The sequence below is a fragment of the Carya illinoinensis genome, chromosome 15 (genome assembly GCF_018687715.1).
Source record: "Carya illinoinensis cultivar Pawnee chromosome 15, C.illinoinensisPawnee_v1, whole genome shotgun sequence".
Taxonomy (NCBI): domain Eukaryota; kingdom Viridiplantae; phylum Streptophyta; class Magnoliopsida; order Fagales; family Juglandaceae; genus Carya; species Carya illinoinensis.
In genome coordinates, this window is record NC_056766.1 from 9,281,429 (window position 1) to 9,425,157 (window position 143,729).

A 143,729-nucleotide genomic window follows, 5' to 3' on the forward strand; every position below is an offset into this window, starting at 1 on the left:
AAGTACTTATCATATTGTTTAAATTTTTGAACACCCCAAAAAGATAATATCTCATATTGCTTTTCAGTAGGGACATTCTTACTAAAGACCATGGTTGTTTTTTCATGATTTACCTTATGTCTTGAAACCAATTCATATTTCTCTAGTAATCTTAGTACAACTTCATTTTCCTATGGATTAGCTTTGCGATTTAACACACTTTCATATGCAAATAACAGATGATTCACCTTTGGAACCCCTCTACATATTTTTGTTACACTAATTATAGCATAGAAATTAAAATATTCAGTGCATAAAAGGAAAAAAGTATGGAGGAAAAGGGTCCCCCTGTCTTAATCTCCTAAAAAGAGTAATAGGCCCCATGGGATCTCCATTTATCAAACCAAAGAGAGAAACAGTTTTCACACATTGCATTACAAGCTCCACCCATGTGATACTGAAACCCATCTTAATCATTATTTCTTCCAAATATGCCCACTCTATTCTATCATAGGCCTTACTCACGTCCAACTTTAAGGACATATGATCTCAAAAGTAGAGAATTTTATGTCCTTTGTCCATTTTTGGTTGAGACTCTTTCACACACATTCTTTGGCTTCCACGTTGCAAAGGCAGTCTATAGATATTCCATTGGCCTAAGCATTATTTTACTCCTCTTGCTACCCTAAACCTGAAACACCCAGACCCAAGCCCAAGCCCACGAAAAAATCAGCTTGCCTGAAGAACAAGTGGTTCTTAGTTCTCCGATTCACAATTCCTCTCCTTTGAACGACGGAAAGCCCTTTCTCTCACTCTCTCTGTGTTCACACACTCTTTGATTTCTCACAGGGTAGAAGTTAAATCCCTGGACAGTGTCGATTTGTTCTTTGATTCCACAGGCCACTGCACTAGATTAATTAAGATTCCTAGAGTATTAGGCCCATTTCTACACTGTTACATGTGTGATATGAACGATTGGTTGTTGCTGAAATTTTATCATGTTAAGTTTGAAAGATAGAACCAGTAGGTTGCTATTTCTTTTTGGATTGCAATTTTGGAAAGTCTCTTGGTTGTGTGAGGTGGACAGAGGAACGTATGAAGGATGTGGGCTGTTCGGGATTGGTGTGTGGCTGGATGGGTTGATGTACAATTGTTTGGTTATTGGATATGTCAGAGGAAATGTAGGCTGGTTAATTGTTTGATAAAGCGAGAGTTAGTGATTTTGAATGTGTGGGCCATTTAGTTGACATGCGTATTGTGAATGGTGAAGTGAATTTGAGGAGGATAGGCTAAAATATTGATGTATTGTTTATTGGAGCTTGTGTTGTGTGATTTTTGAAGTCCGAGGCACTATGATGAATAAATTGCTAATTATGGGTTGTTTACAAACTCCATTGTTTATGGGCTTGTATTATTCTACTGTTGGGATTGTGTAATATATATTAGTTGGATTTGTTTTGTGCTTGTGTAAGTTGTTAATATGTCGATGAATATCTTCTAGTTTTGGTGTTGATATAACTAGAGAAATGCCAAAAATATGATAGTACCAAATGAGAAATGCCAAAAATGAGAAATTCCAAATGAGAAATGCAAAATGGTACTGTTAGTGAATATTTGGCATATTTGGAAAATGAGAAATGCCAAAAATATGACATTCAGCATTTGCACTTTTACAAGTGGAAAATGAGAAATTATGCAAACTAGAAAATACAGAGAAATACGGCATTTGGCATATACAATTTAACAAACTCAATTATGCACACATTTATCACACAAGACGTTACACATCTAAAAATCATGGTTTTGTTTTTAAAACATTAATTTTAAATTAAGGTATGCACCATGGTCTCCCTTATGGACCATCCGCACACTTTGGCTCCTTTTGTCACACCACAAGTAACGATCATATGTATTATTTCATAACAAGCGATGCCCAATTTCGCGCCCAGTGCTTTCATGGTCAAGCATCCTCAGGCCTCCACAAGCAAGGAGGCAACAGTGTCGAGTCGAGAGCATTATCGTCTCACCTGAGCTCGTTGTTGCCTAGCGACAATCTAGGAGATGTCTCTTAGTGTCATGCACACCCTCAAAGGAGTTCTATTGAGATAATGCCTCCTCGGCTTGGGGTCATGATACGCATGAGCCCAGAAAATCATTTGACTCAAAACCCAATAGTTTCACGAACCTCAATTTACCCACACAAAAACAGAGTCCAATTACAAGAATATCAACCACAGGCATCAAATACAATGCAACAAAAAATACAGTATTTAATGTGTGAGTGACAGAGTAACAATAACATTTATTATAAAATGCCCAATATTTTAACAGTATAATCAATTCCAACACATCACACCCAAACTACAATTTTTTAATCCCAATGCTCTATAAGGCCCTCGACCACCAAACAGAATCACAGCCAACTACGGTTCAATTCCAACTCTCCATGGGGCCTTCAGCCACCACACAGATTCACAACTAGATTGCACAATTCACAATTTCACAGTTTTCCAACGAAAGTTATTTTGATGGTTAGTTCGAGGATTATGTACAATGCGAAGGTAGGCATTCTGGATGATTGAAGAATCCTGAGCACTGCTATAGACTGTGGTCATTCCAAACAGTGGGTTAGGCGATGGTCTTGAGGGTGTTTATGTGGTGACTCAGGTAGAGAAAGAAATTGTGTGTGTGTGTGTGTGTGTGTGTGTCTATATAGTGAGATAGGGAGCATGGGAGTGAGACAGAGAGCACGGGTGTGAAGCCAAGAGATGGAGATCTCACTGTAGCAACACCAGACAGGAAGGAACATGGTGGAGCTGGCAGCAAAGGCTAAGGTTTCAAACCCAAAAGGTTTGGGATTCAGGTTGCAATGATGAGTGGCGCACAGTGGTTGTTGTCCGGTGGTTTAGTCATTCGTGAAGAGGAGGGGAAAATGGCTGAGTTTTACAATTGCTGTGATAGTGGGGCTAGGTGGTTTCCAACTTGAGGTGGGGGAGCAGTTGTCGTCGCTGTGGACAAGTGGAGCTAGGGGTGGTTCTCTGCCTACCTTGGCTTGAGGTGAGTGCATGTGTTGTGGTTCTTTGCAACAAACGTGTAGAAGTTGGCCATTAGTTTTAGGTGTGGGGGCTTTCGATAGATGGTGATGCAACTTATGTAGGAGCAGTGCTTGTGTAGGCGATGAAAGGAGCTGAGCCATGACAAGGACTCATCGAGAAGAGGGTGATGGGGTGGTGTGCTTTGTTGCAAGAAAAAGTGAGAGAGAAGGGGAAGGTTCCGCAGTGTTTTCTTTTTTAATCTATAGATGTATTGTTGGATGTGATTTTAGATGATAGGAAATAATTCATTGACCCTCCGGGTATGGGACGTTACAAAACCTATAGCTAGAGCACCTCTACCATTTCCTCATCTTTGTAGCAAATGCCATGGACCTTCTAATTTGGTATACAAGAAACAAGGTAGTGTTAGAGAATCTCATACCTAATGTACCCATTTGCTCTTCGTAATTAAGGGGGGGGGGGGGGGGGAAATTATACAAGCGTGATACTTTTTCTCTTAAAATTTTTGAAATTTTTACGTCTTTAAAGTTTTTCTTTCTTGATATACCTATAATTACTTCATTTGCTTTTTATGAAAAATGTCAATGAGTAAAGCTGAATTTTCCTAGTAGGAGGAGATTAGATATATGAAAATTGTTATTTATCATTAATTCCTACACCATATACTAAAGAGTTTTGCTACGTACAAGTAAAGTTGCGTACTAATCTGTATACTAATACTGATTTCTTCATATTTAAAATTTAAATTAATACGGTTTCCAATAAAATCTATTTTTTGACCAATCAAATTAAATTGGTGCACATATTAGTGCGCAATTGTGCTTGCAACTAAATTTTTCTTATACTAAAATGTGATTTTTCGTTTTTATCCTTATTGTGTAAATATGTGTATTTAAATATAATGATAAAAATGATAAATCACATGTTAGTATATGATATTGGGAGCTGACAAGTAGAATTTTTCTAAATTTATATTGGTGATTATATTCCAATTCAATTGATTCTTTCCAACATGCAAGCGAAGGAGATTATAGATATATCAGAAAAAAGTACATCAAGTTAGAGGTATACAACCAGACCGAAATTTTTTCCGGTCCGGTTGGAAACCCGGAAATACAGATCAATCCTGGATAACCGTCCGGATTGAGTAGAAAAATCTTATACCCGCCCGGATCCGATTCTTCAATCCGCCTGTACATCCTTACCCACCATCATGGAAATCTACAACCTCGACGATGTCGTCATGATCTCCCAACTCCATTCCACCATCGCCTCTAAGATCTGGAAGAACTCCCACATCACCAATTCCAAGGTTCAGGCATTTTACTATTTTTCCTTTTTTGGGGACTTCACAAATTTTGTACTAAACAAATAGACAAGATTGCTTTGGTTTTTCTGCCTTTTGGTTCCGATGGTCTCTGCTTCCAGCGACGTAGCTATTAAAAAAATAATTGATTTTGATTGGTATAATTTAATTATTTTGTCTGCTTCACCTTTTCAATTGCGATTGCTAATTTTTACTTCCAGACTTCTCTCTCTATCACTCAACTCTCAAGTGTTTAAAAGATACTTTTTTTTTTTTTTTAAATCCTTTTAAAAATTGCTAAAAGATTTTTTATTAAAAAAAAAGTGATAAAAAAAAATATTTTAACATTCCATATCTGGATCTGGATGTTTCCAAATATCTGAATCCGAATCCGAATGCACAGCTCTGCCTCAAGTTCCAATCATAAATATATAGCATCAATAATGAAGAAGTTACCAGCGAAGGAGATTAGAGATATATGGAAAAAAGTACATCAAATTCCAATCATAAACATATAATAGCATGGATAACGAAAAAGTAACTACCTTTCCACAATCACTTTTGCACGGCCAGCACCGGCAATAGTGAATACGAACTGCTCAGCCAGGCCAAAATGAGCCATCAGCAACCAAACAAGATTGATAAGTTGTCCACCCGTACTTAGTTGCTGAGCATGAGCATCTGGTCGGCAATGATTTGACGCGTATGACAACATCTCCATCCACACTTTGCTGATTACCTCCCATTTCTTCTCCTCCAATTTTTGAAGCTCTTTGGCCAGCATGCATGCATCAAACAATACAGATTTGCTTCTATGATCTCCCTTCACCTGAACAGGTTTAACAACTGTATTCACATCAAGGAGGTTTTCACAAGCATCCTTTCCGATATTGTTTGGTCCTAGTCCCTTATTGTGAAAGAATCTTTTAGCCTCAGCACATGTATCTCTATATCTAATTTTCCCAATACCTGCCACAGCAGACATCATAGTAGGTTTCATCACTAAAAGATATAGCATGTAATCTGAAACATGCTTACTGATGAATTTATGGTCGACTTCATCAGGTTGAGCTTTTTTATCCTGATCGACTTCACTTCCATGATAGCAGAGTTCAGTAGCAATGTGCCAAAGCAGAAGACTCTCGTCGAAGGTAACATTTTCAATATATTCTGTTTTTAACGTTTCAAGAAGTACTACTTCCCCTTCGAGCTGTTTTTTGCAATATTCTTCGAGAACGTAAGCACCTCTAGCTGAACTTATTTTCTTGATATTTTCTGGTTGATCTGCTTCTTTAGATTTCCGCCGCAGTTCTTCAAAGATAAATTCCCATAGATCTTTTCTTAAGGGTTTTTTGGGCGCATATTTCAACTCATCTAGAAAATCCTGAGCACCCAATGGTTCAACCACATATTCGAGACAATATTTGCGTGCATGATGCAACAAATGAGTAGTCTTCTTATAAATGCCAAGGCATAACTGATCATTTTCTTCATGGGATTTTTTCGGAAGTTTCTTGAGGCAGTATGTAATCAAATTAAATCCTGCCACGGATTCAGACCACCTGCGAAGTAATACTGGTGTAACTCTCTCTTTGCCAGAGTCATCCCTGCATTTAGACCACTTTGAAGTTCTAAATTTGAGATATTTTTCCAAGATGGTCCAGACTCTTGGATTTGTATTTTCCTTGTTGATAGAAGCTATTGTCCAATCTGAGAAAATGAGGTTGAAAAGAGCTATTACCTCAAAGCTCAAGGCACCGAGCAGCAGGGTGTAGGTAACTCGAATATGAAAATTATCTAAACCATTCTTGCAGTCCCGAAAGAAGAAGATCCCAAGGGACACCAAAACTGAAGCAAAGGTTAGGAAGCGGGAAAAGTATCCTCTGCAAGAATGCACTACAATGAACTTGGTATAGAGAATTTCGTAGATGAAATTGAGTTCAACCTCCAACACCCTAAGTGCATCTTCAGCATTTCTCGCAAGAAAAAATGCTCTGCTCTTCGTTCGATTATTGTGGCTAATGAAATCAACAATGACCCCCCTGAAGATTTTGAAGAAGTGGTAACCATATTTCACCACCTCAAAGTCATCTAATCTCTCCCCGCTTGGTTGAAGAGAATAGAAGGCGGACTTCGATTGTTTAATATCAACATCTACTGTTTCTGATATTGTTGTAGGAAGTCTGGCTAATTTCTTCGAAGAGAATACCTCCATGAGCCTCGCGTACTCTGGTCCAGGATCTGGTTCCATAAGCAATGCTTCTCGGAATGTAACCCAGCTTGCAAAATGTAAAGAACGTGTCCGTTCAATATATTTGATGACTCCTGCGAGGAAAATGAGGGAAGTCGGGAGCCATAGCTTGTTGCTTGGTAGTGTTTCCAGGAAGAGATAAAACGAGGTGACAACCTGGAATATCAAGGTGAGAAAGTGCCTAAGCCAGAGCTGATTATCCTCAAGGGCAAAAGCAGCTATGGTGTCCGGCCCACCAAGATGTAACAACAAGAACGGAGCCCAAAATGCAAGAAGGTCATTCCTTTGAATAAACTTACATGAGGTCCTGCTACTGGTGATGAGCCCGATGGTGAAGTTAGCTGCCCCATCGGCTAGAAAGTATGATCCCCAGATGATCAGGATGGAGAGCTTATTTCCTGTGCTCTTTCTCATGGGAGCACCGAAAGACAGTACGATTTGTAGTGAAAGGCTGAAGAGAATGACTCCCCTGACATCTCATTTCTCCCATATCTTCTGCAGCTTGATCGGAATGACCTCGACCATATCTCCTTTTCGTTACTTTTCCCTCGATCTATCTCACTTTTGGTTCGAAAAATGAACCAAACGAATGAAAGGTCGTGTCGCAGATCTTTCTGCTAGACAACTTCCAACTTTCTTTCCTCGAGACAGGCTTAAAAGGAAATCACAGCTGCCAGATAGTGATAAACACAATTTTTTTCACTGGGACGTCAGATTTATTCAAATGAAAAACAATGGAGAATTTAAAAAAATAAAATTAGATTTTTTTGGATCAAGGATGAAAATTTCTTGGAAGAGTTGTTCAGACTTGTAGATCTAAAATGAAACTGATGGAACAGAAACAGAAATATGAAACGAGTCATTTAATGTTATAAGACGAACTTATAAAGGAGATAAGATTCACTCCATCTATCTACTTTTTTTAGCTAAAATCGTGAAAAGAACTAGAGAAGATCTTAACTATAATTGTTTCAACAGGGGTTTTGGGAGAGAAAACAAGCAGATCCTTTTGGTGTCAAAGGTAGCAATCAGTGCAGTGACTAAAATATACCAGGAAAACGTACCGTTTAGTCAAATATATTTATAAGAGATCCTTCTATTGTATTACCTTTTCTAGGTTACCAAAAGGAACTCCTGTTAATGATTAGTGCATGCATGGGACTCGCCTAGCTATGGCCTAATTAACTTGCATATATGTGAGACTGATTCACATGGCGTTGCGCTATTTCACGCAGTGACACCAGATTAGGACTCAGCATCTTCGGATCACTCAGTTCCAACCTACCCCACTTTTCCCCCTCATATCATCAAATCAGACCATTCATTAATTGCTACCTATATTCTCTCTCTATATGTTATCACTTCCTTTAACATAATGAAGATTGAGGAAGTTGTGCGTGAGTGGCGAGTGATGTGAGACATCTCTATTTTCTAATTTTTCGTATTGACAGTGACTGTGTTGGAGTATCTAACAGGTCTTCCAATTTTTTATAAGCCAAATACCTAATTTTCACGACCTTGCAGGGCTCTCCTACGTTGCAGCAGTAATGTCTTTCTCGTACGCTTTCATATATAGGCATCGGTCTCTCGATAGCATGAATAGCAGGTCTAGCAAAAATGGAAATTTATAACTGATAAATACATTTGGGAAGTACCTACCATTGGGGGTTGCGGTTGGGGGAGGGGAATTTCATTGGCATGACAAATTTTTATGGCCTTCCATTGAAAGTAGTGGTTAGTGAAGTATGATTTTTTCGGTTTCAAGTGTTTTCATCTTTTGATATTTGCAGATGGGAAAGAAGATGGGAAGACAATCATCATAGGTGTAAGTGCAGGAGTAGATGTGACAATTTCACGGAAAGTGTGGAACTGTTTACAGGCCATTGGAAACATTCCCTTTGCCTATTCGTACTCGAACATCCTCATTGATATACAGGCAAACTTTGTCACAATCTCTAAGTACATATGTATAATCTTCTTCCACTCGTTTCAAGAGTACTAATAATTAATTGGATAATCTATCACAAAATATTTTCTTCCAAAATAATGTTGACTGAAGTTTCAAAAAATTGCAGGATAAAATGAAGCCCACCAGAGAACCTGGTGATGAAGTTCTAGAGTAGTTGCCACCATTGGAGTGTCAGTTACCACTAGCTTTTACTTCCCGTGTGGAGTTCTGAGCTATGCAGCGTTTGGAAACCAAGCGCCTGGAAATTTTTTAACAGGATTTGGTTTTTATGAACCTTACTGGCTTATTGACATTGCTAACATTTGCAATATTATTATCCATCTAGTGGGAGCTTACCAGGTAATATTTGTTTTTTTTTTTTTATAGCCTAGAGCAAGACGACAAATGTTAGTTGTAACACCCAGGCCGGTTAGATTTTTTTTTTTTTTTTTTTTCCTCTTTCTTTCTACTGTTTTCACGCAGCCTCAACACTGAGTAACCTCCCTTACCTCTAGACGTCGTTCGAGGTAAGATTCATCTTTCCTCGTGCATTTTATCTTTTTGATGGTTTTCACTTTTCGTTTCTGTACATTCCGAAAATCACTCCACCCAAATCTCCACCATCTCCCGTCTCGACAATTTGAATATCTTTTATTTTATTTTATTTTCTCTTCATTATTTCATTTCCCGTCCATCACTTAGATCACTTTTTCTATCCATATCTCTCATGGTCTCAGTCTTCTCTCTCAGAGTCTCTCCCGTTCAGTGCAAACCACTAGTCAGTCACTATGATCTATAAGAACCTGCTTTACCACTGTAAACCAAACTATGCTCACAACCACCCTCCCTACCCCTTCACATCACAACCATGCACCATGGTGGGAAACAAGTACCCCACTGCCCAGCCCCTCAAGAAACTGCTGCCACCTTGTCCCCTGCCATAAACGGCAACGCCGCCCCCATCTCGCGGCACTACTCCGAATGGAAAACAACGTGCCGAGATCACCCCGCACGACAGAAACCGTGAGCTAGCCACTCGAACAACCTCTCCACTACCTTTGCCCCACCATGCGTCACCTTGAGCCCTATCCTTCACACAAGCCACCCTGCTCATCCTCACAACAACACCTCACGCAAGCCCCTATTTTAAGCAAGAAGAAATAAAGCAACTACGTTTTTTTATGAGCCACTGCAAACTGCCGTTACCAAGAGCTAACCCAATCGGAAATCCCACAGAAAACGTCGCCAATAGCCACCTGCCACCCTTCTTTCGAGTTCCGACACGATCGCATACCTCTCCCACTAGTCTATTTTTTCGTTTTCATTTTTGGGTAAGCTCTGCCACTCAAAGCTTGGTGTTCCTTCGTGTGTGTTCGTGATGCCGCCGCCCAAGTTGTTTTTCTTTTATATTACTCTGTTAACCTAGTATGCAAGAGATTGTTTTACTATGTTTATACCCTTTTATTGTGAAAGGGATGACCGAATGTGTTTTGAATGGTATTTTAGCATGGTTTTCTATTTTCTAGATTTCACTTGTTTTAAGTTGGATTTTGTTTAGTCTTTTTAAATTAGGCATAATTTTACTTCGATAAATGTATTAGTCATAAACTTGATTCCATACAAACTATTTAAAGGCTTTAATTACATGAACTAGTATTAAATTTTTACAACTAGATTTGGTAGTAATTTGTAAGCATTTAATCTTTTGTTTTAAACACTTTAAGCCTATTATATAGAAATAAATATTTGATATTTTTAAGTTAGATATTGATTAATAGTTTACATTGATTTTTAATATAAGTATCATTAAGGATATTTTATGAGCTACTATTGTTTAAGAGAATTACGATTTCCTACTACATTATACGTTAGTAGTATTAAATTTTGATTTCAATAAATAGTTTATAAAGATATGAGTTTTAAATATGATTAAGTTAATTTTTCGAAATGAATTTAAGTTGTTTTGCCAGATTTGATAAATTTAGAAAGTGGTTGTATTTTAGAGTTAAAAGAATTTTAGGTTTTTTTGAGAAATTAAAATAGGTTAATGATGGCATTTCGGGTTTAGGTATTGAAATACATTTCGACCTGAAATTTAAGTAAGTTAAGTTTGACTATTTTATAGGTGATGATCGGATTTCTGTTGGCACTGTTATGAGGAAGATTTAGAAAGTTAAGAAGATCAGATAAGCAGAGTTCCTATGCTATATTTGCATAAAAAAAACATGAACTGAGATTGGTTTGTAAAAATGTGCATGTTATGTTTTGAAAAGAAAACGTGAAAACAACCTCAGTTATATGTTTTGCATTCACCCATGAAATCTATATGAAAGAGAAAATACTTTTTGACATGAAAAGTGTAGACATGAGCAATATTTAACATGTTCTGAAATGTTAAAAAGAGTGAATATGATATGTGAGATTTTTGTTCATGTGATATGAAATGTTTTGGATCTGTTATTGATCATTTGAAAATGATATGAATGTGTTCTGCACATGATTTGATATGATATGAATATGAAAAACCTTTGGCATATTTATCTATTATTATTCTGATTCTGAATATGGTTCTAATATGATGATACTGGTTCACGTGATATGGTTGGTACCAACATGATATGATATGATATGAGTGCACCCACTTTAGAAACAGAGTGGTCTTTTATGCAATGTTTTGAATACCGTACCGGTCAAGGCACTGGAACGAAATATTTCGGTACCGGTACCGTTTCGTGTACCGTTTCGGGATAGTCGATATATAAATAAATTATATATATAAATATATATATATTAATTATATTTCAAAATAATAATTTATATATAAATAAATTATACATAAATACATATATCTATATAAATTATAAATAGTTTAGTCTAAATTGGGGGTAAAAAAATAAATTTGTAATTTGAAAAAATGAAAAAAAAATAACGAAACCGAAATACCGGCCGGTACGGGCCGGTACACCGGCCGGTACAGGCCGAAATATCGGCCGATACGGCCGGTACTGGCCGGTATTTGAACCGGTACGAAATTATAAAATTTCTGTACCGGTCCGGTGGCCGGTACGGAATATACCGGCCGTACCGGCCGGTACGGTACGATTTTAAAAACAGTGCTTTTATGTGTTTTTTTTCCTGTGTGCATACTCGGGGCTCCGAGATTGAAAAAGTAAAAGTTTCACAATATGATACTGTCTAGTTTGGCCACCAGGGATAGTACAACTCTACCACGAGAGTTAAGCATGGTATATGATACGATACATTATGATATGATAAGATGAGAACGTTCAGTTATGTTATGCCAAAGTGTTTTTAAATAATAACAGTATGTTTTCTAAATATGAAAAGATTGAAACGTTGCTCTATTTTGCTGATAATATTTTTTTGAGATCTGCATTGGAAAATGAAATGTTTTCTGCTTCCTGCATATGAAACTTTATGAAATGACTCATGTTGCACACACTAGTATATGTGCTTTGCTTACTGAGTTGTTGATAACTCACCCTTTATCTCCACAATATTTTTCAAATGATTTTGGATATTTTAGCTGAGAATCAGATTATGAAGCATTGGGTGAGTTGATTTAAGAATGATGGTTTAAGCTTGGAGAGTTTCTATATATGTTTTGACGAAGTTTATTGAGAAATTTTATTGTGTTCTAATGATTTAGCATTTTGGAAAATTTATTATATTGAGGAAATTAGTTTGAATCAAAATTTCTTTATGGTATTGGGAATTTGAAGTCTACAATAATATTGTTGGAATGTGAGTTTACTTATCAGGAAGTAACTCTCCGACCCCTGTGGGACCGGGGCGTTAATACTTTAGGTTTACAAAGAGGTTTTTCAAAAGTAAACGAATCTCTATGCGGACCTAGCATTTCTCTTTGTAAAATAGTTTTAAAGGAACTAATAACTTAGAAGGGATGACGAGAGCTGATGCATGAGGCGATGTTACCAAATTTTAATATGGTGACTGCTCGTTACGCTATAGAGTGTTCCAATTGGCCTTAAAACTCGTGGGTTTTGTACCACTTATTTTGTCTATCGGAAATAAACATATATACCGATACAGAGAGTAAGGAAGTATATAATTAGAAGGCAAGTGTTATGGTCACAAAAAGATTCTATAAAAATAAATCTACAAAATGATATAGTTTTATATGATACAATAGATCTATTTTATATTAAAAGTAAATTTACAAAATAACATATCACGATTTAATGCAACCAAAATAGATGTGCATGGTATCTCAACAAAAAAAATATCTCCGGATCAATAATAAATTAAGAAAGTTAAGACCAAAACCCATGACTGATTTAGCTCAAATGCGAGTGCGTGTACGTGCTAATTAAATATAAACACTGAGCTAAAATAATAGAAAATTAGCAAACATACAGTAATTTCCCCTCTTAGACTGCTAGCTGATGCCACGTTCACGGAGTGAAGGACTGGACACCGAGAGCGTGAGAGATCATAATGTAGGGTTAAATATAGAGTGCTTTAAGCTGAGATTGGGAAACTTGGACAATACAAAAATGAAGAAGAAAAACAAAAATTACAATAGATGCCAATGTGACATAATTTCGAGATGAAATTATCAAAACAGTTTGGAATATACCCTAAACAATTTGAAATTTAAAACAAAACAGAATAAAGGGTTAAAGTATTGTACATATGTCGATAATAAATATAAAAAGTAGCCATTTTAGCTTTAAGAGCCACGCGATCCACATGACAAAAATGTGATCTATAAGGTTGATTATACCTAGCTAGTCATTTGAAATTTTGATATTTTTTATTCACGTACACTTACTATATATATGCCATATTTTAAATGATTTTATATGTCTAGTTATTTTGTTTGAGGAAAAAAAAATCATTATAAGATTAAAGAGAGGTGATAATAATTAAGTAGATCACAACTACTCTACATGAACTTTTTATCATGTATCCATTGAAACTATTATTTCTTAAATTCAAAACTATTTAAATTAAATAAAATTAAATGTAAATTTACACATTTTTATTACATAGTTGTATGCCTGTTTAGTATGATCAGTGCTATCTCCTTGTTATTTTCTTGAATGATAATGACCAAGTGAAAGATACCCGAGATAGCAAAACCGGAAGCTTGAAAGACCTTAATTTATGCAAAGCTATATGTAGGACTTGGATGCTGACTTTGTAGACACTCTAAGCACCAATCTACTACAAAATTATCGAATCTTTCCTTTTTCTTAAGAAAAAAGAAGAAGAGAATATTTATATATAGCAAAGCTATATATCTCTTTGCTTGAGAATTGAGTATCATATCATTTTTAGTACTATGAGATTCCATAAACCACCTACACTCATACCGGATGCTGACTTTGTAGACACTCTAAGCACCAATCTACTACAAAATTATCGAATCTTTCCTTTTTCTTAAGAAAAAAGAAGAAGAGAATATTTATATATAGCAAAGCTATATATCTCTTTGCTTGAGAATTGAGTATCAGATCTTTTTTAGTACTATGAGATTCCATATACCACCTACACTCATACTCTAAAAATCATTCTATGATAGGTGGCACAACTCAAGTACTTTTGATTATGATAGACTCTATACAATTTGATTTTATCATTGGTGGCACAGTTCAACTTCCTCTTGGAAAGCTCCGAGGGAGGTTGAATCCATGTATGAGCCATACTTCAAAAGAACTAAGCAATTGTACAATTGAATGCCTAAATCATTATAAAGAGCAATAAATTCTTCCTTCTAAACAATGCGAGATTTCATACTGGCTTGCACTTTTTTATAAGAATGTGGATGCTGAATTTGTAGACAATCTAGGTACCACTATCTAGTCCATGCACTCTTGGACTGGACATGTAACACCCGAGCCCAACCAAACCCGCTTTACAAAATTTGTTGGGTCTATAGGTGTGAAAAGACCATTTGAGATTATGAGTCAAAAAAAAAAATTGTAAGAGAGTACGGGCCTAAGATTTTATTTTGGCAGATATCAAATATTCTTATTGGACTTGCCATTTTAGTTATTAAATATTTTGGTTTGGATGGAATCTTGATATGGGCTGAAGAATTTATGGAACAAGTATATTTCTTTTAAGGATTAGTCGAGACCCAAAATTCGGAGAAAAAACCCAAATTTTCGTAATCATCTTTTAGTCCTCTGTATTATCCAAACATGGTCCCAAATATTTGAAATGACCTACACGATCACCCCCAAAAACCCAACATGTGAAAAACAATGTTCAATTACGCAAGACTCCACTCCCTTTGTCCCATGCACGTACGTCTCTCGTCCCTTCATCCTCTCTAGGGTTTCCTTTTTCTACATATTTACATAGATCCTTCATGCATGTAGGTTCATCTTCCTTTCTTCTCCAAGCTAGGGTTGCCGCAGTCTTGAGTTTTTGTAAAACCCCCTTCTGCAAGACCTCAACCTCAATAGCAAATCGCAGCATACCCAACTGCCATGAAACCAACCTCCACGCCATGAGCCCTCCTCCCATTGAAAACCACTGTGTGATAGCCCCATTACCCAGCCCACGCGAAACCAGTAGCCACCTGCATAGAGAATCGAAGCTACCTCTATTTGGCTCCCCAAAAATAGAGCTTTCGCCAAGAGAAAACAAAGCAACTCCCTCCCTCCTTTTGACCACCATCACACCAGAACCAACCATGGATAGTGGCGCCCGAAGTCCCCCACTAGCCTAGATCCACCACATGTCCTCCTTGTAGGTCCCCCATGCAAAACAACCTCTCCCTCCATGCCTTTATTCTAAGGAGGAGACCCCAGTGCCCTTTTCTTCTCACAAGACTCCATTAAGCAGAGGAAACCATCGTGATTGGCATTTCTATCCAACTACCCAGGATTCGTACATGCACCATCCCTATCGTGAAATACATTCATGCAATAACAATATGCATGCACATGTTGACAAATGCACAAAACCCGAAAATCATTTTCCCCAAAAATGAATATTTTCAAATACACGCCAAAATCCCAATTTGGCCTAAAAACATATACAGTCCCTTAAAATATCTGCCATTTTCCTAGAAAATGGCCCAACATCAAATCTCGCCATTTTTCCAGAAAATGGCTCAAATATCCAATTAACACCTTAGGCGGGACTCTACCACTATTTTTGCTTACCACCATCCCTATCGCGTGCACCGTAAGCGGGAATCACGGGTGGGGCTCTACCACTGTCCCTACTTACCACCATCCATACAGTTCTTTTTTATCTATCTTTCAATCTATCAGAGCACTGTAGGTGGGACTCTACCATCATCCCTATTGCGTGCACAATAGGAGGGAATCGCATGCGGGACTCTACCACCATCCCTACCGCGTGCACCGTAGGCGAGAATCGCAGGCGGGACTCTACCACCGTCCCTGCTTACCACCATCCATACAACAACTATCTCTTAAACTGTTTAATCCATTCATTTCAAACACATGCAAAATCATATCTCGCATGAAAATCTAGTTTTCAAATATACACATGAACATGTGTGCATTATGCATTGTATGACACGAGACAAATATCCAACAACCAACAAATCGTAACACCAACCAATCACACAAACAACTCCGTTCTCCATTCCAACCGACCCCCGACTCCTCGGACTCAGTTCGGCACAATTAACCAAATTCACAAAATAATTGTTAATGCAAAATATATTTAAATCTCAAAAGTTATTCAGAAAATACTTACAGTGCTCTAATATAATTTTTGAATGATCAATAAACTGCAAAAGGTAATGGCACAGCAACGTCACAATGCAAAATGCACTATGGCCGCGGGTCTCAAAATACTCAAATTTGAAAGGAAACAAATGAAGACTAGGGAAGGCTAGGGTAGGGCTTAGGGGTCTTGGTGAAACTAATGGTGGTGGTGGTTGATCGTGGGTGGCGGCGTGGGCGGCGGTTGAAAGCCAAAAAGGTCAAATAGGAAAGTGAAAATGAAGGGGGAAGGTCGCCGGTTGGTGGGAAAGAAGATGGGCTAGGCAGTGAGGCTCACGGACGGCGCACGGTGGTGCTGGGTGGAGGAAAAGAAACAGATGGAAGGAGAGGAAAGGATGGCTCGCGCGGGAAGGGAAGAATCAAGAGAAAAAAGAAGAAAAAGAAAGAACGAAAAAGAAAAAGGGAAAGAAAAAGAGGAGAAAAAGAAAAAAAAGGTAAAAAGAAAAAGGAATGAAAAGAAATGAGGTCCAGCTTTTTCCAACTCAGGGTCTCAAACTGATCCAACGAAAATAAAATTTAAAACAGCAAGTTAAATAAAATAAAATAATTTAAACACAGTGACTTAATAAAATAAAATAATAAAATCTAACAATAAACTAATTTAAAATAAAGAGAATTTTAAATGCAAAAAAAATAATTAATATTAAGAAAGTACATCAAAATAAATTTCACAACTTAAAAAAAATCATAAAATAAATCCAATGAAAATCCAATAAATTTAAAATAAGAGAACCAATTTTTTTTAAATCAATTGAATTACTCATTCAATAAAAATATACTAAAATACGAGGTATCACATCGACCCAACTCTAGCCATCATCGGACAGCCCAACTCCTTTGCGCCTCGCTCTCGCTGTTGTTGTCTTGGTCTTTGTCTTTGGGTAGGTTGCCACCACCCTCTAGTTGTGGGTTAATTTGGGTTGCTTTGGGTATGATTTCAAGTTATACGTGTAAGTGGTAGTAAATTATTGCAACTCATGGCAAATATGATGTTTGGGATAGGCCTAAGTTTTATGATGGTTTTGATCTTATATTGGGCTTGAGGTAAGTTGGACTTATTTTTGAGTTAGGTTTGTTTTGTGGGAGATTTCGATGATATAAATTTTTTATGATCAGAAACTTGATTTCTTAAGCGGGTTTGGGTTTAACTAATTCTTGAAATTAGTATGATATTTTGTTTGGAGAGTTTTGTGTAAATCTAAGTATTTAGGAAATAATGATATTTTAGGGTTAAGAAAATTTTTTAGGTTTTTGAGGTATTAGAATGGGAAATTAAAGTATTTCAGGTGTAAATATGTGATAAATATTCAATTGGAGATTTGCTCAAGCTACATGAATTTTTTTTCTATAGGTGATGATTGATTTTCATTCAGTACTATTGAAGATAATTTCTGAAAAGTTAAGAAGTTCAGGTAAGCGTGGTTTGTTTTGCATTACTCATAAAATTTTGTATAAGAATAAAGTACTTTTTTGGCATGACTAATGTAGACATGAGCTATTTTGACATTTTATTTCTAAACTATGCAAGAGAGAGCGAATATGAAATTTTGTGCATAATTTATATTTTTGTGATCTGATTCTATTATGTTCTGAAAATATTTTGTACTATGATATGATATGATGTGATTTCTGAAAACATCTAGCATGATATTTTGTTTTTGTTTCTGATCAGTTCTGACCTTACCACGGATGTAAGACTGTGACCTCTGTTTGAGTTAGTACCAACTTTTCTGTTTTCGATGCACCAACTTTGGAAGTAAAGTGGTTTTTAGCATGGTTTTTTCTGTGTGCACACTCGGTGCTCTGAGAATAATAAGAGGAAGATTTATATTCTATTTCTGCTCGGTTGGCCGCCGGAGTTTGTATAACCCTACCACAGGGGTTAAACATGGTATTATGTTCTGATGTGATGTTTCAGTTATGCTGTGCCAAATGAACTTTGAATAAAAATATTTTCTGAAACTTTCGCTCTGATATTTTTGATAATATGTTCTGATTTTACATTCTAAAAGTAAAAGTGTTTTTATTCTGCAATCTAAATTCTGTAAATGCTCATTTTTGCACACTGGTATATGTTCTCTGCTTACTGAGTTGTTGATAACTCACCCCTTATTTTCATAACTTTTTTTCAAATATTTTGATGGTTTAGCTGGGGAACACGAGTAGGAAGTTTTGGAAAAGTTCGATGATCATATATGAATTAAGGGTACAAGTATTTTTGGAGGATCGTATTTTGTAGGTTTGTTTACCTTTGGTGGTTATTTTGGTATGTTGAGTTATGGAAAACTCGAGTCTTTGTGGAGTTGTTATTCAATGTATCGTTAACGTACTATTGTGGCATTTAAATAAATGCCGTTAATTTATATGATACATTGGCAACGTAATGTGGCATCATTTATGTTAATGCCGTTATTTTAAAAATTGGCATCGTTTAGATAAATGTCGTTAATAAATTCGCCAAAGTACTATTAGTGACATTTAAATAAATGTCACCAAATTATATGATGAGTTGGCAGCGTACTAGTGGTGGCGTTTAGATAACCGTAATTAAATTATGTCATTGGCGGCATTTAGATAAACGCCATCAAATTATTCAATATGCTGCCACCAACATACTATTAATGGCATTTAAATAAATGTTGCCAATTTATATGATGCGTCGGCAAATTACTAGTAGCGGCATTTATTGTAACGCTGCTATTTTAAAAAGTGGCAGCGGCCAGATAAACGCCGTTAACAAATTCAATGTGCTGCCACCAACGTACTATTAGTGCCACCAATTTATATGATGCGTAAGCAATGTAGTAGCAACGACATTTATGGTAACCCTGCTAGTATATGTCAGGGGATGGCACGATAAAGTGGCGGCGTTTCGAGAAATGCTGTTAATGTAGGTACTATGGCGGTGTTTCAAGAAATGTCGCTAAATTGTATAAAAATGCCACTAATGAGATTTACAAATACCAGCGTTTGTGCAAACGCCGGAACATGGAAATAGCAAACGCCGGAACATGGAAATAGCGACCCTCCATTATCGGCGGACAGTTACGCCGGTAAAAAAAGCCGCGAATTAATTAGTGGCATTTTCTAGACAGTTGTCGATGCATAACCAACACCGAAAATTCTATCTTTTTTTGTAGTAATTACCTCCCATTTCTTCTTGTCCTCCAATTTTTTCAGCTCTTTGGCTAGCATGCATGCATCAAACAATACAGATTTGCTTCTATCTCCCTTCACATGAGCAGGTTTAACATCTGTATTCACAGCAAGGAGGTTTTGATCACAAGCATCCTTTTCCATGTTTGGTCCTAATCCCTTATTGCGAAAGAATCTTTTAGCCTCAGCACATGTATCTCTATATCTAATTTGCCCAATACCTGCCACAACAGACATCATAATAGGTTTCATCACTAAAAGATATAGCATGTAATCTGAAACGAGCTTACTGAATTTATGATATTGATAATCATCAGCTTTTTTATCGTGATCCACTTGACTTCCATGATGGCAGAGTTCATGTTCAACGGGTTGAGCTTTTGTCTGGTGATCTACTTTATTTCCATGATAGCTGAGTTCTTGTTCATCAGGTTGAGATTTTTTGTCGTGATCGACTTCACTTCGATGATAGCCGAGTTCTTGTTCACCAGGTTGAGCATCTATATCGTGATCAACTTCACGTCCATGATAGCAGAGTTCAGTAGTAATGTGCCAAAGCAGAAGGCTCTCATCAAAGGTAACATTTTCAATATAATCTTTTTTTAGTGTTTCAAAAAGTACTGCTTCCCCTTCGAGCTTCTTTTTCATGTATTCTTTGAGAATGTAAGCACCTGAAGCTGAACTTATCATCTTGATATTTTTTGGTTTATTTGCCTCTCCAAATTTCCGCCTCAGTTCTTTAAAGATATCATCTTGTAAAGGGCTTTTTGGATGCATATTTCCCCTCATCTAGAAAATCTTTAGCACCCAAACAATCAAGGACGTCCACTTTGGGACAATATTATTTGCGTATATTATGCAACAAATGAGTAGTCGTGTAACGCCCCAAACTCCCAAACTCGAAGGTTAGGAGAGTTAGTTTTTATTACTTAATATCAACTTCAATATCACAACTATAAAATCCAGATAACTCTATAAAATATTAATTTATTCACTCAATCCAAATATCCATATTCCTTCGTAGGAACAACAAATAAATTCTCAATAACATAAATTAAAAATTCCCCAAAAACTAAAAAATATCCTTAACTCATCAAATAAAATATTTGAAAATAAATCAATTTACTAACAACGGCTCTTGAATAAGCACTTGTACCCTCATGCACTTATTTCACTTCGATCATCAGACCTTGTTAAAACTTCCTACTCTTGTTCTCCAGCTGAACCATAAAAATTATTTGGAAAATATTTAGAGATAAAGGGTGAGTTATCAACAACTCAGTAAGCAGAGGACATATACTACCGTGCAAATATGAGCATTTACACAGTATAGTATAAAAAACAAAATATTTTCCAGGGTTATCATGCAAAACAAAACATATTTTTAACGTTTTTCAGAGCGCGGAAGCGGAAACATGTTATAAAAAAAATATATCAGAGCGATAGTTTAAAAATATTATTATTTAAAATTTCTCTTGGCATAGCATAATCTGAGCATCATCATCATATCAAAATAGAGCATCTCACAAAGCAGAGATTATGTTTAACTCCCGTAGTAGGGTTTTGCTATCCCCGGTGGTCAAACCAGGTAGAGACAAATGTGAATCTTCCCCTTATAATTCTCAAAGCCCCAAGTGTGCACACGGGAAAGACCACATAAAAACCAATTTGTTTCCAAAGTGGGTCCACTCATAGACAGAAAAGTTGGTACCAACCCAAACAAAACAGAGCAGAGCAGAGACAGAGTCAGATACAAAATCAGTACACCATATCAAAGGCTTTCAAATGTCATATCAGAATAAAACAGAGTATCGAAAATATTCAGATCTTTCTCACATAATGAAATATAAGGTCGGAGCATCTTTCTAAATAAATGCACAAATTTTGATATTTTTCATATTGCTCTTTTTCACTTTTCAGAGACAGCATGACAAAAATATAACTCATGTCTACAAAATGCATGCTAGAAAATATTTTTCCTTTTTCATACCGATTTCATGAATAATGCAAAGAAACAACCGGGGTTGTTTTTCCCAAGTTCTCATTTCATAACAAAACATACAAAGTTTTCAGAAAGTCAACCTCAGTCTCAAATATTTATGTAAAACCTAGTATAGGAACCTTACTTACCTGGTTTTCTTAGCTTTTTAGAAATTTTCCTTAATAATGCCGAACAAAAATTATTTGCCACCTATAAAAATAATCACGTAATTCTCATAAATTTTATATCAAATATTTCGATATTTAAACCCGAAATGCTAAATTAACCTATTCTAAATCCTCAAAATCTAAAATACCATCATTTTTCCAAAACCATCCATTATTCACTTAATGTTCACTAAAAAAAAAATAGTTTCCATAAAAACCATAACCTGACCCAGACTAATTTTAAAACGCAGGTCCAATATTTCTTAAAACATTAAAACAGCCTTTTAAAATAAACCCAAAAAAAAAAAAAAAAAAAAAAAAAAAAAAAATCTCAAGATAAACCCAACGTAAGATCAAAACACCTTCACTAAAAGGTCCATCCCATACCGAAACCATCAGACTTGTCAAAAGTTGAACTTAAGGTAGGACCGTAATTTTATTACCTCCTGCATGCAAACCTAACAGCAACGTAATAACTCTAAGACCAGAAAGCTGCCTCTTACCTAAAAAAGGGCAAAAAAATTAAAACGGAAACACCGTGCGAAAGAGCAGGACACGACTGAGCTATGGTTCGGCGACTGCGAGTGCACAACAACGGATCACAGTGGTGCGGCGAAAATACAGTTGGTCTGAGCGGCTGAGCATGGGAATGAGAGAGAGAGAGTGAAAGAGGTCCGTAAGCCATGGAAGGGAGAGAGAGAGAGAGAGCCGCACGGAATACTTACCGAGAGGGCCGCAAAGTGGCGGCGACAAGGTGGTTGGGCAGTGACAGATCATGGAGCGGTTGGGACGTCGGCGTCGTTGGAGTTCCCTTGCTACGCCTGGAGTCACCGCACGAGAAAACGTGCTCTGTTTTGAGACCCAAAAACAGAGGTCATACGGTGAGGTTGAGGGTGGAGTTTCCGACGTGGGTTCACGGCTGTCTAAGGCAAAGAGGTCTGGGCAGGACTTCCTGTGGGGACGATGGCTGTGAGGGGGAAAAGTGGTGCAGCGCGCGGGCCTCTAAGGCCGTGATGGGAGGAAGAAAAAAAAAATGTGGAGGAGTTTAACTGTACGACTCAAAGTTGCGGCAATAATGCATAAAATACTTGTGAGTATTTATAGAGGTGATTGGAGAAAACCCCTAAAGGAAAAAGGAGAGGCAAAAAACTGCATAACGTGAAGTATATCTCCTATGCGAGTTGTTGTCGTAAATGTCGAGGGGATACGGACATGCATGCCGTGAATAAAACGGACGTGAAGCGATCAAGACCATGTGCGAAGGGAAATTCAAGCATGGTTCTTATGGTTTGGGCTTTTTCTCCAAAATCTTGGGCCCCGAAAAAACCTTAAAAATATACATGCTCCATATGAATTTAACTAGCATGGCAAGTCCAATAAAAAATTAAAAATTAAAAAAAAAATCGATATCTGCCAAAATTAAATCTTAAGCCCACAACCTCTTCCAAAAGTTTTACTCATCTCAAATAGCTTTTGATAGCTATAAACTCAAAAATTAAAAAAAAATTAAAAAAATAAAAAAATAAAAAGAGGAAGAGTAAGAAAAGCCTTAGAATGCGGGCCAGATGCTGGACCAGGTGTTACAAGTCGTCTTAGAAATGGCACGGCAGCACTGATCATTTTCTTCATTGGAAAGTTTGGGAAGTTGCTTGAGGCAGTATGCTATCAAATTAAATCCTGACACGGATTCAGACCACCTGCGAAGTAATACTGATGTAGTCCTTGAATTATCGGTACCAGACTCATCGTTGCTGCATGGAGATCGCTTTGAACCTCTGAATTTGACATATCTACTGAAGATGGTCCAGAGTACACTTGGATTTGTATTTGGCTTCATGCCAGACTCATCCTTGCATGGACGGATTTGTATTTGGCTTCATGCCAGACTCATCCTTGCATGGACACCACTTTGATCTTTTAAATTTTAGGTATCTTTCGAAGATGGTTAGGACAAATGGATCATTTGCATTTGTCTTGTGGAGAGAAACTGCAGTCCAATCCGACAAAATGAGGTTGAAGAGTGCTATTGCCTCCAGGCTCAAGGCACCGAGTAGCATGGTGTAGGCAACTCGAATATCAAAATTATCTAAACCATTCTTGCATTCTAGAAAAAAGAAGATGCCTAGGGACACCAAAACTGAAGCAAAGGTTAGGAAGCGGAAAAGGTTTCCTCCGGGAGTATGCACTACAAATACCTTGGTATAGAGAATTTCGTAGATGAAATTGAGTTCAACCTCCAACACTTTAAGTGCATCTTCAGGACTTCTCCCATAAAAAAATATTCTACTCTCCTCTAGATCCTTGTAGCTAACGAGATCGACAATGAGTCCCAACTTGAAGATTTTGAAGAAGTAGTAACCATATTTCACCACTTCAAATTCATCTAATCGCTGCTTCGCACTCTGTTGAATAGAATAGAAGGCGGACTTCTATTCTTTAATAACAACATCAATTGTTTCGTTGTTGTAGGAAGTCTGACTAATTTCTTTGAAGAGAATACCTGCATGAACCTTACGTAATCTGGTCCAGCATCTGGTTCTGTAAGCATGGATTCTCGGAATGTACCCCAACTTATAAGATATAAAGAGCGTGTCCGTTCAGCATATTTGATGATTCCTGCAAAGAAAATGAGGGAAGTTGGGAGCCATAGGTTGTTTTTCGGTAGTGTTTGGAGGAGGACATATAACGTGAAGCCAACTTGGTTTATTAAGGAAACAAGGTGTCTTAGCCAGAGCTCATTTTCCTCGACAGCAGTTATGGTGTCCGGGCCACCATGATGTAACAACAGGAACGAAGCCTAAAATGCATAGAGATCACTATTTTCACCGTGCTTAGAACTTTGGGTGCTGGTGATGAGCCCGAGAGCGAAGCTAGTTGCCCATTCAGCCAGAAAGTAGGATGACCAGACTAGCAGAATGACCAACCTATTTCCTGTGCGTTTTCTCATGGGAGCACCCAAAAATAGAATGATTTGCAATAAAAGGCTGACGAGAATTACTCCCCTGATATTCCATATCTCCCATGTCTTCCTGAGCCTTTCCGGAATGACCTCTACCATATCCTCCTTTTGGATTAAAGAATTGAACCAGATGAATATAATTGCAAGGACTTGTCGTGATTCTTTCTACTAGACAACTTTTCAACTCTAGAGTGTAAAGCTTTCTTTATTCGAGACAGCCTTGAAAACAAGAGGGAATTACAGCTAGGTAGAAACATACTTGAAATATTTGAATTGCAAATAAAAATAAAAATAAATTATAATTGAAGATTTCCTTTTTCCAGATCATGGCCGGATATTCAAAATTCGTTTCAAGTCTTGTTCAAATTGTAAGGTGTTGAATAAGATATAGACATGCACATGAATTGAGCCATTCAAAGTTGCTGCACTTTAACACTTACAAAAGCCTAAGAGAATGATCAATGAAATTGTATAGTTCAGCTCCAAAAGCCTATATTTCACTTTCAAAATTTGAACTTCACAAATAGACACCTTCTAGAGATTTAGAAAAGGCAACAAATGGCACATTGGATGAATCTCTTAATGCTACCTAAATAGATGTCCATCGTATCTCACCCAAAAAAAAAAAAAAAAAAAAAAAAAAAAAACCTCAGGAATAAAAGACGAACATATGCAACTAAAAATTAATAAAGAAAAGCAACGTGATATATAAATCATCAACATATAAAAACTAACGTGAAGAAAATTGGTATTGGTTTAGCTCAAATATTGCGTGTGCGCTAAAATAAGAACATGGAAGTTATGGAACGTCATGATGTGCCAACAAAAGGGGATTCTAGGGCCTCGAGTATTGGGAGAGATAGATATCAATTTGGTTTGGTTATAGGCATACATGATACAACAACCATATTGACCTAAAATCATTTCAATTTCATTTAGATTACTTTGGTTTTAGATAATTGCGTACTTAGTTTTATATGATCCACGTTTATAGTAATTATAAGAAAACACTACAGATTAACAAGAAGCTATATATAAGAGATTTCTAAGAATGGATCTTAAAATACATTTTGTTTTGATCTAGATTTGGAAAAAGTGTCAATTTTGAAGAAATGGAATCTTGAAAATGACTGAAAGGCAGTGCTTTAAATTGGTCCGATCGAGTAATAATTCATCATTTTTTTCGGACCGAACCGAGTATCCATAGGGACTGAACCGGTAGTTATTGGTCCGGTTTGACTAAATTATTTTATTATTTTTTTCATTTTTTTTTCATATAATTTAATAAAAATTATTTAAATTTCTAAAGTAAAATTAAGTGAATTATTAATATAGATTATGTAACTAAATCATTAATTTTACTATAATTATATTTATGATATTGATAGTTACTACTCACTAACTTAGACTTTACTCTTTAGTATGCATAATTATTAATAATGTTATACATTTTATATATAGTTAATGAATATCAAATAGTTTCATTATACATAGAGTATTCATAGCTGCTTGCAACTTAGATATTTAAAAGAAATTACCTAATTATATTAATTAAGTGTAAATAGTAGAGTATGTATGAATGTACGATGTATTAACTATTTACATATAATGACATAAATCATTACATATTTATTATTAATTGATAGTTTATATTATTTTACATTTTATATGATCAATGATAATAAATTAGATGAAAATTATATCATTAACTTTTATGATTACTATATAAAAAAATAATATATTAATTATTAAAAATATTTGAAAAAATATATATATATAAGGTTTCAATCCGATTTGGTCCGAACTGGTCCAAAATTTGTAGACCTAGGACTGGACCAAATGTTATTGTTCCACATATTTTGGGACCAAGATCGACCGGTCCATAATTTAGTGGGCGGACGGCCCCTATAACTCGCTTACATTAACAAAAAGAAAAAATGGATCAAAAACTAAATCTGTAAACTAATAGAAAATTAGCAAACTTACTTTCATTGCCCCTTTTATTAAGCTGTAACTCTCAACGACCAGCTAGCTTCCTTCTACTGCCACATTTTGGGGCTAGAAAATGAGAGGATGAGGGATGCAGGAACTTGGAGAAAAGGAGAGAACGAGAGATGTAGGGACTTGGAGAAAGAGATCAGCTATTTATTGTTGAAAATGAGAGTTGAGGTTGGGAAGATTGGAAAGTAAAGTATCAAAATGAAGAAGAGAAGGAAATTGTGGCTTTAAAATTACACAATTTCTAACATTATTAAAAAACAAACCACACACATTTCTAACATAACCCTTGTTTTTTAACTACCATACATTACAATTATTATTTTTTTATACAAAGGGTGGGGAGTTTCGAATCTAGATTTTTTATTTGAAGAACTGGATCATATGCCATCAGGCCATCAAACTCTTAACACCATACAATACAATTAGAGGCATATCTAAGAACTAAGACGGCCGGTCACCAACCTCTACCTATGATTCTTAGATCTCCCAAATCACAATGAGTAGGGTATTCAAGCAGTATTCTAATTTGGCATATTTTAACTATTTAAGTGGATAGTCATTAAAAATATACCAAATTAATAATTGTAATTGGAATGAAAAAAACTAAAATGGAAAATATCATGTCTCTTGGTCCTTTCTTCCCCTTTGTGGGTCCTTTCCGACTACACGTGTATTGTCTTAAGTGGCTTGTGCAAGCATAATTTAATTGATCACCTTGTTATAGTTGTTGTCCGATGGACACTAAGGTAGACCAAGTCTTAAGGGATTCCATCCCCGCGAGTTTATATCATTGTCACTTGCGGTTGAATGGATTATTGAACAAGTCTTAATTACTTTATGCAAAGGTAGAAGATTGAATCTTTCATTTAAAATTAACTCTGTTGACACTTCAAGCACCAATATGTTACACATGAGTCATTTACTTGAATCTTTCCTTTAAAATTAAAGATCATAATATAATTAGTTGCAAAGCTTTAAGTCTCTAAATTTGCTTGAGAATTGGGTTTTGTAGCTAATTTTGTGACTTTTTTTCTTCAAATCTTTTTGATTGCAAATTGTGGGCTTTGAATCAATGGGCCTTTGTTTGCCCTCATGATTTATTTCTAATTCTAACATGAGGAATATATTCATGGTATGTTATCGTATTCTCCTTGGATCTAGTTGTTATCGATCGGATCGTGTGTAGGGCTGTTCATCAGGGTTCCGACCCGGAAATCCGGGTATATCCAACCCGGAACCCGGATTTAAAATCTTGGCCGGAACCCGGATCGGATTAACCCGGGTAAGATCCGGGCCGGAACTCGGATGAATCCGGGTTTTGTAAAACCCGGATTCCGGGTTCCGGATTGAAACCGCTTTTTTTTTTTTTTTTTTTTTTTCCTGCTGTATTAAGAAAAATCATTGTTAAAAAGCATAATTCTACTGCACGGAGCCGTTACTTTTGTTTGTGTTGCTCATCATCTTCTCAAAGTTGACGTTACCGTCTCCGTTGGAGTCGACGGATCTTATCATCCGTCCTCGGAGCTGGAGCGGCAGAAGGCCACGAACTCAAGGAGGGAGATGAAGCCATCGTTATCAGAGTCCAGCTCTGCCATGATACGACGGAGTTCTCCCTCATCTGCGAATGCGGTATCGAGGGAGCTGAGGACGGCACCGAGCTCCGACTCGGAGATCTTGCCGTCGCCATTGGTGTTGAAGCGGTTGAATACCTTCTCGACCTCATCCATGTTCTGGAGGTACACCGATGGGATTCGAGGTTGGGTTAGTCGACATGGTTGCTGAAGGTTCAATTCCGTCAGATTTTCTCGAATGAGAAGGTTCTGAAGAAGGATCGGTGGATTCTTTGTATATAATATGGAGAGAGAGATTTGAGGGGACGCGAAGAGAAGATGAAAGGTCGCAAACGTGTAATAGGATACGGGAGGAAACGTGACACCACGAGTCACACTCACGCATTTTTCCGCCTTCTTAACACAGAAGGTAGCAGAAACCCAAAAAAACCTGGTACCGGATTCACCCGGGTTTTAAAAACCGGGTACCGGACCGGGTGTTTTCCGGGCCGGTGCCCGTAACCGGAACCCAGTTATCCGGGTTCCGGACTGGGCCGGAAAAAAATCCGGCCCGCTTGCCCAGCCCTAATCATGTGTTTATCTCCCATATCAATGGCATAAAAAACATACTTTCAGTGTAACCTTAAGACTCATTCGGCTCTATGGGACTCTTTGACTACTCTTGGCCTAAACATAGAAGATCTGAAAACGGATTGTTTGGAAGCCTATGTTTTGGTGATTAATGACCCCCTCCAATCGATTCTTTTCCTTGTGAAGGAGATTCAGGAAACACTGTTTGGTTTGGTGTACATTTGGGAAGCCTGAAAAGCCCAATTCCCACCATTAAAAAAATGAGTGTTAAAAGGAAGGTTGTAACCATTGTTCATCGACATTTTAATTTTGAGGGATAAATTAATAGAAGAACAGCCAAGATGGACTATCCCCAATTATAATTATGTTTCAAAAATATGAAACTTCTAAACACTGAAAAATAAAAAATAAAAAATATTGAAAGAAACAGAAAATAATTTACTCTAAAAGAATTTATAATAAAAACCGAAAAACAAGTAGTAAGTTGAAGGAAGCGAATCACCACGTGCGTACCGGTGGCCATGTACGTTTTAGTGAGCCTCGAGAAAATTGAAGTGTTTTGTAATGAACAAGTGCATAATTCAAGGAAACTCATACAATGCCAATCATTATTGTATTATAATATTATTATTTATATTACCATATATAGATAGAATTTGAAGAAGCTGTAATTTTTTCTTATACATGATTTTCAATATATGAAAACCAAAAATAATAATAATTGTAATTTTGGGGCCGTATTGCCCCATGGATTTGGCCATTGTTCCAAGTTTCGATTCCCTCCCACTTAAACATACAAACAACAGAATCAATTGTATGATATTCCATTAAAAAAATTGTATTCTTTTAATTCCCTTTGCCCCTTTCAAAACCAGTTAGACTGTGTGAAATAATGATCCTTACGGCATATATATATATATATATATATATATTAGGTGAAAGTAACATGTAATGCATGTTTGTTTAGTTTATATTTAATTTTTTTTGTTAAGAATTAATTTTTTATAATAAAAATGTAATATTTTTGGTTAATTAAATAACTAATGAGGTAATGTTTATGTAATTGAAAATAATTACACGTTGTGATATATTAAAAAAGAAGAGCATTAATAGAATTTATAGCATGATCATTTAAATAAATATCGCTCATAGTTTTATGAAAGCTGTTTGAGATAATTTTGATTCTAAGATGATGATTCAGCATTTTCCTCATCTTGCACTGCTTCAATAGAGATGACATTAAACTGCCTATATTTTTTCTCTTTCAGTTTCTCTGGATCTACATAAACTTGAATCTTCCAAATTTTATTTTTTTTGATAATTTCTCTGCAACGCTTTTAACATATGGTCGATTTTCCTACAAAATAAATTTTGAATAGGTTTACATAATTAATAAAAAAACCCAATTTATTTTTTAATTAACTCATTATAATAAAACTCTAAGTTTTGAAGAAAAATTTAAGAGATACCTCTCCAGCATGTTCTATCAATTCAACTGCTGAACAACCAAGTGTCTATTCTGCTACTTCACCAAACATAGTAGCAGCTAGCTTTCCAGTATTATCGTCCAGTTCAACATATGCCCTAGCACTTTAAATGCGTTGAATATATTAATTTCAATTCGAATAGTGTTAAATTCTAAATTAAATCAAACATCAATTTTAAATTAAAATTGTAAGATACATACCATGGTTTGCAGACCCCTTGGCTTTTGTAATATATACAAACGAAGCTTTCATTGTATTTATATCCAGTTCCTTTATTACAGCCAACGCATGACATGTAATAAAATACTTGGGTAAAGTCAATCACATTTATCTTCGCCTTTATCTAGAATTTTGCTTTCTACATTAAATCATAATCAATTTTTAGAATGAATGTTTCTGTAAATATTTTAATTTATTACTAATAAAATAATATTTACTGCCATGGGTTGTAAACCCTTAATCAACTCTGCAATATCGCAATTCTTCACAATTTCCCGAATACCAATAGATGACAGTGGTGCATATGGGTATGTCAAGGATCTTGCAATGATACTTTTAATTATCAAATCATTATTCTCCGCTCTTAAAATTCAGAAAAGAAGAATAATATAAGGAAATGAAATATACAGGTAAATTACATAAATCACATAATTAAGTCTAATATAAATGCATTAATATGTAATTGTTAATTTACGAAAATTACCATTGCTTCATTATAGCTGCCTTAGGAAGAAGATGATTGATTATAAAGGTACTTGATGGATGTGACGACAAAGACAATCCTTTGTTGAAATTGAGATCAATATTAGTGCAAGTATATACAATATGGAAAAATATCTAAGCTGTTTTTATTATTATAAATACCGTTATATGACTGTAAACGACACAAATAAAGACAATATCTCAAAGCGGCCCTGCAAGAAAGTTGTGGAATTAAACAGACGTTAAAAAATGAACTTCATGATGGTATAGACGGCAATAAGAAGTATAAAATTATCAGAGAGAAACAAGTGCATAGGTAAAAATCATATACTATGTAATTTTCAAGTACAGAAAAGGTCTATTATCCACGAATATTGTGTATGATAAAAAATGTCAATTAGAAACATGTATGCATGTTCAAAGCTGGTGATAGAGTACTCGGAAAGGTACCTAATTATCAACTCACACATGAAGGAGCAAGAAAACCTCACTCCTCCCAACCATCCTTTCGAGAGAGAAACATACCTTTCGTATTTAAATTATATACCAATGGAAGACTTGCCTGTATTTGCTCAAACGTACAATATGAAACAGGGGACTCCTGAATGTAAGCAAAGGGAACTATTAAATTGGATTGAAATAGTGTCATAAAAATTATTAAGAGTTGAGCTATAATGGTTTAGAACTTATATCATAATAGTTTATAATTTATATTGTGTTTTTAGCCTTAATGATTTATTTTTTAAAGTATGAATTGTTTTAAGGCATATTCATGTATGGGTAGTCAAATTAAAGTAATAATTTATAACCCAACTGAAAGATTGTTGAATCTTATAATAGTTATTGGGTACATTATTATTACTAATTACTTAACGAGATTCAAATTATCTAGGCTGTATTGTTTCTACTTATGGTTTGAATTTTGAGAAAATTGAAATATCAAATTTCTTATGGTTGGCAAAATGAGTGGGAGTATGGAAACAAGAGATGTGATTGTCGTGAAGTGTATTCTTGTACTTTTGAAAATTCTTGTATTTTCTTTTTATGATTATCTTAATGATAATATGGAACAACAAGCAAATAATCATTCACCTCATCAGAGAAACACCACTGAAAAATTGGCCATAGAGACATCAGAATAGGTAACCTCATGCAATCTTCTTGATTTGCTATTTGGTCAATTCATGTGGTGTATCTTCAAAATTTGAATGTGATATAGAAATAAATAAAAGTTTACATATGTTTTCACAAATTATAGAAATAAGTGATTCTATAAAAGAGTGATGCATAAAAGAGTGATTGAAATTCATAGATCAATGTAAAGTCTAAAATTTGGTTTAAATTATCTTAAATGTATGAAAAGTCGAATGGAAATGATTTTTGGAGACAAAATCTTGACTTCAAGGGCAATGTTGAACGATATAAAGTTAGACTTGTAATTAAGGATTTCACTCAGAAATGAGCATTGATTAGAGATTTTTTCTATTAAATCTGAAATAACTCATTGATGATTACTATGACATTAGTAACTCATTATAGTCTAGAGTTACATCAAATGAATGTGAAAATAATTGTAGAATAAAAGTCTGAAGTCTACAAGAAACGAATAAAAGGATTACCTAGAAAAAGGTAACAGTTTTTTAAAAATTGATATCTGAAATTTGATAATACCAATACTGTTTTGAGATTAAGAAAAATATTTATTGTTAATGTATATACCCGTATGTCAGTGAGAGTATATTTGCATTTTGGTCATGCATGTATATGAATTTTTTGGCAAGTATGAGTCATCGTTAGTAGTATGACATCAAAGTTACGTCTCTAAATGAAATTTATGAATGAGACATCATTCGTAATTGAGATTGAATTTTAATACCAAGGCAATGACTATTAAGATTGTTTTAGTATCGTTGCATAAAGTTTTGAAAGACTTTGCATGAAGAATAAAATGTGACATGCTTAGTATTTTATAGTATTCTCGAATTGATTAGGTTATTAAAGAAATTCTGTATATGCATTTTAAGATTGAATATCAGTTTTTTAGTCGGCACCTTTGGTTGTTGCCAAAGTAACATAAGGATGTTTGACTCAAAAGCTGTGAAAAGAGTGCAAGGTTATTTGCAAAAAATTAAAGACTATATTGTTGTCTTAAGAAGAACTGATACTCTTAAAGTAACTAGATATTTAGACCCTATTTTATGGGATTACTCTAATGATGGAAAATACAGTTATGATTATGTATTTTGCTATCTAGTAGAGTTATTTGTGAAAAAGTATGAGGCAAATCTTTTACTGCTTCATGTGCAATAGAGATTGAGTTTGTGGTATGCTTTGAGGCCACAGTTTATAGTATCTGACTAAGAAAATTTATCTTAAGACTTGAAATTGTCGACTTATAGACAAGCCGCTAAAAATGTATGGCAAGAATTTCTCAGAGTGAATGACGACAAGATAATGTCTACAATAGACATGAATTGGAACCCAAGGCATCACGACATTAGTCTTAATTATCCCAATTAAAGATCATGTAAAATTAGTTACTGGTATTGTAGTACATGGAAGGGAATTTGTTGATTATAAAACAGAGGACCGCGATGACTCGCACTGGTAGTTGATTTGACATTGATATTACAGAACTCATGTAATGTACTTTGAGCTATGAAAGTTTCAGGAAATGAATTTGCGCAATATGGTTAATTTCCTATAAAAAACCTATGAACGAAAAATGTTATTTTATGGGCGTATGGGCCAAGTGGGAAAATGTAAGAGTTTTATTTAAACTCTATGTCCCACACACCCATCTTAAAAGAGTTTGAAATAGCTCAAAACTAATCAGTTAATAAATGAGTTATAATGAGATAAGAAAACTCTTAAGAGATAAGATTAAAACTCTATATCTCTAATTATAGTTAGACACAAACTCTAAGATTTCTTGATGGTCAGAAATCTATAAATAGCACTGAGGGGTTAAAAGGTTCTGATCTACAAAATTATTATGCCTCTAGCCATCTGGAGACACTTGGAGGTAAAGTTGCTAAGGTGATTCTTCTCTCATAGTCAAGCCAGATTCTCTATCAAATAGATAGAGAAAGGTACATATTTATTTATTATTATTTTATTATTATGGATCATAAAAAATCGAATATCCAATTATTAATGTTCATGTTAAAATATTTAATGGTGGTAACCATATTTCACCACCTCAAAGTCAATTTATGATCCCTGCTTCTCTCTCGGTTGAGAAGAATATAAGGCCGACTTCGATTCTTTAATGTTTGTGACATTGTTGTAGGAAGTCTGGCTACTTTCTCTGAAGAGAATGCCTCCATGAGCTTCGCGTACTCTGGTTCAGGATCTGGTTCTGTAAGCATGGATTCTCGGAATGTACTCCAACTTACAAGATAAAAAGAGCGTGTCCGTTCGGCATATTTTATGATTCCTGCGAAGAAAATGAAGGAATTTGGGAGCCATAGGTTGTTTTTCGGGAAGTTTGACTGTAGAACGATGAAGAAGATGATGGACGGGTCAGTACCCCTTTTTTAGCCTTTGCTGCATTGGGGAAGGTATCAGTTTGACTCGAATCCCACTCTCTGTTCTTTTTTTTTTTTAATCTCCAATCTCCAGTCTCCACCCTTTACAGCTTTTTTGCTTTCCTCGTCATCATTTGTTGTTCTTCTTTAACAATGCAATCGAATCTATATTGTGTATATATCTTTCCTTGCTATGGTGGTCTTCTGTTCTTAGTGCAATGGTGGAGCTGATGATGGGATGTGGCGGGGGCGATGGTTTCTCGGGGAAGATTGAAGAGGGCGCTGTTTCTGTGAAGGAAGCTGCGTCTGCTGAGATTCAGAGGGTCAAGAAGCTGATGAGATTGATTTCTCAAGACCAATACCAACAGGGACAAGCAACAGTTGATTCGACCAGTACTAGTAACGAAGCTTCCATGGAGCTGGGGGCTGTTGCGGATGTCACGGTGGAAAAGTTCCCGAAGGTGATATCTTTACTGGATAGAAGAAGAATAGACCATGTTCGGCTCCAAAGGGCTCCTGTTTCTCTTGCTCGTGCTTCTGATTTACTAGTACAGCTGAACGAAGAAACAGAGCACCCACATTCTCAGCATCTGAAAACAGAGCCTGTTTCTGCTTTTAAGGTTTATTGTCCCACTCATACACCGATTTTTCGCCTACCTCCTCTGCCGAATAATCACTCCCATTTGCCCCCACATATGGGGGCAAAGAATATTGGGTCCGTGGAGAGGAAGGATGCGAATTCTTTCGTGTCGACTTTGACAGGGGATACTGAGAGCTTGCAGCCTTCCTTGTCGTCCGAATTCCATATTATGCACATGTCTCAGTTGTCATCTGCGGGGGAAGCCACCTCTTTCTTCCTGCTCCTTGAAGAGGAGGTGTAACTCCATGGACGATGTGGCCGTTCTCAAGTGTGGCTCATCTCCAGCACGATGCCACTGTTCCAAGAAAAGGTTGGTTTCTCGCTCTTTTATGATTGTCTGTGGTTTAGTATTACAAAAAGATGCGTTTTCACCTTGATTTTCACAAACCGATACCATTAATCTAATATGCTTAAGCAGGAAATCCAAAGTGAAGAGGGCGATCAGAGTCTCTGCAATTAGCCCAAAGATGGCGGATATTCCACCTGATGTCTTGTTCAAATTGCAATGTGTAGAAAAAGATATAGACATGCATGTGAATGGAGTCATTCAAAGTTGCTGGACTTGATCATGTACACGTACTTATAAATGTGATGGTGGTTCATTTTATATATCTCTCTTGCCTAGTTTATAGCCTAAAATCACGCCAAGAACGTAAAAAGATTAATTTTGTATTATCAAATTAATATCATCATCAGGGAGTTTGAGAAAGGAAGTGACCGTATTTTTTTTGCTCCTTCTAAACCATGGGTGAGATTCACTTGCCGCCTTGTTACCGCAAGTCTTCTATGGATAAAGAATTATTTGGTCCTACTCGCTCGTTATCAATGGGATTAAAGGTACCTTGGAATAGTTACAGATGGATGTATCTGGCCGTCTGCATCGATCAGCCACTCCATCATGAAACTACGTGCATACATGGTTGCACTAGGCAACTAAAGATCTACCCCTTCTTGTTGTAATATAGAAAGTTCTTAAATTGCTTATAAAGCATTCAGGTAGATTGAACCGTTTTATAGTTTACAGAGATATTGAAGTCATAAACATGGTAGTGCAGCTCATAGAAATGTCTTTCTACTTGGAAGTAAGCATATGATTAGTCTTTTCTCTATGGATTGTGTAGGTATTCCCTTTTTTCGTCATTAATATTTCATATTTTTAAATCCAAGTCTTTAAAATTGGAGTACAGTCTAATTATTCTAAACGAAAAAGCATGAGATCAGTCTCTAATTAATGCGGTTTCGAACTTTTTCAGGCACACTAGCCTGATTAAATTCATCGATTTCTTTATAAAGTTGTGCTGCAATTACAATATTGATAATTAGCGTGTAAGGCTGTAAGCTTTAGCATTATATGTTTGGAAATCATGATGTAACTTGTTTTCATGGTGAATTATTTGGACTTATTCTATGTATTCTGTTAAGGTCAAGAATTTTTCCACCTAATTCAAAAAACCTAAGAGAACGATCGATGAAATATAGTTCAGTTCCAAAAAGGCAAAAAATGGCACAAAGGATTAATCACTACGATCTTCATGCAACCTAAATAGCTGTCCATGGTATCGAAAAAAAAAACTCAAGACATAAAAAGCAAACATATGCAATTAAAAAAAAAATGAAGAAAATAAACTAATTTGAATAAGATATGCATTAATATCGCATAGCATCGTGATATTCAGCAACATATATAGAAGTGAATGTTTAGAAAACTAGTAATTAATATCGCATAGCTCCGTATCTATTATTGGGATCCCAAGCATTCCTCTTTTAAGTGGCATGTGTAGGCATAATTTAACTGATCACCTCATTATGATATATGTCCGTACTTCCGGTTTAAGGGATTATTTAACACGTAGTCTTTGGATGTTTGGTAGCTGAGAATCATATCTAATAATTATAATTTTTTCAAACTATAATATAAATATAATAAAAAAGTCAATTTTTTTTTAAAATTTAAAAACAAAAATTATATTAAAAAGTTATTATATTCTAATAATATTTAAATTTTATAATACTTTGAGATTTGAAAATGTTGAATTATTTTTTTTTTTATAATTTGTTTGAGAATTTAGAAAAGTTTTAATGATTAGATGAAAACGTTAAAAATTAAAAATTAAAAAATATTTGTATTTGTAGTATTTAGATGTTGAGATAAGATGAAATGATGTGAAATCATCTTTCAATTTAATAGAAGACCTGGCTGCTAATTAACTCTGTTGACACTCCAAGCATTTACTTTGAATCTTTCCTTTAAAAGAAAAAATCATAATATATGTTTGTTTTCTTGAGAATTGGGTTTGGTAGCTATTTTAGTGACTTTTTCATACAAATCTTGTTGCAAATTGGGGGCTTTGAATTAATTAACCGTATTAGATTTCTTCATATAGTGTTTGAGAATCTCATACCTGATGTAAGTTTGTAACCATTTGCTCTTCGTAATTAAGAAAAAAAATACAAGCGTGGTACTTCTTTGCTTAAAGCTTTTGAAACTTTTACGTCTTTATCGTTTTTCTTTCTTGATATACCTTTAATTACTTCATTTCCTTTGTATGAAAAAGGTCAATGAGTAAAGCTGAATTTGCCTAGCAGATGGAGAATAGATATACGAGACATGTTACTTATCATCCCCACAGTATTTCAACATGTGATTAATCATTTGTATTCTGTTATTTAAACACACATATTTACACATTAATATGTGTTTGTTTAAATAAAAAATAACAAATCACATATTAATACATATTGGTGATCATATCCCAATTCAATTGATTATTTTCAACATACAAGCGAAGGAGATTAGTGATATTAAAAAAAAGAAAAAGAAAAAAGTACATCAAATTCCAACCATAAACATATAGCTTGAATAATGAAAAAGTTCCTACTTTTCCACAATCAATTTTGCAGGGCCAAAACCGGCAGTGAATACGAACTGCTCAACCAGGCCAAAATGAGCCATCAGCAACCAAACAAGATTGATAAGTTGTCCACCTCTACTTACTTGCTGAGCATGAGCATCTGGTCGACAGTGATTTGACGCGTATGACAACATCTCCACCCACACTTGGCTGATTACCTCCCATTTCTTCTCCTTCAATTTTTGCAACTCTTTGGCTAGCATGCATGCATCAAACAATATAGATTTGCTTTTATCTCCCTTCACATGAGCAGGTTTAAGATCTGTATTCACATCAAGGAGCTTTTCACAAGCATCCGTTTCCTTATCGTTTGGTCCTAGTCCCTTATTGTGAAAGAATCTTTTAGCCTCAGCACATGTATCTCTATATCTAATTTGCCCAATACCTGCCACAGCAGACATCATAGTAGGTTTCATCACTAAAAGATATAGCGTGTAATCTGAAACAAGATTACTGATGAATTTATGGTCGACTTCGCTTCCATGATTGCTGTGTTCTTGTTCATCAGGTTGAGCTTTTTTATCCTGATCGACTTCACTTCCATGATTGCTGAGTTCTTGTTCATCAGGTTGAGCTTTATTATCCTGATCGACTTCACTTCCATGATAGCTGCGTTCTTGTCCATCAGGTTGAGCTTTTTTATCCTGATCGACTTCACTTCCATGATAGCTACGTTCTTGTCCATCAGGTTGAGCTTTTTTATCTTGATCGACTTCACTTCCATGATAGCTGCGTTCTTGTCCATCAGGTTGAGCTTTATTATCCTGATCGACTTCACTTCCATGATAGCTGCGTTCTTGTCCATCAGGTTGAGCTTTATTATCCTGAACGACTTCACTTCCATGATAGCTGCGTTCTTGTCCATCAGGTTGAGCTTTTTTATCCTGATCGACTTCACGTTGATAGCAGAGTTCAGTAGCAATGTGCCAAAGCAGAAGACTCTCGTCGAAGGTAACATTTTCAATATATTCTGTTTTTAACGTTTCAAGAAGTACTACTTCCCCTTCGAGCTGTTTTTTGCAATATTCTTCGAGAACGTAAGCACCTCTAGCTGAACTTATTTTCTTGATATTTTCTGGTTGATCTGTTTCTTTAGATTTCCGCCGCAGTTCTTCAAAGATAAATTCCCATAGATCTTTTCTTAAGGGTTTTTTGGGCGCATATTTCAACTCATCTAGAAAATCCTGAGCACCCAATGGTTTGTTGAATCCACCCAAGTATGAAGGGCTGCACATGTGCACCGTTTCTTTCTTTGTTCTATTAGGCACCGTAATTCTGCAGCAAATGTGGACCAAGAGAGCTCTTGATCAAGCTGCACCGAAATACACCTCCCTCTTGGTCAAGAAACGTGGGAGCTTTGTTCCCCATAATTTCTCCTATAAAAGGAGATGAATTGTGAAGAGAAAAATCATCCTCACTACGGTGAGAGATCAAGGGCAGTGGAGTGAGGAAAGGAAGAGGGACGTGAGAGAGAGAGATAGAATTTTGTAGATTTTCTGAAAATCTTGTACAAATTCTATAAAAGAGGCTCCAGTGGACGTAAGCAATTTGCTGAACCACTTTAAAATTGTTTTGTGTGTTTTTCGGACAGGCCAGTGGCACAACAATTGGTATCAGAGCTCTGGTTCGAGCTGTCCAAAAATTTAAGTTGCTCAAAATCAATTTTTGATCACACCACAATGTTCCTCTCATCAAGACGATCCGTAGCCGCAAACGGCGTCGAAAACGGATGTCGGAGGAGCCCGTACGCGCCCCTGGAAGTTGGAGAGTGCATAGAACGCGCCTCAGTCGCACCAGAGGAAGAAGACGAGTGGGAAACACGCGCCCACGCGCCCCACTCGCGGCTGGAGGAGGAAGACGCGTGAGGGACACGCGTCCACGCGCCCTCACGCGCGGCTGGGGGTTGAAAGCGCGTGCAAGACACGCGCTCACGCGCCCCCACGCGCACTCGGAGTATTCTGGCGCGTGTGGGACACGCGCCAGACGCGCCTCAGACGCCCTACTGCGGCGCGTGTGATACACGCGCCAGAGAGATCTGGACCGTCTGATTTTCAGATCTTTGTTGGGCTAGATCTAAGCCATCCGGAGTCCGATTTCAATGATCAAATAGTGCTTTCTAATTATTTGGATCATTCCGGACTCATCCGTACGGTGGGAATGTCGAGATTCGCCATCAGTACTGTCGATCTGAAATGTCGATGTGTTGCAGATCAATTTGGGCTAGATCTACGCCAGTTGGAGTTCCATCGCGATGATCAAATAGTGGTGGCAAACTATTTGGATCATTCCGGACTCATCTGTACGGTGGGAATGTTGAAATTCACCATCGGTACAGTCGATCTGAACTGTCGAGGTGTTGCAGATCATTTTGGGCTTGATCGTAGCCAGTTGGAGTTCCATCACGATGATCAAATAGTGGTGGCAAACTATTTGGATCATTCTGGACTCATCGGTACGGTGGGAATGTTGAGATTCGCCATCGGTACATTTGATCTGAACCGTCCACGTGTTGCAGATCAGTTGTGAGCTTGATCGTAGCCAGTTGGAGTCATGATGGACTCATTGGTTTTGGGCTTAATTTAAGCCAGTTGGGATCGTGAAATTTGATGGAGCAAATTTTAGATCATTGGACGATGCTGATTAACTTGTTATATCAGCAGGTTTTGGCAGTCATACAACTCATGGAGCATATTGTTATTAAGAGGAGAACCGCATCGAATCTCATTGTGGCTTTATTTGAAAAGCCAGTTGCAAATAACAAAATGCAGATGAAGCTTTGGTATGGTAGTATGGATACGTACAGTCTAAGAAGGTTCTGTCTAGGAGATTGGAAATTTTAAGTGTGTCCATTGTGACCCTCCAATCTTTCCTGGGAACTGACTTAGTGAGGTACTATTCATTTCTATGGTAAATTCATTAAAGCAATGTCATGAAGAAACAGTTCAATTTCAGAAAAGGCAGAAGGTACTATTGTTGCCCAATAGCATTTGGCGTTGTGGTCAAAAGGTTGGGAGGTCATGGGAATGGCTATGAGTAATTCTGCAAAGAAGTCGAAGTTGAAGTTTCTTAATGTAAGAGATCTTATCCTAGATGAGGAGGTGTGCAGAAGAGATTCTGGCAAGATCTCGAGTTGTTGGTCCTGAATGTTGATTGTAAGGACAGAGGCAAGTCAAGATCTGGACAACAGATGACTCGCTAGAAATTGTGGCAAGACAGGCCACAAGAGACTGCTAAAATCAGGAGAAAACTGAGAATGATGCTGTGAATATGGTGACTGAAGAAATACATGGCGTTGCATTTCTTGCAGTGCACAATGCTGTTAAAGACAGCTTGAAGACAGCAGTCATTCAGTAGTATTTTCTCAAAAGGGCGTTGAAGGTCACGAATGATTCGTTGGTCTTGGCTCGTGATAATTGTCGTGTGAATTAGATGAGAAAGTAAAAATGACCCAGTTTTACTTTTCTAAAGAAATCTCCCTAGACCACGACATGAAGTACAGGTGTGAGAGATGGGAACAAAACGTCAGATGTTCCAGGGATATCTACACCTAAAGAACTGCCAAGACGATCAGACCTCCATGGTGGTTACTACCTTAAAATGTATCCTGCTGAATGAAGGTAGTGAACTACGGTATGAAGAAAAATCTTGCAAGAAGGGAGATTATGCAAGTCGGAGACTGCACACAAGATGGACACATGTGACTGAAGATAGCAGCAGGATGAAGGGTCAGTCACCCAGATCAGAGATGAGACCTCAGCAACAGGTTCTCTGATATGTGTCAAGGTCTGTGCGAGACCATTGATTCCCAGTGCAGTGGGAGATGTGTTGCCCTATGTAGATGTGTTGATTAAGGGCATTGTACGTGATGAACTAAAGTTATGCATCACTTTAGTTAGTCTTCTAAGTTGAAGACATGAGCTGTAAAATTGTATAAGGGATCATGCTGGAGATAGAGCTCGGCATGTTGAGAACCAGTCTCCAAGTTGGAGATTGGTGTGATTGTAGGATTATGGAGCCTGGTTTGAAAGCTGTAAAGGCACCAAGCAGATTGTTCGCTCGGATGTGGCTAGAGCGAAGCAGATTGTTCGCTCGGATGAGCCTAGAGCGAAGCTCAGTTTGCTCAAGGTGTACATGAGTGCGAACTCATGGACTCGAGCAAAAGAAGAATCCTAGAGAGTTGAGATTGTGCAATTGAGCACTGGTAAATCTCCTCTGAAGAAAATCCCTTGCAAGCTCCGTGGATGTAGACGATGCTAATGCATTTGAAGATGCATTTGGAGAAGCATTTGGACATCCATTTGAAGACGTACCTGCAGATGCATTGGAGCGTATTCGATAGCAGAAATCTCTCATATCAAAGAAAGAGGTGTATTCATTTGAAAAATAAATCAGTTTGCAAGCAGCCTGGTATAGCACACTTGGGTGCAGGGGGTGATTGTTGAATCCACCCAAGTATGAAGGGCTGCACATGTGCACCATTTCTTTCTTTGTTCTATTAGGCACCGTAATTCTGCAGCAAATGTGGACCAAGAGAGCTCTTGATCAAGCTGCACCGAAATACACCTCCCTCTTGGTCCAGAATAGACTTGATTCACTTGAATTTGTTTTTGGCTTCTTGTCGAGAGATGCTGTTGTCCAATCCGAGAAAATGAGGTTGAAGAGTGCTATTGCCTCCAAGCCCAAGGCATCGAGCAGCAGGGTGTATGTAACTCGAATATCAAACTTATCTAAACCTTGCTTACAGTCTAAAAAAAAGAAGATCCCAAGGGACGCCAGAACCGAAAGCGAGCTTGCAGAGCGCAAAAGGTATCCTAAGAGATTATGTATCACAAAGAACTTGGTATAGAGAACTTCGTAGATGAAGTTGAGTTCAACCTCCAACACTTTAAGTGCATCTTCAGGCTTTCTCCCAAGAAAAAAGGTATTGCTCTCATTTCGATCATTGTGGCTAATGAGATCAACAATGAGCCCCTTGAAGATTTTGAAGAAGCGGAAACCATATTTCACCACCTCAAAGTCATCTAATAGCTCGTTCTCTTTCGGTGGAGAAGAAGAGAAGGCGGACTTCGATTCTTTAATTTTAGCATCTACTGTTTGTGACATTGTTGTAGGAAGTCTGGCTAGTTTCTTTGAAGAGAATGCCTCCATGAGCTTCGCGTACTCTGGTCCAGGATCTGCTTCCGTAAGCATGGTTTCTCGGAATGTACCCCAGCTTGCACGATATAAAGAACTCGTCCGTTCACTATATTTGATGACTCCTGCGAGGAAAATGAGGGAAGTCGGGAGCCATAGCTTGTTGTTTGGTAGTGTTTCCAGGAAGACATAAAGCGAGGCGAAAACCTGGAATATTAGGGTGAGAAAGTGCCTAAGCCAGAGCTCATTATCCTCCAGGGCAAAAGCAGTTATGGTGTCCGGCCCACCAAGATGTAATAGCAAGAACGGAGCCCAAAATGCAAGAAGGTCACTTTTTTGAATAATCTTAGATGAGTTCCTGCTGCTGGTGATGAGCCCGATAGTGAAGCTAGCTGCCCAATCGGCTAGAAAGTATGATCCCCAGATGACCAGGATGAAGAGCTTATTTCCTGTGCGCTTTCTCATGGGAGCACCCAAAAACAGTACGATTTGTAGTGAAAGGCTGAAGAGAATGACTCCCCTGACATTCCATATCTCCCATGTCTTCTGAAGCCTGTTCGGAATGACCTCGACCATATCTCCTTTTCGTTACTTTTCCCTCTACAAACTTTTGGTTCGAAAAATGAACCAAACGAATGAAAGGTCGTGCTGCGATTCTTTCTACTAGACAACTTTCTTCGAGACAACGTCCTTAAAAGGAAATTATAGTTGGCAGCTAGTGAGAAACATAATTTTTTACACTGGGATATCAGATTTAGTCAAATTGAAAACAATGGAGAATTGAAACAGAAATAAACATACGAGTTATAAATTCAACTTAGAAAAACAAAAAGAAACCTAGGAAAAACAAATTTTCACTTGGATTGTTTTTAGTGAAATTCAACTTTGATAATTAGTATATAAATTTATTTCAAATATTTCACATGAATTTTTTTCACTGAAAATGATAAAAAAATAAGATTACTCTTCTTTTATTTCTTTATTTTTATATTTTTATTTCAGGTAACAAATCAATAGAAAAGTCCAAGTTTTGAAAATTTTGGCTGCAAACAGTTGGAATTTTATTACATCGGCATTTATGATTTCATTAGCACAATATTTTATCATCTTAATATATATATATATATATATATATTAACCCAAAAATAATAAACGATGATGTGGTCAAATTAAACAATTAAATCTAAAATTCAAAGCAATTTATATAATAGAATTTTTTAGATACTTTAGTTCGTCTACCTAAAAATTTTATAAAACTAATTTTATACGCTAACATATCAATTTGTTTTCTTTTAAATTAAGCTTCTTTAAGTTGTATACGGGAAGTTGAGGTGATATTAGATAATCTATAAATAATAATATTTTGTAAGTTTGGTTGAGATAATTTTGAATGCATCACTCAAAGAAAAAAAAAATTAAAAATTAAAGAAAGTGGGCTAAGTACATGATATTATATTTAAAAAATAAAAATAATGATTACTTGTCCGGCCCACACTCCTAGTACTTATGACATTGAAAAAAATTAAATAGTCTAATCTGGTGGATCATTCTACTCAATCGATGGCCGAGATAACCTGTTTAATTACCAACCAAGGGAAATTAATTAGAAAAATATATAAAGTTTAATCCCTAATTCCATATAATATTATAGAGCCTTCAGATGAACCGAGGCTCTCTCAACCATTGTCACTTTGGTCCATTCGTGGGATGATGATGTTGTTTGGGCTGTTTAAATATTTATTTGTTTCCACAACTTAATGTAAAATTATTAATTTAGGCCCCATTTGGATCATCTCATCTTAGGGGTGATATATGCATATGTGGGGGTGGGCCCTGTGCCTCGGTGTAGGGGGTGGACATCTCATCCACCCCGCCTATCTATACTCGGATACCAAATTCGAGGTAGGTGGTCTCTATCTTATCTCATCTCATCTCAACATCTAAATATTATTAGAAACTATTTTTCAATTTTAAATTTTAAATTTTTTCATCTAATCATTATCTAATTATTACAACTTTTTTAAATTTTCAAAAAAAATCAATTTTTTAATTGAAAAATTATAGTTGCAATCATGAGTGTATAAATACCGTGCAACCACATTGAAAAAAGTAAATAAATACAGAATCAATATAATTAGCAAAGTTGACAACCATTTTTATATGTTTTTCCTAGGTTTCTTTTTGTTTTTATTTCCAAGCTTAGGAAAGGCTCAATGATCTCCGGCCTTCTTCATAGCTATGGCGTAATTACTTGCATGTGAGTGTACTGATTCACATGTCATTGCACTGAAACCGTTCCCCCTCAATATGCATGCATGGTTACAAATGCCGGCAAATCAGACCATTCATTGCTAGCTTGCTAAATTCTGATCTCTATGTTATCACTTCCTTTAACTAGGAATATTCAATAAGAAGATTGAGGAAGTCATGATTCTCTCAATCCATAATGAAGGTTCCGCGTGCATGGTTGCACTACTATGGCCGGGTGAATATCATCCCTAGCTATTGTCGTGCATGCGTGAGTCGCGAGTGAGAGATATCTCTCTATATTTTCTAATTATTCCTAGTGACTGTGTAGGAGTATCTAACAGGTCTTTCAACAGCTAGCTTGTTGTAAATATATACATTTGATAGATGACCATATAGAATATTACATTTTATTGTATTTTTTGTACATGTGACTTGGTTATTGTGCATGTGATAGTTTGTTATGTATGTGACTTGGTTGTAGTGCATGTGATAGTTTGTTGTACACATGACTTGGTTGGTACAACAAACCACTATGGAGTTTATAAAAGGATATCTTGAGGATCATTTAGAATACACAAGAAAAAAAATAGAAGTTAATGATATTGAACTCTTGAAGAGTAAATTATAATGCAATCTATCAATCTTCCTATTTCTCTTTTGCAATCTTTCAATCATTTGCTACTTCTCTTTAGTTTTATAACATAGCCTTCTTTTTTCTTTCTTCTCTTTTTCCTATCAATTAGTCACTTAACAGTAAAAAAACTAATATGACTATTGCATGCAAGATTTGATTTGTACTTGATTGTGTTCTACAGTATACCAGCTCGCAAATAGAACAACTCATCTATAAAAGGCAACAAATGACACATAGATCTACAACATTGTATCTCAGCAAAATGAAAGTTAAGAAACGTATAATAGACACAATCACATTGACTTAGCTCAAATGCGAGTGTGCTTAATTATAAATATAAACACTGAGCTAAAATAATAGAAAATTAGAAAACTTACTTTGGTTGTCGATCTAAATCCGATCACTGCTAGCTAGCTAGATACCGTATGCATACGCCACGTTCACGGAGTGAAGGACTAAACACTGAGATCAGAATGAGAGATGCAGGGAAGGAAGCTGGGATGAGTACCTATTTGTAGTCGACGTTGAGCTGAGATTGGGAAACTTGGACAATACAAAAATGTTGAAGAATTACAAAAATTACAATATATGCCACTGTGACAACTTTAAATTTAAAGCAAAACAGATTAAAGGCTAGGGTTACAGTACTGTATCGATAATAAAAAGAAATTAGTCACTTCAGCTAGCTTTAAGAGCCACGATCCACATGATAAAAATGTGTTCTATTTTTGTTAATATTAGACATATATAGCTAGCTATCCTAACATTTAAAATTAATTCTATCATTTGAAATTTTGATATTTTTATTCACACTTACCATATGACATATTTTAAATGATTTTATATGTCTAATTATTTTGTTTGAGGATGATTGAAAAAAACATTATAAGATTAAAGATATCATTTTTCATTTAAAGAGAGGTGATAATTAAATAGATCACAACTACTCTACATGAACTTTTTATCAACTATATATCTATTAAAATTATTATTATTATTATTTCTTAAATTCAAAACTATTGAATTAAAAAAATTAATGTAAATTTACATTTTTATTACGTAGTTGTATGCCTGTTTACTATGAGTGCTATCTCCTTGTTATTTTCTTGACTGGTCATTATATCACCACGTGAAAGTTGCTGTAACTTGCGGTTCAATGGATGCTTGATAGATTCCCGAGACAGCAAAACCAGAAGCAGCTTGAAAGACCTTAATTTATGCAAAGCTATATATAGCACTTGGATGCTGACTTTGTAGACACTCTAAGCACCAATCTACTACAAAATAATCGAATCTTTCCTTTATTAAAAGAAAAAAGAAGAAGAAGAAGAGAATATTGGTATATTGGAAAGCTATAAATCTCTTTGCTTGAGAATTGAGTATCAGATCGTTTTTAGTACTGAATTTCTCCTACAATTAATCTTGGTTGCCTATTGGTTGCACATACAAAAGATGGTTCGGGTTCACTAACTACTTGCTCTAACTTTTGGCCTTAGCATTCTCAAGAGAGAACCTACATCTGGGCCCTATTCCAAGAGATAGTGCACTTGAACCGTGTTAGGCCCATTAAAAAGAGTAATATGAGATTCCATATACAACCTACACTCATACTCTAAAAATTATTCTATGGTAGGTGATACAGTTCAAGTTTCTCTTGAAAAGCTCCGATGGAGGCCGAATCTATATACGAGCCATACTTCAAAAGAGCTAATCAATTTTATAATTAAATGTCTAAATTATTATAAAGATCAATAAATTCTTCCTTGCAAATAATATGAGATCTGATACCTCTCTTGCACTTTTTTAAAAGAATGTGGATCGATGCTTAATTTGTAGACAATCTAGGCACCACCTTCTAGTCCTTGCACTCTTGGAGTGGACAACATATATAGTTTTGTGCTTTTTAAGCCCCATGTTTCCAATTTTAAGGCTTTTCAAGCGCAATTCAACACCTTTTTTTTCTTTTTCTTTTTTAATTTAAAAAAAAAAACTTGGTTTGTTGCACATTAATGTTAATGATTCAAACTAATGGAAAGAATTTGAACATTATATACCTAATTACCCATGGTGACTACAAAACATCTACGATAAAAAGAGATACAAACACTAAAAAAAAAAAAAGCAATGCTACAATTATGATAAAATGAAATACAAACAAATAAAGAACTATATATAGTCTATAGCACTAAGTTACTAAGTAAAATCCAAGACATAAAATAAATTTAAATTAAAAAACTTAAATATGAGAAACTTAAAATTAACCATTGTCCAAAAGAACCCATTTCCCATTATCTAAAAGCCATTCTCATATTTGTGTTCAACTTGAAATCGCCAACCCATCTAAACTTCAACCCGTGCCAACTCTCCATACACCAACTCTAAATTGCCTAATGCCAACTCTCAAACAAGAATCATGCGTCTCCAGGAATGACACCTCCACAAAATAATAAGCTTTAAAAACAATGTAAGATAAAAACAAATATTTTATTAGGCCGGAATTTACAAACCAACAAGAACTAAGAAAGATGCGAATCAATTTTTATCAATTTTATTAGGCTGGAATAGATTAGGTACTTTTTCTAATACATCTAATTTACAATAAAACAGAGAATTAATTAGGGAATGTTTGGAAACAATTCTCATCCCATCTCAAATCATTTCACCTCATCTTATCTCATTTCTTTTCCAAATATCATTCAAACACAAATACTATCAAACTAATCCAATTTTTTCAACTTCCAAACAAAAAATAATTCAACTTTTTCAAATTCTAAAATAAAAATAATATTAAAAAATTATATTCTGACAATATTTTAACTTCATAATATTTTTTATTCAACGTTTCTCTCTCTCATTTTCTAAAATCCAAAATACATTTAACTCAAACCATCTCACTACTAGTCACAAACTATCTTATTATTATTCACAAAATTCTTATTACATCTCATTCACCAAGCATCCCCTTATTCTATTATAAAGCCGGCGTGATAAGCACACTATCCACATAATTTAAATAATAAGATTTGATTTGTAAAATTTAAAATTCAAAATTTATTTTCCAAATTAAATTATCTTATATTAGCATTTTACTAAATATGATCTACAGACCAACTTAATAATAGAATTTCTCTTAAACAAAACTCGGAATTGTCGTGAATATTTAGTAACGGATTTATAATAATTTTGAAGTAATAAATGTATGAGCATCTGTCATGTCATGACCCAGCCCAGACCCAAGGCCCAAAAAGCCAAACCCAACCTTTCAGGACCAAGAAACAAAATAGCACCAAAACAGTGCGTTCTGTAAGCCTTAAGCACCTCATTGTTTCTTCTCCACCAAACAAACTCTTTCTCTGTGTGTGTGTGTGTACATGTCTCTCTCATTCTCTCTTTCTTATCTCCCTGTTTATTTCACAGTCGATGCCCAAGCCCAACACCAAGCTGCTGTCTAGACTTAGACAATTGTAGTCACCATCCTACTGCTATGAACAAACCATTTCCATTGCTACGCTCCATGCAGCTATTGCCATCCTCCATACGAGTGGCGTAAGTGTTGAGCACCTCTCCGCCTCCTTGGTTTATGCCTTTATTCTTCTCCCTCTCCAAACATGACATTATAAACCAAAAGAATACATTTGGAACTCCACTAGTATATTATTTTCTTTTACAACTGGTCTAGTTTTCATTACTATCGATACTCTCTACATACAAACGTCTAAAAGACAATACTCTCTGCCTAAACAGAGAATCAACCTCACTCTTCATAGAATGAGTTGACTCAACCTCTATAGACAAAAGTCTAAGAGACGAACTCTTTTTTTATTTTAATTAATAATAAGGAAACCAAAAAGGAAAGCAGTAAAATAGATGCGAAAAAGGATAGATTATAGTTGTAAATAAAATTTAATATAAATTTATATTTTTTTTACATAGTTGTATGCCTATTTACTATGAGTCCTATCTCCTTGTTATTTTCTTGACTGATCATGATCACCACGTGAAAGTTGTTGTAAGCTACGGTTCAATGGATGCTTGATAGATACCTGAGACAACAACTAGATCAAAAGCTTGAAAGACCTAATTTATGCAAAGCTATATATAGGACTTGGATGCTGACTTTGTAGACACTCTAAGCACCAATTTGCTACAAAATAATCGAATGTTTCCTTTTTTAACTTTTTTTAAAAGAAAAAGAAGAAGAAGAAGAAGAGAATATTGGTATATAGCAAAGCTGTAAATCTCTTTGCTTGAGAATTGAGTATCAAATCACTTTTAGTACTGCATTTCTCCTACAATTAATCTTGGTTGCCAATTGGGGGCTTTGAAAAATTCCTATCCAATTTCCTTGTATATCGATTTGACATGAGATAAAAGGAATGCACATACAAAAGATGGTTTGGGTTCACTAACTATTTGTTCTAATTTTTGGCCTTAGCATTTGTAATGCCACAAGAGAGGTCCAACCTACATCTGGACCCTACTCCAAGAGATGGTATAATTGAACCCTATTAGGGTCATTATAAAGAGTAATGTGAGATTCCATATACCACTTACACTCATACTCTGAAAATCATTCTATGATAGGTGGCACAACTTAAGTCCCACACTTTTGATTAAGATAGACTATGATACTATTTGATTTTATCGTAAGTGCCACAGTTGATCAAGTTCCTCTTGAAAAGCTCCGAGGAAGGCTGAATCCATGTATGAGCCATATTTCATTGTGGTCTTTTGCATGTATGACTATCTTACTTTGTTGGTTGTATAAGTGCACGTTTTAAACTCTTGGCTGTTGCGTGTTGATTACTTGTTGAGATTGCAAAATCTCACTATGGTATTCCTACCTATGGTTCTCGAACCGTAGGCTTTGATGTAGAGAATGGGGATTAGCAGAGGGATTGGCCCCACCTGAGGAGTGAAGGCTTGGGACTCTACTCGTATTTGTTGGTGGTTTTTATTTTGGGTTGTAAGGTTTAAAAATTTTTTAGTACTTAGCTTTGACTATCTTTTATTTTCTGCTACGATAATTTAAATTGCACACATATTACATGCTTGCACACACTAGCACATGGCATTGGGGTGTGTGATCCTTGTGGTCATCAACCCGGTGTCACGACTTCCACCAAATCACACGTGGGGGTCGAGGGTGCCACACTTGTGAGACCCTGTATTTTCGTGTGTTTTAATTAAATAAATTATTTAAATTCTTATTAGTGGTTCTTTTGTTTTAAATTTAACGTGATTCTCATTGTATTATTTTGTGATTTCTAAGTTGTGAAATTTATTTTGATGTGCTTTCTTGATATTAATTATTGCTTAGTATTTAAATAGCTCGTTACTTTAAATTATTTTATTGTTGGGTTTAATTATTTTATTTTATCAATATGTAGTTTTAGTGTTTTTATTTGGCTTTAGTTTATTTTTATTGTACCTTTTTCCTTTGTTGGACCTTTATTTTCAGGTGGACTTGTTTTAGTGGGTTCTTCTTTGATTTTTGGGCCAAACCCTTCCAGTTTTTAGGCCCAGCCCTCTCTCTTCCCTCAAATGGTGCCATTTTAGCCAGCCTTAGGGCTTTCTTCATTTCCTTTCTTCTTCTTCTCCTGCACGCCGTCCCCTTCTTCTTCCTCTTCATTTCCGTCTTCTTCTTCTTCTGCAAATCGGGTTGCCACGCATATACACTTTTTCATCCCTTCTGGCAAGAAGGGATGAAAAAGGACATCGCCATGTTTATTGAGAGATGTGACACGTGACATCAAGTTAAAGCTAAGCATCAAAGACCTGTTGGTAAACTTCAACCTCTCCCTATTCTTGAATGGAGGTGGGACGACATTACTATGGATTTTGTAGTGGGTTTGCTGAGGACACCTAGTGGAAAGAACTCAATTTGGGTGATTATTGATCAGTTAACTAAGAGTGCCCATTTCTTACCTATCTCTAATACTAACTCTTTGAGAAAGTTGACTCGGTTGTATGTTAAAGAGATAGTACGTTTGCACGGAATACCCAAGAGTATTGTGTCAGATCGGGACCCGCAGTTCACGTCCCATTTATGGAAGAGTTTACTGGCAGATTTAGGGACTAAATTGAAGTTTAGTACTGCGTATTCACCCTCAAACTGACAGTCAATCATAATGCACTAATCATATGCTCGAGGATATGTTACGGGCTTATGTCACGGAATTCCAGGGAAGTTGGGAGAATCATCTGCCACTTATAGAATTTGCTTACAACAACAGCTTTCATGCATCCATTTAGATGGCCCCATATGAAGCTCTTTATGGAAGGAAGTGCAAATCGCCATTGTATTGGGAAGAAGTCAATGAGAGTAAATTAAAATGGCCGAAAATAATCCAAGAAATGAAAGATCATGTTTGGGTTATAAGGGATAAAATGGCAATAGCGCAAAGTCGTCAGAAAAGTTATGCGAATGCTAGGAGAAGAGACCTATCTTTTGAGAAAGGTGATTGGGTGTATCTCAAAGTCTCTCCCATGAAAAGCGTTAAGCATTTTGGTAAGAAAGGAAAACTTAGTCCAAGGTATGTTGGCCCTTTTCAAATTTTGGAGAAGGTCGGGCTTATTGCTTATAGAGTTGTATTGCCGGATTATTTTCAGGAATTTCATGATGTCTTCCATGTGTCATCGCTGAAGAAGAGCTTTTGACAGCAAGAGCCGCACTATGTCGACCCAGAGCGCATCCAGTTATAGCCGAACTTTACTTATGAATTGCCCCGATGCAGATTTTGAATTGGATAGAGCAAAAGCTGAGATCCAAGTCAATATCTTTGGTGAAAGTGTCACGAGGAGATCCATTGGCTCAAGATTTCTCTTAGGAGAGAGAGACGGACATGAGAGATCAGTACCCATATATGTTTGGGTGACAATAATGGTATGTTTCCTAAGCCTGCTCTTAATCGAATCTTATAACTTGCTTTAGCGTTAATATTTGACCTTGCCAATTTTGAGGATGAAATTTTCTTTTAAGAGGGGAAGATGTGATATCCTGTATTTTTGTGTGTTTTAATTAAATAAATTATTTAAATTATTATTATTAGTGGTTCTTTTGTTTTAAATTTAACGTGATTCTCGTTGTATTATTTTGTGATTTCTAAGTTGTGAAATTTATTTTGATGTCCTCTCTTGATATTAATTATTGCTTCATATTTAAATAGCTCGTTACTTTAAATTATTTTATTGTTGGGTTTGATTATTTTATTTTATTAATATGTAGTTGTAGTATTTCTATTTGTCTTTAATTTATTTTTATTGTGCCTTTTTTCCATTGTTGGACCTTTATTTTTAGGTAGACTTGTTTTAGTGGATTGTTCTTTGATTTTTAGGCCAAGCCCTTCCAATTTTTAGGCCCAGCCCATGGGCTAGTAGTCCAACCTCTCTCTTCCCTCAAACAGCGCCGTTTTGGCCAGCCTTAGGGCTTTCTTCATTTCCTTTCTTCTTCTTTTCTTGTGCGTCGTCCCCTTCTTCTTCCTCTTCATTTCTGTCTTCTTCTTCTTCTTTTGCAAATCAGGTTGCTGTGTAGCCCCCTTGCTTCTTCTTCTTTTTGTCTGGTTTTGTTCCTTTCCTCTTCCTCTCTTTGATCTTCTTTTCTCTCGCTGCTGAACCCATGTATTTTCTTTCTCTCTGTGCATTTTTATTTTCCTCTGTTTACTCCATTATTGGTCCTAGCTGTGAGCTCATGCTCGGTTTCTTTCTCTCTTCTATGACGCCACCAACTCCCACGTACGGACACGCAGAAATTGAGGCATCGAGATGGTGACAACATGAGTCACACACCCCAAAGATAAGTGCTAAGTGTGTGGACAAAAACATAGCGGATGAGTTATAGTCAAACAACTAAATACCAGAATTGTTAAATATAGATTTACTTAAATAAAAGGGTTTAAAAAGAGTAATACAGTTATTCGATGAAAAACATAATAAACCAAAATACAATAACCAAAAGTAGGAAATAAATCCCAACACTCGAGAAAATGACCCCAGATCACTCATTCGGCAGAGCTGCAGCCTCAGGCTCTACTTCATCATTTGCATCAAAATTTACAATACCGTAAAACGGTACCGCAGGGTGTGGAATACGGTCAGATTGTGAATCTCAGTAAGTAACAATCCAAACAATCCAAAAGATAAAAATGCATTAATGCAACCAACAAATATGCGTGTATATGATGAAATATTCATGATACCCAAAACATCATTTTTCCCGAAAGTGATTATTTTTCAACACGCCAAAATCCCCTTTGGCCCAAAAATCAAGTCCCTTAAAATAACCTCCGCCATTTTCCATTTTCTCTTAGTATAAAATCCACCATTTTTCCATAAAATGATCCACATATGTCCATTTATTGAAACTGTCATTTTTCCAGAAAATTGCCCACTATCCATTTTTACCGTATGCACCATGATCTCCCCTAGGGACCATCTACACACCCTGGCTCTATTCGCCACACCATAGATAACGACCGTGTGTGTAACTTCATAATGAGTGATGCCCAATTCCACGCCTACTGCGTTTGTGGTCAAGCATTCTCTAGCCGCCACTAGTAAAGGGGACATGGAGTCGGCACGAGAGTGTTACCATCTCGTCCGATCTCATTGTTGCCCAGCAACAACCCAGGGGACGCCACTCAGTATATTACGCTCTCGACTATACAGAGGAGCTCTATCGAGATAATACCTCATCTCGACTTGGAGTCGTGATACACACGCACCCAAAAATAATTTCTCACATGAAAACTCAGTTTTCAAATATACACATGAACATGCATGCAATTATGCAAAAACCTAGTTTTCATTTACAAACATGAACATACGTGCAATTATGCAATGTATATGACACGACACAAAGATTCAACAACCACCAAATCTTAGCATAATCCAATCACACAAATAACTTCATCCTCCAATCCAATCGAGCCCCAAACTCCTTGGACTCAGTTCGACACAACCAACCAAATCAAAATAAATATGAGTTACCGCAAAAATATATTTAAATCTCAAAAATTTATTTGAAAAGTTACTTACAGTGATGAAATGAATTCTGGAAGATCGAAGCTCATGCCAAAAGTGGTAGAGAAACGGCAGATCCGCTGTTTTAAGGGCTAGTCATGGGTCCAAAACATGGAATATCAAGGGGAGCTACAGGGAGGTCATGGCTGGGCATTAAGGAGCTAGAGGGGTTGTGGGTGGTCAAAGGTGGCAGTAACTAGCTCACAACAGCGCAAAGGCTATGTGAGGAGAAAATCTCATTTCGGGTTGTGTGTCATGGAGAGGGAAAGGAGCTGTCGTGGAGAAGGGAGAAGTTGTGGGGGGGTTTGTGGAGCTCAATGGTGGGTTAAGGGAAAGTGTAGCGGCTAGGGGCTTCGGAGTGACATGGGGAGGCTAGGGGGAAGTCGCTAGTGAGGGAGGAGGTGATTGACAATGGAGTGGTGGCCTGAAAATTACGGATGGCGAAGCTGGGGTAAATCGGGGCCGCAACTTTTAGGTGGGAGTGGGGGAAAGTGGCAGCAAGGCAGGGGTTGGGATTGGAGGGGAGTTTTCGCCGGCGTGAGGAGGAGTCTGTGACTCCCACAAATCCCCACGCCCGGACATGGCGAAATCGAGACATCAGGATGATGACAATCCGGGTCACCACCCTATCGACGAGTGCTAAGTGTGTAAAAGCAACAAATGTGCAAAAGAAAACGCAGCGGATAACGAAACTCATATAACTAAGTACCATAATTTTTTCTTAATATATTACAAAGCTGTTCAAAACATACATAAAAAAATATTAGAAGATACAAACATAGTTTCAAAGCCAACTATAAAGCATAACTCCAACTCAGAACTCCGGTGGAGCCGCATCCTCGGGCTCATCCTCCTCCTCCTCCTCAAACCCTACACCAAAGTCTACGGTACTAAAAATGGTGCAGCAGGTAAGTAAAATCCAAACACCACCAGATAAAAACATATAAAACTCACACAACATGCATGAAAGAACGCAATGCACATGTCCCATAAAACCATAATTTTTCACGCACGCCAAAAAACCCATTTGGCCCAAAAACATAACCTTTCCAAATATCATGCCAAAAGAAACCATTTGGTCCATATCCAACTCAAACCATTAACCAAACCATCAGAGCACTATAGGCGGGAATCGCAGGCGGGACTCTACCACCATCCCTACGCGTGCACATTAGGCGGGAATCACAGGCAGGACTATACCACCATCCCTACGCCGCGTGCACCGTAGGCGGGAATCGCAGGTGGGACTCTACCACCATCCCTGCTTACCACCATCCCTACGCTGCGTGCACCGTAGGCGGGAATCACAGGCGGGACTTTACCACCATCCTTGCTTACCACCATCCCTACCCGTGCCTCTGAATCAAACCAATTAAACCGTATGCACCATGACCTCCCCTAGGGGTCATCCGCACACCCTGGCTCCAGTGTCACACTACAGGTAACGACTATGCATGTGACACCTAAACGAGCGATGCCCAGTTCCGTGCCCCGCGCGTTCGTAGCCAAGTATCCTCTAGCCCTCGCCAGCGAAGGGCCACGGAGTCGGTGAGTAGAGCGATGCCCAGTTCCGCGCCCGGCGTGTTCGTAGCCAAGCATCCCCTAGTCCCGCTCCCGTCGTCGCCCAGCGACAACTCAGGGGACGTCACTCAGTATATTACGCTCCCGAGTGACCAGAGGAGCTCCACCGAGATAATAACCCATCTCGGCTAGGGCTCGTGAGACACAAGCACTCGAAAATCCATTTACGCCAATAAAATAGGATTTTCTCAAATAAAATAAAACGCACGTGCATGCACCATGTAAATGCAATCTCAATGCACAAAACAATCAACCAACCATAAATCAACAAATCAAGCAACTCCGTCCTCAATCCATCCGACCCCTGAACTCCTCGGACTCAGTCCGGAATCAGCCAACCAAGAGAAAAAAGTTATTGAATGAGCAAAATATATTTAAATCTGAAAGTAGGGTTTGGAAAATACTTACAGCGCTATACGGTATTTTTAGAAAGCTCGCGGCATTGCAAACGGCGGAAGAAACGCAACGTAATAGTGAAATTTCACTGTGGCCGTGGGTTGTAAAATACCCACTTTTGAACGGGGACAAACCAAAGCTCGGGATTGTTAGGGAAAGGTCTAAGGATGTTTATGAAGCTAAGCGAAGTGAAGTTTGGCCGTGGGTGGCGGCGAAAACGGCGGTTCAAGGCCGGATTACCCAAAACGAAAACTAGCTCGTGGGGGCTGTTCCGGTGACTATTAGAGGCCGGAAATGGGTGGGTTAGGATGGCAAGGAGTCGGTGATGAAGTGGTGAAGAGGTGGTGGCCGGAGGTGGAGCGACGGCGGCAGATTTGAGCAAAAACCGTGTGGCTTGATGGGCCTTTTTTGGCTAAACGGCGGCTCCGTTAGTGGTGGAATTTTGTGGGGTGGTTCACCGGAGGGAGGGGAAGATTTTGGTGGTGGTGGTGTGCCGCACGGTGGCCGGCGGCGGTAGGTCTGGGCAGCTAGTGTGTTCGGCGTGAATGAGAGGAGAGAGAGAGAGAGAGAGAGAGAGAGAGAGAGAGAGAGAGAGAGAGAGAGAGAGAGAGAGAGAGAGAGAGAGAGAAGACGCACGGGGTCGACGCACGGGAAAAGATGGGAAAAAGAAAGAAAAAGAAGAAGAAAAATGAAAGAAAAGAGAAAAAGAGAAAAAGGAAAAAGAGAAAAGAAAAGATGGAGGGAAGAAATGAGGTCTAGTCCTCACTCCGGAAACCAAAACTAATCCGCCGAAAACGAAATTAAAAACCGTAAAACGACTAAATAAATAAAACACAACATCAAATAAATTAAAAACCAATTAAAACGCAATAATTTAAAATAAATAAACCAATATATTAATTAAATTAAAAACAACCCTTCAGTGAAAATACACGTAAAAGTGGGTCTCACATCCTCCCTCCCTTAAAAACAAATTTCGTCCTCGAAATTTGCAAGATCAAACACCAACTTAAAACAAGCCACATAATATCACATAAACCACCTGTGACCAAGATTAAGATAAGTATCTTCATTACTCAAACAAGTATGGGTACTGCTCCCTCATGTCCGCTACTCGCTCCCAAGAGAAGTCTTGAGCTAACGGATCTCCCCATGCCACCTTAACCAAAGGTATCGTCTTGGACCTCAACTGTTGTTCCTTCCAATCCATGATCTACGACGGAACAACCTCATAAGTAAGGTCCGGTTGCAACTGAATACTCTCTGGGTCGATAAAGCGTGGCTCTTGTTGTCCAAAGCTCTTCTTCAGGGATGATACGTGGAAGACATCATGAAAATCCCCAAAATATTCTGGCAAAGCAACTCTATAGGCGACAGACCCTACCTTCTCCAGAATCTGAAAAGGGCCGACATACCTCGGATCCAGTTTCCTCTTCTTACCAAAACGCTTAACTCCTCTCATGGGAGATACTTTGAGATAAACCCAGTCACCTTCTTCAAAATATAACTCTCTCCTCCTGGTATCAGCGTAGCTTTTCTGGCGACTCTGAGCTGCCGCCATTTTATCCCTAATGATCCGAACTTGGCTTTGCATCTCTTGAATTATTTCGGGTCCAATAATCTTACTCTCCCCGACCTCATCCCAACACAAGGGCGATCTGCACTTCCTCCCGTAAAGAGCTTCATAGGGAGCCATCTGAATGGTCGCGTGGAAGCTATTATTATATGCAAACTCTATGAGCGGCAAATGGTTTTCCCAACTCCCTTGAAATTCCATGACACATGCTCGCAACATGTCTTCAAGGGTCTGAATGGTGCGCTCTGATTGGCCGTCTGTCTGCAGGTGATATGCAGTACTGAACTTCAACTTAGTACCCAAAGCTGCCTGCAAACTCTTCCAGAACTGCGACGTGAACCTTGGGTCTCGATCAGACACTATACTCTTTGGTATGCCGTGCAGCCGCACTATTTCTTTCACATACAAGCGTGTCAACTTACCCAAGGAATCAGTGTTATTAAGAGGCAAGAAATGAGCATTCTTCATTAACCGGTCAACAATCACCCAAACAGAATTTTTCCCACTAGGCGTCCTCAGCAAGCCCACTACAAAGTCCATCGTGATGTCATCCCATTTCCACTCAGGAATAAGGAGGGGTTGGAGCATACCTGCGGGTCTTTGATACTCGGCCTTTACTTGACGGCATGTGTGGCATTTCTCAACATACAAGGCAATATCCCTCTTCATTCCATCCCACCAATAATTTTTCTTCAAGTCCCGGTACATCTTCGTACTGCCGGGATGAACTGAATAAGGGGCCGCATGAGCTTCTGCCATGATCCGCTCCTTGAATTCTGAATCTTTGGGGACTACTCTGCGACCTCGGAACCGAAATATTCCATCTTTATCCATGCTATAATGCAACGGCCCTCGAGATTTTCTGACTCTTTTTCTGATATTTAACAGCTCCGGATCTTTCCTTTGAAGAGTCTTCAATTCCTCAAAATCAGTTACCCGAATATCAAGAACTGAAGATAAAATCTCTTCTTGCTGCGAACTCTCAATAAGGAGCCTCCTCATCCCACAAAGCAAAGAATCCAATTCCGAAGGCTCGGCTTCATCTTCCAAGTGCGATTTTCGGCTCAAAGCATCAGCAACTATATTAGCCTTCCCCGGATGGTACTTGATCTCACACTGATAGTCACTGATTAGCTCTAGCCATCGCTTCTGCCTCATGTTCAGATTTTTCTGGGAAAACAAATGCTTCAAGTTCTTGTGATCAATATATACCTCGCAAGCTTCCCCATACAAGAAGTGCCGCCAGATCTTGAGAGCAAAAACAATCGCAGCCAATTCTAAATCGTGCGTCGGATAATTCTTCTCATGGTCCTTTAGCTGACGAGATGTATAAGCAACAACCCATCCTTCTTGCATAAGGACACAACCCAAACCGAATTTAGACGCATCGCTGAAGACTACGAATGGCTTACGCGGTTCTAGAAGCGCTAACACTGGTGCCGTCGTCAACCTGTTCTTCAATTCTTGGAAGCTTCTCTCACACTTATCTGACCCAACAAATTCTGCATTCTTCCGCATCAAAGCGGTGAGAGGTCCGAATAGGCGAGCAAATCCTTCCACAAATCTTCGGTAATATCTGGCAAGTCCCAAGAAACTCCGGATCTCGCGCACTGTAGTCGGGCGCTGCCATGACAAAATGGCTTCCACCTTACTAGGATCAACAGCCACTCCGTCTCGGGAAATCACATGCCCAAGAAATCTAATTTCCTCCAACCAGAATTCACACTTGCTGAGCTTGGCATACAACTGATGTTCTCTCAATTTCCAAGTACTAGACGAAGATGATACACATGCTCTTCAACATCTCGAGAATAAATCAAAATATCATCAATGAATACTACCACAAAGGAATCCAGATAAGGTCGAAATACTCGATTCATTAAATCCATGAAAGCAGCAGGGGCATTAGCTAACCCAAACGGCCTCACCTTAAATTCATAATGCCCATACCTCGACCTGAAAGCAGTTTTAGGCACATCCTTGTCTCTGATCCTCAGCTGGTAGTATCCCGACCTCAAATCAATCTTCGAGAACACAGCTGCTCCTTGAAGCTGATCAAATAAATCATCTATCCGCGGGAGAGGATATTTATTCTTGATGGTCACCTTATTTAATTCCCGATAATCGATGCACATACGGAGGGTTCCATCTTTCTTTTTAACGAACAGCACTGGCGCACCCCACGGCGAAGTACTTGGTTGAATGAACCCCTTATCTACCAGCTATTGCAACTAAGTCTTCAACTCTTTTAATTCAGTCGGTGCCATGCGGTAAGGAGCTTTATGTACAGGAGCCGCTCCAGGTTCCAAATCTATAACAAACTCCATTTCCCGAATAGGGGATAGCCTCGGCAAATCTTCCACAAACACATCGGGGAATTCTTCCACAACTGGAATGTCTACCAAAGACTTCTTCTCAGATGGCATAGACACCATCAGGACTAAGAAAGCATCCGCTCCCCATGCAATCTCTCTTCTTGCTTGAATTGCCGATATAATTACCGGCTTTTTGTAACTTACTCCCCGCAAATTCCAGACAATCACCATCTGGAAGTTGAAAGCTAAATACCCAACTTCTGCAATTAATACTCGCAGAATATCGGTATAGCCAATCCATCCCGAGGATGATATCAAAACCCAACAGCTTGAACACCACCAAATTAGCATCCAATAACCTTCCATCAAAATTTAATGGGCATCCCAAAGCAACCTTGGAACACCACACCATTTCACCATTGGGTAGAGCCACTACTAATGACTTCGGCAAAGGTTCCGTGATCAAATTACACATCCGAGCAAACGTGGAAGATACAAATGATTGTGAAGCACCCGAATCAAACAAAGTGCAAGCATAAAACTCATATAAACGGACTCTCCCTGAGCCAAACACATAACCCATGAAATCCAAATACACAAAGAAATCAAAGCACGACAAAATTCAAATCCAACATAAAATTAAATTACATCCATACTTGTAATTACTCCAGCATCATGGGTCGCTAGCGCCTCATCATTCACATCTCCAGGTGTGACAGCATAAACCCGGGCTTGCACTGCTTGTCTTGGATTTGTTCTTCCACTGCATCTACCTCCACGGCTTCCTTGAACTGGTATGGGACACTCACGAGCAACATGTCCCACTTGGCCGCATCGGTAACACTGGGGTCCACCACTCAGCCGACACTCGCCCTCATGAGCTCTATTACATGCTCCACAAATTGGCACCCGTCCTCCCATAAGAACACCTGAGGACGCTTGAGGTCGAGTTCCGGTCCGCTGAATAAATTTCTGAGGCGAACCCGAGCTGCTTCCTTCACCAGAAAAACTCCGCCTCTTATGACCCGGAGGGGAGCCCATACTCAGATTATTCTCTCGCTCCACAAGAGTGGCCACATCCACTAAGTCCTGAAAAGTGGATATCCGGTGACTGACCACCATACAGCGTATATCAGGGCGTAGTCCCTCCTAGAAACACTCAGCTCGCATCTCTTATGTGGCGATGAGGTGGGGAGCAAATCGCCCAAGTTCTAAAAATCTTCGGGCGTACTGTTCCACTGTCGTGCTCCCTTGGACCAAATTTGAGAACTCTCTTGCCTTTTGCTTCCTTACAGAAGTGGGAAAGAAGCGATCATTAAACTCTTTCTTGAAGCGCTGCCAGGTCACAGCGGCGAAAGATCCCAATTCTGATTCCAGCATCACCCTCTTGGTATCCCACCAATTAGAAGCGGTGCCTTGCAACAAATAGCTGGCATAGAGTACTTGTTGCGGCTCGGTGCAACCACACACCTCAAAAGTTCTTTCCAAGTCTTTGATCCACTTTCCAGCTTGAAGTGGATCCTCTTCTCCAGTGAAGTGTGGAGTTCTATGCGCCAGAAAGCGCTCATAGGTGCACCCAGCTTGCATCCCTCCACTAGGCCCTCCAGGTAGTAGCCATGGCCCTCCTTGTTGCCAAGGCCCTTCTTGTTGCCAAGGCCCTCCTTGTTGTGGCCAAGGACCCCCTTGTTGTGGCCAAGGTCCTCCTTGTTGTGGCCAGGGCCCGGTCTGCTGTGGCCTAAAATTCTGCTGCATAAACTCCGTCATCTGTCGTATTGCTTGGGCTATGGAGTCATCTCTCGATGTATCGTCCCGTGGCTCCTGAGTAGATTTCCTTGGTCTCACCATTTTTTTTTCCTGCCACCACAACCTTTGACCCCCTTTAAGAAAACAAAAACAAATAAAACCAACAACAAACAAAAACAAAAACCAAAGACCAACACCACATAACAAGAAACAAAAAGAAACCAGCTTGCAAAAACATAACCAAATAAATAAAAACAAGCAAACAAGTTCAAACAAATAAAATAAATCAAATAGCAACTTTACTTAACATAACTTTAAAAACATTCTGGTACTACCTACGGGATATGTGGTTTTACCAAGAGCCAAACCACTCTGATACCACCTGTGACGCCCCCAAATCCCCACGCCCGGACACGGGAAAATCGAGACGTCCGGATGATGACAACCCGGGTCACCACCCTATCGACGAGTGCTAAGTGTGTGTAAAAGCAACAAATGTGCAAAAGAAAACGCAGCGGATAAAGAAAGTCATATAACTAAGTACCAGAATTTTTTCTTAATATATTACAAAGCTATTCAAAACATACATAATAAAATATTATAAGATACAAACATAGTTTTAAAGCCAACTATAAAGCATAACTCCAACTCAGAACTCCGGCGGAGCCGCATCTTCGGGCTCAGCCTCCTCCTCCTCCTCGAACCCTGCACCAAAGTCTATGGTACCAAAAATGGTGCCGCAGGTAAGTAAAATCCAAACACCACCAGATAAAAACATATAAAACTCACACACCATGCATGAAAAAATGCAATGCACATGTCCCATAAAACCATAATTTTTCACGCACGCCAAAAAACTCATTTGGCCCAAAAACATAACCTTTCCAAATATCACACCAAAAGAAACCATTTGGTCCATATCCAACTCAAACCATTAACCAAACCATCAGAGCACTGTAGGCGGGAATCGCAGGTGGGACTCTACCACCATCCCTGCTCACCACCATCCCTACACGTGCACCGTAGGTAGGAATCACAGGCGGGACTATACCACCATCCATGCTTACCACCATCCCTACGCCGCGTGCACCGTTGGCGGGAATCGCAGGCGGGACTCTACCACCATCCGTACTTACCACCATTGACTCACTAAAAAATGAGTAGCACTAATGCTATCCCAAGGGCAGGAGGATGTCGTATAATAATTAGGAATAAATTCCTAGATCGTCTCCTCAGGGAAAGTTACTTAAAATTAAACTCGTTGAAAATTGTGAAAAACTTCACAAAGAGAAAACAAGAGGATGATATGTGCAATAGATGGACGAGGTTATTAGTCATGGACTAGATTCATATTTTTAGATTTTTGATTGTCGGATTGGAATGTAAATGACTAATAGATTAAACTCAGAAATTAATAAAACTAAATTAAGAATTAAACTAGATTAGAAAGTAATTGACAAAACATGCACTGAAAATTGAAAAGCCTCAAAATCAATATTCTAGGGTTCATCATTGTATCTAAATCACAAATTCTCAAATTAAACCATAGCAATTGTAATCACTATTAAAATGAAAGCTTAATGAAACAATAAAAATAAATAACATGAAATAAGTAAACAACAAATAAATTACCCAACTAAAACAAAAACAAAAGCTCTCTACTTCACTTTCTGAAAAATATAATTCAAACCAACTAAATCTCCTCTAAAAAAATAAATCTAAACCGACTCACTTCACTTTACGAATGAAAAGTTCAATTCCCTCTACTCCCATGTATCATGTTTCAGAAAAATCAAAAACAAAAGCTCTCAACCAAACCCTTCTTGTGATAAATTAAGGTAGCACACTTAATGAAATGTTTTGATCTATAAAATACCTAGCAGTTCAAACGGTCAAAGCTCAAAGAAATAAAACAAATCAAAACTAAATAAATGAATAAAACTAAGAAAATTAAATGAAGCTTAACGCTGCCCAAAGGAAATGAAAAGAGATCATCATCTACTCTACTGTGCTGCCGAATGTAAACCAAAAGAAAGGTATGAAAATCTGCTGCTAGCGTCCAAAACAACAAGCAAGAATGAAAACATAAACTAGATACCAGCTAGCTTCTAAATGAAAAGAAAATAAGTAAAAACTGCCTTCTCCTGCTGCTGCTTCCAGCTAAATAAATAGCTGATCTCCAGCTGCTGCACGTTCAATTGTCTTCCATGATCCCATGTGATCTCCTGCTGCTCCAGCTAACCGAACAAAAATGCAAGAAAAAATAACTCTGCTGCTGCTGCACGTCCAGGTTGGTGCTTCCCGTCCACATGGAAAAAGAAAAAGAAATAAAACTCTGCTGCTGCACGTTCAAGTTGATGCCTTCCGTAGACCACTTTGCCATGTGCTTTCCGTAGACCACCTTGCCATGTGCTTTCCGTTTGTGTGCTGTCTAGGTGGGTTTGTTGCTACATGTTCAGGTGTGAATTCCAGCATTCTGCTATCTTCAACGTGCTTCCATCTCTCAGCTTCACATGCCAAAAGCTTCCAGCAACACATAACTGATCTCCTGCACGTCCAGCTGCTGTCCATGTGGTCCGAATGAGTTTGTTTTGCTGCTGTACAACGTCTGCAACGTGCTGTGTTCCTGCATGTGTGCATCCGAATGATTTGCTGGTTTGCATGTGTAAGTTGGTCCCATGTTTTCTGCATGTGTGCATTTTGAATGAGTGTTGTCCGAAGGGTCTTCTTTCTTTATGTGTGAGTTGGTGTGATCCAAATGAGTGGTTGCTGTCATGCATGTGTGAACTGGTCTGCATGTGTACATGTGTGCATGCATGTGTGAGTCTGAATGTGTTTGCACTTTTCTGCATGTGTGCATGTGTTGGTCTGCTGCATGGTGTCCACTGCATTGTGTCCGAATGGTGCTTGCACTTTTCTGCATGTGTTGCATGTGTGAGTTGGTTGCTGTGTGCTGTCCGAATGATGCTATTGAGATTAACAGAAAAATATTGCACACAAATCTTGCAGGCACCAGCTGGTATGAACTCGTTGACAGCTTCAAAAATTAACTGGCTCTTAGATTCTTTAATGCAGTAAACTAATGGAAAAAATCGAATAGAAGAGGTTGGAATGAGATTGAATACGAGGAAACCGACAAACAAGAGCATGTTGAACTGTTCTTGTTGGTGGAAGTTGGAACGGTGCTGGATGAATCTGATCTGTTTTGGGGAGAAAATAAAAAGAAATAAGACACAATTTGTAGCCAAAAATTTAATGCCGAGGATGCCCTATGGTTATGGGTTGGCAAGAAGTGCTTCTATCTTTTCAAGATGGAAAGATAGCTCAAGAAACCTTATGAACATGAAGAACAAGGAGAACAATGGTACAAACACAAATGATAATGGAAAGCAAGAAACATTATGGACTAGAATGCACGGTAATCAATAGTTGGTAGAATTCAAGCAGAAATTCATGCTTTTAATCAATTAAAATCACAACTTTGATTTATTCATTTTAACCATTTTTCCATTTAAAACCAATAATAATGTCATGATGAATTTAAAATACATTGGTTTTAAATAGCTAAAATATGCAATATTTCAGCCCAATCAACCATCCCTACGCCGCGTGCACCGTAGGCGGGAATCGCAGGCGGGACTCTACCACCATCCCTGCTTACCACCATCCCTACACGTGCCTCTGAATCAAACCAATTAAACCGTATGCACCATGACCTCCCCTAGGGGTCATCCGCACACCCTGGCTCCAGTGCCACACCGCAGGTAACGACTACGCATGTGACACCTAAACGAGCGATGCCCAGTTCCGCGCCCCGCGCGTTCATAGCCAAGCATCCTCTAGCCCTCGCCAGCGAAGGGCCACGAAGTCGGTGAGTAGAGCGATGCCCAGTTCCGGGTCCGGCGCGTTCGTAGCCAAGCATCCCCTAGTCCCGCTCCCGTCGTCACCCAGCGACAACTCAGGGGACGTCACTCAGTATATTACGCTCCCGAGTGACCAGAGGAGCTCCACCGAGATAATAACCCATCCTGGCTTGGGCTCGTGAGACACATGTACTCGAAAATCCATTTACGCCAATAAAACAGGATTTTCTCAAATAAAATAAAACGCACGTACAAGCACCATGTAAATGCAATCTCGATGCACAAAACAACCAACCAACCATAAATCAACAAATCAAGCAACTCCATCCTCAATCCATCCGACCCCCGAACTCCTCGGACTCAGGCCGGAATCAGCCAACCAACAGCAAAAAGTTATTGAATGAGCAAAATATATTTAAATCTGAAAGTAGGGTTTGGAAAATACTTACAGCGCTATACGGCATTTTTAAAAAGCTCGCAGCGTTGCAAACGGCGGTAGAAATGCAACGTAACAGTGAAATTTCACTGTGGCCGTGGGTTGTAAAATACCCACTTTTGAACGGGGATAAACCAAAGCTCGGGATTGTTAGGGAAGGGTCTAAGGATATTTATGAAGCTAAGGGAAGTGGAGTTTGACCGTAGGTGGCGGCAAAAATGGCGGTTGAAAGCCGGATTACCCAAAACGGAAACTAGCTCGTGGGGGCTGTTCCGATGACTATTAGAGGCCAGAAATGGGTGGGTTAGGACGGCAAGGAATCGGTGATGAAGTGGTGAAGAGGTGGTGGCCGGAGGTGGAGCGACGGCGGCAGATCGGAGCAAAAACCGTGTGGCTTGATGGGCCTTTTTTGGCTAAATGGCGGCTCCGTTGGTGGTGAAATTTTGTGGGGTGGTTCACCGGAGGGAGGGGAAGATTTTGGTGGTGGTGGTGTGCTGCACGGTGGCCGGCGGCGGTAGGTTTGGGCAGCTAGTGTGTTCGGCGTGAATGAGAGGAGAGAGAGAGAGAGAGAGAGAAGACGCACGAGGTCGACGCACGGGAAAAGAAGGGAAAAAGAAAGAAAAAGAAGAAGAAGAAAGAAAGAAAAGAGAAAAAGAGAAAAAGGAAAAAGAGAAAAGAAAAGATGCAGGGAAGAAATGAGGTCCAGTCCTCACTCCAGAAACCAAAACTAATTTGCCGAAAACGAGATTAAAAACCGTAAAACGACTAAATAAATAAAACACAACATCAAATAAATTAAAAACCAATTAAAACGCAATAATTTAAAATAAATAAACCAATATATTAATTAAATTAAAAACAACCCTTCAGTGAAAATACACGTAAAAGCGGGTCGTCACAGAGTCCGCGAGGTGGGTGGTGGCGCCAGTGGGTGGTGCATGGTGGCGGGCTGGGGGAAGGGACGCATGGAGAGAAACAGGGGGAGGAGGAGTTCGTGCACGGGGAAGCAAGGGAGAAGAAGGGAAAAATGAAAGAAGAAAAAGAGAAAAAATGAAAAAATAAAAGAGGAAAAACAAAAATGAATGGAAAGAAATAAGATCTAGCCTTTTCATCATGGGTCTAAAAATTGATCCAATGAAAATAATGTCAAAATAGTAATTTAAATAAAAACTAATTTAAACACAGTGATTAGGTAAAATAAAATAATAAAATCCAACAATAAACTAATTTAAAATAAAGAGCATTGCAAATAATGATTAATAATTAATAACAATAAAGCATATTGAATTAAATTTCACAGTTAAAAATTGTAAAATAATACCATGTAAATCATCTAAAATTTAAAACAAGAAAGCCCATAATCTTAAGAAATTCAATAATTACTTAGTTAAAATACACGTAAATACGGGGTATCACATCTTCCATCGTCTCTTGGTATTCCAAATCTAAACTTGTGAAGCCCCCTTTATATTTCCACGTTTTCTTCCCCAAATCTGTGAGGTCATGTTCTATATTTTGGCCCATTTTCTTGCCCTATTTTCTCCCCCAAAACCCGTGTGCCTTGAGTCAGATGTGCTATGTTTTTAGTCCAAAATCGTGAACTTCATTTTGGGTTTGCTTGGTTGTGTCCTCTTGCCTTGAATGTTATTTTCCAGCCATCATTCTTGGCCTTTTTCATCTTGTAATCAGCCCATTTACTTCCTCCAATTTCACTTCAAATTTTCTTGTTTTCAAGGCCCATTTACTTCCTCCAATTTCACTTCAAATTTTCTTGTTTTCAAGTCCCATTTTCAGTCCCAAAAATCGTGCTTGTTGGTGATCTTATTTCGGGTTCGCTTTTGGCATTAAACTAAGTGCTTGTGCGCTTGATCTTCCAGAGTTTTGCCTTTTCAGCACTATAAATAATTTTTCCAAAGAATTTTCTTGAGATTTAAATATATTTTTGCACTAACCTATTTTCTGCAGTTTGTTGGCTGTGCCGGCCTTAGGTCCGAGAAGTATGGGGATCAAGTTGGATTGGAGGATGGGACTGTTTGTGGAAATTGGTTTATGCTTGGTGTTTTTATGTTGTATTTAGTATCATGATATTCATCGCATAATTTCATGCATGTTCATGGGTTGTAAATAAAAACTAGGTTTTCGTATGAGAATGATTTTTGGGTGCGTACGTATCACGACCCCAAGCCGAGATGAGACATTATCTCGATGGAGCTCCTATATACTGAGTGACATCCCCTGGATTGTTGTTGGGTGACAATGGGATCAGACGAGATGGTAATGCTCTCGTACCGACTCTGTGGTCTCTCTTGCTGGTGGGGGTTAAAGGATGTTTGGCCACAAAAACACGTTATGAAGTCACATGCTCTGTGGCCCCTCTGGGCATCACTCGTTATGAAGTCACATGCACGATCGTTACCCAGTGTGTGACGAAGAGAGTCAGGGTGTGTGGATGGTCCCTGGAGGAGACCATGGTGCATTTGTAATTAAATGGTGGATTTTATACTTGGGTCATTTTCTGGGAAAATGGCGGTTGTTTATTTTAATAGAATGGTTTTAGGCCAAATGGGAATTTTGGCATGTATTGAAAAAAACATTAATTTTGGGGAAACAATGATTTTGGGTCTCATGCATATTTCAGCATATGCACGCATATATATATTGGTTGCATTAATGTATTTTTATCTCGTGGGTTGTTTGGTTGGTTACTTACTGAGACTCATAATCTCATAGGTAATCCTACTCTACGTTCTGTTTTATGGAATCATAAATTTTAATGCAAATGAGGACGTCGAGCTTGAGGCTTCAACTTTGCTAGAGTTGAAAACCGTTTGAGCAGATTCTAAATAACGAGAACAAAACGTCTATAATTCATTCAACAAATATCCTTCAGCAATGGAACCTTTTGGTGTAACTTTGTTACGCACATGAAACTTAAGTCGATGTAGGTACCTACCACAAAAATTATGAGATGACTTTTACTATTTTTTTTTTTTAAATATGTTTTTGCTTTAATAGATTTATGTGTTTTAAATTCAATAACTATAGCATACCTTTCAATGGAATATATCCATTGATAAGGAACAAGACCTCCAAGTTTACATTCTACAACTAAATGTGTAATCAAGTGCACCATAACCGTGAAAAACGATGGCGGAAATATCATTTTTAATTAGCACAATATGCAAGATATTATGGATTCCAATTGGTCCAAATCATCGACCCGCAACATTTTGGAACAAATTCACCTGAAAAATCCAGATAGCTCGATTAAGGGTTCTATTACCTTCTTAGGTAATAATCCACATAATGCAATTGGCAGGGGCTAGTACATCAATATATGGCTATCATGACTCTTCATGCCCACTATAGTACGATGTTGAAGTTTGACACAACGTGAAACATTTGAAGAATAACCATCTGGTACTCTTATATTTTGTATAACCTTCAACAAGTTTACTTTTTCTTTGTTACTCATTGTGAAAATAGCTGGAGGAAAATATGTCTTGTTTGTAGCTATGATAACCGGATGAAGTTATGGTCTCAAACCCATCTCTTGTAAGTCAAGGCATGCATGTATGCCATATTTTGATTTTGTATCAACATTTAACAGTGTGCCAACAATATTATCCACCACATTTTTTTCAATGCACATCACACCAAGATTATGACGCAATAAATTATCTTTCTAGTCAAGCAAACTGAAGAAAATACTACGTTTCTTCCATGAATGTTCCTTAACATTAGTGGACTCCACAACTCTTTTTCTTTTACAATTTGTTCTATCATTGCATCCTTCATCATCTGATTGTTCCAAAATTTCATCAGGTGTTGGCATAGTAGGTGGAGGATCAATTTCTCATGTACCATTAAATGTTTTTGCCATCATTGTCCACCTATGATTTCTTGGAAAAATTTCCATGTTTCTACCATCTAGATCGTGTATTACCCATACAACAAGGACATGCTAAACATCCTTTCGTACTCCATCCAGACAAATCACCATACGTAGGAAAATTATTTATCATCCACATTAAAGTCGCACACATTGTAAATATCTCTCTAGAGCAAACATTCATAGGTTGGTGCTCCATCCTCCCATAATTCCTTTAATTCTGATATTAGAATCTCTAAGTATACATCTATATTCATTGAAGGTGATGATAGTCCCAATATAATCAACAATAGCATGAAAGTTGATCGTTTCATGCACATCCAATGAGATAAATTGTAAGGTACCAACATAATCGGCCAGGTACGAAACCACCATAACATTTTCGCTAGACTTCTTTTACTTTTTTTAGACCTATCATCCATAGACTCTTTTTGCTTCCACTTTCACACTTCACATACCACACATGCTTCCAGATTCTCATTATCCTTCCAAAATAACGTACAACCATTGGGATATATTATACATATTGTGCACTTGATTATACATGAAGGCTCCACCAGGACCTCCAAGGTATTATACATATTATGGATTCCAAGACTTAACTCATTTGTGTACTTCTTCACCTTATATGTATTTTTAGGCAATGATGCTCCTGGTGGGAGCAACTCATTCACAAATTCAAGCAATTCTGTGAATATGCTATTACTCAATCCACCAAAACACTTCATATTCCAAAGGTGTACGATAGCACTAAACTTAGTATGTTTTGTGCACCCTTCGTATAATGGCTCATCAGCATCTTTCAACATATTGTAAAATTTATAAACACTCTCACTAGAACCTTGTCGATTTTCATATTGCACTCCAGCTTCTCCAGCATCCACACCTATTTCAAGCCCACCTTTAACTATTTCATGATCAAACATAGAGAAAATGTCATATAACATGGTTGTAATCCCACTAGAGCCTTCATTTATTTGCTCATTATTATTTTGGGCATTAGTAGCATGGTAAGATGCCTTCCCTTTTCTCTCTCCATGAGCATGCCAAATGGTATAACCTTGAGAAATTCCATAGCTAATTAAATGATCATATACTATGTTGGGCATGAACATCATACGGAATCCACATTTTCTACATGGGCAACAAATCGACGAATCTATAGCACAATTCTCACATGCAAACTTTAAAAACTCCTTGACACCATCGACATACTCTTTTGTATGTCGAGATTTTTTTATCCAACTTTTGTCTGTAGCTTAAATATATTTGAAATATGAAAACATAACTAAATGAGAATGCAAAATGATCAATAACTTAAAACATAGTATGGAAAATAATATTGAACTTTGAAAAGTAAAGCAAAATAAAGACTAAATTTGCATATAACTAGCAGCATAAACTGGCAAAATAAAGCATAAATTTCCAGTTGCTAAGCTGAGAAATTTGATTTGTTGACTGTTTTTGGTGAATTGTGTCGATATTATTCAGTCCAGTACGATCATGTGAGACAAAGTGGTTATATTGTTTGTTATAAAACTTATGTTTTATAGTTTATAAAATAAATTGCCAAGGTTTTATTAATAATGAAAAATCCACTCTGTTCTAACAGTTCTATATAAGTTTTGTTTCTGAAAAACAATAACAAATAATATCTTTCTAACAGAATGCTTAAGATTTGCAACAGTCACAATATATCAGCTACGTTCACAAAACCAACAGTATACCAACACAGATCCAAATATCAATATATACAGCACTTCACAGAACAAATATTATGCTCAAATCAACAAGATAAACCAAGAACAGATATACCAGAAAATTACAAGAAAATAAGTATGAACAATAAAATAGGAAAGCAAGGAAAGAACACACCAAGATACGTGGTTCAACCCTAATGGTCTACGTCCACGGCAGGAATGGCCTTAGAGATCTTTATTGATAAATCAATGAATCACAAAGAAGCCTCAGTTCATAATGTTACAAAACCCTCTCATTTCTCACACAGAAATCGCACAGATTTCTCCACTCAAGAGCAAACCCTAAAAAACCCTAGAAAATTGCCCTTTCCTCTCCTCTTTGCCTCTCTGATTTTAGCCGATACAAAATGAGTTCTATCATTAGGGTTACAACACATAAGTGAGTATATATGTGGTACAGTAGATCTGCAACACGTGTATTACATCCAGCGGCTCAGGACATCTCTTCAGATACATGGCACATGCTCCTCACGTGCCTGTTTAATGCTGATTTAAAGCTTCAGGGAACCAGATCGAGCCACAAGATCTTCAAACACTTAATCACATTGTAAACTCATTAGTAGGCATGAGGAGATGAAAGAAATGTATTGACATACATATTACATTGTTGTTTTACAGGTTCTACAAATCAATGATATACTTGAATATAATGGTGCATGTAGTGATCAGAGTGTGGTCATTCTGCTGGTGTTCCTTGAATATATCTATGTGATCTGTACTATAATGGCTACAATTTCATTGCTGTAGCAATTCTTTATTTTCAGAAAGCACAATCCTAGAGAACTAACTACCGGAATTGGACAAATGAGATCATAATTAAAATAAATTTATACAAACAAGTAACATTATATTTACATAATAATTTCAATGTCATCTGTGGGGGATTAGTGCTAACTTTTACAAAACAATCGAGTGATGGTGCGGATTACTTTCTTAGTGAGACAAGTACCATTTGCCTTTCTCAGTTATTCTTTCTAACAAAGCTATGAGTACGTAAGTTCCTTGGTTTTTTGGTTCTTGGGGTGGGATCCTATGCTGTTCTTTATGGTTATATTTTTTTTGAAGAGTTAGTTGTGAAATTGTACTGTCAAGGGAAAAAGAAAGAAGTTACAAAATATGGTCAAACAAAACTACAAAAATGTTAGAAAACCAGCTCCTGCTTCACCATGCTTATCAATAGTCAAAGACATTATTAGCATTCACAGAGGTAATAGTCATGACCCTCTGTAGCTAATTGTCTTGTAATTGCTATCTTTTTCAGTAAGTATGGTGATTTCTTGCTACCGTGTTTCAATATTCTTTTCATTAACTTCTATTTAATTCTAATAATTGTTATGCAGCTAAGTTGTATTTACAAGATCCTTATCTCATCTCTTTCTATAACACTTCTGTTTTCGTTTGCTTGGATAAATCGTGCAAACAAGCAGGAGCCACCATCAAATGTATGAAGCATTGGCTACTTTGACAAAAATCGAATTAAGGGACATCATGTTCATGAGAAACCGAAGGGACATCAAATGCATGACGCATCGGCTACTTTGGTGGTCGTTGACTAAATTGAAGGGACATCATGTTCAGAAACCGAGTTAGAGAGTCTTACATACTATATGGGAGTGTTTGATGGTGGAGAGTTGTTCTCCGGCACCCTCTACTGCAGCTACTAGCGGCAGTGTGGGCTATAGCTATCAGTTTGCACTGTTATGGAGTGCTCTGTTTTGAGGGTGCAAAACAGAGGAACGTAGTTGCACCCAAACACGTGGTGGTAGTCACTGCATGTGTGGAGACCGTGAGATTTAAGGAAGGCTGGTGGGTAGAAGAATGTCGTGTGGAGAAGGAGATGTGATCAGGGGTTATCGAAGGGACTTTCTATGGAGGAGTTGGAGTTCTGGGAACGTAATGCACGATGACAACAGTGGGAGCAATTACTTTTCAGCAACCCTAGCTATGTTAATGGGGAAGATAAAACGGCATGTTTAAGATGGGGTTATGTGGTGAAAAAATATTTCTCTACCATGAAGTTTTACAGATGTGGGAATAATAAGTTTAATAGAAATTGAACCTATAGTATGAAAACTAGATGGAAAACTAGGACATTAATGATTTTTATAATTTATGCAATGCAATGAATTTTTTAAATGCCTGACAGATTTTACAAAGATATAGGTGACGTTATGGGTGCAGATCCTTGAAGATATAAGTATGTGTCTGATAATTAATTATGCCCCTAGATGTACGACAGGCCACTAAAAATTTAGTCTTCTTTTTCTTTAAATTTGAAAAAAAAAAATTAGATTACAGCAATGAAATCTAAAACTGACAAAGATATATAAAATGGGACTAAAATTTAAATTTTGAGAATTGATAAATTTTATTTAATAATTACTGCTATTAATGTAACAGGAAAAGAAAATAATGAAACATCAGTGCCGCTGGAAAGGAAGGTTACGTGGGAAGAAATGAAGAAAAAGAAGAAGAGAGTTTGGTAGAAGCCAAAGCTGAGGGAATTTCATCAGTGTTTGCAAGGAAGAAAATAGAAGTAACACTTGGTAGCCTCACGCCAACCTACAATGCCACTTTGCTAGGCCTTCCACCTATGATTGAAAAGTTAAGTTTACATTTTAATAAGTTTGTACTGAGGAAAAATTTAAGAATCTTCTTTATTTTTTGTAAGTATAGCTTAGTGGGCTTTATTATAAGGGTTTATTTCCTAGCACTACAACATTTTTGAGTTTTTGCGGCTGTTTTTTTCCCGGCGTTCTATGCGTTGGACGGAAGAGTGATGTACAGCCCATTTTATTACGGCGACCCATATAATGACGCAACAGGTGACATATTGCGGCGACAATTATTTCGCCGCTGGAAAATTGACCGTGAAATGCAATATAAGGCGGTCTGGAGGTTATTACCGCGACATTTGTGCGACGCAATAGTATTTGCTTCAGCATTACCTATTGCAGCGGATGTCTCGCCGTAAAACAGGGGATTTATTTAAACCCCTGTTTTCCTTCTCTCCCAACCCGATGCGTATACATGATCTGTAGATGAAAAACACCCTGAGTTCCCTCAAGCCGCCGATAACCTTGTCGCGCATCATCACCTCACCCAGCAGGTATCTCTCTCTCTCTCTCTCTCTCTCTCTCTCTCTCTCTCTCTCTCTCTCTCTCTCTCTCTCTCTCTCTCTCTCTCTCTCTCTCTCTCTCTCTGTTCTGGTTTGACCCTCTCGGCCTCTCTCCATTTGCAGCACAGATCAAACAAATTGGAAAATTGGGATATAATTCCCTTAACTCCAGCTAGGAATTTTGGTTTCCCTAATCCTGCTGCCGCAACAATAATAAGGTATATATATAAATTTCAGCCTCTAATCTATATAGAAAATGCATTTTGGCAAACATTTCAGATGTTTTCTGGGCTGCATATAATCGGTGATAAATCACCCCTCTTTGTACCTCTTGCCCTTGCTCCTGATTTTTGACGTGTTTCTTGCAGTTTATTGTGGGTTTGGTTATTTCCATCACTTAGATCAATATCTATTTAATTCCCTTACGCAATTTATTTTCACACTTCCTATGGTTGATGTAGATTTATTTCTCTCCTCATTTTGCTCTGTTTAATTAGGTTTAGCTGAAATTATTGTGCATTTTATTAAACTACAATAGTTGTAATTTCTGTGACCATTTACATCTATCTAAATAAGAGCTTATTTACCTCCATTACTGCACATCTCCACCTACAATGCTCATGATAATGATCCTGATAGATGTTGTTTGTTTGTTTATTTCTTTTTCATTTTTTTTTTCTTGGGGGAAGGGGTTTATAGGCCATGGAATTAGTGGCCATGATTCTTTAATATGGCTGGAATCATTAGCACCCACACATGTGTGCTAATGAGTGAAGAGCTGCTTGTGCTGCAGCCAATTAATCTGCTGCATAGATACCAATTAGTGGCCATGATTCTTTAATATGGCTGCTTTAACAAATAAAATAAATAATATTAATTTATAAATAATAAATTAATGTTGACACTAAAAGTCATATCTTTCCAAATCTAAAACCATCAAGCGACATGGTTCATGAGGTACTTTTTGGATGAACCATGTTTGTAGTAGTCAAGTTGATCGTTAGTTAATATTAACATGGTAACTAATATGTTCAGTACTACATTAATGAGTTTGAAATGGTCCAATGTATGTGGTGCACAATTCAGTAGTGTGTAGTTAGTTGGTAATGCCCCTGGGAGACATTACCAATTTAGTTCCATGCTAGATAACTGTGAACTGTTGGTTAAATTTCTGATAGTTTCAAAGTCAAAATGGCTGTTAGCATGCTTCATCCATTAATTACTTTTACATACCATGAATAAATGCATTGAGTGTGGGTTGGATCATGCTATATGCTTACATCTTTGTGAGCTAATTCGTTGCATGACTTTTCCAAACATCTATATTTTGGAACATTTTAAAGGATTGATGATTTGCCATTAAATCAGTGCATTTCTTCTTTTGTTTTTGTAATAGAACTAAACATGGACATCACCCACTACCACACAAGTCCTTTCATACTTACACATTCCTATCATGGGTGATTGGAGCTGACATAGGAGTTAGGATTATTCAGACATGTCCATCTTTTGATGGGATGCTATTGCCTTTTGTGAGGGATCATGAACCCTTCATAAATATCTTCTCAGACTTCATCCCCATACTGAAGTTCTATACTTGATCTCCTATAGATATAGAAGTTCATAAAACACCCATACACTTCCTATTTTTCTATACCACCACTAGAGTGCTTTCTAAACGAGCACAAACACCAACTATTCCTCTTATGAAATATATCTCTCTTTTTTTCACTGCATAATTAGATGTTTATGAGATCCGATGTCTATAAACATCTAAAACCAAGTGTTGAAATATTCCTTTTTCAGATGGACAAAAGTTGGATGCACCTCACCAATAGGTTTAGGTCAAGGGAATATGGCATTGGGGTTAGGCAATTCCTCACAATGGCTCGAGCTCATGCTGAAGGAAGTACAACCGTTAAGTGTCCATGCCGTAGATGTCGTAATAATTCCTTCTTGCCAATCAGTGAGGTAGAGAGGCATTTGTTTATTACGGGTATTGATCCAAATTATACTAATTGGATTTTTCATGGCGATCAAGAACCGTTTAGTTTCATGGCCGAGGACGGAGATGATATACCTGATGGTGGTGACAATAGTTATATTGATGACATCGACGATATGTTGGGTGACATTCATGTGGCAAACAATGTAGGCGAAGAAGATGACATGGCTCCACACCCCGGGGAGCGCAATACGGTTGAACCCGACCCGAGCACCTTTGAGAAGTTGTTGGAAGATGCTTGCCGTCCACTTTATGATGGTTGCAACTCATTTTCCAAATTATCATTCATTGTTAAGTTGCTCCATATCAAAACTATTGGCGGTTGGAGTGTAAAGTCCTTTGACATGTTGATAAAACTATTGAAAACAACTTTTCCTGATTCACTCTTGCCAGAATCTTTTCATGAGTCACGTGCATTGGAGCGAGGGTTGGGATTTAGATACATTAAAATTCACGCTTGCCCAAACGATTGCCTACTCTATTGGAAGGAAAATAGCAACTTGCAAGAGTGCCCTAAGTGCAAAGCCTCTAGGTGGTTGTCGGCCACATCTTCTAAACGACCAGTGCCCCAAAAGGTAGTGAGGTATTTTCCACTGAAGCCAAGGCTGCAGAGACTATTTATGTCCAAGAAAACAGTTGTATCCATGAGGTGGCATCATGAAGAAAGGGTACAAGATGAAAGCACTTTGCGCCATCTGGTTGACTCGGAGGTGTGGACCACATTTGATGTCGAGCATCGTTGGTTTGCTCAAGATCCTCGAAATGTGAGGCTCGGGCTTGCTACTGATGGGTTCAACCCATTCAATAATATGAGCAAACCATATAGCATATGGCCAGTGATTCTAGTTCTATATAATTTGCCTCCATGGCTATGTATGAAAGATCCATTCTTCATGTTGTCTACACTAATTCCTGGGCCGAAATCACCGGGGAATGAGATTGATGTTTACTTACGCCCTTTAGTTGATGAACTACTAGAGTTGTGGGAAAATGGGGTTGATACGTATGATGCCATGGTTGGGCAACGATTTCGATTACATGCGGCTTTATTGTGGACTATCAATGATTTTCCTACATATGGTAACATTTCTGGTTGGAGCACTAAAGGGAAGTTGGCATGCCCTTGTTGTAATCTGCATACAGATTCTTTCTGGTTGACAAATGGGCAAAAGCATTGTTACATGGGTCATCGCCGCTTCCTTCCAACAGGGCACATCTTCAGAACCAAGAAGAATATTTTCAATGGAAAAGAAGATCTATGCATGCCACCTATGCAGCTTTCAGGGGAAGATATAATGCACCAATTAAATAGCATTGGGCATGTAGATTTTGGCAAGGGTACTAAGCGGAGAAAGCGCACCCCTGAGGAGTTAAACTGGACAAAAAGGAGTCTCTTCTTTGATCTACCCTATTGGCCAGCTCTGAAACTTAGACACAATCTCGATGTTATGCATATCGAGAAGAACATATTTGACAATATTTTGGGTACATTGATGAATATTCCAGGTAAAACAAAGTATGGTATCAAGGCTCGCAGAGACTTGGCCGAACTCGGTATAAGGAAAGAATTACATTTGAAAGAAGTTGGTGATCGAGTTATTATTCCTCATGCACAGTTCTTGTTGCATGGAGATGAGAGGAAAGATTTTTGTGCATGGTTGAAAGGTGTAAAATTCCCTGATGGTTTTGCATCTAACATTTCAAGCTGTGTTAATGTCCGCGAGTGTAAAATATCTGGTATGAAAAGTCATGATGCCCACATATTTTTACAAAGGCTATTGCCAACAGCAATTGCAGGGTACTTACCTCGTGATATATGTATGACATTGAATGAACTTAGCATATTTTTCAAGATTTTGTGTGCACGGACATGCAAAAAAGAAGCAGTTTTACAACTTGAGTCTAACATTGCCCTCATTCTTTGCAAGTTGGAAACAATATTTCCCCCAAACTTTTTTGACGTAATGGTCCACCTGGCTGTCCATTTACCCAGAGAGTTGTTGCTAGCAGGACCAGTTCAATACCGTTGGATGTATCCATTCGAGAGGTATTTGGGCAAGTTTAAGCGGTATGTGAAAAACAAAGCCCGACCAGAAGGATCCATTGCTGAGGCTTATATTCATGTTGAATGCTTGACGTTCGCATCAATGTATCTACATGATGTACCAACTCGCTTCACTCGAGAGGATCGAAACATTGATGTTGGTGTCCAAACATCCGAGATATCAGCCTTTGGGATTTTTGATCAAAAAGTCCGCCCACTTGGTATCGCAACACCTATCCAGTTGGATAAGAAACTATTTAAAACTGCCCGATGGTATGCCCTCAACAACTGCACCGAGATTGAACAGTTCTTGGAGTAAGAGCCTTGAACTAATTGATGGGCAAAAAATAAATTTAATCTACCATAATTGGATAGTGATTACGTACTTTATGCTTGTTAAAATACTTTATGTCTTTCGTGTAGGGAGCACTACAACATCTTGAAGGAGCAGAGCTTATATAACATTGAAAGGCGGCATGAAGCTGAATTTCCATCGTGGTTCAGGAAACGTGTAAGTTCAGGAAGACTTACATAATATCTACCCCACTTTATTTCCATTAATAGATACGTACTTATTCATTTCCATTGCCTTTCTTGTCTTCATGTCATTATTTTAGATTCAAGCGCTACGTCGTACGGATCCCCACATAGTATCTGACGATCTTTATGCAATAGCTTGTGGGCCTGACCCTTGGGTGGGTTCATATTTTGGGTGTATAATGAATGGTATACGATTTCATACACAACTCCGGGAATTGAGACGTAGGACACAAAATAGTGGTGTTCTAGTTACAAGTGAGCACCAATCAAGTATGGTTGATTTCTATGGTGTTCTGAATGACATATTGGAGGTGAGGTACATGGGTTGGCGGCGTGTGTGGTTATTTAGTTGCGATTGGTTTGATGTTGGCGATCCAATTCGAGGGATCAGGGTTGGTGAGCATTTCACAAGTGTCAATCATAGTAGAACTTGGTATAAGGATGAGCCATTCATATTGGCATGCCAAGCTTCACAAGTATTTTACCTCAAAGACACGAGATTTTCTGGTTCTTGGCACATTGTGCAAAAGATCACATATAGGAATGTCTATGACGTTCCACAATTGGATCGCCATGATGATGTAGATGAACCTAGCGAGTCCAATGTCTTCCAAGAAGAACAAACTCCAGAAGAAGCAGTAGATGTGGACACCGAGCATAATGTCGACAACCCCCAATGGGTAAGGCCAGATGTTCAGTCAGCCACGATAGCCACTACCACATTGGCTGGGGGAAGTACTCACAATGTCAACAACCTGGGTAATATCGACGACATTTCAGATGAGGAAGAATTCAATTCTAGCGATACCATGTCTAATGGATCATGTGAGGAGGAAGATCTTGATGACACCGATGCGGAGTCTAATGTTGAAGGCTCTCTGAGTAATGACACTGATCGAGGATGGGATTCAAGCTAAGGTCTCACTTCCAGAAACCCTTTACATGAATCATATAGCTTCCAAGTACATAATCCATCATATTATACCTTTAGTAATGTGTTAGATGAAATCTGGTGTCTTTTGTAATTAATTCCATTCATTATAATATATACTCCAGTATTTATTATAATTTGAAACTGTATGTGCCCATGAATATTGGGGCGTTGAGTTGAATAATCTTTAAGGAAAATATACATGGGTAGTTGGCGTACATGAATTATGGTTCAGGGAGGCATGGGTAGTTGATTAAAATACGATAAAGTAAGTGTGTATCAGTGCACATATTCTCTAGCCTCTATTGCTTCAAGATTTATGCATGGAGTGCCTGATTTGGTATTTGGTATTTTGTAATGCATTGAACAGATTCACAAGTTTGTTGGTGGTGTGATTGGTGATCGAGTTCAAGGATGATGGCAGTAGATGGATAAACGAAGAGGAGTTGGAGGACAAAGTCATGCCGACATTCTTGGGGAGTACCATGAAGCAGCTAGAGAGCAAGTTGTTTTAATTACTACAATCCCCCAAACTTCTTCAGTACATGCTGCATAGCCCCTTACCTTATTGCCCTCAAAGTTAAATACTGATATATATCAAGAATTGGCTAGTGGTTTGTGATAACTAGTGCAACGAAATATTGTTTAGTATTTTGTAATTATTCAGCCAGATATGTGGTGTAAACCCTGGAGGCATGTTTGCATTGAAGTGGGGCCATGAAATCTGAACGAATGCTTTAAACATGTATGCTTGTTTATTGTGTGGAAATGGTGCTGATCATTTATTCGGTATTAGATAATGGAACCCTTCTTTTTTGGATATGAACCCTTCTTAGAAGATGGTAGATGGTAGAGGTTATTACATATGCATTGCATTACAAGAATTGTGACTGGAGTAAATTCATTTGAGAAGAATGTTATGCAGCATACATATACATTTATTATAACTTAATTAATATGTATTTACTGGGATATAACACTTTTATCCTATTTCATTTATTATAATTAATTAACAGGTGAAAATTTATGCTCGCATAAGACATTAATGGGCGAAAGCATTTTCATGCCCAGCTCTGATATGTTGGTATGTAGGAAATTATTACTTGATCGGTTTCTCCGAGCTAACCATAAATCATGCTAGTATGGTTAGCTATAAATTAATGCTTTGGAAATCATTTTAAGATTAATTTGACATGTTGAATACGTTGCTGTTAGTTAGAGTACTTGGGCAAGTTTGTCCATTTTAAGGTGTTTTGCTCAAGCTTTCTTACTCTTTGTGAATTCTTATAATTAAATAAATTAATAATACAAAAATTTAATTAGTTGGCTAAAGTTTTAAATTTAGATCTTATTTTATTGTTAAATAATAGGATAATAGTTATTTCATTGTGGAGATTTATATAAATAGATTAATTAAAATCTAAATTCATCTAATATTTTTATTAATTATTAATATATATATATATATATATAACTTTTTTAACAATGCTCTTAAAACAAGGAAAAATGCTGAGTGTTATTGATACGTTCATATTATACAAGTACAGGAGGCGGGAAATTATTTCATGAGGCGGGATCCTTCATTTGGGGGGAAATATCTGCAAAGCCATAAGGGTAAATTCGTAATCACGTTCTTTGCAAAAGCTGAAGAAGTATTACACAACCATTTAGTGTTTATTTCATAAGCACTTTGCGTACAAGGTTCTAGAGGAAGTCTCTAGAAAGCTGTAGAGATTTTCAGGGGAATTAGGGCCATCGTCTTGAGCTGAAGAAGAGAAGCTTACCTCAAGTGTGGTGCAGCCTGGGCTCAAAGGGTCACTGTGGGTGGTAGGTAAATCTCCTGAATTTTTATATTTGTATGGTTGAAGGGCCATTGATGTTTTCTCTTGGGTATGGTGTCCGTTTTCTCTTCCCCACCCCCATTTTTGTAAGCCATTGCTAAAATATACATGGGTTTCCTCCATGCCTATGTCAATGACAGTTCTATTCAACCTTGATGATTTTAGTGATAATGATTTTAGTGAACCATAAACATTGTTGCAAACAATGGGTTGCATAGAGATACATGCAAGAACCATGAGGGGATTTACTAGACAAGGTTTACACAGACATGCAATTTTTTTAGGCCAACCATATAATTTCAGAGGGCATTAGAAGAAGAAATGCATGTTCTTCTAAAATAAGTCAACCGACTGGTTCTTGCATGTATATTTCAGCATGTCGACTTTATGCTCCGTGTGCTGTTTGGTTCATATGGTAACCAGCATTCATTCTTTTTGCTATTTAACAGTTTAAATAACAGTCAAATTAGGGTGGCCACATTAATTTAGACCACAAATATACCTTCAAGAAATTATGTTCTAATGATCAGACAACTTACTGGTAGATGCCATAAAAGTAATATATTAGACATTGGTACATAGATTTTTTGCCATCGGGATTTTCTCTTACGCAATGGAGTATGGTACTTGTTAACATAAACATTTTTTGGAAATGGTCGATGTCTATGCATGTTGTAAAAGCTACTGATTTTACCATTGCAGTAAATTCAGGTGTATCAGAATAGGGGGTAAATCTGCAGCTGATAACGATATGGTGCGAAGTTTGATTGGTAGAGGAGTCCGTGGACGCGGAGGAGGATTTCGGGGCATATCGGTGCGCAGGCCAATTATACAAGACGCTCAATCACCACCCAGAAGCTCTGAACCGAACCTGCGAGACGAGGTTAACTCCTCGTCATCAGACGACTCAACCCAACCACCCGATGTCGTATTTGAGACTGAGTTCCCAGAACAATTGGATGGAACAGGTATCTCTACTATTTTTTGTAATAAATTCCAGTCAACATTTACTTACTATTATAGTAAATACTTACAACCATGCTGTAAAAATCAGTTCTAAGTTGGGCACTACACCACTATAGTAATTTTAATCCTCCCATTAACTTTGTTAAATTCAAGCTGTGAGTAAGAAACGAGGCCATGGACGAGCCAAGATGACAAAATTTGACATGCTTCGGAAAATGGGCCCGATTCCGTTGCTTATCAAGAATGGAGACACTAAGGTGTCATGCCAAAATGCTAACATTTTCAGTGGACGGGTGACATGGATAATAAAGCATTATGCAAACATGGGTTACAACCGTTGGAATGAAGTGCCAGAAGCTGAACAGGAGGAGTTGTGTGGCCGTGTCTGAGTAAGCAATACTACTTATCACAATATAGTAGGGGATAACCAGTCATCTTATTTTGTATTGCATACCACACATTCCTTAATTTTGCACTTCTGTGACATTGATTAGGCTGACTTTATTGTTGAATGGGAAAAAGAAAATCATCGAAAGACTGTTATTGACCAACTACGTAGACGGTTTAATTCTTTCCACTATGACTTACACAAGATATTCCTTGGGTATGGGAGTACGAAAGTTGCTCTAGCAAGAGGAACCGAGTTGGTGGATCATGCAGTGTGGAGGAAATTGTGCATGCGCTAGGGTAGCAAGGAGTTCAAGGTATAAACATTACTAACTATGCAAGTTGCTTTGAAATTAATCTTTCTCCGATTTTTTAATATTCATGCACAATTCGTTGCAACTTATCTCCTCTTTCTATTTGGCAAAATAAAAGGCTCATTGCTGATAATTTACTTCCTGGAGTAGGCCTTGTCGCTGCAAAACAAGGCTAATAGAGGCAAACAGCTCACCAACCATACTGCTGGCAGGAAATCCTTTGTTCGAATACTCGAAGAGCAGGTAATTATTATTAACAAATGTACATGTGTGATTATCAGTACTTTGAATTGAAATCAGAAGTTATACCTACAATATGGTAATGGGAGCTTTGGGTTGGACATTCCTCACAAAATTTTAATTCTATGTTTCAGCGTGAGGGTGTTAATAATTTGGTCGAATTTTTTAAAGAGACACGATGGTCCAAGAAGAAGAACGGGTTTGTAACCGACATGAGTGAAGAGCTGTATGTGAGTATATTTTAAAATTATTTAAAACTTCGTATTTTTGTTGTAATTAACATAACATGTACATTTGTGTTGTAATACTTCATATCTAAAACTGTTGGAAAATTATTTATACCTACAATATGACATTCATGGCATTACTTGTTACACGTAGAAAGTAAAATATTTAAAACTGAAGCATTTTCATGTTGAAAGGAAAAAATGGTGGAAAAGCTGAATGAAATGCAGCCGGAAGAGCGCACTAAAGAGGCAGTAGCTGCAGTGTTTAGGGAGGTCCTAGGGAGGAGATCAGGATATGAGAGGGGTTTGGGGGAGAAGGTAATGCCTGTAACTCATGGAATAGCCCAAACTAGTAACAATGGAGGTCTATTGAGCGAGGATGCACAGTATTGGAAGGCGCAGTTTGAGGGGTTAAAGGCAAATGTTCAGGAGATTTTACTAAAGCAAGCAGAATTTGATAAATTTATGACATACACTCAATCACAACAATAGTCACAGGGGGAGTTTCCGAGGGAGACTCCGGGGGCTATGTAAGATAGTCTCCATATAGGTTTTTTGGGACTTTTTGGGAGATTTTTGGAACTTTTGGACTATTTTGAGAGGCAACAGATTATGGTAATGTACATATAGTTAGTTGGCTGACAACATTGACATATTTTGTGAGTGGCTTTCTGGAATTATCATGTATGGGTGTTTGCCAAGAGAGGTGGATGCATTATATATTTGGAAACAAAGATGGAGTTTTATAAGTACTGCTTACAATTTGAACTTTATGGGTAGTAATGAACTCCCTCCTGTCTATATAGACAGGTTGGGATTTGGGTTGATAATATGATGGTAGTGCAAAAGAGTTTGATACGTGCGACCTTGCCGATACATGTGGGGGCGACAACCCTTTCAAACAGGTATTTATCAAAAACTGGCATCTAGTTAATTTGGTACTGAGTTCGAGTTGCATTAATTTAGTAGGATTTAAATGGTTGTTTCATTTGAAAGGGTAATTTCCTGCATTATAATATAAGATGAACTATGGGGTAAGTTGATCTTTATAATAATGTTAGTTATGAAGTAATTTTAGTTACTACATACAGTTATGAAAATAAATGGTTAGTTCTGAATGGATTGAGGAAGCAGTTTGGGGGGAGTTAATAGCACGGTTAACCAATTATTTCTAAGTGGTATGAGCAGGGTAAAGTCAACAATTAATATATTTAGGTTCCCACATTAAAATCTATTCACCTCAGGTAGATGTTTAGTTAAAAAGCAATGTAATTTGATGGATGTAGTTTGTGGGAATTTTATATTACTTTTCTATATTTAACCAGTGGGTTTTTGTATAATTTTGGATGCAGGAAAAACTATTGGGCAAGATGGGGCTAGCTGATGGGTGATTGGTGAAACTAGTACAAAGATGGGGGCAGTTATGGTTCTAGACACAAAAGATACTGATGGTTCCATGATTGAAAGGACTCAAATGTTGTCAAGCTAGGGTACACTGTCTGAATATATATGATAATTATAGTTGCCGTGTATTAAATGTCCAAAAATTATTGCCTCATATGCGACTGCACAGTAAGAAGTTGCTAATTTAGGTAAATATGTAATAGAGTGATTGGTAAATCACTGGTAGTGTAATTAGGTGGATCAAATGTATGGTACACCAAAACTATGACAGCTTTCAGGGTATATGAAGTTGCTGGAATATAAATGATACAATATTTACGTAGTTGGAAGATGCATATTTCTGTTTGAGACATAAATAGGTTGGAAAACATGTTAATTGATGTTTGAAGCTGCAGCTTTAAGTAGCATTTCTCTATTTCTATCATTTGCAGGTTTATGTTCCCACAAATATATTATGGACGTAAAAAGTTGTTATAAATTGCGACCCCGAGGCTATAATTTGCTGCGAATTTACCATCAATTTGCAACCAAGAAAATATCTATTTGCTGCGATAAACGCAGACATTTTTGACACTAATGATATGAATGTAACATTTCACGTCGGATAAATATATAGCAAGACAACTAACATGGGTCGCAAAAACTATATTTACGTTTGCGACCATAGTAATCTTTTGCAGCCAATTTTTAGACTTTTGTGACAAATATTAGATGAATTAAAAATTAGTCGTGACGGTCAAGTACAATTGAGAATGTCATGAGTAATTTGCTATTTGCGACCCATATGTTTTTTTAGCTGCGAATGTATTTGGTATTTACGACATTGTCAGTTGTTTATTTGCTACGAATGACATAATACTTGCGACTAAAATTAGATAAGAGCAGAAACATTCACGGCGGGACAATTCGGGTCGCAAAAAAATAGATATCGCAGTAAAATCAAATGACGTAAACAATCATTTGCATCTGTATAATGGGACACAAAAGCCATGCTAAAACTGTCCGTCCATTGGCGACAAAGATGGATCGACGCTATAAATAGTCACTTACGGCGCAAATTAAACATTTACGATTAGAAAAGTGGACGTTAATGAAGCAATATTCGGATGGAAAATTACTTTTTGCGTCTATGATGGAAGCTAGTTTGGGGCGATCAAAATGGACGCGAATAAAGTAACGTTTTGCGATTAATCATTCGTGCGCCGCGTCAACTCTTTTGAGACGAAGTACTACCGACCACGTTGCGGTGAAACACAGTGGACACTAAAAATTATTAGCGGGGATATTTGTGTCTATTGCTGCGATAAAAAACGACGCAAAAAGTAAAAAATGTTGTAGTGTAGAAAAACTCTACTTGCAACTGGGCTGGGGACTCGCATATAATTTTTTAGAAAAATTTTGATGAAAATTTTTACTTTTTTTACCTTCCTCCTCTTCATTTCGTTCCCCCTCTCTATCAATTTTTTTTCTACCCGCTTCTTCCTCTCATTCTCCAAGACTTGTTATGGAGTGAAGTGTTTTGGGGCCTATCATATAAAGAGATTTTCTTTCCTCTTCTTGTTCCTGAGAGTAGGTCTCACTTGATAGCGTGGGATCCTGAGACAGATTTTGCTCCAGTTTTGAATTTCTTCCCATTTTGGTTGCAATTTCCTTGAAGTTTTTGGGTATTTGAGGGGTTTAAGAGAGATTTTTCCCCTTTAAAAAAAAAATGAGTGAGCCCAAAAATTGACTTGTGAATCAAAACTTCTGCAAGAAATCTAAAAAATCCAAACTTCCAGTAGAAATGATGAGGAAAGTTCGTATAATCTGTTCGGATTCTTATACTACTTACATAACCTTCCAGCAAAGATGAGCCTTAGAGGTGCAAGAAAAGAGCTAAGAAACCTAAACGACTCGTCCATGAAGTACATCTTTTCCTCTTGTAAAATCACCACGTTGTGATTTGTAGCCAATCTTCACTACTTTCTTAGTTTGGTTGTATTTTTTCTTTTTAAATATTGGATGATGTGGCAAGCTGATGCCGCAGGGGTTCCTCACCAGCGGTTGTCTATAGAAGAACTGTATTTCTTGACACTAGTCAATGGCTTAATTTAGTTTTGGACAAATAAATGGTTCTAGTAAATTTGAGTGAATTACATTTCATACATTAAGGTTTAGTGGTCAAGTTATATATATCCATATTATTTCAAGGTCTGTTTCTGTATTAATCTAACTATATTTTATTATATAAAACTAGGAGTTAAGAATTTGTTTAAAGTCTAGTGGTCAAGTTCTATATATTTGCTGTCGAAGATCTTAAGCAATTTCTTGATCATTCGATCTATAAGCGTTAGCCTTGTACTCTAGCTAGGTGGCCACAATTTGGTTGGCAATATGGTGTTGAAAAGTTTGTGTTGATAGTATGTTTATATCATTAATAGTTTAGTATTACTATATCACTATAGTTAATAGTATCATATGTGATATAGTATTGTTATAGTGATTTATATAATAATAATTTATATATAGACTTGAAGTATATTACTAATAGTATTAGAGTGTTATTATAAGACCATAAAGTATAAATTGTAATTAATATACATTATATACTAATGTATATTAGTATTACTAATTTACTAATATAATTATCAAAAGGAATATATTGAGAATTTATTAAACAATAAAATGTTATTAATATATATATATATATATATTATATTTAAAGCATATGATCAAATTGATATTCATGTTTAAGATTATAATGATTTTATTATATATATATATATTTTATATTAACATAAAATTATAACAACATTATTTTTTATATAATATATATAATAAAATATTATTATATATATAATATAAAAAATATTATATTAACATTTCAATTACAAAGAGGATTTGAATATTTGGATCAAAGAGTACTGAGCAAGCATAATATCAATAAACAAATTAGAAAGAAAGAGGAGTACATACAGAATATTAGTTAACAAATTAGAAAGAAAGTGGTGAAACCAACAATTTGGTTGAGGGTTGATTTTTTTAACCGTATGACACATTAATGTAAAATAAATAAAAATTAATAAGTTTATTATTTCTATTATTAAATTTAATTTAATTTTGGTGAGACCACATTCTTAAAAATATATATTATATAGAAATTATACAAAATTTAAGAACTATAAGAAAAAAAAAATTGAAGAGACATTTTTAAGTATATTGAAATTCTAAAAAATTTTAAAAAGTGTATGGGAATCATAAATTCGTTTTTTTTTTTGGGGGGGGGGGGGGGGGGGGGGGGGGGGGGGGGGGCATTTTCTATATTTATCAACTTATGTTGAATAAAATCTTAGAATCATTGGACTATTCTGAATTTTACATAAATTTTGGTTCTGCTCTCATGGACTTTGCAGAAATTGTTACGATCGAAGACGTAACTCCTCTCTTATTTTTCATCTGTCCATGCTCTCCATCAAGCTTTGCTTCTTCATGTTCATGCTTGTTTGTTGATGTAGTTTGTTGAACTTTCCGGGGGACTGCATGGTGGGTCAGAACCTCCAGCATTTCAGCGGGCTGAAAGGGAGAGAATAGCCATGGAATATGCTAATAAGCGGGGGGACGAATCGAATGTTTTATTAATGCCTTCACTAGGGTCAAAAAACATTGAACAGGTAAATGAAAGGGTTGGTCCTATGTTGCCATTTCTAACTTATTCTTTATTGTTTGTATTTGTTTTTTATGTACGTGTATGTTAACAAGTTCGAAGTAAATAGGTACGTAATTTATGTATTCGAAAGAAATGGAGGGTGAGGGCTCATGTTTTCTATTCCCATCTGGTGAAGGCCTATATTCCATGCCTGTCTTCTAGCATATTAATGATTCTCAGAATTTATCAACATGTATGCCTATGTTCCAATTTATTATTAATAACTTAATATTTGCTTCTTTTATTCGATTTATTTTCTAGCTTGAAAGAAGCCAAAAGGCAACCAAGAATGAACGAATGGATCTGAGAGAGAATGATAGTACGTAATTGTGACTGTTACATGAAAATATTTTTAACATAAGTTAAAAGTAGATCCTAGTCCTGTACAGTACTTTTGTACATTAACTCATCTGCAAGCAATTTATATTTAGTAATATTTAATCTCAGCTGCCGCCATTGGAGATCAGATTGAAATAGAGTTTTACTTTCATCCTAGCTACCTTATTCAGCTAAGAAAACATTAATGAATCTGGTGTTTTAAGCAATGTGCGCGTTGTATTGATTTCTCATTTTCTTTTCGCAGCACAATATCCTCTTCATTTCCTTTAACAATATTACTCTTCATTTCCTTTCATATATTACTCTTTAGAACCTTTAACATATATATATCCACGTCATTCCCAATCACATTTGCCACTTCATCTATTATTCCTTTAATATATATTACTCTCTCTATTAATATAGAATGACTTTTCTAATCTTTCAAGGCTCAATGATTACATAACAATTTCGAAGAACTATTGGATAAATATGAAGAAGAACTACCCGTCAAAGAAATGGTCCTAAAGTTAATGACATACACAATGCAAAGAAGAAGAATTATCCAAAAAGATGAAATTTCATGTGATTTGATTTGTAATTTTTTTTTATTATATGAATGAACCATTATATCATACTTATTATTAATTTATATATTACATTTTTTTATTGTGGTATATCATATTATTGGTACTTTCTAAATGTCATTAATTAACGCAATGCACCGATAACGTATTTGTAGCGGCGTTTATTAATGTTGTTAATTTAAAAAAATATGTCGGCAACGAACTAGCGGTGGTGTTCACATTATTCTGTTAATTTATGCAATGCGCTAACAACGTACTCATGGCAGTGTTTTGATAAATGGCGTTAATTTATTTAATATGTCGTCAATGTACTATTGGTGACATTAAAATAAATGCGGCCAATTTATATGATACCCAGCAACTTAATAGCATATAAATGGAGGCCAATTTATATGATGCCTGGCGTTTATGGTAATGCCGCTATTTTAATTAGTGGCATCGTTTAAGTAAATATTGTTAATATATTCAATGTGTCACCAATGTACTATTGGTAGTGTTTAAATAAATGCCGCCAATTTATATAATGCGCCGACAACGTACTAGCAGTGGCATTTATGGTAACACCACTATTTTAATTAGTGGTGGCATTTAGCTAAATACCATTAATTTATTCAATGTGTCATCAACGTACTATTTGTGATGTTTAAATAAATGCCACCAATTTATATAATCGTCGGCAACGTACTGGCAGCGGCGTTTATTGTAACACCGTAATTTGTATTTGTAGCAGCATTTAGATAAATCTCATTAATTTATTCAATGTGTCACCAATGTATTATTGGTGGCGTTTAAATAAATGTCACAAATTTATATGATGTGTCGGCAACATATTATTGGCGGCGTTTATGGTAACGCTGCTATTTTACTTAATGGGATGGCAACGAACTAATGGCGGTGTTTCAATAAATGCTCTTAATTTAGGAAAGCCGGCAGCATTTCAAGAAATGCCGCTAAATTGTATACAAACGCTGCGAATGAAAGTCCCGGTACAGAAACATCAAACCCCCGTCTCTGCTCTCTCTCAAACCTCCCCCAACCCAGAGCAGCGCCACCCGGGGGGGAGGGGGTGGGAGCTTCGTCTCCTGCTCCCCTCCCTCTCTCTATCCGTTTAAAGGTTTTTTTCCGGTTTTTAGGTTTTTTCAGGCCAATAAGGGAGGATCACCGCCCCGGGCCGTCCAGCTACCGAACGTCTACACACGCCCCTCCGTGATGCTGCTTAGATGCCGATCTACAAACCCACCGAACGTGGTGCCAGGCGGAGTGGGGCGTAGCTCGCAAGCGCGAGACAAAGCTTGGGCTCCCTACGGCGAGTGGACCTCACGCGCCACCACAGGCTACCTTCAGAGGTTTATCTCGACCTTTTTTGGATCCTCAGGCTTCGGTTGTCAGCTTCCGGGTGGCGGTTTTCCTCCCAGGTTTCTTTTTGAGCCCGGCACGGCCTCTGTTTCGCCGGTAGATTTGTTTTCGGTGTTTCTTTTATCGGCGTCCTGTTTTCTTTTGTTGTTCGATCCTTGCTGCGGTTGGTCTGTCGCTGGTGGCAGTGCCCTGTATCTCCGTTAATGGAGGTTGCTTTCGGTGTCTGGTTTTTGTGCCCTGTATCGCCAGTGGTTGTGCCCGGTTTTGTGTAGCAGATGTTGGTGTTGTTGCACGGCTCTGCTGCTGTGTTTTTGTTGTTTCTTTGTTCTACCCTTTTCAGGTGGAGTCCACGGTGAGGTGAGGTGCTGTTGGGCGGCCTCAATCTGAGGCAAAGTGCTTAGAGTGGCGGTCGATGCTACGGCCGGTGGTCGTACGGCCGGCCTTCATTGGGAGGTTTCTGTGGTCCGTACGCAAGCTGGGTGCTCGTGCCGTTGGGCTCGTGATGCCGATTGCCTGTGGAGGGTGTGCCGCCGGAGCCCTGCCGTGCTTGTGGTTGTGTTTTATTTATGTTTTTGTTTTTGTTGGTTTCTTGTTTTGTGGGTTTTCTATTGTGTTTAGGTTTAGTATGGGTCTATCCTTTTGAACTGTTTGTTCGTGGTGATTGTCTCCGCTTTCCGCCTCCTTTGAGGTTAGAGGAGCTTTCCAGTCTCTGATTATACAGAGCGTTTACTCTCTTTTTTGAGAGTCTTAGAAGTTTAAGGCAATGTCCGTCACTTTATGTGCGGGGAAGCTCCTGAGCAGTTGCGTTAGTTGATCTTATAGTCTGGTTCTCCTGACTTATAAGTCACATTTGTAACTTCGTTTACCGAATGAATGCAATGAAGCATTTTTCTATCAAAAAAAAAAAAAGAAAGTCCCGGTACTGGTGTATGGTTATGCCGGCAAAAAACCGCCACTAATTAAGTAGCAGCCTTTTTCTTTTGGACACGTGCCAACACTTAATGAACACCGGCAATGCTTGGCTTTTTTTTGTAGTGAACCTGGAGTTACATGTCTTGATACTCTAAATCTTCATTCCATCCCAAGCGGAGGTTGGGGGTGTCACAAATCTTGATTTTGATGCTTGGATCTAATTTAGAACATGTTTTTTAACCATGTGATGTTGGTGATTTGTGATTTATTTTATGCTATGTTTCAGCTGTTTGATCAAAACCAAACCATATAGGAATCGGTTTTAGTGAAAGTGTTAAAACTGAGTGCTTTAAGGACTTATTGTGATGTTTGTGGGTTTGGATTGATGATTCAAAATCCTGATAGTTATTAGGAGTATGTTATGAATGTATTGGAAGTATATTTTTGAACTTTTGGAGTTCTTGGAGTTGTTTTGAAATGAGATAAAACCTTGAGAGTCAAGGCATGTTGTGCTCAAGGTTAAAAAAATGAAGTGTTGAATTGAAAAGATTTGTGATTTTGTGAAGTAAGTTTTGTTGGCTTATCTTGTATGTTATTTGATCATAGGATATGATTTTACATGTTACAATATTTCAATTTAATCATGAGAAATGAGGTTTGATATAATTTCAACAAAAATAAGGGATTTGGCCTATGTATGTGACAAAAATCAATGTTTCACATAGTTGTGAAGTGTTTTAAAATTTCCTAATTAGATTTTTGGATTTAGGACAAAATTTAAATTACAAATGTAAATTTTGGTAAATTTTAAAGTTAGGATGTAAAATCTTCAAATTAGAGGTAAAATGATCATTTTTCTACAAATAGAGGGTAAAATGATAACTTTGCTCTAAGATAGTGTTTTTATGTTTATGAACTATTAGTGATGAGTTTCTAATGTTTAGAAATCTCTACTTACAGTTTCTTGTATTTCACACATTTTAATCCGTCACGCAACGATCACTTACTATCAAATTACTATGTATGGGTGTTGGTTTTCTCTGTTTTATGTTATTATATATGTCATGTTATTTCAGGCCACTACATGTTATCTGTTATACATTTTGTTCTCTCAAGCAATGTTTATCTGTTACACGTTACACAATATCATGAAATATTATCTGTAATATATTTGTCGTGTCATGAAATATTATCTATTACATGTTATGCTATGTCATGAAATATTATCTGTTACATATTGTGCCAAGTCATGAAATATTATCTGTTACATGTTATGTCATGTCACAAAATGTTACATGTTACATCATGAAATATTTACCTATTTTAGGTGATGCCATGTCATTAATCTCACGTACATGTTATGTTACGTTATGACATGTCGTCTGTTGTCTTGTTTCACGTCACATCATATCTCGAGTACAAAGTGTTTCTCAAAAATAGTATTTTCTCAATCAGTCATGTTTAGGATACTTGTGATGTAATCATTATGATTATTCGAATATCTTCATTGATAATTCACGCAAGGTACTTCTTACGTAATCATTTTGATTATTAGAATACCTCTACTCAAATACTCTTGGCATAATCATTCTGATTGTTAGAATATTACTAGGTACTCTTAGCATAATCATTCTGATTATCTAAGTATTTGTGACAAAATATTTCAAGCGGAATTGATCTAATTGTTCATTATTTTTTACAAAACAACTGGCGAAATCATTTTGATTGTCAAAATTCATGTTAAGTTTCATGTCCAGCTTTATGCCATGTTTATTCCACGTTCTATTCATGTTCAACTTCAAGTCATCTTCAAGTTTAGTTCATGTTTAATAATGATCACGATATTAATAATATTTAATAATCTTCAAGTTTAGTTGAGTTTAGTTTCAGTTGAAGTTCATGATCACAATATTAATAAGGTTTAATTATTGAACAAGATTCCAAGTTCATGTATTTCATGTTCATGTTCATGTTTTTTAACGTTCAGTCAGTTCACATTCAATTCCACTTCATGTCAGGTCTTCAACTTCAGTTCGGTTTCAAGTTCAAGTCATGTCAGTACACGTCATGTTAAATGTTAAGTCACGTCAAGTTTATTAAAATCATATATGCATTTACGTTTTTACTGTTATGAATGCATCTTTAAACTTTCAGTTAGGTTCTTTGTTAATTTATTGAGATTTGTACTAAAATCTCACCATAGTAGTCTCAACTATCATTTATGGAATGGTAGATGATGTATCAGGACCAAGAGATACAACGGACACTGGCTGACTGGAAACGGTCTATTATGCAATGCATACACAATACGAAGCTCATAGCCTCCATGATTCGATTCATATATAGTATTATGGCATCCCTAATCAAGTTGCACGAGCTACTCAACAAATTAGCCAAGTAGATGTTCTAGTTTATGCCTGTACTTATGGAACTTACTTTTGTGATTATAGACCATTTAGACTTATGTTGTGATCATGAACGTCTATCACTTTAATGTTTATGTATTATGTTTCAAAGTTTTTGGGATATATCTCATTTGGTGCATAGTAAAAATTATCCACTATGAATATTGCATATTGTTAGATCCATGCTAGGTGCATTGCATCTTCAATTGTCATGAATATGGGCAAGTAACCTTGTGTTGTATGTCCCAACACTTCAGAGTCCATCCAATCCCAAGCTAAATATGAGGGCGTCACAGCATATGACTTGCACGAGACTGTTTCTAGACCTGCCATGGATTGAGACTAGCAATAATGGCTGTGAAAGAGAGTCACGAGAGGAAGGGTAGTGAGAAACAGAGGTCGGGAGTAGTGAAATTGATGGGAAAAACTGAGAGAGAGAAAATGAGAACCTATGGGGGAGTGGTTCACAGAGAGAGCAAGATTTGTTGTAAAGATTCAGGTGATTGGAAGAGAAAGTGGCGGGCATGGTGTAACACCCGTCCTTGTAGTTGGTCCTTCAGAAAATGATTTTAAGAAAATACAAGAGAATTACGATTCTTTTTGAAAATTTCTTTTCCTTTCGAGCTAAGATACAAAAGACTCCATGTTTATAAATAAAACTTATTTTCTTAATTAAAAAGTTACAGCGAAAAACATTGTATTTCATAACTAAAGTCTCTCATTCAAAACAGCTTGCCTAGGCTTTCATGCTCTTCCCCATGAGCTGTGTCTGTCCTAACGTGTCATGCTCATGTTGTCCCTATGAGGGCACACATAAAAATTAAAATGAGTCGATAACTTTTAAGCATTACTTCATACAGTTAAAATATAACAACATAGGTTTTTAGTCATGCATTCACCACTTCATACATATCATATATAGACATTCGATTCATTTTAAAACGTTTTGATGTGGGGTTTTGCTTTAAAAATATTTTCTTCTCGTAAAACGGTTCCCCACGCCTCGCTGCCTTCATTTCTTAAAGAGTCTTTTCATGCATACATCTTTTCATACATACATGTATTCTTTTTTAACATGCATACATTCTTTCTTATCGCTTTCATTGGCCATTGCACATTGTTGTGCCCAGTGTACTGGGGTTAGCGGTCTTTTGGACCTGGTTCCACCCGTGGCCACGGGTTAAGAATCTATTCCGTCAGGGTGCAGCACTGGGTGCACTATTAATACTACTTACCCAGCATTGTAATTTGTCCACTCCAGTCCTTCGGTACCTTTTCAATCCATTCAAGTGGCCATTACGTATTTTCATACATTAAGCATTAAGTCCATTCATTCATTTCAATTCCTTCATTCCTTTTCAGTCCATTTAGTCCTTTACAATTCTTTCATTCCTTTCTTTCAGTTCATTCGTAAAAGTCATTTAAAAAGTATAAGCTTAAACATCTCTCATGGCATCATTTAAAACATCAGTTTGTACATCATTTAAAGCATCGTCTTTCATGGAGACATTTTTAAAACACTTTTTCCCGTCTTTTAAAGCATAGGGCCAAGGTCTCTCATTTCACTATGTGAACATACATACAATACGTACCACTTTTAACATTCATTCACATGCATACACTTACGCACTTTGGGTGTATGAAAAGAGGCTGCCAAGGAGGGCCGTTACGTACGTATACTTGAAAACTTATACATAGCGTTCTTTTGTGAAGCGTGTTTTGTAAAGAAAAACATTTCATTTTCATCTTCGTTTATTTTAGAAAACTCTAGAAGAGTATGAAAGCAATACTTACCTGGACTTCATACCATACTCATTCCATGCAGTCCATTCGTGTGTGTGTCAGATGGCAACCTACATGCATAGACATAACCTACCGTCATTCTCTATCTAATGCATAAGCAACTACACTAGAAATAGAACTATGCTTCACTTAGAACACTCTCCATCCATCCCTAGACTCTTACGTGCCATTTACTATGCTAAAACCTTCAGGGTCTTATTCCTTAAAGTGAACCTCTGTGATTCACCTTAGGGTTAAGACACTGAGACCTTTGTCTTATTTTTCTATCAACCACATGTTGACGCATGACTCAGACTGATTAAGCCACGCATCCCAGTCCTAGACAACTTACCCATTACTATTTTCATGTATCCTAACCCATACTCAATTCTCATTCCCATCCATATAGGCCACATGATTTTAAGCCAACTCTAAGACTTAAACATCGAGCAACCATGCTTAGAATAGATTACCCATTATATATGGTGAACCTGTCCGACACACCCGTCTCGTCGGAGGCACATATACTTTGTCCCTTTATCACTTAAGACTACACACAGTCCATTGGTAGCTTGCTTATATGAACAAGCACCATACTCCGATACCAACTTGCTTAGATCCGGTCGATAGGACTCTTCCTACTTTCCGGCCCTATACAAGTTCATCCAAACACTTAACAAGAGGACTGCATCCACAAATACACCTTTTTTACGTCACGTAGCTCGAGACAAATCCCGAGTCATGTCACGACGCCCGTCATGCTTCCGCTATGCTACTCTTACACTTTTCCACCACTTCACACATACTCTCAGCCATAAGTCAACCACAAGGTGACACCCGTCATCTCGGACTACAGGCCATGTCACAGCTACTTCAAGACACTGTTACACAGTTCCTGACGCTACACAATACACTCTACGCTCCTCGGCCACGCAACCATTTCATTCTTCTCGACATGCCATACAGTGCATCGCTACACAACACAGAGCACATGCCACGTGTACTCTCTTCCACTCACACTACACCACGCATCACTACTATGGCATACACCTCAAACCCATACTTCACAGCACAGTCTATAACACTACACAGTTATGCCCAACACATCGTTACACAGCACAACTATGCAGCAAACTCCACAATTACTAACAACACAGTCTACAGTCCAACCAACTAACTAACATTAATATAAATAATAAGGGATAGAGGGTTATACCATCGACAGGATAACCTATGCGTTGCTCGTTGCCCGTCAAGATCAAGGCATCGGAGGAGTTGTGCGTGGTGGTTAACACTGCGTACAGTGGTGGTTAGCCATATATAGTGGTTGTCCACCACGTAGAGTGGTGGTTTGGGCTTAGGGATAGCTAAGCGTGATCTTGGAAAGTCTCAAAGTGGCCTCATGATGGTTTGGGTGGTGAAGCACGACGACATCAGATCATGGTGGCTCATAGGGACTATGGAATTTCATGGGGAGCTAGGGGGAGGAAGAGGGAGGCTAGTGGTAGTGCTTGGTGGCAGGTGGTGGCCAGATGGTGGCTCACGACGGCGGATCTGGCCGTGAGTGGTGAAAACCGTGCATCAGAGAGTGGGAGAGAGTGAGAGTTGTAGGGACTTCGGTTTGACATGAAAATAGTTAGGGGGGAGGTCGTGGTGGTCAGAGGATCATGGTGGTGATGGTGGTAAGGTGGCGTGAGTAGCCGTGCACGGTGGAGAAGCCTTGTGTGTGTGTGTAGTGACCCATCGGAGAGAGAGGTAGGTAGGGGGAAAGAAGACCATAGAAGGGAAGCCCATGGAGTGGTGATCGGAGGCCAAGCTGGCTGCGTATGGAGGCGCTAGGAGTAGATAAATGGGTTTTCATACCCATTCGGTTGGAGGGAGGAGGAGAGAGAGTTGGTTGCCGGTTGGAGATGGACTTGCCGGCGAGAGGGGGAGCTGCCGATGGTGGAGGTGAGGCTGGGTGGCGTGTGGTGGCGCCGACTGGAAGAGAGAACTGCACGGTGAGAGGGAGAGGGGACACTTCGGGCTAGGAGAGAGGGAGAGGAGAGAGAAGGGAAATGGAAAAAGTGAGGACAAAAAAAGAGAGGGACTTGGGTATTTAATCCATACCCTTCGTTTCAGGATCTTCAAAATGATCTAACTGTGAGTTTAAATACTGATTTTAAAATGCGTAAGCATTTTATTTAAATTAAAACACTGAAAAGAATTAAGATAGAATATTATTTTATTTATAAAATAATATTCCTTCATCATTAATTAAAATGATGAAGTCTCATTAGTTGTTTAAAGAGAATAAAACCATTTAAATTAATTTAGAGTTTTCAACATAAATTTAAATCTTGTAATATTTTTAAATAACTAAAATATTTAATTTAAATAATTTTTCACAATTATAATATTTTTGGAGCTCTTCGAAAATATTATAATTGTGTTATTTAAAAACAAGTTTAGTCCAATAACAGTGAAAATATCACATATAAATATTTTCAGAATATTTAAAATATTCGTAAACCTTAAAATATCAAATTTGCTTTAAAATCCGCTTAATATCTTTTAAAACACGCCATCGAGGTACGGCACGTAGATTGAAGCTCGTAATTATAAAAGAAAAAAGAGCAAGTTATTACACATGGGGAAGGTGCATAGTGGAAGAGAAGCAAAACTGGCCAAGGAGAGAAAAAAAGAGAGGGAAAAGGAAAAAAAACTCTTATCCCAAAATGACACCTTTCTTCAGGTGGGTTAGGCTTCTTTGCAGGCCTAGGTGTTGCATTAAAGTCATAAGATTGTTCCTTCTTTCTTGGTTGAGGAGAATACAAGGCGTCCTTCCTTTCTGCTATATGTGACAATGTTGTAGGAGGTGAGCTGGTGTACTTCGAAGTGAGTGCCTCCCTGGTGTAACTCACGTCCTTGTAGTGTCATTTAGAAAATGATTTTAAGAAAATAGACAGGAATTACGTTCCTTTTAAAATTTCTTTTCCTTTCGTGCTAGGATATAAAAGACTCCGTGTTTATAAATAAAACTTGTTTCTTAATTTAAAAGGTTACAACGGAAAACATTAAATTTTATAATTAAAGTCTCTCATACAAAATAGCATGCCTAGGCTTTCGTGCTCTCCCATTGGGCTGTGTCTGTCCTGATGCATCATGTTCATCTTGTCCTTGGGAGGGCACACATAAAAACTAACATGAGTGGATGACTCGTAAGTATTAGTTCATACAGTTAAAATATAATAACATAGGTTTTCAATCATGCATTCATCACTCCATACATATCATACATAGACATTCAATTCGTTTTAAAACATTGCAAGGTAGGGTTTTTCTTCAAAAGGGGTTTTCTTTAGTAAAATAGTTCCTCATGCCTCACTGCCTTTATTTCTTAAAGGGTCTTATCATGCATACATCTTTTCTTACATACATACATTCTTTCTTATCACTTTCCTTGGCCGTAGTACACTGTTACTTCCCATGTGCTGGGGTTAGTGGTCTTTTGGACCTGATTCCGCCCGTGGCCACTGGTTAGGAATCCATTTCTGTTAGGGTGAAGTACTGGGTGCACTACTAATACTACTTACCTGGCATTGCAATCTAACCAGTCCAGTCCTTTGGTACCTTTTCCTTCCATTCATATGGCCATTATATATTTTCATACATTAAACATTCAGTCCTTTTCATTTATTTCAGTCCTTTCATTCATTTTCAACCCATTCAGTCCTTTACAGTTCTTTCAATCCTTTCTTTCAATTCATCCATAGAATTCATTTAAAAAGCATGGGTTTAAAGGTCATCTTTCGTGGCATCATTTAAAACATCAGTTCATGTATCATTTAAAGCATCATCTTTCATAGAGACATTTTAAAACACTTTCTTCACATTGTTTAAAGCATAGGACCGAGGTCTCTCATTTCATTTCGTAAAAATACATGCAATACATACCACGTATAACATCCATCCACATGCATACACTTACATATTTTGGGTGCGTGAAAAGAGGCTGCCAAGGAGGGCCGTTACGTACTTATGCTTGAAAACTTATACTTACCATTCTTTCTTAAAACGTTTTTCATGTCAGTTCATAAAGCATCATAAAGAAAAGCATTTCGTTTTCATTTTCTTATCTTTTAGAAAACTCTAGAAGAGTATGAACGCAATACTTACCTAGACTTCATGCCATACTCATTCCATGAAGTCCATTCATGTGCGTGTTAGATAGCAACCTACCTGAATACATATAACCTCACGTCATTTTCTGTCTAATGCATAAGTAACTATACTAGAAATAGAACTACACTTCATTTGGAACACTCTCCATCTATCCCTGGGTTCTTACGTACCATTTACTATGCTAAAACCTTCAAAGTCTTATCCCTTAAAGTGAACCTTCGTGATTCACCTTAGGGTTAAGACACTAAGACCTTTATCTTATTCGTCTATCAACCACATGTCGACCACATGACTCATACTGACTAAGTCACGCATCCCAATCCTAGACGACATACTCGTTATTACCTTATATATCTTAGCTCACACTAAACCCTCATGCCCATCAATACACGTCACACGGTTTAAAGCCAACTCTAGGACTAAAACACCGCGTAACCATGCTGAGGACAGATTATCCATTATATATGGTAAATCCTTCTGGTACACGTGTTTTACCAGATTCACATGTACCTTATCACTTAAGAATAACACAGTGTCCATTGGTAGCTTGCTTATATGAGCAAGCACCATACTTTGATACCAACTTGCGCAAACTTCAACAGGTCTAGATTTTAATATAATATAGGTTCTTGTAACAAGTTCCTCAACGGGTTTATATTCTTTTATCCATTGACTTGATTTGGACTTTCTTAGGTAAATTTTTAAATTGATTGTGAGTTTAAGGGATTCTAATTCTACATATTCATATCAGATTGGATCGGGTCCTGACATGATAAATCCTTATACACTTATTACAAATTTATTATAAATCGGTTACTAAATATTTATGCAATTTCAAGTTTTTTTTTTTGTTTTTTTAAATCTTTTCTTCCCCATCCTTTTCGTAAAATGGACAATATTAGCAATGCTATATGGACGAATAACAGAGCCGTTGTTGGACACAATTGCTTGCCGGCAACGAGTAAAATCAACTTATTAGAGCATGAGGCCATTGCCAAATGCAAGTGTAAAATAAATAGAATTGAGACAATAATTGTCTGCAATGGCCTAGTCAAACTTCAAAAGTTTGACATAAATGCTACAGTCTTTGTTAGCTACTCTCCAAGTCTGGCGAGAGACTGTACAGAGTCCAAAGATTAAATTTATCATTTTTCTTTTACCCGCTCTCCCCTCTTTCCCTCGGTTTCTCGTTTTTTCCAAAATCAGTCTCTTTTCTCTTTCTTTCTCTCAAACTACTCCACCCTTTCGCCCTTCTTCTTCAGCTGCAGCCTCGAATCAGGTCCAGCAGTCGCCTTCTCCAGCAGACGCTGTCGTCTCCGAGCTGTCCAAAGTAAGTCTCTCTTCCTCTCTCTTCTCTGTTGAAGTGGTTATCCGTCGAATACTCAGCCCTCTTTTCTCCCTCTTCTCCGATTTACTGAGAAATGTTCATGAGCTTGATTAAATCGTGCCCTGTTTTGCCCAGCCAGGTCGAATTAGTTGCTCAGCATCGGCTTGCTCCACGATTCACGTCGAAGGTTCTTCCTCCACGAATTTGCCACTACCGATAGCGTCTGTTTGGGTAAATGCATAGTTTTTTTTTCCGAAGATGAAATGGTATACGGTAGCATTTTGTTTTTATTTTTTCCTGCCTTTGGGCGAGAAATTGGTGGCTACTAAAATCTGGAAGTGCTTGGACCCTGATGGTTTGTTTGACGTTGCTTGATCATGTTGTTTGGGGTTGTTCCTTGACATTGTTGTAAATGGACTGTTGTTTGTCTATTTTATTTTTCTTAAATGCATTCTTCAATTCTTGGTCTGTAGTTGGGGAAATGAACTCGTGCTGGTAGACCTAACAGTCCTGAAATGGCAGCAATCGAATTCTCAATTAGGAAAAAGTGAAGACTGCCACGAGTAGAATGTATTTTTTACAACTCTCTTGAATTAATTTGCAGTTTGGACTGTGTCAGTGTTTTTGGGTGGTGGTGTCCAAGCCTAGGGTCTTAATAAAACTGCATTACTATGTTAATTCATTGTGTATAAAACTGAATCACTGTGAAAATGATTCACTGGAACTGATTGCTAAGGAAATGGGATGTTGAGTACAGAAGAATTGAACAAGAAATTTGAGGACTTTATTAGAAGGATGAAGGAAGAAATAAGGATTGAAGCTTGACAACAACTAGTTGTTGAAGTTTACCTTTTATCTTTGACTCACAAAACAACTTGGATATGTTATAATGTTCCTGAATCATAAGTTCCACTACTTGTTTATCCTATATCTGTCAATTAGCTGGGAGTTCCATTACAGCCCTCAAATCCTAGATTTTCAAGTTAGGAGCCAGAAAATGATAAAGAAAGTCATGAAAGCTAGTTACATTAAATAAAATAATATTCAATGGATCTTCCAATGGTAAATCCTAGAATATTAGTTGAAACAATCACAAAGTAGGCAAAATCAACTCTAAAAAGCTTTAACTATTGGGCAGTGTATCAATAAAGTATCAAACATAGAATGATAGAAAAACTCAAACACCTCACATGCAAGCTCACCCAATAACCATGAACTAAATCATGTTGGCCTAGCATATGGAAAAAAACAAAACATAAAAGAAACAATAGGTAACTGCAATTGAATTGAAGACCTTACATGCTGCCATCTTTTATTTTGAAAAGAAAAGCACATATTTTAGTAATTGTCATTCTCAAAACATTCAGGGGAAGAAAAAAGTGCAATAACAATGTATATAAAACAAGTCCATGCCAGCAGTTTAAAACTATCAGTTAAAATATGGAATATGGTACACATAACGAAGAAGAAATGATAATAAACATTACCACATAACAGCTGAAATATGCATAAAAAGGTTCTGGCTTCCCTTCATATGCGATTTACTTTCATCAAAGAAAAAATAGCTTGAAAAGAATACCTCTAAGTAAGAGATTAGTAATGTTGCCAATCCTGAATGTGATCTATTAGCAGGCAACCCATACTTTGGCTATTTAGTTCATTCAAGAATTGTAGATGGTGATTAGTTGTTATAGAAAGTTGTTAGCATGTTTGTTGGCAAAAAGTAGTTCATTCAAGAATTATAAATGGTGATTAGTTATTATAGAAAATTGTTAGTATATTTGTTGGCTTCAACCACAATTCTAAATATAAAAGTTTGATAGAATAAATGTTGGTATGTTTATATATGTGATTGTAGGGTGAATGGTTGGTAAAATATATTTATTGAATAATTAAGTCAATTATAAAAATAGTATATTTATAATAATTTGAAGTTAAATAGTTAAATAATAATTTATTTAATAAAGTTATTAACTAATATATAAAGTGTATTTATAAAATATAAAAAAAATTAAATATTATTAAAATATATAATATTTTATTATTATTTAAACTTTAAAATAACTAGTCTAATATAGACTAATCTATTTAGAAAACTATTTTAGAACTAAAAATTGACATTCTAGCTAAATTATAGACTTAATCTCGAGCATATTCTTAGGTAGGGAGTACTATTCAAACTAAGGGTGTTCATCCGGGTCGGATTTTTATCCGGCCCGGTCTGGAACCCGGATAACTGGGTTTCGGTTATGGGTTTCAGACTGGATCAAATCCGGGCCGAAATCCGCAATTAAAATAACCGGAACAGCCAGTCCGGACCCGGGTATGAAACCCGGGTTCCGTATTCAATACACGGTACAACCGGGTTGGTATAAAAACAAAATATCCTACGGTCCTACCCAGTCGACGTCCTGACCACCCCTTCTCTCTCTCTCTCTCTCTCTCTCTCTCTCTCTCTCTCTCTCTCTCTCTCTCTCTCTCTCTCTCTCTCTCTCTCTCTCTCTCTCTCAAGCGAAAGAAACTTCGTAACCCTAGCCGCCGCCGCCGTGTCTCACTCGGCCCTTCTCCCCCCTCGTGTCTCACCCGTCGCCTTCATCCTCGCTCCCGTTCCTCCTCGTGCCGTCGTCTCTATTTGGTGGGTCTGTCTGCGTCATCATCATCTTCGTCGTCTCTCTCTCTCACGCCGAAACCCTAGCCTCTTCTACCGATCAAAGCCTCGTTTTCATCCCCGTGCCGTCGTTTTCATCCACGGGTATGTCTTTGTTTTGTTCTCTCATTTTGGGCCTTCGTACTTTGTTCTATTAATATAACAACACGCTCGTACGAAGTAGAGGCCCAATCTGGAACGGTTTCTGATTAGGGCATCGATTTTACCTGGCGGTTTATCTCCATAGGATCAATCTCCCAGCTTTAGATGTAGTATTTTGATATTCGAAGTTTTTTACTTTCTCGGAAAAGCTTTGTTTATCTGTTTGTTGTTTGTTGTTTGTTGTTTATCTGTTCCGGACAAATGGAAAGAAGGGGCGAGCAACACCACCGAAGGCGGTGGCTGCAAGATCAACGAGAACAAGCTCCTCTCCAAAAAGACCCGGGTTCAATCCGGAACTCGGAATCCGGGTTTTACAAAACCCGGGTTTATCTGGGTTCCGGCCCAGATCTGACCCAGACTAATCCGGCCCGGGTTCTGGCCCGGGTTTCAAATCTGGATTCCGGTTTGGGTATACCCGAGTTTCCGGGTCGGAACCCGGATGAACAGCCCTAATTCAAACTAAGCCCGAAGACAAGATTTAGAAAGTGTATTGAGTTTTTCATAATACTGTTTTGTTGTTTTTTATTTTATTTATTTGTTTTTATTTTTTATTACTTAACTTGTGAAAAGATTTGTACACTGGTTGGTGGAGCATCATTATTCAAAATAAATTGTGATGGACAAGCACGTGGGAGCAGAGGAGCGGCTCCCACATGTCTGATCTGATTTTAATTAGGCGTATTTAATTACGCGTCACAGGCTCACGGTCACCAACATAATTCCTCAGCTAATCTGATCTGATTTTAAAAGTCAAATTATCTATAATTAGGCGTGCACTTTTGGTCGTCGCTACTGTTAAGTTGTATTTCCTCTCTCTCTCTCTCTCTCTCTCTCTCTCTCTCTCTCTCTCTCTCTCTCTCTCTCTCTCTCTCTCTCTCTCTCCCCCCAACCAGGCACTCTCACACACAACACTCCCTCTCTGTTCAGTTCTCTCACACACAGAGCACCCTCCCCCCATCTCTTCAGTTTATTTAAATAAATCCGATGTCCCAGTGAAAAAAAATTATGTTTCTCACTTGCTGGTAGCGGTAATTTCTTTTTAAGGCTGTCTCGAGGAAAGAAAGTTGAAAGTTTTAAGGCTTTTCGAACCAAAAGTGAGATAGATTGAGGGAAAAGTAACGAAAAGGAGATATGGTCGAGCTAATTCCGATCAGGCTGCAGAAGACATGGGAGATATGGAATGTCAGGGGAGTCATTCTCTTCAGTCTTTCACTACAAATCGTACTATTTTTGGGTGCTCCCATGAGAAAGCGCACAGGAAATAAGCTCTTCACCCTGATCATTTGGGGATCATACTTTCTAGTCGATTGGGCAGCTAGCTTCACTATCGGGCTCATAACCAGCAGCAGGAACTCATGTAACATTATTCAAAGGAATGACCTTCTTGCATTTTGGGCTCCGTTCTTGTTGTTACATCTTGGTGGGCCAGACACCATAACTGCTTTTGCCCTGGAGGATAATGAGCTCTGGCTTAGGCACTTTCTCGCTCTGATATTCCAGGTTTTCACCTCGTTTTATGTCTTCCTGGAAACACTACCAAGCAACAAGCTATGGCTCCCGACTTCCCTCATTTTCCTCGCAGAAGTCATCAAATATATTGAACGGACACGTTCTTTATATCGTGCAAGCTGGGGTACATTCCGAGAAACTATGCTTACGGAACCAGATCCTGGACCAGAGTACGCAAAGCTCATGGAGGCATTCTCTTCGAAGAAACTAGCCGGACTTCCTACAAAAATGTCACGAAAAGAAGATGCTGATCTTAATGTTGTGCCTCTAACCTGTCCGAAAATCACACAAAACAATTTTAAAGTGGTTCAGCAAATTGCTTACGTCCACTGGAGCCTCTTTTATAGAATTTGTACAAGATTTATGAAAATCTACAAATTCTCAATTCTCTCACGTCCCTCTTTCTCTTTCTTTTCTCTCCTCTCCACTGCTACTTCTGCAGATCAGAACTCTCCTATTTATAGGAGAAGTTCTCTTCAGCAATTCTTGATCAGTTTCAGTGCAGCAATCAGCTGCTGAAAATACGGGGTGGGAGGTGCCTAGCATTAGAAACAAGGCACCGAACGGTGCCTAACAAGACATGCACCTTACGGTGCATGTACAAGTCATGCCACTTGGGTGGCTTTTCAACAATCACCCCCTCCACCCAAGTGTGCCATACCCGGCTGTTTGAAAATTGATTCATTCTTCAAATGAATGCACATCTTTCTTTGACATGAGAGACTTCTGCTATCGAATATGCTCCATTGCACCCGAGGGTGCTCAGCAGTGTACAATACTGATCAAGTCCAAACAGTGTTGGAACTTGATTCCTGTGACGACCTTCGTCAACATATCTGCTGGATTATCTTCAGTGCCAATCTTCTGAAGTTTGATGTCATCTTCTTCCAATATCTCACGTACGAAGTGGAAACGGACATCTATATGCTTTGTTCGAGAGTGGTATACTTGATTCTTGGCCAAATGGATTGCACTTTGACTGTCACAGTAAACGGTAATCTCTTGCTGCTCAAAGCCCAAATCTATTACCCGTCCCTGTAACCAAATGGCTTCTTTCACGGCTTCTGTTACAGCCATGTATTCAGCCTCAGTTGATGATAGTGCAATTGTCGACTGCAAAGTTGATCGCCAACTAACTGTTCCTCCAGCCATAGTGAATGCATAACCAGTTGTCGATCGGCGTTTATCAAGATCACCTGCATAGTCTGAGTCAACATATCTAGTTACTAGACTATCTTCACTCTTCTCGAACCTTAAACCAACATCTACGGTCCCAGCAATATACCGTAGAATCCACTTAGCCGCATGCCAATGAACCTTTCCAGGATTATGCATATAGCGACTAACTAAGCTAACGGCCTGGGAGATATCAGGTCGTGTACACACCATGGCATACATTAAGCTTCCAACAATACTTGCATATGGGACATTCCTCATGTAGTCCCGCTCTTCATCAGTTTTAGGAGACTGCAATGCACTAAGCTTGAAATATGAGGCCATAGGAGTACTCACCGGCTTCGTCTTCGAGTCGATGTTGAATCGTTGCAATATTCTCTTCAGATACTGCTTCTGAGTAAGGTGAACTGTACCTTTCACCCTATCTCTACTGATCTCCATCCCCAGTATTCTTCGTGCTTCTCCCAGATCTTTCATTTCAAACTCATTACTTAACTGAGTTTTTAAACGATCTATCTCCCCCTTACTTTTACATGCAATTAACATATCATCTACATATAAAAGCAGATAAATGAAAGATCCATCTGTAAGTTTTCTGAAATATACACAATAATCGTATTGGCAACGAGTGTATTTCAGATCCATCATAAAGCGGTCAAACCGCTTATACCATTGCCGAGGTGACTGCTTCAAGCCATAGAGAGACTTCTTCAGACTGCATACCCAATTTTCTTTGCCAGCTTCTTTGAATCCTTCTGGTTGAGACAGATAAATCTCCTCTTCCAGATCACCATGTAAGAAAGCTGTCTTCACATCAAGCTGTGCTAACTCAAGATCATATTGTGCAACCAAAGCTAGTAATATCCGAATGGAAGAATGCTTCACAACAGGAGAGAATACTTCACTGTAGTCAATTCCCTCTGTCTGAGCGTAGCCCTTGGCTACCAACCTAGCTTTGTATCGTACTCCATTTTTAGCAGCTTGATCATCTTTCTGATTGAAGATCCACTTACAGCCAATTACCTTCTTTCCTTTTGGAAGCGGCACAAGCTCCCAAGTCTGGTTCTGGTGAAGAGAATGCATCTCTTCATTCATCGTCTTTGTCCATTCAACTTGTTCACTGGACTGTACGGCTTCTCTTTAAGTGGTTGGGATCTCACCCCCTTCAGCTGGTAATGCATATGTCACATAGTCTGCATAACGTGTTGGTACACGTTTCTCTCGTCTTGGTCTGTTGGTTGCTATTGATTCGGGTTGAGATGGAGGTACTGTGACTGGATTATTAGTCTCATCTTGTCCATGCTTCTTTGAAGTAATAAACTCCACATTCTGCGAATCATCTGATGTTTCGCCATCACTGCTGCCTTCACTGGAATCTTTATGCTTATGTGACTTAAGCATCTCAGATTCGTTGAATGTAACATCTCTACTGATGATTACCTTTTTGGACTCTATGCACCAGAGTCTATACCCTTTTACACCGGTACTAAAGCCCAAGAATTTTGCTTTCTTGGCTTTAGGATCAAGCTTACTTTCTTTAGCATGATAGTAAGCAGGACATCTGAAAATGTGTAAAAAGTCATAATCAGTAGCATGTTTACCTCTCCACATTTCAATGGGTGTCTTCCCATCATTGGCAGCTGCGGGTAGTCGGTTGATGAGGTGGCAGGCATATGTCACAGCTTCAGCCCAAAATTTCTTACTGAGTCCAGCATTCAGTAACATACATCGCACTTTCTCTAATAAAGTACGATTCATTCGTTCTGCCACACCGTTCTGCTGCGGTGTACCTTGTACCGTGAAGTGTCTGACAATTCCCTCTCTCCGGCATACTTCCATGAAGGGGTCTGAAGTGTACTCACCTCCATTATCAGATTTGAGCCGCTTAATCTTCCTGCCGGTCTGAGTCTCAACCATTTTCTTCCAATCAAGGAAGATCTTCAGCACTTCATCTTTATTCTTCATCGTATACACCCACACACGACGAGAATAATCATCAACAAAAGTTACAAACCAATGTTTACCTCCCAAAGATGCATTTTGGGTAGGTCCCCAAACATCAGAGTGCACATAGTCAATAATTCCCTGTGTATTGTGTACTGCGGTTCCAAACTTGATCCGCCTCTGCTTCCCCAATACACAGTGCTCACAGAAAGACAGTTTACCAGTCTTGGCACCTTTGAGTAAGCCTTGCCTCACCAGTGTTTGCAAAGCTTTTTCACCTGCGTGTCCCATACGCATATGCCAAAGACTGGTGGTGTCATCATCAGTCTCATCTAGCTTCTCACAGCCTGTGGAAGCTCTTCCAGCAACAGTACTTCCTTGCAAGAAGTACAAGTTTCCTCGCCTCAAGCCCTTCATTGCCACCTGAACTCCCATTAGTACTTTGAGAGTTCCGTCTTCAATGACGATTCTGAATCCCTTTGAATCCAAAGATCCCAGTGAGATGAGATTCTTCCGCAAGTCCGGAACATACCGAACTTCCGTTAGAGTCTTGATGCTGCCATCGTGCAGCTTCAACCGAATGCTACCTATTCCCTGTGTCTTACAGGCACTGTCATTGCCCATAAGTACTGCTCCACCCTCGATCTTTGTGAAGTCAGTAAACCAGTCCTGATTGGGATACATATGATAGGTACATCCGGAATCCATAATCCATTCATCGGAATGACAAATGGATGATGAGCTTATCAAGGAAAAATCCGAATCATCATCTCTGTCCACGACATTAGCTGTGGTGGGTTGATTCTGCTGTTGTCCCTTCCGGTTGGGACAATCCTTCTTCCAGTGTCCTTTGTTGTAACAAAAGGAACACTCGTCTTTGGCGAGTTTTCTGCCGACTGATGAACCACGTGATGTGGCCCGGGTTTTCGAATGAAAACCTTTTCTCTTCCGGGATACCTTGACTTTGGTCTCCCTCTTGCTGTTAAAGCTTCACTTGATGTATCTTGATGTACCTGCTTATCCTTTTTCCAGTACTCATTGCTAATTAAAGAACTAGATACATCATCAAAACTAATACTTTCCTTCCCATACAGTAGAGTAGTAATTAAATGCTCATATGTATCGGGTAAGGAATTTAACAAAAGTAAAGCTTTATCTTCATCTTCAATTTCAACATCTAAGTTTAACAAATCAGCAAGAATTTAGTTGTAACTATTCAGATGTTCAGACATAGAAATACCTTCACGAAATTGGAATCTGAAGAGCTTCTTCTTCAAGTGCAAACGGCTCTCAATGCTCTTCTTCATGAACTTATCCTCCAATTTCTGCCAAAGTACCTTAGCATTTGTTTCTCTCATGACAAAATACTTTTGTTCTTTGGTAAGGCATAATCGGATTGTACTACAAGCTTGAGTATTAAGCTTCTTCCAACCCTGATCAGTCATATAATCTGGCTTTCCTCCCAACGCAATATCCAACTCTTGTTGGATCAACACGTCCATGACTTCACACTGCCACATGCCGAAGTTACTTGTTCCATCAAACTTTTCAACTTCAAACTTGGCATTTGACACAGTGGACCGACGTCCCGAGCTACTGGCATGTTCAGAGCTCCTGTCTCTTCCAGATCCTTCCATTTGAATTTAAAAATTTAGACTCAAAATTTCAAAATTCTAACCGTATGGATGAGTCCGGAACGATCCAAATAGTAGGAAAGCACTATTTGATTATTGAAATCGGACTCCGAATGGCTTAGATCAAGCCGAAATTGGATCTGAAAAACGGACGGTTTTGATCTGTCTGGCGCGTGGGATACACGCGCTGCACAGTGCGCGTGGGCAGCGAGTAGGCGCGTGTAATACACGCGCTACAGTCCTTCTGCGCGTAGGGGAGAGTGAGGCGCGTGGAGTACACGCCCCGAACCTCTGTAGGGCGCGTGGGGGCACGTGAGGCGGGTGTCCGTCACGCGTCTTCAACCTTCGGGGCGCGTGGGGGCGCGTGGGCGCGTGTGGCTCAGTCGTCTTCTTCCTCCGATGCGGGTGGGGGCGCGTGGATGACAGCAGATACACGCGCTGACCTTCTAGGGGCGCGTGTGGGCTCGTCCGACCTCCGTTTTCGATGCCGTTTGCGGCAACGGATTCGTCTCGACGCGAGGAACACCCTGGAGTTGTCAAAAATTGATTTTGAGCAACTTGAATTTTTAGACAGTTCGAACCAGAGCTCTGATACCAATTGTTTTGCCTCTAAACTGTTCGAAAATCACACAAAATAATTTTAAAGTGGTTCAGCAAATTGCTTACGTCCACTGGAGCCTCTTTTATAGAATTTGTACAAGATTTATGAAAATCTACAAATTCTCAATTCTCTCACGTCCCTCTTTCTCTTTCTTTTCTCTCCTCTCCACTGCTACTTCTGCAGATCAAAACTCTCCTATTTATAGGAGAAGTTCTCTTCAGCAATTCTTGATCAGTTTCGGTGCAGCAATCAGCTGCTGAAAATACGGGGTGGGAGGTGCCTAGCATTAGAAACAAGGCACCGAACGGTGCCTAACAAGACAATGCACCTTACGGTGCATGTACAAGTCATGCCACTTGGGTGGCTTTTCAACACTTAAACAATTGAAGTCCGCCTTCTATTCTTTTCAACGGAGAGAGAAGGAGCAGGAACCCTTAAATGACTTTGAGGTGGTGAGATATGGTTATCACTTCTTCAAAATCTTCAAGGGGCTCATTGTTGATCTCATTAGCCACAATGATCGAAATGAGAGCAGAGTATTTTTTAATGGGAGAAGTCCTGAAGATGCGCTTAAAGTGTTGGAGGTTGAACTCAACTTCATCTACGAAGTTCTCTATACCAAGTTCATTGTGATACATGATCTCATAGCATACCTTTTGCGCTTTGTAAGCTCGCTTTCGGTTTTGGCGTCCCTTGGGATCTTCTCTTTTGTAGACTGCAAGCAAGGTTTAGATAAGTTTGATATTCGAGTTACCTACACCCTGCTGCTCGGTGCCTTGAGCCTGGAGGCAATAGCTCTTTTCAACCTCATTCTCTCGGATTGGACAACAGCTTCTCTGGACAAGATCAAGCCAAAAACAAATTCAAATGTACTCTGGACCATCTTCAAAAAATATCTCAAATTTAGGAGTTTAAGGTGGTCTAAATGCAAGGATGAGTCTGGCAAAGAGTTTTTAAAGAGAGCTACACCAGTATTACTTCGCAGGTGGTCTGAATCCATGGTAGGATTTAATTTGATAACATACTGCCTCAAGCAACTTCCAAAAACATCCAATGTAGAAAATGATCAGTGCTTCCTTGACATTTATAAGAAGACTACTCATATGTTGCATCATGTACGCAAATATTTTCGCAAAGAGATTGTTGCTAAAGACTTTCTAGATGAGTGGAAATATGCGTCCAAAAACCCCTTCACAAAAGATCTATGGGAATTTATCTTTCTCGAACTGAGGCTGGAATCTGAAGAGGCAGATGAACCAAAAAATATCAAGACGATAAGTTCAGCTAGAGATGCTTACGTTCTCCAAGAAATAATATACAGCAATGAAGGGCGAGAAGTTTATGGAAAACTAATCACGGATTATATTGAAAATGTTACCTTTGACAAGAGCCTTCTGCTTTGGCACATTGCTACTGAACTCTGCTATCATGGAAGTCAACACAAAGCTGATGATTATCAACATCATAAATTCATCAGTAAGCTGGTTTCAGATTACATGTTATATCTTCTAGTGATGAAACCTACTATGATGTCTGCTGTGGCAGGTATTGGGCAGATTAGATATAGAGATACTTGTGCTGAGGCTAAAAGATTCTTTCGCAACAAGGGACTAGGACCAAACGATGAGGAAAAGCTTGCTTGTGAATGCCTCCTTGCTGTGAATACAGAAGTTAAACCTGTTCATGTGAAGGGAGATAGAAGCAAAACTTTATTGTTTGATGCATGCATCCTGGCCAAAGAGCTTCAAAAATTGGATGAGGAGAAGAAATGGGAGGTAATCAACAAAGTGTGGGTGGAGATGTTGTCATACGCGTCAAATCATTGCAGACCAGATGCCCATGCTCAGCAACTTAGTAAAGGTGGCCAGCTTATTAATCTCGTTTGGTTGCTGATGGCTCATTTTGGCCTTGTTGAGCAGTTCGTATTCACTGCTGGTGTTGGCCCTGCAAAATTGATTGTAGACAAGTAGTAACTTTTTCGTTATTCATTCTATATGTTTATGATTAGAATTTGATGTAATTTTTTCGATGTATCTCTAATCTCCTTTGCTAGCAACTTCTTCGTTATTCATGCTATATGTTCATGAGAAGTCGATGTACTTTTTTCGATATATCTCTTTTCTCCTTCGCTTGCGTGTTGGGAAGAATCAATTGAATTGGGATATAATTACCAATAAATGCTACATAATGTAGGTCTAGGGTAATTTTATCTTTAAAATTATAAAAATATCTCTCATAAAATGATGTTCTTATTTCATAAAGGCCTACACATATAGTTTCTAAGTGAAAACTGCAAATAGAATTTTTCTTTAGAAAAATTTTACTTGTCACTCCCTTATACCACACCAACATGTGATTTATCAATTTTGCCATTTTATTTAAATACACACATGTTGATATGTAAATATGTACGTTTAAATAGAAGGATAAAAATAAAATATACATGTCAGTGTGGTGTGGGGATTATAAGTGTTATTTCTCATATATCTATTCTCCTTCCGCTAGGAAAATTCAGCTTTACTCATTGAGCTTTTTTCATACAAAGCAAATGAAGTAATTATAGGTATATCAAGAAAGAAAAACTTTAATGACAGTAAAAATTTTAAGGGAAAAAGTACTACGCTTGTATTTTTTTTTTCCTTGATCACGAAGAGCAAATGGTTACATCAAGTATGAGATTCTCAAACACTAACTTGTTTCTTGCATACCAAATTAGAAGGTCCATGGCATTTACTACAAAGATGAGGAAATGGTAGAGGTGCTCTAGCTACATGTTTTGTAACGTCCTGTACTACACGGTCAGTGAATTACTTCCTGTAACCTAAAATCATATCCAACAATATATCTATAGATTCCAAAAAAATACATCGCAGAACCTTACCCTTCTCTTTCTCACTTTTTCTTGCACCAAAGCACACCACCCCATCTCCCTCTTCTCGATGAGTCCCTGTTGTGGCTCAGCTCCTTTCCATCACCTACACCAACATTGCTCCTTCGTGAGTTGCATCACCACCCATCGAAAGCCCCAATGCCCAAAACTAATGGCCAAACTCTACACGTTTGCTACAAAGAACCACAACACATGCATGTGCCTCAAGCCAAGGTAGGTAGCGAACCACCCCCTAGCTCCACTTGTCCACAACCAAGACAACTGCTGCCTCCACCCCTGCCTCAAGTCGGAAACCACCTAACCCTACTGTTATAGCAACCGTGAAACTCAGCCCTTTTCCCCTCCTCTTCAAGCATGACTAAACCAGTGGACAACAACCACTGCGCCACTCATCACTGCAACCAAAAGCCCAAATCTTTTGGGTTCGAAACCTTAGCTTTAGCTGCCAGCCCCATCATGCTCCTCCCTGTCTGGTGTTGCTACGATGGGCTCTCCATCTCTTGGCCTCACACCTGTGCTCTCTGTCTCACTCCCATGCTCCCTATCTCACTATCTAGCAACACACGCACACTATTTCTTTCTCTACCTGAGACACCACATAACCAACCTCAAGACCATCGCCCAAACCACTATTTGGAACGACCACAGTCAACAGCAATGCTCAAGATGCCTCGATTATCAAGAACTCCTACCTCCGCATTGTACATATCCTTGGACTAACCTCCAAAATAACTTTTGTTGGAAAACTATGAAATTGTGAATTGTGCAGTTTGGTTGTAAATTTGTGTGGTGGGTGAAGGCCCCGTGGAGCATTGAGATTGAGCTGTAGTTGGTTGTGATTTTGTTTGGTGGCCGAGGGCCTTATGAAGCATTGGGATTAAAAAATTGTATTTTGGGTGCTTTGTTTTGGAATTGATTGTACTGTTTAAATAATGGGCATTTTATAATAAATGTTGTTGTTACTCTATCACTAACACAATTTTTGCTGCATTTTTTTGTTGCATTGTATTTGATGCCTGTGGTTGATATTCTTGTAACTGGACTCTGTTTTTGTGTGAGTAAATTGAGATTTGTGAAACTATTGGGTTTTGAGTCAAACAATTTTGTGGGTGCATGTGTATTAGGACCCTAAGCCAAGGAGGCATTATCTCAATGGAGCTCCTCTGAGGGAGCTCATAACACTAAGAGACATCCTCTGGGTTGTCATCGGCCAACAATGGGCTTGGGCGAGACAGTAATGCTCTTGGGTCAACGCTATTGCCTCTTTTCTGGTGGAGACTAAAGGATGCCTAGCCACGAAAGCGTTGGGCACGAAATTGGGCATCACTTGTTATGAAATAATATGTACGATCGTTACTTGTGGTGTGACAAAGGGAGCCGGAGTGTGCGGATGGTCCATATGAGAGACCATGGTGCATACCTTAATTTAAAATGAATGTTTTCAAAACAAAAATGTGATTTTTGGATGTGTAACATCTTGTGTGATAAATGTGTGCATATTTGAGTTTGTTAAATTGCAAACGCCAAATGCCGTATTTCTTTGTATTTTTTTGTTTGGATAATTTCTCATTTTTCACTTGTAAAATTACAATTGCCGAATGTCATATTTTTGGCATTTCTGATTTGCCAAATATGCCATATATTCACTAACACTACTATTTTGCATTTCTCATTTGGCATTTTTGGTACTATCATAATTTTGGCATTTCTCTAGTAATATCAACACCTAAACTAGAAAATATCCACTGACATATTAACAACCCACACAAGCACAGAAGAAATCCAACTAACATAAATTACACAATCCCAACAGTAGAATAATGCAAGCCCATAAACAATAGAGTTTATAAACAACCCATAATTAGCAATTTATTCATCATAGTGCCTTGGACTTCTAAAATCACCCAACACAAGCTCCAATAAACAGTACATCAATATTTTAGCCCATCCTCCTCAAATTCACAATACACACATCAACTAAATGGCCCACACATTCAAAATCACTAACTCTCACCTTATAAAAAAATTAACCTGCCTACATTTGGTCCGACATGTCCAACAACCAAACAACCACACATCAACCCAACCAGCCACACGCTAACCCCGAACAGCCCACGTCCTTCATACACTCCTCTGTCCACCTCACACAACCAAGAGACTTTCCAAAACAGTTCCACTGCTAAGGTATGATTATCCAGTAATAATAGCCCTCCTCTTAGAAGCTACCACCTCAGTAATCACACTAAACTCACGCTACACTCATGCGCATGGGATAGCAATGATTTTTCTTGAGAAGGACTTATTTCTCTTGGACGAACGGGTGGTTCCAGGAGGCTTCCAGAACCAACATTGAGTAGACCTCCTCTGCCACCAGTCCACCAAGTATCCGTCGTCCTCCTTGGTTGGTTTTGCCCAGGACGATTTCTCCCAATTTTGCCCCACAAGTGACTCGCCCACTACGCAAGTGTAGTTCCACCGCCAGTGGTCTGTGGCCCATGGTAGTTCGTCACCAACTAACAGTTGTTCATGACTAACTCCAGTGGCCTTGGTGTTGATCAGGTGTTTATGCTCTTTTGCATTACCAAGACACTATAGGGATTTGCTTTTTCTCTTCCTTTATCTTTCGTATTTTCTACGGGGGTTTGATTCTCCATAAGAGGTTTATCAGCTACGTTGCAAAAATTAGTTTGAAAAAAATTTACTTACAAACCCATTTATTGATACACCGAATACATACAATTATGTTGGGATGGAGCTATTGCATTGCTGGTAATGCGCTTTCTTCTAATAGCTGAAATTGATATCTACTTCTCTGGGCCATTTCTGAAGTTTCCCATACTTGAATGACTTTAGTAACTGCTGTGCTGCTGTTAGTAACATTTTCCACCATTTTTTGTTTATTGCAATCTTAAACTTGTTTCAACTAATGTATCCATTTCATGTTTGGACCATCTTCAGATGGCCCAAAGGTGTTTGACATAATGTTTGAAAGAGAGGTTTTATGTCCATGGCCAAAGATTGCATGATTTATGGCACACCACTAAAAGGCATCTTCAAAACATGCACCGAAACCAATGTCCCACTTTAGTAACCTCATTTGTAAAATAATTATAAAAGATCAGTTGTGTGCTTATCATACTACCAACTTTGTAATGCTCAATTACAATCATTAATTGATGAATTTTAAATGGTGTCACGAGTTAACCACTTAAAAAATTACTAAAAATGTAATACATAAGTCGACCCATGAAAATGGTAAAATTTTCTGAAGTTTTAGCAATCAAGTTGCTTTTAGTTTTGAATACATGATTAATGACTCATACATAAGCACATGATATAGACAGTGCTTGGAGAGAGACCCATGCATTGTCCCATATATCACATATATCCCATTACGGACTTAGTGCCCTGTTTGTTGTGCTCTATATAGGAATTCAAAGCCATTGATTTTTGTCTATGATTTTTGGTGATTTTTCATAATAAATGAACTTATAATCATGTGGTTTTGCATGGAATGAACCAATTTATAATCTTGATAGTGATGAACTTGAGGCTGAAAGTGTAGACATTCAAAGTGATGTGAATGTTGAAGATGGGGTCAATGTCAAAGATGGAGTGAATGTGATTCCCTCTTCAAGTAGTGGTCCGTTGGAGCCATTCATTGGTATGGTATTTGAGGAGGTCGAAGACACCCAAACATATTACAAGGCATATGCAAGGTGAAAAAGATTTGCAATCTGTATGAATTATACTTGATTGTCGAAAGAAGATAAAAATCTTTGTGCAATAGACTATATTTGCACAAAGGAAAGATTTCGGCAGGTAAGTCGGAAAGACACAGATCGAATACTCACTGAACTTGCTGAGACAAAGTTGGATGTAAAGCAATAATGGGAATAAAGAAAGATGGTGAAAAGTGGATAGTCAACAAGTTTGTAGTTGGACATAACCATATTACATTTACAATGAGAAGTACTAGTTTTCTTCATGGACATAGGGGAGTTACTAAAGTCTAAAAAAACTTATTATGACTTTGAATGAGTCCAGTGTACCAACAATGAATATAATATTAGTGTTGAGTAAAGATTCAGGTAGTGACTTTAATGTAGGTTGTGTTGGCAAGGATGTAGAAAATTACGTGGGAAGCAAAAGGAGAAAAGTATTTGAAGAGGGGAATGCATAAATGTTAACTTGGATTCGACATTTTGTGTCGGTATGTCAACAACTCAAAGGAGTGAAAGCATGAACAAATTTTTGAAAGATTTTATTCGTTCAAGCACTATGGTCAGTGACTTTGTGCATCAGTATGGAAAAACTGTAGATGCACGTTACTTTAAAGAGAAAGAGAAGGATGTGCGGACAAAATCTACGTGGTCGATAATGAAAACATCTTTTAAAATTGAAGAGGATGCGGCAATTGTCTATACAAGAAAGTTTTTCATGATTTTCCAATATGAGCTATTCAATAGTCTACAGTACCAAGCAAGAAAATTGTATGTGATTGGTGAGGCTAAGACATATGGAGGGACAACTCATGGTAAAGAAACAACTCTTTACCATTTGACATTGGAGGGTAATGAAATACATGCTACATGTACATGGCATATGTGGGAGTTTATGAGAATTATTTGTAGCCATAACTTGTGTGTTTTTGGCAAGAAGGCAAAGTTAAATAGATTGCCACAACATTATGTTCTAGACAGATTGACTATTAATGCTAAAAATTGACCCATTCCTGACATACCATGTTCTGATGACTAAGTGAGGCAAGGACAAGATGATCATACGATGAGAAAAAGCAAGTCAATGATACAACTTTATGACATTGTCGAACTTGCATCACAGTCAACAGAAGAACACAATCACTTCACACTTGCATTGGAAAAGGTTCACAAAGAGTTGCTTGTAATGGAAGAGCATGTAAAATGTTCACAGATGGTGTCCACCAATGATGATCAAATATTAAGAAGTCAAGTTGTATAGAACTTTTCACAAACGTTGCAGGATCCTCCACGAGTGCCCATGAAAGGTCGCCCAAAATATTTAAGATTGAAGAACCCAAAGGAAACACGAACAACAAAGTAAAGACATTGTAGCATTTGCAAGAATGAGGGACATGCTAAAAAGAATTTTCCTTTAGTGAGGTATAGTAGCTTTGTAGCTATTTGTATTTTTATGTTTTTTAAATATAGAAGCTAATAAAGTTTGTCGTTATTTTTATAAGGATTTTGGGCCAACAACTGACAGCATGTCAGAACATTTGGATTCATAGCATAATTTTTCTTATATATTGTATGTGATTTATTCCCTCTTATCTTTAGCTAAATTAAATTGGTGGATTGTTAATTCCCTCTTCTCTTTGATGCGGCAGGACATGCCACAACTTAATCGTTGTGTGGAGAAGCTGAGATAGGTGTAATCCAAGACAGATGAAGAAAGCTATTGGAATCATATTGTTAATTCTGTAATATTATTTATTTGGAGAGCAGTAGACTTTTATGAGAGTAGTTATTATTCCTCCTAATGATTGGAACCATATTTTTATCAGGTCGTGCAAATTGAACTGCTTTAGTCTTTGAACCATATGGCCAAATTTATTTTCAATATTGTATTTCTATTAGAACCATCTTGTATCTCATTGGTAGTCACATTGCTTTAAACATGCACTGAGAATTGCATATTTGATGACAAGTGCATTATGGTCCAAACATGAAATGGATACATTAAAAACGAAAGAGAATTACACTACCAATATCATTGAACATTTTTCTTGCCTTTCCTTATACTTCCAAAGAAGCAAATAGATCTTCCAGAATGGAATTACTCATCAATTGCAATCATAACTCCCTGAGCACCAAAGATAGATATAGTTATATATAATTTAATCATACACAAGCTGCATACACATTATAGAAATCTCTATCTACAAGCAGAGAATGAAAAAAAAAAATAAAATATGAAATGATAAGGAAAAAAACACTCGTAGCATTGATCGAGATACATTGTATTTTTTTGGATATATAAAAATTACAACGAGTTACATGAGTCATAGCATTGATCAAGATGCATTGTATTTTTTTGGATACATAAAAATTACACCACAAACTGTTATAAAAAATAACCATGACAAGATTATTGCTTTCAACACCCTTGTACTTCTTCTCTATTGTTTTAAATTTGGATTCTTTGATGCATAGCCGCTCATGAAGTACCCTGTCTTTCCTCTGTTCAGCTAACTCCAACGTCATCTTATAGCAGTTGTTTTACTCACTTTGAAGATCAATCCACTTAAAAAATCCACATTTTTTTTATTCATCTTATAGTTTGGACAATTGTCAAATTTTATACCAAAACTATTAGATCTTCCAGAAATCCATAGCTTCTCACTTGGTAGCCATAATAGCAAGTGGTCTTTCCAAACTAGCTTTGTCTGCCCCTCTTGCAGTCCAAGAACTTGAATCGAATTGAGAACCCAAACTTCTCATTTACTGTCAAAAAGAAAAATTTATATCAATCTCAAATGGAAAGAGCACAGGAGAACAAATCCATTAACACTTAGGATTGTGGATAAGATTTTAAGCATCTTTATTATTTCCTAAAGGTCAGTAGTTTATAATGGAGTAAACTATGATATGTTCTGCATGATCAACCCATATATGCTAAAAAGTGATTGGGAGCCTTTAAGTAGATCAGATTGAGGTCCCTTGGATTATATGAGAAACAGTCACTATAATGGTGCAGTTCGACACCACCTGAGGTGTGCTACTTCAAAGCTATTTTAATTGTAACATGAATACTTCTTTAAATGTAACATTTTTCCTTGGGGGAAGCAGCAGATTTTGCAAAGACAGAAAAACCATTCTACAACATGACAGAATACCACATGCTACAATGTAAAATTGACATAAAAATCGCCCTATAATCTGAAAATTTTAAGTTTGTCGTAAACATGCACCCATCTACATGCTACAATGTAAAATTGACAGTTTGATCATAAATATTCTCCAATTTGATGATAATGTTTCTTCTTAGAACTTTTACCAAACTCTTTCTGTGCATCCCATTTTTTGTGGCTTCTTTTGTGTGATTTCCTTCTTCTTCACTAGTTTACGTTCCATGCAGACATACATACACTCAAAGAAATGTCTCTAACACAACATCGCTCAACCATGATGATAGGAGTATCTATTTTAGCGTTTTCTATTTAAATGGTGAAAGGGCATACTAGAGAGGGATTTTGAGGGTTACGTCTTCTTTGGCGATGGTTGTGTCTTCTTCAGCGATGGCTGGTACCAATCCTAACTAATCTAGTAAAGTGGCCCATGGAATTAGAGAATGAAGCGATGTTGTCCAAGGATGTAATTTCTACCCTATGATCTAGCAACAACACCAATATTTGAGTTTTGAATTTAGGGATAATACGCGATGGAACAAAATCAAATCGAACAAGTAGAAGGGAAAAATTACCTTGGTGGTGCATGACGACCGAAATCAAAACAGAGACAAGTGAGAGAAACCAAGGAATGAGCTAAGGCACAACCAGAGGAAAAATAAAAACCAATGAAAAACAGAGAAATAAGGGAGGGAAAGAGAGGGAGAGAGAGAGAGATACAGACAAAGAAAATGGGGCTTACCAGCATGATGAGGGGCAACCTATGGCAACGCCTAGATAGCAACAATGCATGACAAAGAGGAGGGAGCGAGCGATATGTAAGATAACATTTTTGAGTGAGAAATCAGAGAGGGTGTGAGAGTGTGTGAACATAGAGAGACAGTGAGAAAAATGGCTTATCGGCGTTCAAGGGAGAGGGATTGTGAATTAGAGAACTAAGAGAGAGAATTATGGAGGTGTGAGAGAGAGAGAGAGAGAGAGAGAGAGAGAGAGAGAGAGAGAGAGAGAGCTTGTGGGAAGTGGAGCATGAAGAGAGTAAGGAAAAATAGTTGTGAGAATAGAGAAAGATAATTGATATTTTCAGTCATAGAGTATGCAAGCGTTGGGCACTCCTTTTGAAAAAAATGAGTAAACATGAGAACCACATGAAAAAATTAATTTTTTAGTAGTAGGCTCCACTCTTTTTTTAAAGGAGTACGTGATGCTTACATAACCCATGACAATATCTAGCATTACTCAACCTAAGTGGAGTGGCGTGAATGGGAAGAACAGGGACATGGAAAATTGGGAGAAGGAAAACTGAAAAGTGATCAATTTACCAAATGATGCCATTCTTCAGACGGGCTGACCTCTTCGTTGGTTTGGGCTTGGGCTTGGGTGTTTCAGGTTTAGGGTAGAAATGGGAGTTAAATAATGCTTAGGCCAAGGGAATATCTATAGATTGCGTTTGCAAAGTGGAAGCCAAAAAATGTGTGTGAAAGAGTCTTAGGCACATACTAAGAAAGGACACAAAATTCTCTACTTTTGAGATCATATGTCCTTAAAATTGGACATGAGTAAGGCCTATAAGATAGGTTTCAATATCATATGGGTGGAGCTTGTAATGCAATGTATCAAAATTTTTTCTTTCTCTAGTTTGATAAATGGAGATCCCATGGGGCCTATTACTCCTTCTAGGGGATTAAGACAGGGGGACCCTTAGTCTCTATAATTGTTCCTTTTATGCACTGAATGTTTTAGTGTAATAAAAATCTGTAGAAGGGCTCCAAAGGTGAATCATCTATTATTTGTAGATGAAAGTGTGTTAAATTGTAAAGCTAATCTACAAGAAAATGAAGTTGTACAAAGATTACTAGACAAATATGAGCTGGTTTCAGGACATAAGGTAAATCGTGAAAAAGCAGCCATGGTCTTCAGCAAGAATGTCCCTATTGAGAAGCAGTATGAGATATTATCTTTTTGGGGTGTTTAAGAATTCCAAAAGTATGATAAGTACCTACATTTACCCTCTATGGTTGGAAGATCGAAGTAGAAAGCACTCTCCGATATTAAGCACAAGGTATGGAGAAAACTACAAAGTTGGAAGGAGAAGTTACTATCTCAAGGGGGAAGGAAAATTCTTATTAAGGCAGTAGCTCTATTAGTCCCAACATATTCCATGAGTTGTTTCAAGCTACCTAGTGCTCTATGTAAAGATTTGGAACAAATGATGGCCAAATTTAGGTGGGGACAGAGAAGAGATGAAAAGAAGATCCATTAGGTGAATTGGAAGAAAGTGTGCATTCCTAAACAAGCTAATGGGATGGGTTTCAAGGATCTAGGAATTTTAAATGAATCTTTACTTATTAAGTAGGGATGATGATTAATGAAAGATGAAATTATTTACTCCGCAAAATATTCAAAGCAAGATATTTTCCTCATGAGAAGCTTCATGAATCCAAAAGGGGAATAATTTATCCTATGTCTAGAAAGGAATATGGGGAGCTAAAGAGAAGCCAGCTCAAGGATGTAGCGGGAGGGTCGGCAATGGAAAAATAATTCAAATCTGGAATGATATAAGAATTTCTGGATTCAAACAGTTGAAGCATTCAATAAATAAGGATGAGATTGATAATAAGGAGGCTAAGGTGGAAGAACTGCTTGACAAGCAAACAAGATGGTGGGATGTTTCAAAAGTTAGGAATCTCCTCTCACTAGTAGCAGCTACTAAAGTTATGAAGATAGTTCTTAGTTCTGGAGAACATGAAGATACACATATATGGGCATAAGGGAAGGATGGAAAATTCAATATCAGAAGTGCTTAAAGATTATTTCGAGAACTAGAAAAACCTAAAGAGGTAGGTGGGTGTTCAAATGTTAGTAGGCAACATCAGTTGTGGAAGGCAATCTAGAAAATGAATATTCCATACAAAGTGAAGGTATTTACTTGGAGAGCATACATGAATGGGCTACCTACAAAGTTTAATCTTAAGAAGAGGAAGATACTTCATGAAGACAACTACAACTTCTACTCACATGCAGTAGAAGACACAACACATGCCTTAATTCACTGTCCAAGCCTGAAGGAAGGTTGGATAAAAAATTTATTTGTTTTGAGTAGTATTGCTAATGAACTTGACTTTGTAGATACTGCTAGACAGATATGTGAAAAAGGAAAGAGGCAGAATCTAGAAATGTTTTTTTCTGATTGCTTGGGGTTTTGGTTTAGAAGAAACCAGTTGTGGTTTGAAAATAAGCTTTTGCATACTGACTATGTGATCAACCATGCTCTCTCTATGCAGAAAGCTTTTACCATCATAAAAAATGAGCCATTGAGAAATATTAAGAACTATTGTACATGGGAACCTCCTTTATAGGATGCTATAAAACTGAATGTAGATGGGGCCATGTTCCATGACCAACAGTGTGTAGGTGTAGCACTAATTCCTCATAATAGTCAAGGGAATGTTATAATGGTAGCTTGTAAGAAGGACTACATTGTTAATGAGCCAGCAGATATTGAACTTATAGCCCTCTTAAGAGGCCTACAGCTTTGTTTTCATATAGGATTGTAAGATCTGATTGTAGAAAGTGACTCACTCATTATGGTTCAAGCAATCTAAGGAAAAGAAGCATCAACAACAATGCTGGGTAATCTTACCAAGGACATCCTGGAGCTAATGAAGATATGGTAAAGGTCTTTCTATTTTTGGGTGCTCTCATGAGAAAGGAAAATGCTTGTTGAACTAAGGATTATAATCGACAATGTTGAATGATTGTATTTTTTAATTTCAATTTAATTTTTAATTTTTATTTAAAGGTTAAGGAATTGACTATTAGTGAATAAGTGTTTTTTTTTTAATGTTTATATATGTATAGAAATAGTTGAAAATTAAACAAAAAAAAAAGTACATATACACTTATTGGTACAATGCAGGGACACCATTCTTTGTCCCCCTTGCATTCTCTCATGAGAAAACATGTAGGAAATAGGTTCTCCATCCTGATCATCTAGTCATCATACTTTCTAGCCGACTGGGTAGCTAGCTTCGCTATTGGGCTCATTAGCAACAACCGAAACTCATCTAAGATTGTTGAAAAGCTCGCATTTTGGGCTCCATTCTTGTTGTTACATCTTGGTGCGCCGGGCACCATAATTGTTTTTTCCCTAGAGGATAATGAGCTCTAGCTTAGGCACTTTCTCACCCTGATAATCCAGGTTATCGCCAAGTTTTATGTCATCTTGGAAAAATTGCCAAACAACAAGCTAAGGCTCCTGACTTCCATCATTTTCCTCGCAGGAGTCATCAAATATGGTGAACGTACATGTTCTTTATATCTTGCAAGCCGGGATATAAGTTGGGATACATTTTGAGAATCCTTGCTTGTAGATTGTAATAACCCGCTCATTCTTTCTTCTATAATTACGAGCCTCGTTTTACATGCTGGGCATCAGTGGCGTATTTTAAAAGATACCAAATGGATTTCAAAGCAAGTTCAATATTTTAAAGCTTACGAATATTTTAACTATTTTATAAATATTTATTTGTGATATTTCCAATGTTATTGAACTAAGCTTGTTTTTAAATAATACAATTATAATATTTTGATGAGCTCCAAAAATATTATAATTGTGAAAAATTATTTAATTTAAAAGATTTACTCATTTAAAAATATTGCAAGATTTAAACTTATGTTGAAAGCTCTAAATTAATTTAAATGGTTTTATTCTCTTCAAGTGATTAACGAGACTTCTTCATTTTAATTAATGATGAAGGAATATTATTTTATAAACTTTAGTTTATAAAATAATATCCTATCTTAATTCCTCTCAGTATTTTAATTTAAATAATCTGCTTACAAATTTTCAAATTAGTATTTAAACTCACCGTTAGATCATTTTGTAGATCCCGAAATGAAAGGCCTGGATTAAATACCCAAGCTCCTCTCTTTTTCTCCTCACTTTTTCCTTTCCTCTCTCTCTCTCTCTCTCTCTCTCTCTCTCTCTCTCTCTCTCTCTCTCTCTCTCTCTCTCTCTCTCTCTCTCTCTCTTCCAGCCCGTCGGTGTGCTTTCTCCCTCTCCTTAGACATGCTTCATGTCTTCTCCAGCCGGCGTCACCACCGACCACCCAGACTCATCTCCATCGACGGCAGCTTCCCCTCTCATCGGCGAGTTCAACCCCACCAATGGTGAGTCCCACCGACAACTGACTCTCTCTCCTCCTCCCTCAGATCGAATGGGTATGCAAACCCATTTCTCCTCCTAAAGCCGCCGTACATGGCTAGCTTGGCCACCGACCACCACCAACGGCACCACCTCCTCATGAGCTTCCTCTCCATGGTCTTCTTTCTCCCAACTTTCTCCTCTCCATGCACCACCACACACACACACACATGAAGCACGCACGGCTTCTCCAACGTGCACACACCATACGCGGCAGCCCACACCACCTTACCACCACCACCATGATTCTCAGCCACCCACGACCTCCCCTAGCAAATTCCATGCCCAACCGAAGTCCCTATCTCCCTCACTCTATGCACGGGTTGCACCACCCATGGCCAGATCTGTCGCCATGGGCCACCGTCAAGCCACCACCTCACCACCAGAGCTCCACCACACTCCCTCAAGCTCCTTCATGCCTGGCCATAACTTCCAGCCCCTCCCTTGACTCACATGCACCCTCACTCTCTCTCGGGTGCACTGTTCACGGAGAGATGCCGCTGTTCTTTGCCCCTCAGCACCATTCCAAGACCACCTTGAGCCGTTCCAAAACCACGCTTAGCTATTCCCAAGCTCAAACCGCCACTTTACGTAGTGAACAGCCACTGTACGTGGCTAAAAGCCATCGTACGTAGTTTAACCGCGATGTACAACTCTTCCGATGTCTTTGACCGTGACGGGCAGCGAGCAACGCACGGGTTATCCCATCGGTTGTATAACTCTCTATCTCTCATTATTTATGATAAATAGTAGTCGATAGGTTGTGGACTGTGTTGTTATTATTGTGGAGTTCACTGTGTAGTTGTGAAGTGAAGTGAAGCTGCGTAATGAAGTGTTGGGCATAACTGTATAGTATTATAGACTGTGTTGTGGAGTATGGGTGTGAAACATGTGCCGTAGTTATAATGTGGCGTTGTGTTGCAAAAGGAGTACACGTTGAGTGTACTCCATGTGATGGAGTGGTGCACCATATGGCGTATATGCTGTAATGGTGATGTGACGTAGTGTGAAGAGAGTACATATGACGTGTGCTCCATGTCGTGTAGCAACGCACCATATGGTGTGCGTCGTGGTAATACATGATGTAGTGGGGGGGAGTACACATGGTGCGTACTGCACGTTGTGTAGCGATGCACCGTGTGGCATGCGTCATAATGATGAGTGGCATAGTGTGGAGGGAAGAAAAATTCACATGAGATGTACTCTGTCCAGTGCCGTGATATACCGGATGGTGTGTCACGAAGGTTTGGACAGCATAGTTGAGGAGCGTAGAATGTATTGTGTAGCGTTGGGAACTGTGGAACGGTGTCCTGAAGTAGTTGTGGTGTGGCCTGTAGTCCGAAGTGACGGGTATCACCTTGTGGTTGACTTGTGGCTGAGAGTAAGTGTGAAGTGGTAGAAAAATGTAAGAGTAGCACAGCGGAAGCATGACGGGTATCGTGACGTAACTCGGGGTTAGTCTCAAGCTACGTGATGTGATGGAGATGCATTTGTGGATGTAGTCCTGTCATGTCAAGGGTTGGGATGAACTTGTAAAGAAGTCGAAAAGTAGGAAGAGTCCTATCAACTGTCTCAAGAACCCAGATTACAAAGGAAAAATGCTACAAAGGTTGAAATTTACCTTTAATAAGTTCAAAAGTTCAATAAAGAACAAGATGATATAAAACTCAACTCATAATAAAATAATCAGCAAATTTCATAAAGTTTCATAAACTTTCATAAACTTCTTAATATGAGACTACAATAAGTATTTAAATCAAACCCTCACAAAATGCTAACTGAAAATTAAATCTCATTTTCTCAAAATTACCCTTTCTGAATAGTGCCATGCTACATTAACCCTTTCCCTAAATAAGATAAAACCCTAAAATAAAAATTTAAGAATTTTTTCCAAAATACCCCTAGGCAAAATACAAGGCCTTCCTTAAAGAAATCCTAGCTGAAAATTAAAACAATCCCTAAACTATCCTTAAAAATTTCTCTTGAAATCCTAGTTCATAAAACATAAAGCATATGTGTTGGCTAGACATCCTCAAACCCAATTATTCTAAATTAATTCGTATGGCTAATAAAATAAACTCTTTTAAGGAAATAAACAAGTCCAATGCCTTCAATAATAATAGGCTCAAGTCATGTCTTCCCTAACTTATATCACATGAATGAAAATTAGATCTCCTCCTCTCAAGTCCATCTTAAATGTTGGGCTCTTGTTAGTTTCACCGCCAAGTGGTTTGCACAAATCCTTGCATTACTTCCTGAATTTTCTTAGCTCTTGATCTTATAATTGCCTCATCTGAAACTTGCAAAAGATCTCTAAGACTCGGAACACCTTGGAGCCCAACATTCCCCCTCTCCTCAAAAGGATTCAACATCGAATCTCCTTCACCTGCATCAAATGGAAAAATATCAGTAATTTTAAAAATAGCAGAAATATGATATTTACTAGGAAGATTCACTTTATATGAATTATCATTAATTTTCTTAAGAATTTAGAAAGGTCTATCAAAGCTATATCTATCATTAACAAACAAAAGTATCAAAGCTAAATGAGTAAGTGAATTAAAACTATAATCAATTTCAATAGGAGAATAAGAAATAATAGTATGCATGAATCTATTATACGCAACTCTAATAATGACAAATGATACTCTCGCAAACGTGCATGCAACAAGTCAATGAATGGTAAATGATACTCTCACAAACATGTATGCAACACGTCAAAAATCTTCTTTACACCAAACTGACCACTTAATTATATGCTAACTTAATCAATAGCAAACCAAACTTCCAAAAGTGTTCATACATGAAATATGACAAAAATCTTCTTTATACCAAAATGTCCCAACAAACCACATTCATGCACAAGTAACTCAAGCATAAGACTAGTAACCTCACAAACTCTATTCTCTTTAAAAAAATACCAATCTAACCTATAGAACTTACCAAATGATGCTTTCTTATGTACGCCATACACACTAGTAAAGTTATCATCATTAGCATGCAATTTCTTATCATATTCAAATTTCATTAACTTTGTATTTAAAATAAAGATAAAGGCATACCTTCTTGCTAATGCATTAACCACAAAATTTTTCTTACCATGTGTGTATTTGATTACATGAGAAAAGATCTTAATGAATTGCACCCACTTGGCATGTATTCTATTCAACTTACTTTATCCTTTTAAGTACGTCAAGGACTTATGTTCTTCAAAGAAAGGTTGGGTAGGGATTGTTGTACCTGGCACAAAATTAATGTAATGCACTATCTCTCTAATAGATGGCAATCCACTAAACAAACTGCTAGGAATCATGATCTCATATATCTGCCACGAAGAAATAACAAGACTAGACAAAGAGTCGTTAAATTCGTTAGTATAAAAGCTTGCCTTAGCATAAAAACTCACTTTTGTTTTTCCTTTCCTCTCTGCAATCTCTCTTTCTTTTTTCTCTCGTGGCTCCACTCTTTTTTCTTGACTCTCAGCCACTTCTCTATTTTCTTTTTCACCCTCTCTTTCTCTTGATGTTTCAGCCTCATTCTCTTTTTTTCTCTCACTTTTTTTTTCTTTTCACTCTATTTTTTTCTTTCACTCTCCTCTTTTTTTGAACTCTCAGCCTCACTATTGTTTTTCAACTTATTCTCTCTTTTTCTTGAGGTTTCACTATTTTTTTCTTCCTCAATCTCACTCACACTCTTTCATTTTCACTCAACCTTATCTTTACTCTCTCTTTTTAGATCAATTTCAGTTTTACTCTTTCTTTCTTTTTATCAACCTTATTTTCACTCTTTCTTTTTTTATCAACCTTACTTTTCAGTTTCAATTGGTCCTCATAAACCTATGTTGGAGTTAAAGGAGTAAGTTTGATTGTTTTGTCATCCTTTATAAAATTGTATATGTTCTTGACCCCATGATAGATCACCCTCCTATGGCTAGCATGCATAGGCACTATATCACAAAGCAGCTCATCATTGTACTTTCCGATTGAAAAAGAACCAACATTTGCTTATTTATCTTAATCTCCCCACAATCATTCAATCACTGCAACTTGTATGGTTTAGAGTGTTTCAAGGTAGGTAAATTCAATTTCTCAACTAAAGTAGTGTTAGCCACATTAGTACAACTCCCTCTATTAATAATCATACTACATTCCTTATTGTTGATGTGACATCTAGTATGAAAAACGTTCTTTCTCTACTGCTTTGTATCATCCATTTTAATATGTGTATTGAGAGCACGCCTAGAAATACGAGACTTACCATGCTCATCATTTTCATACTCATTCTCAATACTAGGCTCACGTCTCCTACTATCTCTCTCACCTTGTAGATTTCTAATCACTGCACCTCGTTGATCCATCACATCTCTCACTTCCCCCAACACCAAATTCAACTGTTCAAACTTTTGTTGCATGGATTTCAACACAAAGATTGAATTTTCTGATACCCTCTTCGGTGTTGAGTCACTATTATGAGACACCGTAATGTGTTACACAAAAAGAATGTTAGTGGTAAAAACCTCACACACTCCCTTACATGTTTACACTCAAATATGTGCACTCCACTCGTGTTTCACTCTTAATTAACTTTTTCCCGATAATAATCTCACACACTCTTACCTTTTACCTCAATAGTTTTCCTACTCAAGTTTTTTAAGAATTAATTGAAATCAATCAAGACAATACAACGTTGTTTTATTCAAATTAGTAATTAGGTCTAAGAAACAAGAACAAGAAAAACACGAAAGAATAAAATGACACGAGATTCAAGGAATTGATACGAGAGAAAGAGTAATTACAAAATAAGATACCAACTATAAAGATGTATTCAACCCCTTTGATTATAAAGCTCAATCAATAAAAAAGAAATTTTCTCTATACTCTTTTTTTTCTTTTCCTTTATTTTTTTTTCTTTTTTCTTCCTTTCTTTTCTTTTCTTTTCTCACTAATTCAATCATAAACAGCAATATACAATTATGCAAATCAAACAATTGAATTCAAACACACAAAAATTGATAAGAAAATAGAAGAGAATCAATAAAATGGCACTCTAAGCAATTGACAAACTTAGAGATGCAAGAAACCCTAAAATTTAGAAACCCTAGATGATGCAATTCTCAGCCCCTAATCAATATGACAGCCCAAGACCAAAACACAAATAACCCTAATAATGATAGAGTAAGTCAGCAGCCTAGGAACAAGGAAATTTCTACTTTTTTTTTTTTTTTGCAACTCTAGAACAATGAAGCCCTAGAATTAAATTTAAAAATGCAAAAATTAAAAGATAGAATCAGACATGATTGGAAACTTTGCTCTGAATACCAAATGATAAGATCCCGTGGAATTGAAATCTCTTGAACCCACAATCAATTTGAAAATTTACCCAAGAAAAAAAAAATCAAGTCAATTGATGGAAGAATTTAGATCTGATGAGGAACTCGTTTCAAGAACCTAGATTATATTAAAATCTAGACCCGATGAAGAACTTGTCTCAAGATCCCAGATTACAAAGAAGGAACGCAACAAAAGTTGTGATTTACCTTTGATAAGTTCAAAAGTTCAATTAAAAACAAAAGGAGATAAAACTCAACTCACAATAAAATAATCACCAAATTTTATAAACTTTCATAAACTTCTTAATATGAGGTTGCGAGAAGTATTTAAACCAAACCCACATAAAACCCTAACTGAAAATTAAGTCCCCTTTTCTCAAAATTACCCTTGATGAGTATCATGAATAGTACAATGCTACAGTAACCATTCTCCTAAACAAAATAAAATCCTAAACTAAAAATTTAAGAATCTTTCCCAAAATACTCCTGAGCGAAATACAAGGCCTTCCCTAAAGAAACCCTAGTTGAAAATTAAAACAATCCTTAAACTACCCTTAAAAACTTCTCTTAAAACCCTAGTTCATAAAACATAAAGCATATGTGTGGGCTGGACATCCCCCAAGCCTAATTATTCTAAACTAATTCCTATGACTAGTAAAATAAGTCATTTTGATGAAATAAACAAATCAAATACCTTCAATAAATGTAGGCCCAAGTCATGTCTTTCATAGTTTATATCACATGAATGGAAAATGTATCTCCTCCTCTCAAGTCCATCTTGAATGTTGAGCTCTTGCTAGTTTCATCCTAAGTGGATTACACCAATTCTTACATTACTTCCTTGATCTTTTTAGCTCTTGATATTGTAATTATCCTATCTGAAACTTGTAAAAGATCTCTAAGATTTGGTCAACCTTGGGGCCTATCACAACCCTAAGGCCCAAAAACCCAAACCCAACCTAAACAATTGCTCATCTCTAGTCTCTCCCCTAGGCTGCACTGCACTATTGCTCGAGTTCCTCTAGCTATCACCATGCTCCTTCTCCTTGCCGATAAGTCCTCTCTCTCTCTCTCTCTCTCTCTCTCTCTCTCTCTCTCTCTCTCTCTCTCTCTCTCTCTCTCTCTCTCTCTCTCTCTCTCCTGTTTGTTTCACAGTAGTCGCCCAAGCCTAACACCGCATCGCTGTCTAGACCTAAACCATTGCTCACACCATCTTGCTAGTATGAACAAACCATTTCCATTGCTACACTCTATGCAGCTATCGCCATCCTCCATACGAGTGGGGTTAGTGTCAAGCACCTCTCTGCGTCCTTGGTTCATCTCTCTCTCTCTCTCTCTCTCTCTCTCTCTCTCTCTCTCTCTCTCTCTCTCTCTCTCTCTCTCTCTCTCTCTCTCTCTCTCTCTCTCTCTCTCTCTCTCTCTCTCTCTCTCTCTCCATTGTTGGCAACCCCTATGTGCAACCTCCACCTCGATGTTGCCAGCATTGGCTAGCCACCGTGACCAGTAGAGGCTGCCGTGCCACAAGCCCAGCCACTTGGGACCATTCCATAATGTGCCCTTCTGTAATAACCTGCTCCTTTCTCCGTCTTATGGTCATGAGTCTCGTTCTACGTGTCAAACATCAATAACGTGTTTTTAAAGATATCAAGCAGTTTCTAAAGTAAGTTCAATGTTTTAAAACACTCGAATATTTTAAATGTCTTAAAAATATTTATACAGGATATTTCCAATGTTATTAAACTAAGCCTAAACTTAAATAAGACAATTATAATATTTTTGGAGTTTTTTTGAAGAGCTCCAAAAATATTATAATTGTAGAAAATCATTTTATTTAAATTATTTTAGTCATTTAAAAATATTATGACATTTAAATTATGTTGAAAACTCTAAATTTATTTAATTGGTTTTATTCTCTTAAAGATAATTAACAAAACTTCATCATTTAACTAATGATAAAGATTATATTTTATAAGCTAAAGTTTAATTAAATAATATTTTATCTGAACTCCTCTATGTGTTTTCAGTTAAATCAATGTTTACGTATTTTCAAATCATTATTTAAACTCATCGTTAGATCGTTTTAGAAACCCCAAGATGAATGGCCTAGATTAAATACTTAAGTCCCTAGTCTTTTTCTCTCTCACTTTTCCTTTTTCCCTCTCTCTCCTTCCTCTCCCTCAACTCATGCATACAACCCCTTCCCCCTACCCAATCTCCTCCATTAGCTCAGCCCAACTCCACCGCCAGCCACCCTTGGCCACCGCCACCATCGGCGTCTCCCCCTCACCGATGAACCCCCACGACAACTCTCTCTCTCCCCCCTCCCTATTTCCTGAAATGGGTTTAACCCATTTCTCTCCTCTATGCGCTGCCGTTGTCAGCTTCTAGCCCCACCAAGCACCACCACGACCACCTCCTCTCACCGACAATCACCTCCATGCTCAGCCATAGCCCAGCCGAAACCCCCATCTCTCACATGCTCTCTCTTCCTCTCACAGGTTCTCCTCTGTATGCTACCGTGCAGTACCACCCATGCCACCGCACTACCACCGTGATTCATGGCCACCCACAATAGCCCCGTAGCCTCCTCGTGCCCTGCCTTGACCCTATCTCTCTCATGCCCTCTCAATTTCTCATAGGTTCCTCCACCCATTTAGCTTAGATCCGCCGCTCTCCAGCCACCGTGCCGCCTCCCCCTCACCACCACATCTCCACCAGGACCCTTTCAAGCTCCCCATACCTTGCCATAACAAGCCAAGCTCCCTTTCCAAATTCCTTTGTTTGAGACCCACGGCCCAAACTCCTGCACGAGCGACCGTGTCTCCGATGTGTGCCATCTCGGCACCACCACGAGGCCACTAACCCAAGACCTCAACGCAACGCCTAATAGCCTAACCTAATGTTCAAGCGGTTCTCAAATTCCCAAAACAACCACTGTACACGGTGTTAACTGTCACGTACAATCCTTCCGATGCCATTAACCTTGACGAACGGTGAGCAACAAACAAGTTAATCCCTATGATGGTATAACCCCCTCTCCCTTGTTATTTATGTTAGATGTTAGTTAGTGTTGTGGATTGTGCTGTAGATAATTGTGGAGTTCGTTGTGTAGTGAAGTGTTGGGGGTAATTATGTAATGCGTTGTTGTAGTGGTGTGGCTTAGTGTTGTGAAGGGAGTACGCGTGGTTTGTACTCTATGTTGTGTAACGATGCACCATGTGGTGTGCATCGTAGTAATGTGTGGTGTAGTGTGAATGGAGTCTTGTGATGTTAAGTGTTATGATGAACTTGTAAAAGGCCAGGAAGTAGGAAAGTCTTGCCGACTGGGTTTAATTAGAAGTTGGTATCAAAGTATGGATGTTGTTTACACAAGCGAGCGTTCAAATGATTATAAGTTGAACTAATGTGTTACGTGATAAATTGAAAGATGATGTTTAATGATGCCATAGATTGATGTTTTAAACGATACTTATGTTTATGATTTTCAAGGATGTTTTAAATGTTCAGGTTTAAGCTTATGCTTTTAAATGATGTTTATGAAATGAATAAACTGATGAATGAACAAAAAGAAAAGGACTAAATGAAAGGACTGAATGAATGAAAGGATTAAATGAATGAATGAAACGAAATCAAATGACTGCTTGAATGTATGAAAATACATAACGGCCATGACTGAAATGAATGGTACCAAAGGATGAGGCAGATTGCAATGCCAGGTAAGTAGTACTGGTAGTGCACCCAGTGCTGCCCCCTGACTGAAAAGGGATTCTCAACCCATGGCCACGGGCGGAGTCTTGGTCCAAAGGAAGATTGCTAACCCTAGCACACTAAGCGTAACAATGTGTAACGGCCAATGAAAAGTGATAAGAAATAATGTATGTATGCTCAAACCCTTTAAGAAATGAAGACATGAAGCATGAGGAAATGTTTTATGAAAGAAAGTCATTTTCAAGAAAAACCCCGACTAAAAATTTTTTAAAAGAACGAATGTCTAATGTATAGTATGTATAGAGTAATGAATGCATGACTGAAAATTTATGTTATTATATTTTAATTAAATAAAGTAATGCTTACGAGTTATTAACTCATTTTAGTTTTTATGTGTGCCTTCTTAGGGACAAGATGAGCAGAACGCTTCAGGATGGACACAGCCCAAGAGGAAGAGCATGAAAGCCTAGGCACAATATTTTGTATGAAAGACTTTTAATTATAAATTTTAATGTTTTCTACTGTAATCATCTTTAAATTAATAAGAACATTTTATTGTACAAATACAGAGTCTTTCATATCCTGGGAAAGAAAGGAAATTTTAAATTTTTTTAAAATGAATGGTAATTCCAGTTGTCTTTCTTAAAATCATTTTCTAAATGTCCTACCACAAAGATGGGTGTTACACCTTCCATCATCGAGTCCATTCAAACACCACTTCAACCCTCATGTGGGGTATCCTTTATGCCCATGTACTTATTATTTTAACTATGACTAGTTTGGGAGTTATTCATTAATTAGACTATTCTTGGAGTGTGTGATTAAATAGAATGTGCTACTGGTATGGTTAATGTTGTTGGTTGATTAGGGGTAAGGAGGTCGATTTGATTTTCAGTGTATCCCAATAGAGAGGGAAAATAAGTTTATTGGGTTGTTGTTATGGTTGCGATGAATTTAGGATTGATGTTTGTTGTATCGAGTAAATTGTAATCAATTAAAGGAGTGGATCTTCTACTTTTAAATATCTCAGGTTGAATTTAGATTGAGGGATTTTATGGCAAATTGAGTTTGTACAAGGGCTAGTGTAACCTTTGGGTTAAGTGAAGGTACTCGAAAGAGATAGAATTGGAACTATGGATTGTTGTCGAGTAGTCATTTATTATGTTTCGTTCAATTGATATTTGCTTGACACTGTTGTGATGGAATTTAGAGATGTTAAAAAGTTCAAGTGGTGCTCCTATGCTATGCTATTCTTCGCCAAAAACTAATTGAGATCAATTTTGAGAACCTTAAATATTTTATTATTAAAACTATCTCATTTATTTTCTGCACTAATTTTTTATAACTGGTGTAGATATAAGCAATTTTTATCTTTGTTTCTCTACTATATAAAATGTAAATATTAAGCTTGAAATTATTTTCTAATTATACAACATTATCTATTAAGTATATTATTTTGTTATTGCATTGTAACTCAAAACCTTGAGGCGTGAGATTCTATCCTGCTTTGGTTACAGGCTTGCCACGACTTATAATTGTGGCCTCTGTTCTAGCCTTGCCACAGGGTGTATAATGTGGCCTCTATTCTAACCTTGCGAAGGGTGCAAAATGGTGGTCTCTGTCTTGTGTGCATTCACTTTAGTGACAAATTGATTTATGTTTAACTTGGTAAACCGCATATAGGAACAACCCTGACACATGGGTAAACATGACCTCTATTTTGAGTTCACTCACTTTGTTGATAATGTGATTTATGTTCTGTTTGGTTAATCACATATGTTGAACCCAAGGTTTCAAGTTTTGTATAATTATATATCTACATATGGATTTTGATGAGAACAAATGAATTTAAAGAATAAAGAAGTCTCAAGCTCAAGTTGCCTACACAATAAAGTCAAGCACATCAAGGAAACAAGCATGAGCAAGAAGGGAACAAGTTCACATTAAAGTCATAGAGTAATGTTGTAAATCTCTTAAATTCGAAATTAGGATTAAGGTTCAAAATTAATATTTTATCATAAAGCATTAAAATACATTTTCCACATGTGCATGAATATTTTAAAAATTAAATTTGAAAATTCTGAAAGATGATTGATTGTCATCTTTCACATGTGCATACCTTGATTAAAGGGTTGAATTTTGAAAATATTAAAGATGATTGATTGTCATCTTTCACATGTGCATGTTTTATTTGAATATTTTCAAAAGTGATTGATGCTTTTTTAGACTTATACAAAAAGTAAATGATTTTGTTTGAAAAATTTGAAAAGTAAAGTGTGCTCCTTTTGTCATATGCAAAAAGTAAAAGATTAGGTTTGAATTTTTGAAAAAGGAAAGTGTGCTTCTTTTATCATATGCCAAAAGTAAAAGATTAGGTTTGAAGTTTTTGAAAAATGAATGATGTTGTCTTTGACAATTGAAAAGGAAGAACCTTTTATTTGAATTTTTTGAAAAAGTGAATGATGTTGTCTTTGACATATGAATCTTTTTAAATTTGAATATGAAGTCTCATATGCCTATAAATAGATCATTTGAGAGCTTCACATTCACAACATCCAGAGCATACAACATTCATTCAAAACTTTCATTCTCTCTTCTCTAAGCATTGAGCTTTAATTTTTGTTCATTTTGAGAGATATAGTTTGCCTTGTATTATTCTTATTTCACTCATTGAGGAGTATTTTCTGATAACCTACCCACTATCAGCTCTTGTATCAGAAAAAGGGTGCGTATAACCCTTGTGCGTGTAGAAAGTATTCCACACGGGGAATAGTTGAATCACCACGTGTAAGGTGATTGCAAGTGTAGAGGGTGTTCTACAAGGATCCTTTGTAGCGGTGTTGTTCAAAGGTGTAATAGGTTTCTATCTCCACCTGAAGGAGATTGAATAGTGAATTCGAGAATCCTTAAGGGGTAGCTTGAGACGAGGACGTAGGCAGTGGAGCCGAACTTCGTTAACATACTGAGTTTGCTTCTCTCTTAGCCTTACTCTTTATATTTATTGCTATTTAATATTTTGTTTATATTTTATATTATATATTTGATTTATAATTGTTATTTTTTTTTAATACAACTCAATTCATCCCCCTCTTGTGTTAGTCATCTGGGCAACAATTGGTATCAGAGCTAAGAGCTCTATTATAAGATTAACTATCTTTTGAGTTAAGATCTTATGGCTAACATTTCAGCTTCATTTGGTGAAGGTCAATCTAGCAGTTGGCCTCCACTCTTTTGTGGAGATAATTACTCATTCTGGAAAGTTAGAATGAGAATATTCCTTTAGGCTCAAGGTCGAGAAATCTGGAAATGTATTGTAAATGGAGCTTATATTCCAACAAAAGTGGTTGATGGAGTAAAGGTCAAAAGGGAAGAAGAAGAGTTTGATCATGAAGACGATAGACTTTATACTTTGAATTTAACTGCTATGAATTTATTATTTAATACTCTCAATGGAAATGAGTTTAATAGAATAATGACTTGTGCTACGGCAAAAGAAATTTGGGATAACTTGAAAGTTACTTATGAAGGAACTTCACAAGTCAAAGAATAAAAAATTTATATTCTTACTCATGAATATGAAATGTTTAAGATGAATGATGATGAATCTATTTCTAGTATGCACACTCGTTTTACTAACATCATAAACAGCTTGACAGCTCTTGGCAAAGTTTATTCCAATGTGGAGATAGTAAGAAAAATTCTCAACTCTCTACCAAAATGCTGTGAATCAAAAGTGACAGCGATTCTTGAAGCTAGAGACCTCAAGAAGCTCGAAGTGAATGAACTCATCGGGTCACTTATCACCCATGAGTACACATTGAAAAGAGGAGAAGAAGAAGGAAAGTCAAAGAAGAGCTTGGCACTTAAAGCTGTTTCTCATGAAAGTGAAAGCGATGACGATGAGGAAAATGAAGACAAAGATGAAGAAGTTGCGATGATAACAAGAAGAATTCAGAGGTTCTTAAAGAAAAATAAAACTCCTCCGAATAAATCCTTCAAAAAGTTTTCCAAGAAAGATTCAGGTAAAAATGACACTTTAATTTGTTATAAATGCAATAAGCCTGGTCATATCAAGTCAAATTGTCCTCTGCTAAAGAAAGATCGAAACAAGGGCAAGAAAGCAATGAAAGCTACATGGGATGATGATTCAAGTAGCTCAGATAGTGAAGCAAGCAATGGAGAATCAGCAAATCTTTGTCTTATGACTAAAGATGACATTGAGGTAACAAATTTTGATAATATTGAAGATCCTTCATATGAAGAATTACAAAATGTTTTAGAAGAGGTTTATGAGGAATTTGAAAAATTGGGTATCAAATATACTGCTTTGAAAAAGAAAAATTTTTCTTTAACAAACGAAATTGATATTTTAAGAAAAGAAAGTATCATTTTGAAAGATGAAAATCTTGAGTTGAATAAGAAGAAAACCGATTCAGAAAATATTGTTGAAAACTTTACGAATGGAAAAAGAAATTTTGACAAACTTCTTGGTAGTTAAAGATGTGTTTTTAACAAGGCATGTTTGGGATATATGCCAAAATAAAAATACAAACCTTATAAAAATTTCTTTGATAATCCTTCTACATCAAAAACCAATATTCAAAATTCTTTTTATAAAAATAATTTTGTCAAAAAAAGATATTATTATAATCATTCAAGTTCTTCATATATGTCACATGCTATTTGCAATTTCTGTAATAGAAATGGTCATAATTATCATACTTATCCTATTAGAAGAAATCATACAATGACTATTAGGGCCATATGGGTACCTAAAAATCTTGTTTATTCTAATACTAATAAATAAAGGACCCAAAGAACTTAGGTACCAAGAAAAATCATTTTAATTGTTTTTATAGGTATGCATAAAGTCATCCACAAGTAAAAACAAATGGTTTTTAGATAGTGGATGTTCAAGACACATGACGGGAGACAACACTAAGTTCTTTGATCTTAGATCTAAAGAAGAAGGACACGTGACATTTGGAGACAACTCGAAAGGGAAGATCGTTGGAACAGGTAAAATTGGTAATGAATCTTCTCTCATAATTGAAGATGTTCTACTTGTTGAAGGTCTAAAACATAATCTTTTGAGCATAAGTCAATTATGTGATAAAGGATTTACAGTTATTTTCAAAATGGATAAGTGCATTATTTTGAATGATCATGATTGTAATATTTGTTTTATTGCTTTTAGAAACAATAATGTTTATACAATCGATTTTGAAGAAATTACCTCACAAGATGCTATTTGCTTTTCAGCTCAAAATGAAACTAGTTGGCTAAGGCATAGAAGATTAGGTCATGCCAACATGGAACTTATTTCTAAACTTTCAAAAATTGATCTTGTGAGAGGTTTACCAAAAACACATTTTCTTAAAGACAAAATTTGTGATGCATGCCAATTTGGTAAACAAACAAAAACTTCTTTTAAAACCAAAAAACATATTTCCACTACTAGAACATTGCAACTGATACACATGGATCTTTTTAGACCAAATAGAGTTGCAAGCCTAGGAGGAAAATATTATGCATTTGTTATTGTTGATGATTTCTCTAGATATACTTGGGTCATCTTTCTTGCTCATAAAGATGAGGCACATAATGCCTTTACCAAGTTATGCAAGAGAATTCAAAATGAAAAGGGATATACTATTTCAAGTATCCGAAATGATAGGGAAAAAGAGTTTGTTAATAAAAATATTGAAATTTTTTGTGATGAAAATGGTTTTGTGTATAATTTTTCTGCTCCTCGAACTCCTCAACAAAATGGGGTAGTAGAGAGGAAAAATAGATCTCTTCAAGAGATGGCAAGAACAATGCTCAATGAGAACAACTTGCCTAATTATTTTTGGGCCGAAGCGGTAAGTACTGCATGTTATGTTATAAATAGAGTTATGCTAAGGTCTAAGTTAGATAAAACCCCCTATGAGCTTTGGAATGAGAAAAAGCCCAACATTGGTTACTTTCATGTATTTGGATGCAAATGTTTTATTTTGAATGACAGGGATAATTTAGGCAAATTTGATGCAAAATCTGATGAAGGTATCTTTCTCGGATATTCTACTAATAGTAAAGCTTATAGAGTATTCAATAAAAAGACTTTGACTGTACAAGAATCTATGCATGTAGTATTTGATGAATCTAATTCTTCACTCTCTAAGAAATCTATTGATGAAGAAACAGGAGGTATAAATAACACGGAAAGTCTCAATCTCAACAAAGAGAATACAATAGAGGAAGTTCAACATGGAGCTATCAGGAAAGATCATCAAAATTTAATACAAGATGCAACCAAACAGTAGAAATTTGTGAAAGATCATCCAGTGGAACAAATTTTGGGAGAACCTTCACGAGGTGTAAGTACTTGATCATCTCTTAGAAATATTTGCAATCATACTGCTTTTCTATCTCAGATTGAACCCAAAAATATTGATGAAGCACTTCTTGATGAATCTTGGATTCTAGCTATGCAAGAAGAGTTGAATCAATTTGAAAGAAATGATGTTTGGACACTTATTCCTAGACCCAAAAATCATACGATTATTGGAACAAAATGGGTTTTTAGAAACAAGAAAGATGAGTCCGGAATCATTACTAGAAATAAGGCTCGACTTGTAGCCCAAGGTTTTAATCAAGAAGAAGGAATCGATTATGATGAGACATATGCACCAGTCGTAAGATTAGAAGCTATTCGAATGCTACTTGCATATGCTTGTTATAAAGATTTCAAACTTTTTCAAATGGATGTTAAAAGTGCTTTCTTAAATGGTTTTATAAATGGAGAGGTATATGTTAAGTAACCTCCAGGTTTTGAAAATCATATTTCCCCAAATCATGTTTTCAAACTCACAAAAGCACTATATGGACTTAAATAAGCTCCTAAAACTTGGTACGAGAGACTCAGT

At 37.5% G+C, this 143,729-nt stretch overlaps 5 protein-coding genes, 1 long non-coding RNA gene and 2 pseudogenes across 10 annotated transcripts; 5 read left to right on the forward strand and 3 right to left on the reverse strand.

Moving 5' to 3' along the window:
• Positions 1–4,792: 4,792 nt before the first annotated feature.
• Positions 4,793–7,573, reverse strand: LOC122297554. The gene has a single exon (XM_043107664.1). The coding sequence runs from the start codon at positions 7,004–7,006 to the stop codon at positions 4,883–4,885; it is 2,124 nt and encodes a 707-aa protein (XP_042963598.1). The 5' UTR covers positions 7,007–7,573; the 3' UTR covers positions 4,793–4,882.
• A 394-nt stretch (positions 7,574–7,967) lies between these two features.
• Positions 7,968–9,035, forward strand: LOC122296635 (annotated as a pseudogene).
• A 14,410-nt stretch (positions 9,036–23,445) lies between these two features.
• Positions 23,446–24,659, reverse strand: LOC122296636. Its single transcript, XM_043106439.1, has 3 exons — positions 24,428–24,659; positions 24,102–24,217; positions 23,446–24,003 (listed from the first exon to the last, which is right to left on the reverse strand). The coding sequence occupies exons 1-3, from the start codon at positions 24,657–24,659 to the stop codon at positions 23,446–23,448; spliced, it is 906 nt and encodes a 301-aa protein (XP_042962373.1).
• Positions 24,660–34,187: 9,528 nt separating this feature from the next.
• Positions 34,188–35,714, forward strand: LOC122297486 (annotated as a pseudogene).
• Positions 35,715–42,343: 6,629 nt separating this feature from the next.
• LOC122297255 lies at positions 42,344–46,483 on the reverse strand. Its single transcript, XM_043107260.1, has 2 exons — positions 46,368–46,483; positions 42,344–43,796 (listed from the first exon to the last, which is right to left on the reverse strand). The coding sequence occupies exon 2, from the start codon at positions 43,680–43,682 to the stop codon at positions 42,516–42,518; it is 1,167 nt and encodes a 388-aa protein (XP_042963194.1). The 5' UTR covers positions 43,683–43,796; positions 46,368–46,483; the 3' UTR covers positions 42,344–42,515.
• Positions 46,484–77,497: 31,014 nt separating this feature from the next.
• LOC122296637 lies at positions 77,498–81,197 on the forward strand. The gene is made up of 3 exons (XM_043106440.1): positions 77,498–80,055; positions 80,164–80,251; positions 80,358–81,197. Exons 1-3 carry the CDS (start codon positions 77,498–77,500, stop codon positions 81,195–81,197), a joined length of 3,486 nt encoding a protein of 1,161 aa, XP_042962374.1.
• Positions 81,198–82,900: 1,703 nt separating this feature from the next.
• Positions 82,901–86,991, forward strand: LOC122295666. 5 transcript variants are annotated; one of them, XR_006238212.1, is made up of 8 exons: positions 82,901–83,042; positions 83,755–84,020; positions 84,172–84,407; positions 84,513–84,722; positions 84,870–84,962; positions 85,094–85,189; positions 85,382–86,091; positions 86,539–86,991. It is a non-coding gene; the product is annotated as an uncharacterized LOC122295666 (long non-coding RNA). The 5 variants fall into 5 exon arrangements; XR_006238213.1 differs by having other exon boundaries at positions 82,901–83,038; positions 84,838–84,962; XR_006238211.1 differs by having other exon boundaries at positions 82,901–83,038.
• Positions 86,992–106,869: 19,878 nt separating this feature from the next.
• Positions 106,870–125,349, forward strand: LOC122296638. Its single transcript, XM_043106441.1, has 5 exons — positions 106,870–107,696; positions 113,174–114,765; positions 119,229–119,408; positions 124,340–124,466; positions 125,161–125,349. The coding sequence occupies exons 1-5, from the start codon at positions 107,067–107,069 to the stop codon at positions 125,347–125,349; spliced, it is 2,718 nt and encodes a 905-aa protein (XP_042962375.1). The 5' UTR covers positions 106,870–107,066.
• Positions 125,350–143,729: the final 18,380 nt, after the last annotated feature.

What these genes read in the sequence shown, in the direction of transcription:
- LOC122296636 (XM_043106439.1), bottom strand. Translation starts at nt 24,659, where the DNA reads ATGGTAGAGGTCATTCCGGAAAGGCTCAGGAAGACATGGGAGATATGG. An exon ending in CACCCAAAGTTCTAAGCACG is followed by an intron (nt 24,218 to 24,427) that starts GTGAAAATAGTG and finishes TTTTCTTTGCAG; the next exon opens with GAATCATCAAATATGCTGAA. An exon ending in ATTACGTAAGGTTCATGCAG is followed by an intron (nt 24,004 to 24,101) that starts GTATTCTCTTCA and finishes TCTATTCAACAG; the next exon opens with AGTGCGAAGCAGCGATTAGA.
- LOC122297554 (XM_043107664.1), bottom strand. Translation starts at nt 7,006, where the DNA reads ATGAGAAAGAGCACAGGAAATAAGCTCTCCATCCTGATCATCTGGGGA.
- LOC122296637 (XM_043106440.1), top strand. Translation starts at nt 77,498, where the DNA reads ATGGACAAAAGTTGGATGCACCTCACCAATAGGTTTAGGTCAAGGGAA. An exon ending in GAGATTGAACAGTTCTTGGA is followed by an intron (nt 80,056 to 80,163) that starts GTAAGAGCCTTG and finishes TCTTTCGTGTAG; the next exon opens with GGAGCACTACAACATCTTGA. An exon ending in CATCGTGGTTCAGGAAACGT is followed by an intron (nt 80,252 to 80,357) that starts GTAAGTTCAGGA and finishes TCATTATTTTAG; the next exon opens with ATTCAAGCGCTACGTCGTAC.
- LOC122296638 (XM_043106441.1), top strand. Translation starts at nt 107,067, where the DNA reads ATGGTCGAGCTAATTCCGATCAGGCTGCAGAAGACATGGGAGATATGG. An exon ending in CACGAAAAGAAGATGCTGAT is followed by an intron (nt 107,697 to 113,173) that starts CTTAATGTTGTG and finishes GGCTTTTCAACA; the next exon opens with CTTAAACAATTGAAGTCCGC. An exon ending in GCAAAATTGATTGTAGACAA is followed by an intron (nt 114,766 to 119,228) that starts GTAGTAACTTTT and finishes TAATCTTGATAG; the next exon opens with TGATGAACTTGAGGCTGAAA.
- LOC122297255 (XM_043107260.1), bottom strand. Translation starts at nt 43,682, where the DNA reads ATGGTCGAGGTCATTCCGAACAGGCTTCAGAAGACATGGGAGATATGG.